Genomic DNA, 144,179 nt, shown 5'->3' with positions numbered 1-144,179 from the left:
TAGTGCGTGTTTGATTTGTGGAAAAAAAACATTTTGGCTGAAAATCAGCCATTTTTGGCTTGGCCGGGTATTAGATTTTTTGACGTTTTCAAGTTTTGCGAAAAATCACTTAATTCTCCTACTTCTACATTTAGAGGGTTAAAACTATGTTGGAAAGCATTTCAAAAGAGTTCCCAAAGAGGGGGTATAGTGCACGTTTGATTTGTGGAAAAAAAATTTTTGTCTGAAAAGCAGCCATTTTTGGCTTGGCCGGGTATTAGATTTTTTCACGTTTTCAGGTTTTGCAAAAAAATCACTTAATTCTCCTACTTCTACATCTAGAGGGTTAAAACTATGTTGGAAAGCATCCCAAAAGATTTCCTAAAGAGGGGGTATAGTGCGTGTTTGATTTGTGGAAAAAAAAATTTTGGCTGAAAATCAGCCATTTTTGGCTTGGCTGGGTATTAGATTTTTTGACGTTTTCAAGTTTTGCGAAAAATCACTTAATTCTCCTACTTCTACATCTAGAGGGTTAAAACTATGTTGGAAAGCATCCCAAAAGAGTTCCCAAAGAAGGGGTATAGTGCACGTTTGATTTGTGGAAAAAAAAATTTTAGCTGAAAATCAGCCATTTTTGGCTTGGCCGGGTATTAGATTTTTTCACGTTTTCAGGTTTTGCAAAAAATCACTTAATTCTCCTACTTCTACATCTAGAGGGTTAAAACTATGTTGGAAAGCATCCCAAAAGAGTTCCCAAAGAGGGGGTATAGTGCACGTTTGATTTGTGGAAAAAAAAATTTTGGCTGAAAATCAGCCATTTTTGGCTTGGCCGGGTATTAGATTTTTTGACGTTTTCAGGTTTTGCGAAAAATCACTTAATTCTCCTACTTCTACATCTAGAGGGTTAAAACTATGTTGGAAAGCATCCCAAAAGAGTTCCCAAAGAGGGGGTATAGTGCACGTCTGATTTGTGGGAAAAAAAATTTTGGCTGAAAATCAGCCATTTTTGGCTTGGCCGGGTATTAGATTTTTTGACGTTTTCAGGTTTTGCGAAAAATCACTTAATTCTCCTACTTCTACATCTAGAGGGTTAAAACTATGTTGGAAAGCATCCCGAAAGAGTTCCCAAAGAGGGGGTATAGTGCACGTTTGATTTGTGGAAAAAAAAATTTTGGCTGAAAATCAGCCATTTTTGGCTTGGCCGGGTATTAGATTTTTTCACGTTTTCAGGTTTTGCAAAAAATCACTTAATTCTCCTACTTCTACATCTAGAGGGTTAAAACTATGTTGGAAAGCATCCCAAAAGAGTTCCCAAAGAGGGGGTATAGTGCACGTTTGATTTGTGGAAAAAAAAATTTGGGCTGAAAATCAGCCATTTTTGGCTTGGCCGGGTATTAGATTTTTTCACGTTTTCAGGTTTTGTAAAAAATCACTTAATTCTCCTACTTCTACATCTAGAGGGTTAAAACTATGTTGGAAAGCATCCCAAAAGAGTTCCCAAAGAGGGGGTATAGTGCACGTTTGATTTGTGGAAAAAAAAATTTTGGCTGAAAATCAGCCATTTTTGGCTTGGCCGGGTATTAGATTTTTTGACGTTTTCAGGTTTTGCGAAAAATCACTTAATTCTCCTACTTCTACATCTAGAGGGTTAAAACTATGTTGGAAAGCATCCCAAAAGAGTTCCCAAAGAGGGGGTATAGTGCACGTTTGATTTGTGGGAAAAAAAATTTTGGCTGAAAATCAGCCATTTTTGGCTTGGCCGGGTATTAGATTTTTTCACGTTTTCAGGTTTTGCGAAAAATCACTTAATTCTCCTACTTCTACATCTAGAGGGTTATAACTATGTTGGAAAGCATCCCAAAAGAGTTCCCAAAGAGGGGGTATAGTGCGTGTTTGATTTGTGGAAAAAAAAATTTTGGCTGAAAATCAGCCATTTTTGGCTTGGCCGGGTATCAGATTTTTTGACGTTTTCAGGTTTTGCGAAAAATCACTTAATTCTCCTACTTCTACATCTAGAGGGTTAAAACTATGTTGGAAAGCATCCCAAAAGAGTTCCCAAAGAGGGGGTATAGTGCACGTTTGATTTGTGGAAAAAAATTTTTGGCTGAAAATCAGCCATTTTTGGCTTGGCCGGGTATTAGATTTTTTGACGTTTTCAGGTTTTGCAAAAAATAACTTAATTCTCCTATTTCTACATCTAGAGGGTTAAAACTATGTTGGAAAGCATCCCAAAAGATTTCCTAAAGAGGGGGTATAGTGCGTGTTTGATTTGTGGAAAAAAAATTTTTGGATGAAAATCAGCCATTTTTGGCTTGGCCGGGTATTAGATTTTTTGACGTTTTCAAGTTTTGCGAAAAATCACTTAATTCTCCTACTTCTACATTTAGAGGGTTAAAACTATGTTGGAAAGCATCTCAAAAGAGTTCCCAAAGAGGGGGTATAGTGCACGTTTGATTTGTGGAAAAAAAAATTTTGGCTGAAAATCAGCCATTTTTGGCTTGGCCGGGTATTAGATTTTTTCACGTTTTCAGGTTTTGCAAAAAATCACTTAATTCTCCTACTTCTACATCTAGAGGGTTAAAACTATGTTGGAAAGCATCCCAAAAGATTTCCTAAAGAGGGGGTATAGTGCGTGTTTGATTTGTGGAAAAAAAAAATTTGGCTGAAAATCAGCCATTTTTGGCTTGGCTGGGTATTAGATTTTTTGACGTTTTCAAGTTTTGCGAAAAATCACTTAATTCTCCTACTTCTACATCTAGAGGGTTAAAACTATGTTGGAAAGCATCCCAAAAGAGTTCCCAAAGAGGGGGTATAGTGCACGTTTGATTTGTGGAAAAAAAAATTTTGGCTGAAAATCAGCCATTTTTGGCTTGGCCGGGTATTAGATTTTTTCACGTTTTCAGGTTTTGCAAAAAATCACTTAATTCTCCTACTTCTACATCTAGAGGGTTAAAACTATGTTGGAAAGCATCCCAAAAGAGTTCCCAAAGAGGGGGTATAGTGCACGTTTGATTTGTGGAAAAAAAATTTTGGCTGAAAATCAGCCATTTTTGGCTTGGCCGGGTATTAGATTTTTTCACGTTTTCAGGTTTTGCAAAAAATCACTTAATTCTCCTACTTCTACATCTAGAGGGTTAAAACTATGTTGGAAAGCATCCCAAAAGAGTTCCCAAAGAGGGGGTATAGTGCGTGTTTGATTTGTGGAAAAAAAAACTTTTGGCTGAAAATCAGCCATTTTTGGCTTGGCCGGGTATTAGATTTTTTGACGTTTTCAGGTTTTGCGAAAAATCACTTAATTCTCCTACTTCTACATCTAGAGGGTTAAAACTATGTTGGAAAGCATCCCAAAAGAGTTCCCAAAGAGGGGGTATAGTGCACGTCTGATTTGTGGAAAAAAAAATTTTGGCTGAAAATCAGCCATTTTTGGCTTGGCCGGGTATTAGATTTTTTGACGTTTTCAGGTTTTGCGAAAAATCACTTAATTCTCCTACTTCTACATCTAGAGGGTTAAAACTATGTTGGAAAGCATCCCAAAAGAGTTCCCAAAGAGGGGGTATAGTGCGTGTTTGATTTGTGGAAAAAAAAATTTTGGCTGAAAATCAGCCATTTTTGGCTTGGCCGGGTATTAGATTTTTTCACGTTTTCAGGTTTTGTAAAAAATCACTTAATTCTCCTACTTCTACATCTAGAGGGTTAAAACTATGTTGGAAAGCATCCCAAAAGAGTTCCCAAAGAGGGGGTATAGTGCACGTTTGATTTGTGGAAAAAAAAATTTTGGCTGAAAATCAGCCATTTTTGGCTTGGCCGGGTATTAGATTTTTTGACGTTTTCAGGTTTTGCGAAAAATCACTTAATTCTCCTACTTCTACATCTAGAGGGTTAAAACTATGTTGGAAAGCATCCCAAAAGAGTTCCCAAAGAGGGGGTATAGTGCACGTTTGATTTGTGGGAAAAAAAATTTTGGCTGAAAATCAGCCATTTTTGGCTTGGCCGGGTATTAGATTTTTTCACGTTTTCAGGTTTTGCGAAAAATCACTTAATTCTCCTACTTCTACATCTAGAGGGTTATAACTATGTTGGAAAGCATCCCAAAAGAGTTCCCAAAGAGGGGGTATAGTGCGTGTTTGATTTGTGGAAAAAAAAATTTTGGCTGAAAATCAGCCATTTTTGGCTTGGCCGGGTATCAGATTTTTTGACGTTTTCAGGTTTTGCGAAAAATCACTTAATTCTCCTACTTCTACATCTAGAGGGTTAAAACTATGTTGGAAAGCATCCCAAAAGAGTTCCCAAAGAGGGGGTATAGTGCACGTTTGATTTGTGGAAAAAAAAATTTTGGCTGAAAATCAGCCATTTTTGGCTTGGCCGGGTATTAGATTTTTTGACGTTTTCAGGTTTTGCAAAAAATAACTTAATTCTCCTATTTCTACATCTAGAGGGTTAAAACTATGTTGGAAAGCATCCCAAAAGATTTCCTAAAGAGGGGGTATAGTGCGTGTTTGATTTGTGGAAAAAAAATTTTTGGATGAAAATCAGCCATTTTTGGCTTGGCCGGGTATTAGATTTTTTGACGTTTTCAAATTTTGCGAAAAATCACTTAATTCTCCTACTTCTACATTTAGAGGGTTAAAACTATGTTGGAAAGCATCTCAAAAGAGTTCCCAAAGAGGGGGTATAGTGCACGTTTGATTTGTGGAAAAAAAAATTTTGGCTGAAAATCAGCCATTTTTGGCTTGGCCGGGTATTAGATTTTTTCACGTTTTCAGGTTTTGCAAAAAATCACTTAATTCTCCTACTTCTACATCTAGAGGGTTAAAACTATGTTGGAAAGCATCCCAAAAGATTTCCTAAAGAGGGGGTATAGTGCGTGTTTGATTTGTGGAAAAAAAAAATTTGGCTGAAAATCAGCCATTTTTGGCTTGGCTGGGTATTAGATTTTTTGACGATTTCAAGTTTTGCGAAAAATCACTTAATTCTCCTACTTCTACATCTAGAGGGTTAAAACTATGTTGGAAAGCATCCCAAAAGAGTTCCCAAAGAGGGGGTATAGTGCACGTTTGATTTGTGGAAAAAAAAATTTTGGCTGAAAATCAGCCATTTTTGGCTTGGCCGGGTATTAGATTTTTTCACGTTTTCAGGTTTTGCAAAAAATCACTTAATTCTCCTACTTCTACATCTAGAGGGTTAAAACTATGTTGGAAAGCATCCCAAAAGAGTTCCCAAAGAGGGGGTATAGTGCACGTTTGATTTGTGGAAAAAAAATTTTGGCTGAAAATCAGCCATTTTTGGCTTGGCCGGGTATTAGATTTTTTCACGTTTTCAGGTTTTGCAAAAAATCACTTAATTCTCCTACTTCTACATCTAGAGGGTTAAAACTATGTTGGAAAGCATCCCAAAAGAGTTCCCAAAGAGGGGGTATAGTGCGTGTTTGATTTGTGGAAAAAAAAACTTTTGGCTGAAAATCAGCCATTTTTGGCTTGGCCGGGTATTAGATTTTTTGACGTTTTCAGGTTTTGCGAAAAATCACTTAATTCTCCTACTTCTACATCTAGAGGGTTAAAACTATGTTGGAAAGCATCCCAAAAGAGTTCCCAAAGAGGGGGTATAGTGCACGTCTGATTTGTGGAAAAAAAAATTTTGGCTGAAAATCAGCCATTTTTGGCTTGGCCGGGTATTAGATTTTTTGACGTTTTCAGGTTTTGCGAAAAATCACTTAATTCTCCTACTTCTACATCTAGAGGGTTAAAACTATGTTGGAAAGCATCCCAAAAGAGTTCCCAAAGAGGGGGTATAGTGCGTGTTTGATTTGTGGAAAAAAAAATTTTGGCTGAAAATCAGCCATTTTTGGCTTGGCCGGGTATTAGATTTTTTGACGTTTTCAGGTTTTGCGAAAAATCACTTAATTCTCCTACTTCTACATCTAGAGGGTTAAAACTATGTTGGAAAGCATCCCAAAAGAGTTCCCAAAGAGGGGGTATAGTGCACGTTTGATTTGTGGAAAAAAAATTTTTGGCTGAAAATCAGCCATTTTTGGCTTGGCCGGGTATTAGATTTTTTCACGTTTTCAGGTTTTGCAAAAAATCACTTAATTCTCCTACTTCTACATCTAGAGGGTTAAAACTATGTTGGAAAGCATCCCAAAAGAGTTCCCAAAGAGGGGGTATAGTGCACGTTTGATTTGTGGAAAAAAAATTTTGGCTGAAAATCAGCCATTTTTGGCTTGGCCGGGTATTAGATTTTTTCACGTTTTCAGGTTTTGCAAAAAATCACTTAATTCTCCTACTTCTACATCTAGAGGGTTAAAACTATGTTGGAAAGCATCCCAAAAGAGTTCCCAAAGAGGGGGTATAGTGCGTGTTTGATTTGTGGAAAAAAAAACTTTTGGCTGAAAATCAGCCATTTTTGGCTTGGCCGGGTATTAGATTTTTTGACGTTTTCAGGTTTTGCGAAAAATCACTTAATTCTCCTACTTCTACATCTAGAGGGTTAAAACTATGTTGGAAAGCATCCCAAAAGAGTTCCCAAAGAGGGGGTATAGTGCACGTCTGATTTGTGGAAAAAAAAATTTTGGCTGAAAATCAGCCATTTTTGGCTTGGCCGGGTATTAGATTTTTTGACGTTTTCAGGTTTTGCGAAAAATCACTTAATTCTCCTACTTCTACATCTAGAGGGTTAAAACTATGTTGGAAAGCATCCCAAAAGAGTTCCCAAAGAGGGGGTATAGTGCGTGTTTGATTTGTGGAAAAAAAATTTTGGCTGAAAATCAGCCATTTTTGGCTTGGCCGGGTATTAGATTTTTTGACGTTTTCAGGTTTTGCGAAAAATCACTTAATTCTCCTACTTCTACATCTAGAGGGTTAAAACTATGTTGGAAAGCATCCCAAAAGAGTTCCCAAAGAGGGGGTATAGTGCACGTTTGATTTGTGGAAAAAAAAATTTGGGCTGAAAATCAGCCATTTTTGGCTTGGCCGGGTATTAGATTTTTTGACGTTTTCAAGTTTTGCGAAAAATCACTTAATTCTCCTACTTCTACATCTAGAGGGTTAAAACTATGTTGGAAAGCATCCCAAAAGAGTTCCCAAAGAGGGGGTATAGTGCACGTTTGATTTGTGGAAAAAAAAATTTTGGCTGAAAATCAGCCATTTTTGGCTTGGCCGGGTATTAGATTTTTTGACGTTTTCAGGTTTTGCGAAAAATCACTTAATTCTCCTACTTCTACATCTAGAGGGTTAAAACTATGTTGGAAAGCATCCCAAAAGAGTTCCCAAAGAGGGGGTATAGTGCGTGTTTGATTTGTGTAAAAAAAAAATTTTGGCTGAAAATCAGCCATTTTTGGCTTGGCCGGGTATTAGATTTTTTGACGTTTTCAGGTTTTGCAAAAAATCACTTAATTCTCCTACTTCTACATCTAGAGGGTTAAAACTATGTTGGAAAGCATCCCAAAAGAGTTCCCAAAGAGGGGGTATAGTGCGTGTTTGATTTGTGTAAAAAAAAAATTTTGGCTGAAAATCAGCCATTTTTGGCTTGGCCGGGTATTAGATTTTTTGACGTTTTCAGGTTTTGCGAAAAATCACTTAATTCTCCTACTTCTACATCTAGAGGGTTAAAACTATGTTGGAAAGCATCCCAAAAGAGTTCCCAAAGAGGGGGTATACTGCACGTTTGATTTGTGGAAAAAAAAATTTTGGCTGAAAATCAGCCATTTTTGGCTTGGCCGGGTATTAGATTTTTTGACGTTTTCAGGTTTTGCGAAAAATCACTTAATTCTCCTACTTCTACATCTAGAGGGTTAAAACTATGTTGGAAAGCATCCCAAAAGAGTTCCCAAAGAGGGGGTATAGTGCGTGTTTGATTTGTGGAAAAAATTTTTGCCTGAAAATCAGCCATTTTTGGCTTGGCCGGGTATTAGATTTTTTGACGTTTTCAGGTTTTGCAAAAAATCACTTAATTCTCCTACTTCTACATCTAGAGGGTTAAAACTATGTTGGAAAGCATCCCAAAAGAGTTCCCAAAGAGGGGGTATAGTGCGTGTTTGATTTGTGTAAAAAAAAATTTTAGCTGAAAATCAGCCATTTTTGGCTTGGCCGGGTATTAGATTTTTTGACGTTTTTAGGTTATGCGAGAAATCACTTAATTCTCCTACTTCTACATCTAGAGGGTTAAAACTATGTTGGAAAGCATCCCAAAAGAGTTCCCAAAGAGGGGGTATAGTGCACGTTTGATTTGTGGAAAAAAAAATTTTGGCTGAAAATCAGCCATTTTTGGCTTGGCCGGGTATTAGATTTTTTGACGTTTTCAGGTTTTGCGAAAAATCACTTAATTCTCCTACTTCTACATCTAGAGGGTTAAAACTATGTTGGAAAGCATCCCAAAAGAGTTCCCAAAGAGTGGGTATAGTGCATGTTTGATTTGTGGAAAAAAAAATTTTGGCTGAAAATCAGCCATTTTTGGCTTGGCCGGGTATTAGATTTTTTGACGTTTTCAGGTTTTGCGAAAAATCACTTAATTCTCCTACTTCTACATCTAGAGGGTTAAAACTATGTTGGAAAGCATCCCAAAAGAGTTCCCTAAGAGGGGGTATAGTGCACGTTTGATTTGTGGAAAAAAAAATTTTGGCTGAAAATCAGCCATTTTTGGCTTGGCCGGGTATTAGATTTTTTGACGTTTTCAGGTTTTGCAAAAAATCACTTAATTCTCCTACTTCTACATCTAGAGGGTTAAAACTATGTTGGAAAGCATCCCAAAAGAGTTCCCAAAGAGGGGGTATAGTGCACGTTTGATTTGTGGAAAAAAAATTTTGGCTGAAAATCAGCCATTTTTGGCTTGGCCGGGTATTAGATTTTTTGACGTTTTCAGGTTTTGCAAAAAATCACTTAATTCTCCTACTTCTACATCTAGAGGGTTAAAACTATGTTGGAAAGCATCCCAAGAGAGTTCCCAAAGAGGGGGTTTAGTGCGTGTTTGATTTCTGGAAAAAAAAAATTTGGGCTGAAAATCAGCCATTTTTGGCTTGGCCGGGTATTAGATTTTTTGACGTTTTCAGGTTTTGCAAAAAATCACTTAATTCTCCTACTTCTACATCTAGAGGGTTAAAACTATGTTGGAAAGCATCCCAAAAGAGTTCCCAAAGAGAGGGTATAGTGCGTGTTTGATTTGTGTAAAAAAAAATTTTAGCTGAAAATCAGCCATTTTTGGCTTGGCCGGGTATTAGATTTTTTGACGTTTTTAGGTTATGCGAGAAATCACTTAATTCTCCTACTTCTACATCTAGAGGGTTAAAACTATGTTGGAAAGCATCCCAAAAGAGTTCCCAAAGAGGGGGTATAGTGCACGTTTGATTTGTGGAAAAAAATTTTAGCTGAAAATCAGCCATTTTTGGCTTGGCCGGGTATTAGATTTTTTGACGTTTTCAGGTTTTGCGAAAAATCACTTAATTCTCCTACTTCTACATCTAGAGGGTTAAAACTATGTTGGAAAGCATCCCAAAAGAGTTCCCAAAGAGGGGGTATAGTGCACGTCTGATTTGTGGGAAAAAAAATTTTGGCTGAAAATCAGCCATTTTTGGCTTGGCCGGGTATTAGATTTTTTGACGTTTTCAGGTTTTGCGAAAAATCACTTAATTCTCCTACTTCTACATCTAGAGGGTTAAAACTATGTTGGAAAGCATCCCAAAAGAGTTCCCAAAGAGAGGGTATAGTGCGTGTTTGATTTGTGTAAAAAAAAATTTTAGCTGAAAATCAGCCATTTTTGGCTTGGCCGGGTATTAGATTTTTTGACGTTTTTAGGTTATGCGAGAAATCACTTAATTCTCCTACTTCTACATCTAGAGGGTTAAAACTATGTTGGAAAGCATCCCAAAAGAGTTCCCAAAGAGGGGGTATAGTGCACGTTTGATTTGTGGAAAAAAATTTTAGCTGAAAATCAGCCATTTTTGGCTTGGCCGGGTATTAGATTTTTTGACGTTTTCAGGTTTTGCGAAAAATCACTTAATTCTCCTACTTCTACATCTAGAGGGTTAAAACTATGTTGGAAAGCATCCCAAAAGAGTTCCCAAAGAGGGGGTATAGTGCACGTCTGATTTGTGGGAAAAAAAATTTTGGCTGAAAATCAGCCATTTTTGGCTTGGCCGGGTATTAGATTTTTTGACGTTTTCAGGTTTTGCGAAAAATCACTTAATTCTCCTACTTCTACATCTAGAGGGTTAAAACTATGTTGGAAAGCATCCCGAAAGAGTTCCCAAAGAGGGGGTATAGTGCACGTTTGATTTGTGGAAAAAAAAATTTTGGCTGAAAATCAGCCATTTTTGGCTTGGCCGGGTATTAGATTTTTTCACGTTTTCAGGTTTTGCAAAAAATCACTTAATTCTCCTACTTCTACATCTAGAGGGTTAAAACTATGTTGGAAAGCATCCCAAAAGAGTTCCCAAAGAGGGGGTATAGTGCACGTTTGATTTGTGGAAAAAAAAATTTGGGCTGAAAATCAGCCATTTTTGGCTTGGCCGGGTATTAGATTTTTTCACGTTTTCAGGTTTTGTAAAAAATCACTTAATTCTCCTACTTCTACATCTAGAGGGTTAAAACTATGTTGGAAAGCATCCCAAAAGAGTTCCCAAAGAGGGGGTATAGTGCACGTTTGATTTGTGGAAAAAAAAATTTTGGCTGAAAATCAGCCATTTTTGGCTTGGCCGGGTATTAGATTTTTTGACGTTTTCAGGTTTTGCGAAAAATCACTTAATTCTCCTACTTCTACATCTAGAGGGTTAAAACTATGTTGGAAAGCATCCCAAAAGAGTTCCCAAAGAGGGGGTATAGTGCACGTTTGATTTGTGGGAAAAAAAATTTTGGCTGAAAATCAGCCATTTTTGGCTTGGCCGGGTATTAGATTTTTTCACGTTTTCAGGTTTTGCGAAAAATCACTTAATTCTCCTACTTCTACATCTAGAGGGTTATAACTATGTTGGAAAGCATCCCAAAAGAGTTCCCAAAGAGGGGGTATAGTGCGTGTTTGATTTGTGGAAAAAAAAATTTTGGCTGAAAATCAGCCATTTTTGGCTTGGCCGGGTATCAGATTTTTTGACGTTTTCAGGTTTTGCGAAAAATCACTTAATTCTCCTACTTCTACATCTAGAGGGTTAAAACTATGTTGGAAAGCATCCCAAAAGAGTTCCCAAAGAGGGGGTATAGTGCACGTTTGATTTGTGGAAAAAAAAATTTTGGCTGAAAATCAGCCATTTTTGGCTTGGCCGGGTATTAGATTTTTTGACGTTTTCAGGTTTTGCAAAAAATAACTTAATTCTCCTATTTCTACATCTAGAGGGTTAAAACTATGTTGGAAAGCATCCCAAAAGATTTCCTAAAGAGGGGGTATAGTGCGTGTTTGATTTGTGGAAAAAAAATTTTTGGATGAAAATCAGCCATTTTTGGCTTGGCCGGGTATTAGATTTTTTGACGTTTTCAAGTTTTGCGAAAAATCACTTAATTCTCCTACTTCTACATTTAGAGGGTTAAAACTATGTTGGAAAGCATCTCAAAAGAGTTCCCAAAGAGGGGGTATAGTGCACGTTTGATTTGTGGAAAAAAAAATTTTGGCTGAAAATCAGCCATTTTTGGCTTGGCCGGGTATTAGATTTTTTCACGTTTTCAGGTTTTGCAAAAAATCACTTAATTCTCCTACTTCTACATCTAGAGGGTTAAAACTATGTTGGAAAGCATCCCAAAAGATTTCCTAAAGAGGGGGTATAGTGCGTGTTTGATTTGTGGAAAAAAAAAATTTGGCTGAAAATCAGCCATTTTTGGCTTGGCTGGGTATTAGATTTTTTGACGTTTTCAAGTTTTGCGAAAAATCACTTAATTCTCCTACTTCTACATCTAGAGGGTTAAAACTATGTTGGAAAGCATCCCAAAAGAGTTCCCAAAGAGGGGGTATAGTGCACGTTTGATTTGTGGAAAAAAAAATTTTGGCTGAAAATCAGCCATTTTTGGCTTGGCCGGGTATTAGATTTTTTCACGTTTTCAGGTTTTGCAAAAAATCACTTAATTCTCCTACTTCTACATCTAGAGGGTTAAAACTATGTTGGAAAGCATCCCAAAAGAGTTCCCAAAGAGGGGGTATAGTGCACGTTTGATTTGTGGAAAAAAAATTTTGGCTGAAAATCAGCCATTTTTGGCTTGGCCGGGTATTAGATTTTTTCACGTTTTCAGGTTTTGCAAAAAATCACTTAATTCTCCTACTTCTACATCTAGAGGGTTAAAACTATGTTGGAAAGCATCCCAAAAGAGTTCCCAAAGAGGGGGTATAGTGCGTGTTTGATTTGTGGAAAAAAAAACTTTTGGCTGAAAATCAGCCATTTTTGGCTTGGCCGGGTATTAGATTTTTTGACGTTTTCAGGTTTTGCGAAAAATCACTTAATTCTCCTACTTCTACATCTAGAGGGTTAAAACTATGTTGGAAAGCATCCCAAAAGAGTTCCCAAAGAGGGGGTATAGTGCACGTCTGATTTGTGGAAAAAAAAATTTTGGCTGAAAATCAGCCATTTTTGGCTTGGCCGGGTATTAGATTTTTTGACGTTTTCAGGTTTTGCGAAAAATCACTTAATTCTCCTACTTCTACATCTAGAGGGTTAAAACTATGTTGGAAAGCATCCCAAAAGAGTTCCCAAAGAGGGGGTATAGTGCGTGTTTGATTTGTGGAAAAAAAAATTTTGGCTGAAAATCAGCCATTTTTGGCTTGGCCGGGTATTAGATTTTTTCACGTTTTCAGGTTTTGTAAAAAATCACTTAATTCTCCTACTTCTACATCTAGAGGGTTAAAACTATGTTGGAAAGCATCCCAAAAGAGTTCCCAAAGAGGGGGTATAGTGCACGTTTGATTTGTGGAAAAAAAAATTTTGGCTGAAAATCAGCCATTTTTGGCTTGGCCGGGTATTAGATTTTTTGACGTTTTCAGGTTTTGCGAAAAATCACTTAATTCTCCTACTTCTACATCTAGAGGGTTAAAACTATGTTGGAAAGCATCCCAAAAGAGTTCCCAAAGAGGGGGTATAGTGCACGTTTGATTTGTGGGAAAAAAAATTTTGGCTGAAAATCAGCCATTTTTGGCTTGGCCGGGTATTAGATTTTTTCACGTTTTCAGGTTTTGCGAAAAATCACTTAATTCTCCTACTTCTACATCTAGAGGGTTATAACTATGTTGGAAAGCATCCCAAAAGAGTTCCCAAAGAGGGGGTATAGTGCGTGTTTGATTTGTGGAAAAAAAAATTTTGGCTGAAAATCAGCCATTTTTGGCTTGGCCGGGTATCAGATTTTTTGACGTTTTCAGGTTTTGCGAAAAATCACTTAATTCTCCTACTTCTACATCTAGAGGGTTAAAACTATGTTGGAAAGCATCCCAAAAGAGTTCCCAAAGAGGGGGTATAGTGCACGTTTGATTTGTGGAAAAAAAAATTTTGGCTGAAAATCAGCCATTTTTGGCTTGGCCGGGTATTAGATTTTTTGACGTTTTCAGGTTTTGCAAAAAATAACTTAATTCTCCTATTTCTACATCTAGAGGGTTAAAACTATGTTGGAAAGCATCCCAAAAGATTTCCTAAAGAGGGGGTATAGTGCGTGTTTGATTTGTGGAAAAAAAATTTTTGGATGAAAATCAGCCATTTTTGGCTTGGCCGGGTATTAGATTTTTTGACGTTTTCAAATTTTGCGAAAAATCACTTAATTCTCCTACTTCTACATTTAGAGGGTTAAAACTATGTTGGAAAGCATCTCAAAAGAGTTCCCAAAGAGGGGGTATAGTGCACGTTTGATTTGTGGAAAAAAAAATTTTGGCTGAAAATCAGCCATTTTTGGCTTGGCCGGGTATTAGATTTTTTCACGTTTTCAGGTTTTGCAAAAAATCACTTAATTCTCCTACTTCTACATCTAGAGGGTTAAAACTATGTTGGAAAGCATCCCAAAAGATTTCCTAAAGAGGGGGTATAGTGCGTGTTTGATTTGTGGAAAAAAAAAATTTGGCTGAAAATCAGCCATTTTTGGCTTGGCTGGGTATTAGATTTTTTGACGATTTCAAGTTTTGCGAAAAATCACTTAATTCTCCTACTTCTACATCTAGAGGGTTAAAACTATGTTGGAAAGCATCCCAAAAGAGTTCCCAAAGAGGGGGTATAGTGCACGTTTGATTTGTGGAAAAAAAAATTTTGGCTGAAAATCAGCCATTTTTGGCTTGGCCGGGTATTAGATTTTTTCACGTTTTCAGGTTTTGCAAAAAATCACTTAATTCTCCTACTTCTACATCTAGAGGGTTAAAACTATGTTGGAAAGCATCCCAAAAGAGTTCCCAAAGAGGGGGTATAGTGCACGTTTGATTTGTGGAAAAAAAATTTTGGCTGAAAATCAGCCATTTTTGGCTTGGCCGGGTATTAGATTTTTTCACGTTTTCAGGTTTTGCAAAAAATCACTTAATTCTCCTACTTCTACATCTAGAGGGTTAAAACTATGTTGGAAAGCATCCCAAAAGAGTTCCCAAAGAGGGGGTATAGTGCGTGTTTGATTTGTGGAAAAAAAAACTTTTGGCTGAAAATCAGCCATTTTTGGCCTGGCCGGGTATTAGATTTTTTGACGTTTTCAGGTTTTGCGAAAAATCACTTAATTCTCCTACTTCTACATCTAGAGGGTTAAAACTATGTTGGAAAGCATCCCAAAAGAGTTCCCAAAGAGGGGGTATAGTGCACGTCTGATTTGTGGAAAAAAAAATTTTGGCTGAAAATCAGCCATTTTTGGCTTGGCCGGGTATTAGATTTTTTGACGTTTTCAGGTTTTGCGAAAAATCACTTAATTCTCCTACTTCTACATCTAGAGGGTTAAAACTATGTTGGAAAGCATCCCAAAAAAGTTCCCAAAGAGGGGGTATAGTGCGTGTTTGATTTGTGGAAAAAAAAATTTTGGCTGAAAATCAGCCATTTTTGGCTTGGCCGGGTATTAGATTTTTTGACGTTTTCAGGTTTTGCGAAAAATCACTTAATTCTCCTACTTCTACATCTAGAGGGTTAAAACTATGTTGGAAAGCATCCCAAAAGAGTTCCCAAAGAGGGGGTATAGTGCACGTTTGATTTGTGGAAAAAAAATTTTTGGCTGAAAATCAGCCATTTTTGGCTTGGCCGGGTATTAGATTTTTTCACGTTTTCAGGTTTTGCAAAAAATCACTTAATTCTCCTACTTCTACATCTAGAGGGTTAAAACTATGTTGGAAAGCATCCCAAAAGAGTTCCCAAAGAGGGGGTATAGTGCACGTTTGATTTGTGGAAAAAAAATTTTGGCTGAAAATCAGCCATTTTTGGCTTGGCCGGGTATTAGATTTTTTCACGTTTTCAGGTTTTGCAAAAAATCACTTAATTCTCCTACTTCTACATCTAGAGGGTTAAAACTATGTTGGAAAGCATCCCAAAAGAGTTCCCAAAGAGGGGGTATAGTGCGTGTTTGATTTGTGGAAAAAAAAACTTTTGGCTGAAAATCAGCCATTTTTGGCTTGGCCGGGTATTAGATTTTTTGACGTTTTCAGGTTTTGCGAAAAATCACTTAATTCTCCTACTTCTACATCTAGAGGGTTAAAACTATGTTGGAAAGCATCCCAAAAGAGTTCCCAAAGAGGGGGTATAGTGCACGTCTGATTTGTGGAAAAAAAAATTTTGGCTGAAAATCAGCCATTTTTGGCTTGGCCGGGTATTAGATTTTTTGACGTTTTCAGGTTTTGCGAAAAATCACTTAATTCTCCTACTTCTACATCTAGAGGGTTAAAACTATGTTGGAAAGCATCCCAAAAGAGTTCCCAAAGAGGGGGTATAGTGCGTGTTTGATTTGTGGAAAAAAAATTTTGGCTGAAAATCAGCCATTTTTGGCTTGGCCGGGTATTAGATTTTTTGACGTTTTCAGGTTTTGCGAAAAATCACTTAATTCTCCTACTTCTACATCTAGAGGGTTAAAACTATGTTGGAAAGCATCCCAAAAGAGTTCCCAAAGAGGGGGTATAGTGCACGTTTGATTTGTGGAAAAAAAAATTTGGGCTGAAAATCAGCCATTTTTGGCTTGGCCGGGTATTAGATTTTTTGACGTTTTCAAGTTTTGCGAAAAATCACTTAATTCTCCTACTTCTACATCTAGAGGGTTAAAACTATGTTGGAAAGCATCCCAAAAGAGTTCCCAAAGAGGGGGTATAGTGCACGTTTGATTTGTGGAAAAAAAAATTTTGGCTGAAAATCAGCCATTTTTGGCTTGGCCGGGTATTAGATTTTTTGACGTTTTCAGGTTTTGCGAAAAATCACTTAATTCTCCTACTTCTACATCTAGAGGGTTAAAACTATGTTGGAAAGCATCCCAAAAGAGTTCCCAAAGAGGGGGTATAGTGCGTGTTTGATTTGTGTAAAAAAAAAATTTTGGCTGAAAATCAGCCATTTTTGGCTTGGCCGGGTATTAGATTTTTTGACGTTTTCAGGTTTTGCAAAAAATCACTTAATTCTCCTACTTCTACATCTAGAGGGTTAAAACTATGTTGGAAAGCATCCCAAAAGAGTTCCCAAAGAGGGGGTATAGTGCGTGTTTGATTTGTGTAAAAAAAAAATTTTGGCTGAAAATCAGCCATTTTTGGCTTGGCCGGGTATTAGATTTTTTGACGTTTTCAGGTTTTGCGAAAAATCACTTAATTCTCCTACTTCTACATCTAGAGGGTTAAAACTATGTTGGAAAGCATCCCAAAAGAGTTCCCAAAGAGGGGGTATACTGCACGTTTGATTTGTGGAAAAAAAAATTTTGGCTGAAAATCAGCCATTTTTGGCTTGGCCGGGTATTAGATTTTTTGACGTTTTCAGGTTTTGCGAAAAATCACTTAATTCTCCTACTTCTACATCTAGAGGGTTAAAACTATGTTGGAAAGCATCCCAAAAGAGTTCCCAAAGAGGGGGTATAGTGCGTGTTTGATTTGTGGAAAAAATTTTTGCCTGAAAATCAGCCATTTTTGGCTTGGCCGGGTATTAGATTTTTTGACGTTTTCAGGTTTTGCAAAAAATCACTTAATTCTCCTACTTCTACATCTAGAGGGTTAAAACTATGTTGGAAAGCATCCCAAAAGAGTTCCCAAAGAGGGGGTATAGTGCGTGTTTGATTTGTGTAAAAAAAAATTTTAGCTGAAAATCAGCCATTTTTGGCTTGGCCGGGTATTAGATTTTTTGACGTTTTTAGGTTATGCGAGAAATCACTTAATTCTCCTACTTCTACATCTAGAGGGTTAAAACTATGTTGGAAAGCATCCCAAAAGAGTTCCCAAAGAGGGGGTATAGTGCACGTTTGATTTGTGGAAAAAAAAATTTGGGCTGAAAATCAGCCATTTTTGGCTTGGCCGGGTATCAGATTTTTTGACGTTTTCAGGTTTTGCGAAAAATCACTTAATTCTCCTACTTCTACATCTAGAGGGTTAAAACTATGTTGGAAAGCATCCCAAAAGAGTTCCCAAAGAGAGGGTATAGTGCGTGTTTGATTTGTGTAAAAAAAAATTTTAGCTGAAAATCAGCCATTTTTGGCTTGGCCGGGTATTAGATTTTTTGACGTTTTTAGGTTATGCGAGAAATCACTTAATTCTCCTACTTCTACATCTAGAGGGTTAAAACTATGTTGGAAAGCATCCCAAAAGAGTTCCCAAAGAGGGGGTATAGTGCACGTTTGATTTGTGGAAAAAAATTTTAGCTGAAAATCAGCCATTTTTGGCTTGGCCGGGTATTAGATTTTTTGACGTTTTCAGGTTTTGCGAAAAATCACTTAATTCTCCTACTTCTACATCTAGAGGGTTAAAACTATGTTGGAAAGCATCCCAAAAGAGTTCCCAAAGAGGGGGTATAGTGCACGTCTGATTTGTGGGAAAAAAAATTTTGGCTGAAAATCAGCCATTTTTGGCTTGGCCGGGTATTAGATTTTTTGACGTTTTCAGGTTTTGCGAAAAATCACTTAATTCTCCTACTTCTACATCTAGAGGGTTAAAACTATGTTGGAAAGCATCCCGAAAGAGTTCCCAAAGAGGGGGTATAGTGCACGTTTGATTTGTGGAAAAAAAAATTTTGGCTGAAAATCAGCCATTTTTGGCTTGGCCGGGTATTAGATTTTTTCACGTTTTCAGGTTTTGCAAAAAATCACTTAATTCTCCTACTTCTACATCTAGAGGGTTAAAACTATGTTGGAAAGCATCCCAAAAGAGTTCCCAAAGAGGGGGTATAGTGCACGTTTGATTTGTGGAAAAAAAAATTTGGGCTGAAAATCAGCCATTTTTGGCTTGGCCGGGTATTAGATTTTTTCACGTTTTCAGGTTTTGTAAAAAATCACTTAATTCTCCTACTTCTACATCTAGAGGGTTAAAACTATGTTGGAAAGCATCCCAAAAGAGTTCCCAAAGAGGGGGTATAGTGCACGTTTGATTTGTGGAAAAAAAAATTTTGGCTGAAAATCAGCCATTTTTGGCTTGGCCGGGTATTAGATTTTTTGACGTTTTCAGGTTTTGCGAAAAATCACTTAATTCTCCTACTTCTACATCTAGAGGGTTAAAACTATGTTGGAAAGCATCCCAAAAGAGTTCCCAAAGAGGGGGTATAGTGCACGTTTGATTTGTGGGAAAAAAAATTTTGGCTGAAAATCAGCCATTTTTGGCTTGGCCGGGTATCAGATTTTTTGACGTTTTCAGGTTTTGCGAAAAATCACTTAATTCTCCTACTTCTACATCTAGAGGGTTAAAACTATGTTGGAAAGCATCCCAAAAGAGTTCCCAAAGAGGGGGTATAGTGCACGTTTGATTTGTGGAAAAAAAAATTTTGGCTGAAAATCAGCCATTTTTGGCTTGGCCGGGTATTAGATTTTTTGACGTTTTCAGGTTTTGCAAAAAATAACTTAATTCTCCTATTTCTACATCTAGAGGGTTAAAACTATGTTGGAAAGCATCCCAAAAGATTTCCTAAAGAGGGGGTATAGTGCGTGTTTGATTTGTGGAAAAAAAATTTTTGGATGAAAATCAGCCATTTTTGGCTTGGCCGGGTATTAGATTTTTTGACGTTTTCAAGTTTTGCGAAAAATCACTTAATTCTCCTACTTCTACATTTAGAGGGTTAAAACTATGTTGGAAAGCATCTCAAAAGAGTTCCCAAAGAGGGGGTATAGTGCACGTTTGATTTGTGGAAAAAAAAATTTTGGCTGAAAATCAGCCATTTTTGGCTTGGCCGGGTATTAGATTTTTTCACGTTTTCAGGTTTTGCAAAAAATCACTTAATTCTCCTACTTCTACATCTAGAGGGTTAAAACTATGTTGGAAAGCATCCCAAAAGATTTCCTAAAGAGGGGGTATAGTGCGTGTTTGATTTGTGGAAAAAAAAAATTTGGCTGAAAATCAGCCATTTTTGGCTTGGCTGGGTATTAGATTTTTTGACGTTTTCAAGTTTTGCGAAAAATCACTTAATTCTCCTACTTCTACATCTAGAGGGTTAAAACTATGTTGGAAAGCATCCCAAAAGAGTTCCCAAAGAGGGGGTATAGTGCACGTTTGATTTGTGGAAAAAAAAATTTTGGCTGAAAATCAGCCATTTTTGGCTTGGCCGGGTATTAGATTTTTTCACGTTTTCAGGTTTTGCAAAAAATCACTTAATTCTCCTACTTCTACATCTAGAGGGTTAAAACTATGTTGGAAAGCATCCCAAAAGAGTTCCCAAAGAGGGGGTATAGTGCACGTTTGATTTGTGGAAAAAAAATTTTGGCTGAAAATCAGCCATTTTTGGCTTGGCCGGGTATTAGATTTTTTCACGTTTTCAGGTTTTGCAAAAAATCACTTAATTCTCCTACTTCTACATCTAGAGGGTTAAAACTATGTTGGAAAGCATCCCAAAAGAGTTCCCAAAGAGGGGGTATAGTGCGTGTTTGATTTGTGGAAAAAAAAACTTTTGGCTGAAAATCAGCCATTTTTGGCTTGGCCGGGTATTAGATTTTTTGACGTTTTCAGGTTTTGCGAAAAATCACTTAATTCTCCTACTTCTACATCTAGAGGGTTAAAACTATGTTGGAAAGCATCCCAAAAGAGTTCCCAAAGAGGGGGTATAGTGCACGTCTGATTTGTGGAAAAAAAAATTTTGGCTGAAAATCAGCCATTTTTGGCTTGGCCGGGTATTAGATTTTTTGACGTTTTCAGGTTTTGCGAAAAATCACTTAATTCTCCTACTTCTACATCTAGAGGGTTAAAACTATGTTGGAAAGCATCCCAAAAGAGTTCCCAAAGAGGGGGTATAGTGCGTGTTTGATTTGTGGAAAAAAAAATTTTGGCTGAAAATCAGCCATTTTTGGCTTGGCCGGGTATTAGATTTTTTCACGTTTTCAGGTTTTGTAAAAAATCACTTAATTCTCCTACTTCTACATCTAGAGGGTTAAAACTATGTTGGAAAGCATCCCAAAAGAGTTCCCAAAGAGGGGGTATAGTGCACGTTTGATTTGTGGAAAAAAAAATTTTGGCTGAAAATCAGCCATTTTTGGCTTGGCCGGGTATTAGATTTTTTGACGTTTTCAGGTTTTGCGAAAAATCACTTAATTCTCCTACTTCTACATCTAGAGGGTTAAAACTATGTTGGAAAGCATCCCAAAAGAGTTCCCAAAGAGGGGGTATAGTGCACGTTTGATTTGTGGGAAAAAAAATTTTGGCTGAAAATCAGCCATTTTTGGCTTGGCCGGGTATTAGATTTTTTCACGTTTTCAGGTTTTGCGAAAAATCACTTAATTCTCCTACTTCTACATCTAGAGGGTTATAACTATGTTGGAAAGCATCCCAAAAGAGTTCCCAAAGAGGGGGTATAGTGCGTGTTTGATTTGTGGAAAAAAAAATTTTGGCTGAAAATCAGCCATTTTTGGCTTGGCCGGGTATCAGATTTTTTGACGTTTTCAGGTTTTGCAAAAAATAACTTAATTCTCCTATTTCTACATCTAGAGGGTTAAAACTATGTTGGAAAGCATCCCAAAAGATTTCCTAAAGAGGGGGTATAGTGCGTGTTTGATTTGTGGAAAAAAAATTTTTGGATGAAAATCAGCCATTTTTGGCTTGGCCGGGTATTAGATTTTTTGACGTTTTCAAATTTTGCGAAAAATCACTTAATTCTCCTACTTCTACATTTAGAGGGTTAAAACTATGTTGGAAAGCATCTCAAAAGAGTTCCCAAAGAGGGGGTATAGTGCACGTTTGATTTGTGGAAAAAAAAATTTTGGCTGAAAATCAGCCATTTTTGGCTTGGCCGGGTATTAGATTTTTTCACGTTTTCAGGTTTTGCAAAAAATCACTTAATTCTCCTACTTCTACATCTAGAGGGTTAAAACTATGTTGGAAAGCATCCCAAAAGATTTCCTAAAGAGGGGGTATAGTGCGTGTTTGATTTGTGGAAAAAAAAAATTTGGCTGAAAATCAGCCATTTTTGGCTTGGCTGGGTATTAGATTTTTTGACGATTTCAAGTTTTGCGAAAAATCACTTAATTCTCCTACTTCTACATCTAGAGGGTTAAAACTATGTTGGAAAGCATCCCAAAAGAGTTCCCAAAGAGGGGGTATAGTGCACGTTTGATTTGTGGAAAAAAAAATTTTGGCTGAAAATCAGCCATTTTTGGCTTGGCCGGGTATTAGATTTTTTCACGTTTTCAGGTTTTGCAAAAAATCACTTAATTCTCCTACTTCTACATCTAGAGGGTTAAAACTATGTTGGAAAGCATCCCAAAAGAGTTCCCAAAGAGGGGGTATAGTGCACGTTTGATTTGTGGAAAAAAAATTTTGGCTGAAAATCAGCCATTTTTGGCTTGGCCGGGTATTAGATTTTTTCACGTTTTCAGGTTTTGCAAAAAATCACTTAATTCTCCTACTTCTACATCTAGAGGGTTAAAACTATGTTGGAAAGCATCCCAAAAGAGTTCCCAAAGAGGGGGTATAGTGCGTGTTTGATTTGTGGAAAAAAAAACTTTTGGCTGAAAATCAGCCATTTTTGGCCTGGCCGGGTATTAGATTTTTTGACGTTTTCAGGTTTTGCGAAAAATCACTTAATTCTCCTACTTCTACATCTAGAGGGTTAAAACTATGTTGGAAAGCATCCCAAAAGAGTTCCCAAAGAGGGGGTATAGTGCACGTCTGATTTGTGGAAAAAAAAATTTTGGCTGAAAATCAGCCATTTTTGGCTTGGCCGGGTATTAGATTTTTTGACGTTTTCAGGTTTTGCGAAAAATCACTTAATTCTCCTACTTCTACATCTAGAGGGTTAAAACTATGTTGGAAAGCATCCCAAAAGAGTTCCCAAAGAGGGGGTATAGTGCGTGTTTGATTTGTGGAAAAAAAAATTTTGGCTGAAAATCAGCCATTTTTGGCTTGGCCGGGTATTAGATTTTTTGACGTTTTCAGGTTTTGCGAAAAATCACTTAATTCTCCTACTTCTACATCTAGAGGGTTAAAACTATGTTGGAAAGCATCCCAAAAGAGTTCCCAAAGAGGGGGTATAGTGCACGTTTGATTTGTGGAAAAAAAATTTTTGGCTGAAAATCAGCCATTTTTGGCTTGGCCGGGTATTAGATTTTTTCACGTTTTCAGGTTTTGCAAAAAATCACTTAATTCTCCTACTTCTACATCTAGAGGGTTAAAACTATGTTGGAAAGCATCCCAAAAGAGTTCCCAAAGAGGGGGTATAGTGCACGTTTGATTTGTGGAAAAAAAATTTTGGCTGAAAATCAGCCATTTTTGGCTTGGCCGGGTATTAGATTTTTTCACGTTTTCAGGTTTTGCAAAAAATCACTTAATTCTCCTACTTCTACATCTAGAGGGTTAAAACTATGTTGGAAAGCATCCCAAAAGAGTTCCCAAAGAGGGGGTATAGTGCGTGTTTGATTTGTGGAAAAAAAAACTTTTGGCTGAAAATCAGCCATTTTTGGCTTGGCCGGGTATTAGATTTTTTGACGTTTTCAGGTTTTGCGAAAAATCACTTAATTCTCCTACTTCTACATCTAGAGGGTTAAAACTATGTTGGAAAGCATCCCAAAAGAGTTCCCAAAGAGGGGGTATAGTGCACGTCTGATTTGTGGAAAAAAAAATTTTGGCTGAAAATCAGCCATTTTTGGCTTGGCCGGGTATTAGATTTTTTGACGTTTTCAGGTTTTGCGAAAAATCACTTAATTCTCCTACTTCTACATCTAGAGGGTTAAAACTATGTTGGAAAGCATCCCAAAAGAGTTCCCAAAGAGGGGGTATAGTGCGTGTTTGATTTGTGGAAAAAAAATTTTGGCTGAAAATCAGCCATTTTTGGCTTGGCCGGGTATTAGATTTTTTGACGTTTTCAGGTTTTGCGAAAAATCACTTAATTCTCCTACTTCTACATCTAGAGGGTTAAAACTATGTTGGAAAGCATCCCAAAAGAGTTCCCAAAGAGGGGGTATAGTGCACGTTTGATTTGTGGAAAAAAAAATTTGGGCTGAAAATCAGCCATTTTTGGCTTGGCCGGGTATTAGATTTTTTGACGTTTTCAAGTTTTGCGAAAAATCACTTAATTCTCCTACTTCTACATCTAGAGGGTTAAAACTATGTTGGAAAGCATCCCAAAAGAGTTCCCAAAGAGGGGGTATAGTGCACGTTTGATTTGTGGAAAAAAAAATTTTGGCTGAAAATCAGCCATTTTTGGCTTGGCCGGGTATTAGATTTTTTGACGTTTTCAGGTTTTGCGAAAAATCACTTAATTCTCCTACTTCTACATCTAGAGGGTTAAAACTATGTTGGAAAGCATCCCAAAAGAGTTCCCAAAGAGGGGGTATAGTGCGTGTTTGATTTGTGTAAAAAAAAAATTTTGGCTGAAAATCAGCCATTTTTGGCTTGGCCGGGTATTAGATTTTTTGACGTTTTCAGGTTTTGCAAAAAATCACTTAATTCTCCTACTTCTACATCTAGAGGGTTAAAACTATGTTGGAAAGCATCCCAAAAGAGTTCCCAAAGAGGGGGTATAGTGCGTGTTTGATTTGTGTAAAAAAAAAATTTTGGCTGAAAATCAGCCATTTTTGGCTTGGCCGGGTATTAGATTTTTTGACGTTTTCAGGTTTTGCGAAAAATCACTTAATTCTCCTACTTCTACATCTAGAGGGTTAAAACTATGTTGGAAAGCATCCCAAAAGAGTTCCCAAAGAGGGGGTATACTGCACGTTTGATTTGTGGAAAAAAAAATTTTGGCTGAAAATCAGCCATTTTTGGCTTGGCCGGGTATTAGATTTTTTGACGTTTTCAGGTTTTGCGAAAAATCACTTAATTCTCCTACTTCTACATCTAGAGGGTTAAAACTATGTTGGAAAGCATCCCAAAAGAGTTCCCAAAGAGGGGGTATAGTGCGTGTTTGATTTGTGGAAAAAATTTTTGCCTGAAAATCAGCCATTTTTGGCTTGGCCGGGTATTAGATTTTTTGACGTTTTCAGGTTTTGCAAAAAATCACTTAATTCTCCTACTTCTACATCTAGAGGGTTAAAACTATGTTGGAAAGCATCCCAAAAGAGTTCCCAAAGAGGGGGTATAGTGCGTGTTTGATTTGTGTAAAAAAAAATTTTAGCTGAAAATCAGCCATTTTTGGCTTGGCCGGGTATTAGATTTTTTGACGTTTTTAGGTTATGCGAGAAATCACTTAATTCTCCTACTTCTACATCTAGAGGGTTAAAACTATGTTGGAAAGCATCCCAAAAGAGTTCCCAAAGAGGGGGTATAGTGCACGTTTGATTTGTGGAAAAAAAAATTTTGGCTGAAAATCAGCCATTTTTGGCTTGGCCGGGTATTAGATTTTTTGACGTTTTCAGGTTTTGCGAAAAATCACTTAATTCTCCTACTTCTACATCTAGAGGGTTAAAACTATGTTGGAAAGCATCCCAAAAGAGTTCCCAAAGAGTGGGTATAGTGCATGTTTGATTTGTGGAAAAAAAAATTTTGGCTGAAAATCAGCCATTTTTGGCTTGGCCGGGTATTAGATTTTTTGACGTTTTCAGGTTTTGCGAAAAATCACTTAATTCTCCTACTTCTACATCTAGAGGGTTAAAACTATGTTGGAAAGCATCCCAAAAGAGTTCCCTAAGAGGGGGTATAGTGCACGTTTGATTTGTGGAAAAAAAAATTTTGGCTGAAAATCAGCCATTTTTGGCTTGGCCGGGTATTAGATTTTTTGACGTTTTCAGGTTTTGCAAAAAATCACTTAATTCTCCTACTTCTACATCTAGAGGGTTAAAACTATGTTGGAAAGCATCCCAAAAGAGTTCCCAAAGAGGGGGTATAGTGCACGTTTGATTTGTGGAAAAAAAATTTTGGCTGAAAATCAGCCATTTTTGGCTTGGCCGGGTATTAGATTTTTTGACGTTTTCAGGTTTTGCAAAAAATCACTTAATTCTCCTACTTCTACATCTAGAGGGTTAAAACTATGTTGGAAAGCATCCCAAGAGAGTTCCCAAAGAGGGGGTTTAGTGCGTGTTTGATTTCTGGAAAAAAAAAATTTGGGCTGAAAATCAGCCATTTTTGGCTTGGCCGGGTATTAGATTTTTTGACGTTTTCAGGTTTTGCAAAAAATCACTTAATTCTCCTACTTCTACATCTAGAGGGTTAAAACTATGTTGGAAAGCATCCCAAAAGAGTTCCCAAAGAGAGGGTATAGTGCGTGTTTGATTTGTGTAAAAAAAAATTTTAGCTGAAAATCAGCCATTTTTGGCTTGGCCGGGTATTAGATTTTTTGACGTTTTTAGGTTATGCGAGAAATCACTTAATTCTCCTACTTCTACATCTAGAGGGTTAAAACTATGTTGGAAAGCATCCCAAAAGAGTTCCCAAAGAGGGGGTATAGTGCACGTTTGATTTGTGGAAAAAAATTTTTGGCTGAAAATCAGCCATTTTTGGCTTGGCCGGGTATTAGATTTTTTGACGTTTTCAGGTTTTGCGAAAAATCACTTAATTCTCCTACTTCTACATCTAGAGGGTTAAAACTATGTTGGAAAGCATCCCAAAAGAGTTCCCAAAGAGTGGGTATAGTGCATGTTTGATTTGTGGAAAAAAAAATTTGGGCTGAAAATCAGCCATTTTTGGCTTGGCCGGGTATTAGATTTTTTGACGTTTTCAGGTTTTGCGAAAAATCTCTTAACTCTCCTACTTCTACATCTAGAGGGTTAAAACTATGTTGGAAAGTATCTCAAAAGAGTTCCCAAAGAGGGTGTATAGTGCGTGTTTGATTTGTGGAAAAAAAAATTTTTGGCTGAAAATCAGCCATTTTTGGCTTGGCCGGGTATTAGATTTTTTGACATTTTCAGGTTTTGCGAAAAATCACTTAATTCTCCTACTTCTACATCTAGAGGGTTAAAACTATGTTGGAAAGCATCCCAAAAGAGTTCCCTAAGAGGGGGTATAGTGCACGTTTGATTTGTGGAAAAAAAAATTTTGGCTGAAAATCAGCCATTTTTGGCTTGGCCGGGTATTAGATTTTTTGACGTTTTCAGGTTTTGCAAAAAATCACTTAATTCTCCTACTTCTACATCTAGAGGGTTAAAACTATGTTGGAAAGCATCCCAAGAGAGTTCCCAAAGAGGGGGTTTAGTGCGTGTTTGATTTCTGGAAAAGAAAAATTTGGGCTGAAAATAAGCCATTTTTGGCTTGGCCGGGTATTAGATTTGTTGACGTTTTCAGGTTTTGCGAAAAGTCACTTAATTCTCCTACTTCTACATCTAGAGGGTTAAAACTATGTTGGAAAGCATCCCAAAAGAGTTCACAAAGAGGGGGTATAGTGCACGTTTGATTTGTGGAAAAAAAAATTTTGGCTGAAAATCAGCCATTTTTGGCTTGGCCGGGTATTAGATTTTTTGACGCTTTCAGGTTTTGCGAAAAATCACTTAATTCTCCTACTTCTACATCTAGAGGGTTAAAACTATGTTGGAAAGCATCCCAAAAGAGTTCCCAAAGAGGGGGTACAGTGCACGTTTGATTTGTGGAAAAAAAAATTTTGGCTGAAAATCAGCCATTTTTGGCTTGGCCGGGTATTAGATTTTTTGACGTTTTCAGGTTTTGCGAAAAATCACTTAATTCTCCTACTTCTACATCTAGAGGGTTAAAACTATGTTGGAAAGCATCCCAAAAGAGTTCCCAAAGAGGGGGTATAGTGCGTGTTTGATTTGTGTAAAAAAAATTTTGGCTGAAAATCAGCCATTTTTGGCTTGGCCGGGTATTAGATTTTTTGACGTTTTTAGGTTATGCGAGAAATCACTTAATTCTCCTACTTCTACATCTAGAGGGTTAAAACTATGTTGGAAAGCATCCCAAAAGAGTTCCCAAAGAGGGGGTATAGTGCACGTTTGATTTGTGGAAAAAAAAATTTTGGCTGAAAATCAGCCATTTTTGGCTTGGCCGGGTATTAGATATTTTGACGTTTTCAGGTTTTGCTAAAAATCACTTAATTCTCCTACTTCTACATCTAGAGGGTTAAAATTATGTTGGAAAGCATCCCAAAAGAGTTCCCAAAGAGGGGGTATAGTGCGTGTTTGATTTGTGGAAAAAAAAATTTTGGCTGAAAATCAGCCATTTTTGGCTTGACCGGGTATTAGATTTTTTGACGTTTTCAGGTTTTGCAAAAAATCACTTAATTCTTCTACTTCTACATCTAGAGGGTTAAAACTATGTTGGAAAGCATCCCAAAAGAGTTCCCAAAGAGGGGGTTTAGTGCGTGTTTGATTTCTGGAAAAAAAAATTTTGGCTGAAAATCAGCCATTTTTGGCTTGGCCGGGTATTAGATTTTTTGACGTTTTCAGGTTTTGCAAAAAATCACTTAATTCTCCTACTTCTACATCTAGAGGGTTAAAACTATGTTGGAAAGCATCCCAAGAGAGTTCCCAAAGAGGGGGTTTAGTGCGTGTTTGATTTCTGGAAAAAAAAAATTTGGGCTGAAAATAAGCCATTTTTGGCTTGGCCGGGTATTAGATTTGTTGACGTTTTCAGGTTTTGCGAAAAGTCACTTAATTCTCCTACTTCTACATCTAGAGGGTTAAAACTATGTTGGAAAGCATCCCAAAAGAGTTCACAAAGAGGGGGTATAGTGCACGTTTGATTTGTGGAAAAAAAAATTTTGGCTGAAAATCAGCCATTTTTGGCTTGGCCGGGTATTAGATTTTTTGACGCTTTCAGGTTTTGCGAAAAATCACTTAATTCTCCTACTTCTACATCTAGAGGGTTAAAACTATGTTGGAAAGCATCCCAAAAGAGTTCCCAAAGAGGGGGTACAGTGCACGTTTGATTTTTGGAAAAAAAATTTTTGGCTGAAAATCAGCCATTTTTGGCTTGGCCGGGTATTAGATTTTTTGACGTTTTCAGGTTTTGCGAAAAATCACTTAATTCTCCTACTTCTACATCTAGAGGGTTAAAACTATGTTGGAAAGCATCCCAAAAGAGTTCCCAAAGAGGGGGTATAGTGCGTGCTTGATTTGTGGAAAAAAAATTTTGGCTGAAAATCAGCCATTTTTTGCTTGGCCAGGTATTAGATTTTTTGACGTTTTCAGGTTTTGCAAAAAATCACTTAATTCTCCTACTTCTACATCTAGAGGGTTAAAACTATGTTGGAAAGCATCCCAAAAGAGTTCCCAAAGAGGGGGTATAGTGCGTGTTTGATTTGTGTAAAAAAAATTTTGGCTGAAAATCAGCCATTTTTGGCTTGGCCGGGTATTAGATTTTTTGACGTTTTTAGGTTATGCGAGAAATCACTTAATTCTCCTACTTCTACATCTAGAGGGTTAAAACTATGTTGGAAAGCATCCCAAAAGAGTTCCCAAAGAGGGGGTATAGTGCACGTTTGATTTGTGGAAAAAAAAATTTTGGCTGAAAATCAGCCATTTTTGGCTTGGCCGGGTATTAGATTTTTTGACGTTTTCAGGTTTTGCAAAAAATCACTTAATTCTCCTACTTCTACATCTAGAGGGTTAAAACTATGTTGGAAAGCATCCCAAGAGAGTTCCCAAAGAGGGGGTTTAGTGCGTGTTTGATTTCTGGAAAAAAAAAATTTGGGCTGAAAATAAGCCATTTTTGGCTTGGCCGGGTATTAGATTTGTTGACGTTTTCAGGTTTTGCGAAAAGTCACTTAATTCTCCTACTTCTACATCTAGAGGGTTAAAACTATGTTGGAAAGCATCCCAAAAGAGTTCACAAAGAGGGGGTATAGTGCACGTTTGATTTGTGGAAAAAAAAATTTTGGCTGAAAATCAGCCATTTTTGGCTTGGCCGGGTATTAGATTTTTTGACGCTTTCAGGTTTTGCGAAAAATCACTTAATTCTCCTACTTCTACATCTAGAGGGTTAAAACTATGTTGGAAAGCATCCCAAAAGAGTTCCCAAAGAGGGGGTACAGTGCACGTTTGATTTGTGGAAAAAAAAATTTTGGCTGAAAATCAGCCATTTTTGGCTTGGCCGGGTATTAGATTTTTTGACGTTTTCAGGTTTTGCGAAAAATCACTTAATTCTCCTACTTCTACATCTAGAGGGTTAAAACTATGTTGGAAAGCATCCCAAAAGAGTTCCCAAAGAGGGGGTATAGTGCGTGTTTGATTTGTGTAAAAAAAATTTTGGCTGAAAATCAGCCATTTTTGGCTTGGCCGGGTATTAGATTTTTTGACGTTTTTAGGTTATGCGAGAAATCACTTAATTCTCCTACTTCTACATCTAGAGGGTTAAAACTATGTTGGAAAGCATCCCAAAAGAGTTCCCAAAGAGGGGGTATAGTGCACGTTTGATTTGTGGAAAAAAAAATTTTGGCTGAAAATCAGCCATTTTTGGCTTGGCCGGGTATTAGATTTTTTGACGTTTTCAGGTTTTGCTAAAAATCACTTAATTCTCCTACTTCTACATCTAGAGGGTTAAAATTATGTTGGAAAGCATCCCAAAAGAGTTCCCAAAGAGGGGGTATAGTGCGTGTTTGATTTGTGGAAAAAAAAATTTTGGCTGAAAATCAGCCATTTTTGGCTTGACCGGGTATTAGATTTTTTGACGTTTTCAGGTTTTGCAAAAAATCACTTAATTCTTCTACTTCTACATCTAGAGGGTTAAAACTATGTTGGAAAGCATCCCAAAAGAGTTCCCAAAGAGGGGGTTTAGTGCGTGTTTGATTTCTGGAAAAAAAAATTTTGGCTGAAAATCAGCCATTTTTGGCTTGGCCGGGTATTAGATTTTTTGACGTTTTCAGGTTTTGCAAAAAATCACTTAATTCTCCTACTTCTACATCTAGAGGGTTAAAACTATGTTGGAAAGCATCCCAAGAGAGTTCCCAAAGAGGGGGTTTAGTGCGTGTTTGATTTCTGGAAAAAAAAAATTTGGGCTGAAAATAAGCCATTTTTGGCTTGGCCGGGTATTAGATTTGTTGACGTTTTCAGGTTTTGCGAAAAGTCACTTAATTCTCCTACTTCTACATCTAGAGGGTTAAAACTATGTTGGAAAGCATCCCAAAAGAGTTCACAAAGAGGGGGTATAGTGCACGTTTGATTTGTGGAAAAAAAAATTTTGGCTGAAAATCAGCCATTTTTGGCTTGGCCGGGTATTAGATTTTTTGACGCTTTCAGGTTTTGCGAAAAATCACTTAATTCTCCTACTTCTACATCTAGAGGGTTAAAACTATGTTGGAAAGCATCCCAAAAGAGTTCCCAAAGAGGGGGTACAGTGCACGTTTGATTTGTGGAAAAAAAATTTTTGGCTGAAAATCAGCCATTTTTGGCTTGGCCGGGTATTAGATTTTTTGACGTTTTCAGGTTTTGCGAAAAATCACTTAATTCTCCTACTTCTACATCTAGAGGGTTAAAACTATGTTGGAAAGCATCCCAAAAGAGTTCCCAAAGAGGGGGTATAGTGCGTGCTTGATTTGTGGAAAAAAAATTTTGGCTGAAAATCAGCCATTTTTTGCTTGGCCAGGTATTAGATTTTTTGACGTTTTCAGGTTTTGCAAAAAATCACTTAATTCTCCTACTTCTACATCTAGAGGGTTAAAACTATGTTGGAAAGCATCCCAAAAGAGTTCCCAAAGAGGGGGTATAGTGCGTGTTTGATTTGTGTAAAAAAAATTTTGGCTGAAAATCAGCCATTTTTGGCTTGGCCGGGTATTAGATTTTTTGACGTTTTTAGGTTATGCGAGAAATCACTTAATTCTCCTACTTCTACATCTAGAGGGTTAAAACTATGTTGGAAAGCATCCCAAAAGAGTTCCCAAAGAGGGGGTATAGTGCACGTTTGATTTGTGGAAAAAAAAATTTTGGCTGAAAATCAGCCATTTTTGGCTTGGCCGGGTATTAGATTTTTTGACGTTTTCAGGTTTTGCTAAAAATCACTTAATTCTCCTACTTCTACATCTAGAGGGTTAAAATTATGTTGGAAAGCATCCCAAAAGAGTTCCCAAAGAGGGGGTATAGTGCGTGTTTGATTTGTGGAAAAAAAAATTTTGGCTGAAAATCAGCCATTTTTGGCTTGACCGGGTATTAGATTTTTTGACGTTTTCAGGTTTTGCAAAAAATCACTTAATTCTTCTACTTCTACATCTAGAGGGTTAAAACTATGTTGGAAAGCATCCCAAAAGAGTTCCCAAAGAGGGGGTATAGTGCGTGTTTGATTTGTGTAAAAAAAAATTTTGGCTGAAAATCAGCCATTTTTGGCTTGGCCGGGTATTAGATTTTTTGACGTTTTCAGGTTTTGCAAAAAATCACTTAATTCTCCTACTTCTACATCTAGAGGGTTAAAACTATGTTGGAAAGCATCCCAAGAGAGTTCCCAAAGAGAGGGTTTAGTGCGTGTTTGATTTCTGGAAAAAAAAAATTTGGGCTGAAAATAAACCATTTTTGGCTTGGCTGGGTATTAGATTTGTTGACGTTTTCAGGTTTTGCGAAAAGTCACTTAATTCTCCTACTTCTACATCTAGAGGGTTAAAACTATGTTGGAAAGCATCCCAAAAGAGTTCCCAAAGAGTGGGTATAGTGCATGTTTGATTTGTGGAAAAAAAATTTTTGGCTGAAAATCAGCCATTTTTGGCTTGGCCGGGTATTAGATTTTTTGACGTTTTCAGGTTTTGCAAAAAATCACTTAATTCTTCTACTTCTACATCTAGAGGGTTAAAACTATGTTGGAAAGCATCCCAAAAGAGTTCCCAAAGAGGGGGTATAGTGCACATTTGATTTGTGGAAAAAAAAATTTTGGCTGAAAATCAGCCATTTTTGGCTTGGCCGGGTATTAGATTTTTTGACGTTTTCAGGTTTTGCGAAAAATCACTTAATTCTCCTACTTCTACATCTAGAGGGTTAAAACTATGTTGGAAAGCATCCCAAAAGAGTTCCCAAAGAGGGGGTATAGTGCACGTTTGATTTGTGGAAAAAAAAATTTTGGCTGAAAATCAGCCATTTTTGGCTTGGCCGGGTATTAGATTTTTTGACGTTTTCAGGTTTTGTGAAAAATCACTTAATTCTCCTACTTCTACATCTAGAGGGTTAAAACTATGTTGGAAAGCATCCCAAAAGAGTTCCCAAAGAGGGGGTATAGTGCGTGTTTGATTTGTGGAAAAAAAAATTTTGGCTGAAAATCAGCCATTTTTGGCTTGGCCGGGTATTAGATTTTTTGACGTTTTCAAGTTTTGCGAAAAATCACTTAATTCTCCTACTTCTACATCTAGAGGGTTAAAACTATGTTGGAAAGCATCCCAAAAGAGTTCCCAAAGAGGGGGTATAGTGCACGTTTGATTTGTGGAAAAAAAATTTTGGCTGAAAATCAGCCATTTTTGGCTTGGCCGGGTATTAGATTTTTTGACGCTTTCAGGTTTTGCGAAAAATCACTTAATTCTCCTACTTCTACATCTAGAGGGTTAAAACTATGTTGGAAAGCATCCCAAAAGAGTTCCCAAAGAGGGGGTGTAGTGCACGTTTGATTTGTGGAAAAAAAAATTTTGGCTGAAAATCAGCCATTTTTGGCTTGGCCGGGTATTAGATTTTTTGACGTTTTCAGGTTTTGCGAAAAATCACTTAATTCTCCTACTTCTTTGGCAGAAATGACTGCTTCAATGCGGCGTGGCATGGAGGCAATCAGCCTGTGACACTGCTGAGATGTTATGGAGGCCCAGGATGCTTCAATAGCGGCCTTAAGCTCATCCAGAGTGTTGGGTCTTGCGTCTCTCAACTTTCTCTTCACAATATCCCACAGATTCTCTATGGGGTTCAGGTCAGGAGAGTTGGCAGGCCAATTGAGCACAGTAATACCATGGTCAGTAAACCATTTACCAGTGGTTTTGGCACTGTGAGCAGGTGCCAGGTCGTGCTGAAAAATGAAATCTTCATCTCCATAAAGCATTTCATGCCGATGGAAGCATGAAGTGCTCCAAAATCTCCTGATAGCTAGCTGCATTGACCCTGCCCTTGATGAAACACAGTGGACCAACACCAGCAGCTGACATGGCACCCCACACCATCACTGACTGTGGGTACTTGACACTGGACTTCAGGCATTTTGGCATTTCCTTCTCCCCAGTCTTCCTCCAGACTCTGGCACCTTGATTTCCGAATGACATGCAAAATTTGCTTTCATCAGAAAAAAGTACTTGGGACCACTTAGCAACAGTCCAGTGCTGCTTCTCTGTAGCCCAGGTCAGGCGCTTCTGCCGCTGTTTATGGTTCAAAAGTGGCTTTACCTGGGGAATGCGGCACCTGTAGCCCATTTCCTGCACACGCCTGTGCACGGTGGCTCTGGATGTTTCCACACCAGACTCAGTCCACTGCTTCCTCAGGTTCCCCAAGGTCTGGAATCGGTCCTTCTCCACAATCTTCCTCAGGGTCCGGTCACCTCTTCTCGTTGTACAGCGTTTTCTGCCACATTGTTTCCTTCCAACAGACTTACCATTGAGGTGCCTTGATACAGCACTCTGGGAACAGCCTATTTGTTGAGAAATTTCTTTCTGGGTCTTACCCTCTTGCTTGAGGGTGTCAATGATGGCCTTCTTGACATCTGTCAGGTCGCTAGTCTTACCCATGATGGGGGTTTTGAGTAATGAACCAGGCAGGGAGTTTTTAAAAGCCTCAGGTATCTTTTGCATGTGTTTAGAGTTAATTAGTTGATTCAGAAGATTAGGGTAATAGGTCGTTTAGAGAACCTTTTCTTGATATGCTAATTTATTGAGACAGGTTTTTTGGGTTATCAGGAGTTGTATGCCAAAATCATCAGTATTAAAACAATAAAATACCTGACAAATTTCAGTTGGTGGATAATGAATCTATAATATATGAAAGTCGCTATAGTGCCGTACTTGGACGACCTTCTATTAATTGGTCCTTCCGCCGAAATTCTCAATCAGAGAATTTCCAAAACTCTGAACATTTTACAGGATTTGGGTTGGATACCAAATCTAAAAAAGTCTCAACTGTCACCATCAAAGGTGAGGAAATTCCTCGGGGTCCTCTTGGATTCAGAGAATCAGAAATCTTTCCTACCAGAGGAACACCGAATAAACCTGATTTCCAAAGTCTCAGACTTCAAAAAACAACGTTCTCCGACTCTACGGGCTGCAATGTCTCTCCTGGGGTCAATGACGGCCTGTATACAATCAGTCCAGTGGGCTCAAAGCCACTCAAGAGTACTGCAGGCACACATCTTAGGGAACTGGAACGGAAATCCAAATTCCCTGAACAGAAGAATATACACTCCTGGGAAGGTAAAGGTCTCGTTGACCTGGTGGGCGATCCAATCAAACCTGCTAAAAGGAGTAGACTGGGTACAAGATCCTCTGATCACGGTGACAACGGATGCCAGTCAAAAAGGTTGGGGAGCAGTTGTCTCGCAGATCCCATTCCAGGGTCACTGGAATCAAAGAGAAAGTTCCAGTTCCTCCAACTCCAGAGAATTGATGGCAGTGGAGAGGGCCCTCCTGGCGGCCAGCAGTCTCATTATAGGTCAACATGTCAGAATTTATTCGGACAATATGACGACTGTTGCGCATCTAAAACACCAGGGAAGTCCAAAGTTCAACCAGTTGAGAGCAATATCAAACAGAATATTTTGCTGGGCAGAGAAACATCTCCTCTCACTATCAGCAATACACCTCAGAGGGTCAGTGAACATTCATGCAGATCTCCTAAGTCGTCACGACTTGCATCCGGGAGAATGGAGCCTGAAGGCGGACATTTTCAGAATGTTGACAGACAGATGGGGACTTCCCGATATAGACCTTCTAGCGTCAAGTCAGAATGCACAGGTCGAGAACTACTTCTCCCTGAACCCCAAGGACAGGTCTCAAGGAGTAGACGCCTTCGCTCACGCATGGAGGTTTCATCTAGCGTACACATTCCCTCCAATACCGTTACTGGCGAAGACCCTCCGGAAGATCCGGGATGATCAGGTCCAAACTATCCTAGTAGCGCCGACATGGCCGAAAAGAAGCTGGTACCACCTCATAAAAGAACTGAAGGTGGATGGTCCAGTTTTTCTTCAAGCAGAAGATCTTCTCCGCCAAGGCCCCTTTTATCATCTGGAACCACAAAGGTTCAATCTGGCAGCCTGGCTATTGAAGCCCAGGTACTAAGGGCTAAAGGCCTTTCACAGTCGGTAATCTCTACCCTACAGAAGTCTAGAAAACCTATTACCAACGCCATATATGGAAAAATTTGGAATAGATTCTCCTCGTGGTGTCATCCTCATAATCCTGACCCTTTCCATCCTAATATCTCACAGATATTAGATTTTTTGCAAAAAGGTTTGGAGTTGGGGCTGAAGCCAAGTACCTTGAAAGTTCAAGTATCAGCCTTGAGCTCTGTCTTTGATCAAGACCTTGCAAGTCATCGTTGGATAAAGAGGTTTATGGTCGCAGCATCAAGGCATTGTCCAAGAAAACACATTTTTGTACCATCATGGGACTTAAACATAGTTCTAAAGGGCCTTACGGCTCCTCCATTTGAGCCATTATCATCTTGTTCCTCGCAACTTCTCTCCTGAAAAATGGCCTTCTTGGTTGCAATTTCTACTGCAAGACGAGTGGGAGAAATACAAGCCCTTTCAGTCAGAGAGAGCCTTATCTTACCATAAGAGATGACTCCCATCGTGTTCCGACCTGATCCATGTTTTCTCCCGAAGGTAGTGTCAGAGTTTCATCGATCACAGGATATAGTCCTCCCATCGTTCTGTCACAATCCTTGAAATCCGGAAGAACACAGATTTCATACTTTGGATGTACGACGTATAGTGTTGTACTATTTAGAACATACTAAATCTTTCAGGATTGACAAAAATCTCTTCGTTCATCTTTCTGGCAGAAACAAGGGCAAGAAGGTAGCGAAGAGTACCATCGCCAACTGGATAAAGAAAGCCCTTATTGAAGCATACCTAACCCAGAATATTGCTATTCCTGCGGGCCTAAAAGCTCATTCCACCAGATCTACGTCTGTCTCTTGGGCTGAAAGGGCTGGTGCTTCAACAGAGCAGATTTGCAGGGCAGCAACATGGTCTTCCTTGCACACTTTTACTAAGCATTACAGATTGGACTTCTGGTCCAACCGGGATCTTGCCTTTGGCCGAAAGGTTTTTCAGGCTGTGGTCCCTCCCTAAATACAGAATTGGTTGGCATTCCTTCTGGTGGCTGTCGTGGAAGGCTACTAGAGAAAATAGAATTATTCTTACCATTAATTCGGTTTCTAGGAGCCTTCCACGACAGCATTAATTCCCTCCCGATGTTCTTGGATAATTTTCTGAGAACCTTAAAGGTAACCGGTGCTGTGTGTTCAGTTGTAAGTCACTGGTTAATGGGAGGTGGGAGGGGCATTCAACCTCTCGTGCTTCCTGTCCCCCATTAGGGTATGGAGACAACCTCCTGGTGGCTGTCGTGGAAGGCTCCTAGAAACCGAATTACCGGTAAGAATAATTCTATTTTTGGTTTGTTTTTTTTTTCTCTTTTTCCAGGCTAATGTCCTTGGATTTTCTGCAGCAAAAACACAGCAAATAATGATTGCTGCGTTTTTTTCAACACCCATTCAAGTCAATGGGTGAAAAAACGCTGAAAGAAGTGACATGCTCTATGTCAAAAAAGCGCAGCAAAGCACAAAATACTGATCAAACAAAAAACCAATGTGTGTGCATGAGATTTCTGAAATCTCATAGGCTTTGCTGGTACTGTAAAAAGCAGCTGATAATTAGCATAAAAAACGCAGCAAAAATACGCAGCAAAAAAGTCCTGTGTGAACTTACCCTAAAGCTGCATAAAATACGCACATTTTTAAATATCAATTGCTTTGATGGTTCTGTAAAGTGCAGCATTTTTTTTACCTAAATGTTTTTGCCTATTATAGTTGTGCCAAAATCTCCGTAGTGGGTTACATTGTTGAATACAGTGCCCGGAGATGCCCACTCATCCAAACACTGGGCATTTCTGGTGGTCCTGCATGAGACCATGAAGAACAGACTAGTAGGCACTGGCTAAGCATCAAAATGGAAGCTCCAAGTGATCAATGTGGGCGAGCCCCATTCATTCTTTCATGTACACAGATCAGTCGTCCTGGTCCCTTTGCAGAGAAACAGCCCCAAAGGATGATGTTGCCACCCCCATGCTTCACAGTAGGTATGGTGTTCCTTGAATACAACTCAGCATTCTGTCTCCTCCCAAACACAACGAGTTTTGTTTCTACCTAACCATTCTACTTTGGTTTCATCAGACCACATGACATTCTCCCAATACTCTTCTGGACAATCCAAATGCTCTCTAGCAAACTTCAGATGGGCCCAGACATGTACTGCTTAAGCAGGGGACACATCTGGCACTGCAGGATCTGAGACTCTGGCGGCGTGGTGTGTTACTGATGGTATCATTTGTTACGGTGGTCCCAACATGACCTATGCAGGTCATTCACTAGGTTCCCCCCGTGTGGTTCTGGGAAATTGCTCACCGTTCTTGTGATCATTTTGACCCCACGGGGTGAGATCTTGCGTGGAGCCCCAGATCGAGGGAGATTATCAGTGGTCTTGTATGTCTTCCATTTTCTTATTATTGCTCCCACAGTTGATTTCATCACACCAAGCTGCTTGCCTATTGCAGATTCAGTCTTCCCAGCCTGGTACAGGGCTACAGTTTTGTTTCTGGTGTCCTTCGACATCTTTGTTCTTCACTAGTGATGAGCGAGTATACTCGTTGCTCGCCTCCGAGTATTTGTTAGTGTTTGGAGATTTAGCTTTCATCACCTCAGCTGAATGATTTACAGTTACTAGCCTGCTTGAATACATGTGAGGATTCCCTAGCAACCCGGCATCCCCTACATGTACTTAGGCTGGCTAGTAGCTGTAAATCATTCAGCTGAGGTGATGAAAACTAAATCTCCGAACACTAACAAATACTCAAAGGTCACCTGGGCGTGCTCGGGGAAAACCCGAGCAACGAGTATACTCGCTCATCACTAGTCTTCATCATACTGGAGTTTGGAGTGTGACTGTGGTTGTGGACAGGTGTCTTTTATACTGATAAGTTCAAACAGGTGCCATTACTACAGGTAATGAGTGGAGGACAGAGGAGCCTCTTAAGGAAGACATTACAGGTCTGTGAGAGCAAGAAATCTTGCATGTTTTTAGGTGACCAAATACTTGTTTTCCACCATCATTTGAAAAATAAATCTTACCAAATCAGACAGTGATTTTCTGGATTTGTTTTCTCATTTTGACTCTCATAGTTGTGGTCTACCTACGACGTCAATTACAGGCCTCTCTCATCTTTTTAAGTGGGAGAACTTGCACAATTGGTGGCTGACTAAATACTTTTTTCCCCACTGTAGGTTAATTATGTTAATGCTCCTACATAGGCTGGTGTGTGTGTTTCTTTATTTAATATAAACAAGGGTTTCTGGCTGAAGAGGTTGAAGGAAATTACATCACAATTTTTTATTTTTTAATAATCTTTATTTAGCTCTATGGATTTACAAAAACACAAGAAAATCCGCATTCAAATCTGCATAAACACCGCACAGATCTTCTACTGCGTTTTCTGCCAAGAGAGGCAGAAACTGCGCAGAATTTTACACAAACAAATCCGCAACATGCACACATAGCCTTACAAGCCGTTCTGGGACCGTGTGTCCGAGCAAATGTCTCTGCTCACTGCTCCCCTTGATTGACAGATCTCTATCTGTGGTTGTGTATAGGGAAAAACCTTCCAATCTAGGGTATGAGGAGCAGGAGAAGCCACCAGGGACCTGCCATTAGGATTAGTCATTCGAGACACATGGACCCTGGCAGCTTTAAGGCTACAGTTTTGGCCAAAAGTATAGACACCCCTGTAATTCTGTCAGATAATACTCAGTTTCTTCCTGAAAATGATTGCAAACACAAATTCTTTGATATTATTATCTTCATTTAATTTGTCTTAAATGAAAAAACACAAACAAAAGAATTGTCCTAAAGCCAAATTGGATATAATTCCACACCAAACATAAAAAAGGGGGTGGACAAAAGTATTGGCACTGTTCGAAAAATCATGTGATGCTTCTCTAATTTGTGTAATTAACCCCTTCATGACCCAGCCTATTTTGACCTTAATGACCTGGCCATTTTTTGCAATTCTGACCAGTGTCCCTTTATGAGATAATAACTCAGGAACGCTTCAACGGATCCTAGTGATTCTGAGATTGTTTTTTCGTGACATATTGGGCTTCATTTTAATGGTAAATTTAGGTCGATAATTTCTGCGTTTATTTGTGAAAAAAACGGAAATTAGGCGAAAATTTTGAAAATTTTGCAATTTTCACATTTTGAATTTTTATTCTGTTAAACCAGGGAGTTATGTGACACAAAATAGTTAATAAATAACATTTCCCACATGTCTACTTTACATCAGCACAATTTTGGAAACAAATTTTTTTTTTTTCTAGGAAGTTATAAGGGTTAAAATTTGACCAGTGATTTCTCATTTTTACAACAAAATTTACAAAACCATTTTTTTTTAGGGACCACCTCACATCTGAAGTGAGTTTGAGGGTTCTATATGGCTGAAAATACCCAAAAGTGACACCATTCTAAAAACTGCACCCCTCAAGGTGCTCAAAACCACATTCAAGAAGTTTATTTACCCTTCAGGTGTTTCACAACAGCAGAAGCAACATGGAAGGAAAAAATGAATATTTAACTTTTTAGTCACAAAAATAATCTTTTAGCAACAATTTTTTTATTTTCCCAAGGGTAAAAGGAGAAACTGGACCATGAAAGTTGTTGTCCAATTTGTCCTGAGTACGCTGATATCTCATATGTGGGGGTAAACCACTGTTTGGGCGCACGGCAGGGCTCGGAAGGGAAGGAGCGCCATTTGACTTTTTGAATGAAAAATTGGCTCCAATCTTTAGCGGACACCATGTCGCGTTTGGAGAGCCTAAACATTGGAGCTCCCCCACAAGTGACCCCATTTTGGAAACTAGACCTCCCAAGGAACTTATCTAGATGCATAGTGAGCACTTTAAACCCCCAGGTGCTTCACAAATTGATCCGTAAAAATGAAAAAGTACTTTTTTTTCACAAAAAAATTCTTTTAGCCTCAATTTTTTCATTTTCACATGGGCAACAGGATAAAATGGATCCTAAAATTTGTTGGGCAATTTCTCCTGAGTACACCGATATCTCACATGTGGGGGTAAACCACTGTTTGGGCACATGGTAAGGCTCGGAAGGGAAGGAGCGCTATTTGACTTTGAATGGAAAATTAGCTCCAATCGTTAGCGGACACCATGTCGCGTTTGGAGAGCCCCTGTGTGCCTAAACATTGGAGCTCCCCCACAAGTGACCCCATTTTGGAAACTAGACCTCCCAAGGAACTAATCTAGATGTGTGGTGAGCACTTTGAACCCCCAAGTGCGTCACAAAAGTTTATAACGCAGAGCCGTGAAAATAAAAAATCATTTTTCTTTCCTCAAAAATAATTTTTTAGCCCGCAATTTTTTATTTTCCCAAGGGTTACAGGAGAAATTGGACCCCAAAAGTTGTTGTCCAGTTTCTCCCGAGTACGCTGGTACCTGATATGTGGGGGTAAACCACTGTTTGGGCACACGTCGGGGCTCGGAAGGGAGAGAGCACCATTTGACTTTTTCAACGCAAGATTGGCTGGAATCAATGGTGGCGCCATGTCGCGTTTGGAGACCCCCTGATGTGCCTAAACAGTGGAAACCCCTCAATTCTAACTCCAACCCTAACCCCAACACACCCCTAACCCTAGTCTTAACCCTAATTCCAACCCTAAGGCTATGTGCCCAGGTTGCATATTTGTGTGCGGATTTTTCCGCACCGTTTTTGAAAAATCTGCAGGTAAAATGCACTGCGCTTTACCTGCAGATTTACCGCAGATTTCCAGTGTTTTTTGTGTGGATTTCACCTGCAGATTCCTATTATGGAGCAGGTGTAAAACGTTGCGGAATCCGCACAAAGAATTGACATGCTGCGGAAAATACAACGCAGCGTTTCCGCGCTGTATTTTCCGCACCATGGGCACAGCGGATTTGGTTTTCCATAGGTTTACGTGGCACTGTAAACGTGATGGAAAACTGCTACGAATCCGCAGCGCCCAAACCGCTGCGGATCCGCAGCCAAATCCGCACCGTGTGCACATAGCCTAATTCTAGCCCTAAGTGCAACCCTAGCCCTAAGGCTAGGGTCACATTGCGTTAGGGCAATCCGTTTAGCGCTAAGCGCTAGCGGATTGCGCTAACGCAATGTCTTTTTCGGGGTCGCGTTAAACGTCCCAGCTAGCGCAGATCCCCGATCTGCGAGAGCGGGGAACGGACCTCGGGCGCGCCGCGGACGCTGCAAGCAGCGTCCGAGGCGCGCTACAAAAGACCGGCACATCTCTAGCGTGTGCCGAAAATGACACGCGCTAGCAATGCGCTTTAACATTGCGGGAAATGGGAGCGCTAACGGACGCGTTGCACGGCGTTAATTTCCCCGTGCAATGCTGTCCGTTAGCGCTCAGCCATAAACGCAATGTGACCCTAGCCTAACTGAAAAAAATAAATAAATATATTTTCTGTATTTTATTATTGTCCTTACCTATGGGGGTGATAAAGGGGGGGTTTATTTACTATTTTTTTTATTTTGATCGCTGTGATAGGACCTAAATGTACAGGGAACGAATCTGCCGGCCGGCAGATTGGGCGGGCGCACTGCGCATGCGCCCGCCGTTTTCCAAGATGGCGGCGCCCATGCGAGAAGACCGAAGACACCGGGAGGGACACCGGGACTAGATAAGTATGGGGGGGGCAGAGGGGAGGGCAGGGAAGGCGCTTAGGACAGGACGGAGGGGAACGGAACACTGACGGTGGCTGCAGATCGCCGCCGTCAGTCGGTGGGAGGGCCAGATCGGGGTCTCCAGCCATGGCCGATGCTATTGCAGCATCGGCCATAGCTGGATTGTAATATTTCACCAATTTTCATAGGTGAAATATTACAGATTGCTAGGATTGGCTGTTTCACTTTCAGACAAACAGCTGCAACTTGGAAATACCAAGCTGTTGCACAACTCTTAGGGTAAACAATAAATCTCAGCTAGAAGAGTATAGCTCAATATAGTTAAAACATAACCTTTACTGGTAATATTAAAAATGGACAAACAATACACAACAAAATAAAGTGCTCACGCCGAAAACTGTGCTCAATATAAAAAACTGGTTTTATCTCACCAATTGTGGACAAGGGGTACCCACGTAGATGATAGGGGGTCCCAGGGAGGGTCCAATAGTTGTAGAGCAGTAAGAAGGGGACGGGGACCTTTTTCCTAATCCCCTGTCGTGCCCCAGCAATAACTCCTGTCCTTACAAGGACAGGCCCGAATGAGCCCTACTAAGGACACCCCCCACCATGTATAATGTAGTCAACCCCCCCGTACACGTTTCTTCTCCAGTCACGGAGATTCATCAGGGGAGTTTCCAATGGCCAAGAGGCCTAAACGTAAATTCAAAAGTTCATGAGCAAAGTCCACTCCAATGTCCAAAAATCGAGGGTATAAGCAGTTGCTGTATACCATCCAAAAGATAGATATTCCAATGTGGCAGTCCGCCACAGTGAGTCAACCAGTAATGGCACCCGCTACCTCCTTATAAACATATCAGATAGAACAGGGCAGTTTCTAGCCCAAAAATGACACAGGGCGAGAGTAGGAAATTTCTCCCCCCCCCCCCCCCCCCCCGGCACCGAAAATAATAAACATTATTTTTGTGGGCTTGAGTAATAAATAGAGAGCAGGCTTGTATCTTCCCTTTTTTTAATAAATTATAATTTGCCTTTAACTTATATAGAACTTGGGGAAAAGGGACAAGTATGCTAATTATTAACGGTGAGAACAAAGTTGTAGGTAAATAATATCTATTAATTATTTTGGAAACAGATCCTAAAAATTGTAGGTTGCAGATTTATGAGAAACTGACTCTTCTAGATTTAGCCGCTGCAAAAGCATTAATAGCTTCCGAATAATTCAGCTTTTCTGCCAGTTCATTTTCTATTGATAAAATAGCAAGAGATGATAACCTCTCATCTGTCATTGTGGTACGAAGATATGTTTTTATCAGCTTCAGTTTGCTAAAGCTTCTCTCACTGCTTGCAACTGTAATCGGAATAGTTAGTAATATCCTCATGGCAATCCATATGTTTTTAAACAGGTCATGAGAGTGCGTGTAATTTATGTGCTTCAAAACCTCCAGTGGTGTTATAGAAGAATTTGAAATCATTGGCTGAATATGTTTTAATTCTTCCAGCAATTCATTGCCGTCAATGTCACATTGTAGTTTGTCTACCTCTGCAGTATGGCTTAGCATATTTTCCAACGATTTGCACATATTTTTAAGTTGTTCTTTTTCTGGCAAATCTTTAATGTTGTATAGAAAGCCCCAACATTTATTATGCTCAGACAGTTGTGAGAAACGCCTCTCCAGTGATGCAACCATGTTATCTACAAGAGGGTAGAAAACAGAAATCTTAAAATGTTGCTCTGCATCTGTAATTAACTCATCCTGACTTTCATAGTCAAACAATTTTTTTTTTTTACTGGGCCTTTTATTTATTGTAAATTTAGCTTCGATGCCCAAGTCTGTAGCCATTTCAGTGGCCACGGTCTTTGCAGATTCATAGCCAGAATCACGATATTCTTTTACAAATATGGTACACTTCTTCAACAAATCGTTGCATCGAGTCATCTCCATATTTTTTGACTGCATAGATTTACTTACGATTTGTACCTGAAATAAAAGGTCATACCATACTACCAGTGTGATTAGAAAGGCAAAGTCTTCCAACATCACTGACAGTGACTTTGCTTCAGAAGCAAGAGTGGGATCATCAACCTTTTGCTCCAAATCTAGGAGAGCCTCGTGAATTTCCGGATATTGATAGCGTACTGCCTTTAAGCTTTCAACACGGCATTCCCAACGAGTAGCACATACCTTCTTCAGCGTAAGATGCTTCACATGTTCACTTATTATACACCATCGTTTAGAAGATGATGCAAACAGGTTATAAAGCCTTTGTAACACACCGAACAGATTTACAGATTTTACCGATGATTTGGAAGCGTCACCTATAACCAAGTTTAAACTATGGCATCCACAGGGGTTAAAAAATGCCCGAGGATATTTTTTTAAGATTCTAGCCTGAACTCCTTTTTGCATGCCTATCATGTTGGCACCATTGTCATATCCTTGTCCTCGACAATTGTTCATGTCCAGGTCACATTTACTAATCTCTTCTAAAAGGAGATTGGCGAGACTTTCCCCAGATGTATCAGTAGCAGGACGATAGCCAATAAAATGTTCCTTTATTGCTACGTGATCATCATCTATATCAACAAATCTTAAGGTGTATGACAACTGTTCAGTGTGACCTGCATCTTGTGTGCAGTCCAACATTATTGAAAAATACTTAGATCTTTTGGCTTTTTCTAGAATACATTTCTTCACCTGAGAGGCCATCAAGCAGATAATTTCATTTTGAATTAAATTTCCACAGTAATGTGTATGGATTTCCTGGGAAGTAATTCGTTTTAAATGATCTCTCATTACTGGTTCAAATTTTCCAAGAAGCTCTATAAGCCCAAGGAAATGTCCATTATTTGGTGTAAACAATGTATTTGACGATCCTCGAAAAGCTAAATTATTGGTTGCCAGGTATACAGTTACTGCCATAACTCTTTCCAACACTTCTCGCCAGCGGTTATGTTCCTGTGTAATCTGGGTTTGCAAATCTTTATCAATTCCTGTATTTTTTTTAAGATTATTCTGTGCATCAATCCATGCATGACGTGAATTTACATGTGCAGCAGACAATTCATGTGTAGATAGGTATTCCCCAATATGTGCCCAGTTGCTGATGCCTATAGTCCCAAGCTTGGATTTTGGATTGTGATCAAACAACTTACAGCAGAAGCAGTACACTCTGTCTGCAGAAACAGAATATTGTAGCCATCGTCTGGGTACCTTCTCTCGATTTGGCAGCACAAGGAATCCATAAAATGAGGAAAAATGACGCTTTTCATTGTCCCTGGGGTATATGAAATCAGAGGCAGGCAGAGGTTGTGGTCCTTGGAGGACAATATGGTCTTTTACTTGACCCTTGATTGGTTTTGGCCACAATGCTATATCTTTATAGGTAAAGACATCCTTATTTGAACACTCTGAGTTATCTTCGGAAATGTCTGTAGAAAGAACATCATTTGTACTTCCAGACTCATGCGATGACACAGCTGTAACAGCCTCTGCAGGTTTAGGTGCAGTCTGCTCATTTTCAGATGTATTTATTGAACAAGATGTTTCAGACTCCAGTGTTGAAGACATCATTCTTGATTTGTGATGTTCATCTCCAGATTTGGGATCACGTTCTTCATGTGAAAAGTAGCTCAGACTTTGAGAGCCTGAACCTTGTGGTTCCGTTTCTGAAGAAACATATCCTGGGTGTGGTACTGCACTTTCTGTCTGCAAGTACATTGCCATTAATTTTGCACCTTTTGCATCTTCACTCTTCTTTTTTTGCTTTCTTTTTCGAAATTGTGCTCCTGAAGGCTTAGGAGGTGGCATTATAACTGGTCTTTAAAAAGAAAAGACAAAAATTTGACAGTAAAAGATATCATTTTATGTTATGCAATCATACAAGCAGAATGTTGAAATGTTTGTCTGGTGCAAAGAGTGCGCTGGGTGAGGATGCCACCAGACTGCCAAAGATGAGGTAAGTCAGCTGGGCCCCCTCCCGGGTTTCATGCTGTGGGGCATGCCAAATCAGCATGCCCCAAGGGTGGTTGGGGGGGGGGGCAGGTGTGGGGGTCCCCATCCAAAAAAAAAGGCTAGCCCAACCCATCCCATCCCTCAGACCCCCTCACCTGTTCAGTGTGTCAGTGCCCTCTGCCCTCTGAGTCTGAGCGCGCTCAGACTGCTAAATGGGGCTGCTGGGAAGGGAAGGACTAATCCATAGGCAGGGGGTGGGCATTTTTGCTATACTGCTACCACTGTCAGACTAGACTGCAGCCTGTCCTGTCCAGCATTGAAATTGGCAACAGCCAGGCAGCCTAGTCTGACAGTGATAGTGTGTGTGCTTAGCTCTTTGATCACTGTCTCAGGGAGCGCCCGTGCTCAGCCGAGAGCGCGGCGCCCCTGCTATCAGTGTGGGAGTGGCCGAGCTGCCTCATCCTGGCTGTTCATTCTCGCTGTTCATCCAGCGCGGAGCGGAGGTGAGTGGCGGCGCCGAGGTGGCCGCAACCATTATGTGCGGTGCGGGGGGGGGGGCGCGGCGACGCGAGGCGATGATCTGACCGCTCAGCTGTCAGATTTGCAGCTGAGTTCGGGCAGGGCGCGCCCGCGCTCAGCACTGAGCGCGGCATCCGCGCCCCTGACAGCCCTTAAACAGCAGCAGCAGCGGGCAGGGGACCACCGGGGCCCGAGGCCTCTCCTGCGCCCCCCGGCCCCACGGCGCCCCGTGTGGCCGCCCTGCCCGCCCTGTTGAAGAAACGGCCCTGAGATAGAAGGTCCCTCCCCCCGGGGGGGTCTAAGGTAATTAATAGCCACCCCTATCAGGCTATAGTACCGGAACTTACCGGACCACACTGCCCTCCAACACTGGAACGCACGCCGGCTCCCTCCTGTGTCTCGTGGCTGCCGTCCGCTTCATCGGAGTGTATCGTAAAAACCGGAAGTACCGGCGCCATATTGGATGACTGACTTCCGGTGCGCCGATGTTATTATGCGCTCCAGGAATGGAACGCAAGCGGTTGCCAGCACACGGGCACATGATAATGACGTGGAGCTAAGATAATATGCGCTATATTGCGTACATTTGCCGCTTGATCCCTACTGAATAACACGGGACCACTCCTCCCCAATAGGGCACTAAGCGACGTTATATATATATATATATATATATATATATATATATATATATATGATTAAGCGCACTCCTAATTTGAGGTGCCATTCAGCCTATTCCTCACCACATATATACTGTTCAAAACCCTCATGGTATATGCCAAAAAATTATAAAAGTACTATAAATGTGTGGCTGGAAGTGTTCATGCCAACTAGTGTACTACAAATATATTAAATTGTGTAACAGGAAGTGTCCAGACCCAAAAATAAAAACATCTCCAACGGTACTCATATCACTAGCGTAGAGATGGGGATGGGGGAGGGAAAAAGGATAATAAGGGGCAATAAAAACCCTAGAGGAAGAACTAAATGTATGCGGGAAGTTGCTACCATTAGTACCAGCAATAATGCCACATTTATCTCGGGTTATAAAATTTGTCCAAAATAATGCACGAGTCCCTCATTACTGGAAAATCCTTCGGTGTCACAAATAAACTTCCAACCCACTGATACCAGGCTTAGTATAAAAGAGGGAAACAATGGGGCACAGTAATGACCCTGCACCAGAACATTGCAAATGTTTTGTTTATTATAACTGTTTCTAAGGACAAACAAGTCCAGACACTGATTAACGAACAAAAGTGTGTATATACAGGTCCTTCTCAAAAAATTAGCATATAGTGTTAAATTTCATTATTTACCATAATGTAATGATTACAATTAAACTTTCATATATTATAGATTCATTATCCACCAACTGAAATTTGTCAGGTCTTTTATTGTTTTAATACTGATGATTTTGGCCTACAACTCCTGATAACCCAAAAAACCTGTCTCAATAAATTAGCATATTTCACCCGTCCAATCAAATAAAAGTGTTTTTTAATAACAAACAAAAAAACCATCAAATAATAATGTTCAGTTATGCACTCAATACTTGGTCGGGAATCCTTTGGCAGAAATGACTGCTTCAATGCGGCGTGGCATGGAGGCAATCAGCCTGTGACACTGCTGAGATGTTATGGAGGCCCAGGATGCTTCAATAGCGGCCTTAAGCTCATCCAGAGTGTTGGGTCTTGCGTCTCTCAACTTTCTCTTCACAATATCCCACAGATTCTCTATGGGGTTCAGGTCAGGAGAGTTGGCAGGCCAATTGAGCACAGTAATACCATGGTCAGTAAACCATTTACCAGTGGTTTTGGCACTGTGAGCAGGTGCCAGGTCGTGCTGAAAAATGAAATCTTCATCTCCATAAAGCATTTCAGCCGATGGAAGCATGAAGTGCTCCAAAATCTCCTGATAGCTAGCTGCATTGACCCTGCCCTTGATGAAACACAGTGGACCAACACCAGCAGCTGACATGGCACCCCACACCATCACTGACTGTGGGTACTTGACACTGGACTTCAGGCATTTTGGCATTTCCTTCTCCCCAGTCTTCCTCCAGACTCTGGCACCTTGATTTCCGAATGACATGCAAAATTTGCTTTCATCAGAAAAAAGCCCAGGTCAGGCGCTTCTGCCGCTGTTTATGGTTCAAAAGTGGCTTTACCTGGGGAATGCGGCACCTGTAGCCCATTTCCTGCACACGCCTGTGCACGGTGGCTCTGGATGTTTCCACACCAGACTCAGTCCACTGCTTCCTCAGGTTCCCCAAGGTCTGGAATCGGTCCTTCTCCACAATCTTCCTCAGGGTCCGGTCACCTCTTCTCGTTGTACAGCGTTTTCTGCCACATTGTTTCCTTCCAACAGACTTACCATTGAGGTGCCTTGGTACAGCACTCTGGGAACAGCCTATTTGTTGAGAAATTTCTTTCTGGGTCTTACCCTCTTGCTTGAGGGTGTCAATGATGGCCTTCTTGACATCTGTCAGGTCGCTAGTCTTACCCATGATGGGGGTTTTGAGTAATGAACCAGGCAGGGAGTTTTTAAAAGCCTCAGGTATCTTTTGCATGTGTTTAGTTAATTAGTTGATTCAGAAGATTAGGGTAATAGGTCATTTAGAGAACCTTTTCTTGATATGCTAATTTATTGAGACAGGTTTTTTGGGTTATCAGGAGTTGTATGCCAAAATCATCAGTATTAAAACAATAAAAGACCTGACAAATTTCAGTTGGTGGATAATGAATCTATAATATATGAAAGTTTAATTGTAATCATTACATTATGGTAAATAATGAAATTTAACACTATATGCTAATTTTTTGAGAAGGACCTGTACACGGTACCAAAACCGTAGAGTGAGATATGGGGAGGAAAGGAAGAAGGGAAAGGCAGGGAAATAAGGGAGGAGAGATCGAGAGAGCCACATAGCCATAGGGGAGGAGACCAGATGGAGCACTAGAGAGAATGTGTGTATGGTGCCCAAATGGGCCTAAAGAAAGCGGCTAAAATTAAGTTGCTCATTGAGTCCATGGGGGTGACAGGTGTCCAGCAAAAAGATCCACCTTGTTTCTCTTTGCAACAAGATTTTATCAAAATCACCTCCTCTAGATGGTGGGACAACCTTGTCAATCCCCATGAAACTCATGACCCTAACATCTCCACCATGACTTGCGTTCACATGTCTTGCAATAGGGGTGTCTCTCCGATTGCGAATATCCCCCAAATGCTCTCCTACCCGTCTTCTGAGCTCTCTGGTAGTTTTACCAATATAGGAAACGCCACAGGTGCAGACGGCTCGATACACAACTCCTTTCTGCACCGGAAGTTAGTCATCCAATACGGCGCCGGTACTTCTGGTTTTTAGGATACGCTCCGATGAAGCGGATGGCAGCCACGAGACACAGGAGGGAGCCGGCGTGCGTTCCAGTGTTGGAGCGCAGTGTGGTCCGGTAAGTTCCGGTACTATAGCCTGATAGGGGTGGCTATTAATTACCTTAGACCCCCCCGGGGGGAGGGACCTTCTATCTGATATGTTTATAAGGAGGTAGCGGGTGCCATTACTGGTTGACTCACTTACTGTGGCGGACTGCCACATTGGAATATCTATCTTTTGGATGGTATACAGCCACTGCTTATACCCTCGATTTTTGGACATTTGAGTGGACTTTGCTCATGAACTTTTGAATTTACGTTTAGGCCTCTTGGCCATTGGAAACTCCCCTGATGAATCTCCGTGACTGGTGAAGAAACGTGTACGGGGGGGTTGACTACATTATACATGGTGGGGGGTGTCCTTAGTAGGGCTCATTCGGGCCTGTCCTTGTAAGGACAGGAGTTATTGCTGGGGCACGACAGGGGATTAGGAAAAAGGTCCCCGTCCCCTTCTTACTGCTCTACAACTATTGGACCCTCCCTGGGACCCCCTATCATCTACGTGGGTACCCCTTGTCCACAATTGGTGAGATAAAACCAGTTCTTTATATTGAGCACAGTTTTCGGCGTGAGCACTTTATTTTGTTGTGTATTGTTTGTCCATTTTTAATATTACCAGTAAAGGTTCTGTTTCACTTTCAACAGCCAATCAGAGCGATCGTAGCCACAGGGGGGGGGCAAGCCACCCCCCCTGGGCTGTAGTACCACTCCCCCTGTTCCTGCATGTCAGGTGAAATTGGAGTTAACCCTTTCACCCGGCCTGCCGGGACGCGATCCGACCATGACGCATATGCTGCGTCACAGGTCAGATTGGCACAGGTTTTCATGACGCATACGCTGCATCAAAGGTCGGGAAGGGGTTAACAGCACCTGTAACTTACCTGTGGCACCTAACAGGTGTTGGCAATAACAATCACACTTGCAGCCAGTTGACATGGATTAAAGTTGACTCAACCTCTGTCCTTTGTCCTTGTGTGTACCACATTGAGCATGGAGAAAAGAAAGAAGACCAAAGAACTGTCTGAGGACTTGAGAAATCAAATTGTGGGGAAGCATGAGCAATCTCAAGGCTACAAGTCCATCTCCAAAGACCTGAATGTACCTGTGTCTACCGTGCGCAGTGTCATCAAGAAGTTTAAAACCCATGGCACTGTGGCTAACCTCCCTAGATGTGGACGGAAAAGAAAAATTGACAAGAGATTTCAACGCAAGATTGTGCGGATGTTGGATAAAGAACCTCGACTAACATCCCAACAAGTTCAAGCTGCCCTGAAGTCCGAGGGTACAACAGTGTCAACCCTTACTATCCGTCACCGTCTGAATGAAAGGGGACTGTATGGTAGGAGTCCCAGGAAGACCCCACTTCTTACCCCGAGACATAAAAAAGCCAGGCTGTAGATTGCCAAAACTTACCTGAAAAAGCCTAAAACGTTTTGGAAGAATGTTCTCTGGTCAGATGAGACAAAAGTAGAGCTTTTTGGGCAAAGACATCAACATAGAGTTTACAGGAGAAAAAAAAAAGGCATTAAAAGAAAAGAACACGGTCCCTACAGTCAAACATGGCGGAGGTTCCCTGATGTTTGGGGTTGCTTTGCTGCCTCTGGCACTGGACTGCTTGACCGTGTGCATGGCATTATGAAGTCTGAAGACTACCAACAAATTTTGCAGCATAATGTAGGGCCCAGTGTGAGAAAGCTGGGTCTCCCTCAGAGGTCATGGGTCTTCCAGCAGGACAATGACCCAAAACACACTTGTATTGTCTGAAACACCACAGCATTTTTAGCGTCTATACGCAGGCCTAAGCCACAGACAGCATGAGTCAATGTACTGCCAGCTCACACTTTCATTAAAAGTCCAGGAAGGGAATGGCTGTAGGAATACGGACCTTGAGCTAAAAGTATCTTTATGGTTCCAAAATATGCCGACATGTACCATAATGTATTGTAGACGTGGTCAGCGTTAATATGCTAAAATGTTGCGTTTAATCTTTTTTATTTAATTATTTTTTTTCCTACAAGTTCTCCAACATGGTAAGAGATCGCCCACTGTGCACCTCCTGGGAGGTGAAGATGAAACAAAGACAGGAGAAAAAGTTACTCAAAAGTTTAGCCTAACAACTGAAGGATGAAAAACAGCAAGAGAAATAGGTGAGACCATCTCTCTATTGCGGGACTAGATGAGTAGCAGGAGCCATGACTCATTGTGTCCTTTACTGACATATTGAAGGCATCAGGAGAAAACTGAGATGTGCGTAGATGCTTGACCATCACAATTGTCTGAGAAATGGTCTAGCTCAAAGCCTGAAAAGCCGCCTCACACCATTGTCACTTCTTCTCCACCAAATTTTATATTAGGCAGTAAGATTTGGTCTGGAAGCGTTTTTGCCCATGTTTCCCCCAAACAGTTTTGTCCATCAGACCGCCGAAAAATAACGTTATTCATCACTCCAGAGAACGCTTTCCCACCGATAACCAAAGGGATATGAAAGCAGATCAGAAATTTCACAGTCTAGCTAGTGGAAAAAGTGGTATTGTATGACAATAATTAGTCAGTCAGCTCTTCAGTATGACGCTTGCCACCATTAATCTTTGTCTATGGGCTCACATCTGAGACTTCAGAAAGGCGTTAGAAGCTCATCATTTTATGATGAATAGCTGAGGGTTTACCATGTGGTTTTTGTGTGAAGCGTGTCACATAAACTTGTGTTTGAGTGAAAATCATATCAGGAAACAAAATTGTCTTATGCAGTTTTTACGCAGCGGTTTCCCATGCGTTTACTGTACAATGTAAACCTATGGGAAACGCAAACCGCAGTGCACATGCTGCAGAAAAAACTGCGCGGAAACGCAGCGGTTTACGTTCCGCAGCATGTCAATTCTTTGTGCTGATTCCGCAGCGGTTTTACACCTGTTCCATAATAGAAAACCGCACGTGTAAAACCGCTGTGGAATACGCACAAAAAACGCGGTAAATCCGCAGGAAAAAGCAGTGCTTTTGCCTTGCGGATTTATCAAATCCGCTGTGGAAAAATCCGCAGTGGACAATTCTACGTGTGCACATACCCATAGGCTTCGAAAGCGTGTTCTGCTTCAAAATCTATATGGGCATACAAGGGCATACCCTAATATCCTATAGTGCATTGATCGAGCTTGTCAAGATGGTGGAGAGAAAATTTTCATGTATTACATTTTTTTTGTTTTTCTTTACAGGCGAAAAGGAGACGTCGAGAAGAAAACCTGAGACGTAGGTTGGAAAATGAGAGGAAAACTGAGGTGGTACAAGTGGTAAGTGGTCTCTGCTGTCCATGATTTTAAATGTTAAGAAAGAAAAGGGACTGGTTTTGTCTAGTTGTCAGCCCTGGTTTCACAATAGTTGTATACTGTTAATGCCGGCTACATTACATAAGCTTATCTGTAAAAATGTACATTTAGAATAAATATGCTATGTTAATCCTTCCTACAAAAGAAGTTAGGAAACATCCTTTTTTTCATTAATTAAAAAATGTGTTTGGCTATAAAAAAAAAAATTCAATTTAAGGCTTTAAAGAAGTTGTCCACTACTATAACTTTTTTTTTTTTTTTATAAATCTTGCTATTATGTGCCACTGAAAACATCCACTGTGTTTATTTTAGCAAGATTACCTTTTATCATGCTGTAGCAGCACATCTTTAGTGCTGGATTCACCTCTCATGGGGTTAATCGACAACTTCCTTTCTCCTGACTTACTGTGCTCTAATACTACAAGTTCCATGATGCATTGCACTCGCCTGTAACTCTGCACCTGGCACACCCACTCCAAAACACACCCCAACCCCTCCCTCCTCTCCCCCCTCTATCTTCAAAAAGAGTTGTGATGTCATTTCTGTCCAACCTCCTCTTTTACATTTGTACAACCCACACTCCATTACACACGGATAGATAGATAGATAGATAGATAGATAACAAATAGATAGATGAATACATACAGATATATCTATGTCTATTTCCATAGATATGTCCATATCCATGTTTCTAAACCCCTTCACCCCTGGAGCTTTTTTGTTTTCGTTTATCGCTCCCCTTCTATCCAGAGCCATAATTTTTCTGTCAATGCGGCCATGTGAGGGCTTATTTTTTGCGGGACAAGTTCTACTTTTGAATGACACCATTGGTTTTAGCATGTCGTGTAACAGAAAATGTGCAAAAAAAGTCAAAGTGTAATGAAATTGCAAAAAAAGTGCAAATCCCACACTTGCTTTTTGCTTGGCTTTTTTGCTAGGTTCACTAAATGCTAAGGCTGTGTGCACACATTGCGGATCTGATTGCAGATCCGCAGCGTTTTTTGCCGCACAGAATTGCATCAAATCCGCAGTGTAGTGCACAACCAATGTAAGTCTATGGGAGCCGCAGACTTGTTGTGCACATGCTGCGGAAAAAGCCGCACCGAAACGCAGCTTTTTTTTCTCGCAGCATGTCACTTCTTTTGTGCGGAACTGCAGCGTTTCTGCACCTTTAGACTTTCATTGAGTCGGGCACATCCGCAGCAAAACCGCAGATGTAAAAAAGATTTGCAGTTTAAATGCGGATGTGGGTCCAAGAAACGCTGCAGTTCGGGAGGAGGGAAGTGTGTTGGGCGGAATGTGGGCGGTGACTGTGTGCGTGTATGTGTGTGCGGGGTCTGCGGGCTGTTCGGATTTGTGTGGGACTGTTCAGATGTGTGCAGCCCTGTGCGGGACTGTTCGGGTGTGTGCGGCGCTGTGCGGGACTGTTCAGGTGTGTGCGGGGCTGTGCAGGGGGTCTTTTGGGGTGTGTGTGCAGGCATCATCCGATGGGACTACAAGTACGCAGCATCCAATCTGCAGCTCATTCGGATGTAATCCGGACAGTGGACACACACCCTACGCTATCCATACATCTATCAATAGATATATCTATCCAGATATATCTATAGATAGCAGGGCCGGACTGGGACTAAAATTCAGCCTTGGCATTTGAAGTTACACAGGCTCACTTGTCACATGGTGACTTTATAATATCTTTGTACACTTGTAGGCAGGGCCGGTTTTAGGCAAAGTGGGGCCCTACGCTTAGGCAAAGTTTAAAATGGGGCCCAAAATGCTAACATATTGCACATCACACAAAAGCATTTCGGTTGTATTTACAAGCGCTGAGTTCAGGCCGCTAAATGAGTTTGATTGACAATACTGAAGTTGTTCAACACTTGTTTCCTGGCCTCTTTCCACCGTCTGAGAAAGAATGATGGGACAGAACGATCACTAACAGATCACTAACCGATCCCCATACAGTATCATATTATCAGCAGCACATCTGCAGTTTACAGCGGCGATGTGCTGCTGAGAACAATGATTTTTGTTCCGGCAAAAACAATCTGAATATGCAGCATTTTACTTGTTTAGTAAAATACACCCCATAGTCCTCCATATATTATAATGTGCTCCACAGTCCTCCATATAGTCCTCCATATATTAAAATACACTGCTCAGTCCTCCACATAGTATAGTGCTCCATATAGTATAATGCACCGCCATACTCATCCATGTAGTACAATTCACTTCCCATAGTATAATGCACCCCATAGTCCTTCATATAGTATAACGTATTCCCCATAGTCCTCGATACAGTATAATGCAGCCCACATATAGTATAATGTAGCCACCACCCTACAGAATATAATGCGGCCACCCCACAGTATAATGCAGCCACCCCACAGAGTATAATGCAGCCACCCCACAGAGTACAATGTAACCCCATAGAATATAATACAGCCCACCTCCCCATAATAATGTAGCCCCCCATAGAATATAATGCAGCCCCCCATAGTATATAACACAACCTCCCCCATAGTATATAACCCAACCTCCCCCATAGAATATAATATACCCCCACAATAGTATATACCACAGCCACATAGTACATAACATGGCCTCCCCATAGAAGATAATATACTCCGCATAGTATATAGCACAGCCCGCATAGTAGATAACGCAGCCCGCACAGTAGTATATACAGCACAGCCCGCACAGTGGTATATACAGCACAGCCCGCACAGTGGTATATACAGCACAGCCCGCACAGTGGCATATACAGCACAGCCCGCACAGTGGCATATCCAGCACAGCCCGCACAGTGGCATATCCAGCACAGCCCACACAGTGGCATATCCAGCACAGCCCGCACAGTGGCATATCCAGCACAGCCCGCACAGTGGCATATCCAGCACAGCCCGCACAGTGGCATATCCAGCACAGCCCGCACAGTGGCATATCCAGCACAGCCCGCACAGTGGCATATCCAGCACAGCCCGCATCTCTCCTCCTCCTCCTCCCCCCGAGAATGATACAACAGTCCAGTAAAAAAAAACAAAAAACACTCTCCTCACCTTTCCTCTTGCCCGCGTTGCTTCCTGCTCCTGTCTCAGCGGCTGCAGTCTGCACGGGACACAGCAGGTGCGCGATTATATGACGTCATCGCGCACCCGCCGTGTCAGAGGCAGAGCGGGGAATGATGGGAGAGGGAGCGTCTGTAGATGCTCTCTCCTCCATCATTGCATTCAACTGTAACGGCGTCATAGACGGATCCGGCAAAAAACAGATGAAACATGTGGCCATCAGGCGCAATCCGGCTGAGAAAAATCTAAGACAAAAAAATGGATCCGTTTTTTTCAAAACTCGCCGGATTGTGCCTCACGGCAAAAACCTGATGTGAAAGCAGCCAAATATATGGATAGAAACATCTATGTATCTATAGATATATCTATCTATCTATCTATCTATAAATATATCTATAGATAGATATATCCATAGATATATAATAGAAAGGCCGATGTTTCTAAGGCTACTTTCACACTAGCGCCGTGCACTGCACATCGCAATGCGTCGTTGAGAAAAAACGCATCCTGCAAAGTTGCCCGCAGGTTGCGCCGTGTTTTTTGGCGCACCACCGGCACAAAAAAGTTACATGTAACTTTTTTTGTGCGTCTAGTCCGCCATTTTCTACCGCGCATGCGCTGGCGAAACGCAGCCCCCTCCTCCCCGGACCTTGCAATGGGGCAGCGGAAGCGTCTTAAGACTGGACCAGTATGCGTCGGTACGTCGGGCCGACGCAGCGCGACGGCCCCTTACCAACGCTAGTGTGAAAGCAGCCTAAGGCTACTTCACACTTGCGTTTTTAGCAATCCGTCTTTTTGGGAAAAAAACGGATCCTGCAAATGTGCTCGCAGGATGCGTTTTTTACCCATGGACTTGTATTAGTGACGGATCGCGACGGATGGCCACACGTCGCGTCCGTCGTGCAACGGATGCGTCGTGTTTTGGCGGACTGTCGGGACGAAAAAACGTTCAAGGGAAAGTTTTTTTTGTCTGTCGCGTTCGCCATTTTCTACCGCGCATGCGCGGCCAAAACTACTCCCCCTCCTCCCTGGACTTCAGAATTGGCAGCGGATGCGTTGAAAAACTGCATCCACTGCCCACGACGTGCACAAATTTCACAACGTGCGTCAGTACGTAGGCCCGACGCATAGCGATGGACCCGTACTGACGCAAGGGTGAAATAGGCCTTTATGAGCGTTTAATTTAATAAAAAAACGGCATGGGCTCCCGCGCAATTTTCTGCGCCAGAGGGGGAAAGCCGACGGCCAGGGGCCAATATTTGTAGCCTGCTATGAATATCAGCCCACAGCTGTCTGCGTAGCCATTACTGGCTATTAAAATAGGGGGACCCCCCCAAAAAAAAATGACGTGGGGTCCCCCTATATTTTATAGTCAGAAAGGCTACGCAGACAGCTGCGGGCTGATATTCATAGCCTAGAGAGGGGCCATGGATATTGGTCCCCCCCCGGCTACAAATACCAGTCCGCAGCCGCCCCGGAAATGGCGCATCTGTAAGATGCGCCAATTCCGGCACTTAGCCCCTCTCTTCCCACTCCCGTGTAGCGGTGGGATATGGGGTAATAAGGGGTTAATGTCACCTTGCTATTGTAAGGTGACATTATGCCGGGTTAATAACGGAGAGGCGTCAATAAGACGCCTATCCGTTATTAATCCAATAGTAAGAAAGGATTAATAAAACACGGACACATTAGGAAAAAGTATTTTAATATTCTTCATTTCACCATACTTACCATACTTCAGCGCCTGCAAAAAACGGAAAATAATAAACCGTATACTACCTGTCCGCCGTAGTCCAATTAATAATGAGTGTCCCACGACGATCTCCCCTATAGAACAGTGACATCGGGAGATGTCACTGCTCTATCGGACCCTCAGTGACACACTGACAGGAGACAATGTCTCCTGCAGTGCATCACTGAGGTTACTATAGTTCAAAGTCTCACTTTATGGCAAAAAGCTGCCTGGGAAAATTTCTCATACAGCAATGGCATAAAGTGAGACTAGGGACTATTTTCTCACAGGGGCGTAGGAATACATTGTGGGGAACACATTGTGGAAGGATACCTTCCTCCCCTCATTGTGTTCCTGGAGCCCCTAGAGAGCAGTCGCAGCAGCAGATGCTCCTGCTCTCCACGGGAGATCGTCGTGGGACACTCGTTTTAATTGGATTTCTGCGGATCAGGGAAGTATATTGGTTGTTTATTATTTTAATATTTTTTACAGATGACAATGGCTGGTGAGTATGTACTCTGTTACATGTACTGTATGTATGTACGTATGTTGTATGTATGTACTGTATGTGGCATGTTGCATGTCACATGTTGCATGATGCTGCATGTCATCGCATGGTGCATGTCGCAATGCGTCACATGGTGCATGTCGTCTCATTGTGCATGTCATATGTTGCATGTTGCATGTCGTCTCATTGTGCATGTCATATGTTGCATGTTGCATGTCGTCGCATGGTGCATGTCGTCGCATGGTGCATGTTGTCGCATGTCGTTGCATGTTGTCGCATGGTGCATGTCGCATGTTGTTGCATGGTGCATGTCGCATGTCGTCGCATGGTGCATGTCGCATGTCGTCGCATGTTGCATGTCGTCGCATGGTTCATGTCGCATGTCATCGCATGGTGCATGTCGTCGCATGGTGCATGTCGACGCATGGTGCATGTCGACGCATGGTGCATGTCGACGCATGGTGCATGTCGGCGCATGGTGCATGTCGACGCATGGTGCATGTTGACGCATGGTGCATGTCGACGCATGGTGCATGTCGACGCATGGTGCATGTCGTCGCATGGTGCATGTCGTCGCATGGTGCATGTCGCATGTTGTCTCATGGTGCATGTCGTCGGTCGTCACATGGTGCATGTTGCATGTCGTATGTTGCATGTTGTCGCATGCTGCATGTCATTGCATGTCGTATGTTGCATGTTGTCACATGTCGCATGTTGTTACATGTCACATGGTGTGTGTTGTATGTATGTACTGTATATGTTTATTTTTATTTATTTTTTTTACATTCAACACATTAGCCGGATGATGGGACTACTACTGTCCCATCATTGGCTAATGTGTCACTCACTGTCACTGTAGCAGGCAGAGCCCGATGGGACTTGTAGTCCCATCGGACAATGCCTGCACACAGAGAGACACACACACACACACACACACACACACGCAGCAGACCCAGCACATACCGGCACCGGCAGCAGAGCCCCGGCGCCGGCCCCCACCCCCACATACCAGCGCAGAGCCCCGGCACACAGAGCCCTGGCGGCGGCACGCACATACCAGCGCCGGCCCCCACATACCGGCACATAGAGCCCCGGTGCCGGCCCCCACATGCCGGCACGCAGAGCACCGGCGCCGGCACGCACATACAGACCCCAGCGCCCGCACAATCAGATTCCCTGCCTAGCCCCGCCCGCCCCCAGCACAGCCCCGCAGGCAGCCACCAGCCCCGCCCACAGCCCAGTCACTCTTGATGAGTGACTGCTGACTGTGCGGCTGGCTCACGCCTGCTGCTGACGTCACGTCAATTTCCAGAGTCTGGAAATTGACGTGACGTCGGCGGAAATAAGCGGCGGCTGCAGCCTGGGGGTCACGTGACCCGGACTCAGCTGCCGGAATAGCGCCGCTCACAGGCGAAAACGGCAACGGAAGGTATTTGAACAATTCATCAGGGGCCCCGGGGGGATACATTGGGGGGTTAATTGAAAGTAGTGGACAACCCCTTTAATTTTTGAGGGGTTCTTCTTTGTTGCAGTTTATGTGAACCGTTTGTATATTTTCTGCATATATTGTTCCTTTAAGGTGAATGTTGACACTAAATGGGTGAAAATCGATGATTCTAATCTGCCACATATAGAATATTCATTGCAGTCTCCACTTTTTTATGTAAATGTCTCTCAGATTCTGTACTTTATTGCTAACCAAATGTATGTTCTCTTCTATTAGATCTGAAATCCAGCTAAATTGAAACAGGCCCGCAAGAAGCAATTGCGCAGCATAGAGAACAGAGTACCCTGATGATGTCAAAAGCTGGGAAGAAGCTGTCTCAGAAGAAAAGTGCATCTTCAAAATGGACAGAAAAAAAGGAGGCTATTTCTAGACGAAGAAAATGCATTCTGCCATCGGAGTTGGACAGAAACGCCACCCGGAGCGTACACCCCGGCAGTGTGCGGATCAGCCATTGCGTTTTTGTAACGAGGGGAGCACATATGGTATTGAGAAGTAATGTGTCACTGTGCTGAGATCTACTCATATAAAAGAGACTTTTGGGTCTATGTAGACTGAGGCCTTACTAGTACTTGAACCTTCTTTCTCGACTAGTTGTTCTAACGGTATGTGTGCACACTTTTTAAACTCTTTTAAGCAAGTCTGCAGTTTTGATAGAATCCTTGTTCATTCTGCTGTAGATGTAGCATTGGTCAGCATGTTGAGCTGTGTACAACCCCTGGCAAAAATTATGGAATCACCGGCCTTGGAGGATGTTCATTCAGTTGTTTAATTTTGTAGAAAAAAGGCAGATCACAGACATGGCACAAATCTAAAGTCATTTCAAATGGCAACTTTCTGGCTTTAAGAAACACTAAAAGAAATCAAGAACAAAAAGTGTGGTAGTAATGGTTCCTTTTTTAACCAAACATAGGGAAAAAATTATGGAATCACTCAATTCTGAGGAAAAAATTATGAAATCATGAAAAACAAATAAACAAAAAAACACTCCAAAATATCACTAGTATTTTGTTGCACCACCTCTGGCTTTTATAACAGCTTGCAGTCTCTGAGGCATGGACTTAAAGGGGTTGTCCACTACTTTAAATTAAGCACCCAATGTATTCCCCCGGGGCCCCTAATGAATTTTGTAAATACTTTCTGTTGCTATTTTCGCCTGTGAGCGGCGCTATGCCAGCGGCTGAGTCCGGGTCACGTGACCCCCAGACTGCAGCCATCGCTAATTTCCGCCGACGTCACGTCAATTTCCATACTCTGGAAAATGACGTGATGTCAGAAGCAGGCGTGACCCAGCCTCCACAGACAGCGGTCACTCATCAAGAGTGACTGGGCTGCAGGGCTGTGCTGGGGGCGGGCGGTGCTGCAGGGCTGTGCTTGGGGTGGGCGGGGCTAGGCAGGGATGTGCACGCTGTGCTGGGGGGGGTCTGCGTGGCTGCGCCGGGATGTGCGGGCGGTGCGGCTGCGCCGGGATGTGCGGTGCCGGGCGGTGTGGCTGCGCCGGATGTGCGGGCGCCGAGATGAGTGGGCGGTTGCTGGGGTGTGCGTGGTGGGTCCACTGGCCATGCTGGGGTCTGCTTCTTGCGGGGGGGGTGGTCATTGGTGTGTGTGTCTCTGTGTACAGGCATCGTCCGATGGGACTACAAGTCCCATCGGGCTATGCCTGCTACAGTGACGGTGAGTGACACATTAGCCAAATGATGGGACAGTAGTAGTCCCATCATCCGGCTAATGTGTTGAATGTAAAAAAAACAACATACAGTACATACAACATACATACAGACATACACCATGCAACATGCCACATACAGTACAGACATACAGTTGTGGCCAAAAGTATAGACACCCCTGCAATTCTGTCAGATAATACTCAGTTTCTTCCTGAAAATGATTGCAAACACAAATTCTTTGGTATTATTATCTTCATTTAATTTGTCCTAAATGAAAAAACACAAAAGAGAAGGAAGCAAAACATTGATCATTTCACACAAAACTCCAAAAATGGGCCAGACAAAAGTATTAGCACCCTCAGCCTAATACTTGGTTGCACAACCTTTAGCCAAAATAACTGCGACCAACCGCTTCCGGTAACCATCAATCAGTTTCTTACAATGCTCTGCTGGAATTTTAGACCATTCTTCTTTGGCAAACTGCTCCAGGTCCCTGATATTTGAAGGGTGCCTTCTCCAAACTGCCATTTTTAGATCTCTCCACAGGTGTTCTATGGGATTCAGGTCTGGACTCATTGCTGGCCACCTTAGAAGTCTCCAGTGCTTTCTCTCAAACCATTTTCTAGTGCTTTTTGAAGTGTGTTTTGGGTCATTGTCCTGCTGGAAGACCCATGACCTCTTAGGGAGACCCAGCTTTCTCACACTGGGCCCTACATTATGCTGCAAAATTTGTTGGTAGTCTTCAGACTTCATAAGCCATGCACACGGTCAAGCAGTCCAGAGGCAGCAAAGCAACCCCAAAACATCAGGGAACCTCCGCCATGTTTGACTGTAGGGACCGTGTTCTTTTCTTTGAATGCTTTTTTTTTTTTTTCTCCCATAAACTCTATGTTGATGCCTTTGCCTCAAAAGCTCTACTTTTGTCTCATCTGACCAGGAACATTCTTCCAAAACGTTTTAGGCTTTTTCAGGTAAGTTTTGGCAAACTCCAGCCTGGCTTTTTTATGTCTCGGGGTAAGAAGTGGGGTCTTCCTGGGTCTCCTACCATACAGTCCCTTTTCATTCAGACGCCGATGGATAGTACGGGTTGACACTATTGTACCCTCGGACTGCAGGGCAGCTTGAACTTGTTTGGATGTTAGTCGAGGTTCTTTATCCAACATCAGCACAATCTTGCGTTGAAATCTCTTGTCAATTTTTCTTTTCCGTCCACATCTAGGGAGGTTAGCAACAGTGCCATGGGCTTTAAACTTCTTGATGACACTGCACACGGTAGACACAGGAACATTCAGGTCTTTGGAGATGGACTTGTAGCCTTGAGATTGCTCATGCTTCCTCACAATTTGGTTTTTCAAGTCCTCAGGCAGTTCTTTGGTCTTCTTTCTTTTCTCCATGCTCAATGTGGTACACACAAGGACAAAGGACAGAGGTTCAGTCAACTTTAATCCATGTCAACTGGCTGCAAGTGTGATTGTTATTGCCAACACCTGTTAGGTGCCACAGGTAAGTTACAGGTGCTGTTATTTACACAAATTAGAGAAGCATCACATGATTTTTCGAACAGTGCCAATACTTTTGTTCACCCCCTTCTTTATGTTTGGTGTGGAATTATATCCAATTTGGTTTTAGGACAATTCTTTTTGTGTTTTTTCATTTAAGACAAATTAAATGAAGATAATACCAAAGAATTTGTGTTTGCAATAATTTTCAGGAAGAAACTGAGTATTATCTGACAGAATTGCAGGGGTGTCAATACTTTTGGCCACAACTGTACAGTACATATAACAGAGTACATACTCACCATCACTTGTCACTTTGATCCCCGAAGCCAGTATCACCTGTAAAAAATATTAAAATAACAAACAAACACTATACTCCCTGATCCGCTGTTATCTAATTAAAACGAGTGTCCCACGACGATCTCCCGTGGAGAGCAGCAGCATCAGCTGATGCGACCGCTCTCCAGGGGCTCCATGAATACAATGATGGTAGGTATCCTTCCACAATGTGTTGCCCCTGTGAGAAAATAGTCCCTAGTCTCACTTCGGGCACTGCTGTGTGAGAAAGTTCCCACGCACCAATGGCATAAAGTGAGACCAGTGAACTAAGGTAACCTCTCAGTGATGCACTGCAGGAGCCATTGTCTCCTGTCAGTGTGTCACTGGAGGGTCACTGGAGGGTCCATAGAGCAGTGACATCACCCGATGTCACTGTTTTATAAGGGAGATCATCGTGGGACACTCGTTATTAATTGGACTACGGCTGAAAGTGAGTATACTGTTTATTATTTTTAATTTTTTGCAGGCGATCGAATATGGTAAGGTTAAATTAAGAATATTAAAATACTTTTTTTCTGGCTGTCTTTTTTTTACCCTTTCACTACTCTTGGATTAATAAAGGATAGGCATCTTATTGACGCCTCTCCATTATTAACCGGGCTTAATGTCACCTTACATAGCAAGGTGACATTAACCCCTTATTACCCCATATCCACCGCTACTCGGGAGTGGGAAGGGAGGGGCTAAGTGACGGAATTGGCGCATCGTACAGATGCGCCATTTCTGCAGCGGATGTGGGCTGGTATTTGAAGCCAAGGGGGGGGGGAATATCCATGGCCCCTCTCTAGGCTATGAATATCAGCCCGCTGTCTACGTAGCCTTTCTGGCTATAAAATATAGGGGGACCCCACGTCATTTTTGGGGAGAGTCCCCCTAGTTTACTAGCCTGTAAAGGCTACGCAGACAGCTGCGGGCTGATATTCATAGCCTAGAGAGGGGCCATGGGTATTAACCCCTTGCCAGGCTACAAATATTGGCCCCGGCCATCGGCTTTGCCCCTCTGGTGCAGAAAATTGCGCGGGAGCCCACGCTTTTTTTTTTTTAACTGAAACATTGTTCATTAACCCTTTTTTGCCAGCTGACGGATTAGTACGTTAGCTGGCAGTATCCCCCGCTTTGAGGTGGGCTCCGGCGGTGAGCCTACTTCAAAGCTGCAACATGGCTGTTTTCAATAAAAAAAAAAAAAAAAAAAAAAAGGATTAACCTGATCGCTAAACAGCGTAGCGAGAAAAAAAATCAAAAGCAAAAATAGTTTTTTGTCACCGCGACATTGCATTAAAATGCAATAACGGGCGATCAAAAAAACACATCTGCACAAAAGTGGTATCATTAAAAAAGTCAGCTCGGCGTGCAAAAAATTATCCCTCACCCAACCCGATATCTCAGAAAATATAGATGCTACGGGTATCAGAAAATGGCGCAATTATTTTATTTTTTAGCAAAGTTTGGAATTTTTTTCACCACTTAGATAAAAAATAACCCAGACATGTTTGGTGTCTATGAACTCTTAATCACCTGGAGAATCATAATGGCAGGTCAGTTTTAGGCCTGTTTCACACGTCAGTGGCTCCGGTACGTGTGGTGACAGTTTTCTCACGTACCGGAGACACTGACTCACGTAGACACATTAAAATAAATGTGTCTCTGCACATGTCAGCGTGTTTTCACGGACCGTGTGTCCGTTTAAAAAACACGGAGACATGTCAGTGTTCGTGGGAGCGCACGGATCACACGGACCCATTAAAGTCAACGGGTGCGTGTCAACACGTACCGCACACGGATGCTGTCAGTGTGCCGACTGAGGACCACACGGACCGTGCAGGAGACAGCGCTAGAGTTAAGCGCTGTCCCCCCTGCGTGTGGTGCTGAAGCTGGTAATCATCCCTTCTCCCCAGCAGCGTTTGCTGGAGAGAAGGAATGAAAATCATATTTTTTTTGTTTTTAAAATAAAGTTCCCTGTCACCGCCCGCCTCCCACCCTCTGTGCGCCCGCCCGCTTGCATTAAAATACTCACCCAGCTCCCGCGATGCTTCCTCTCAGCGCCGCAGCTTGTCCTGTTTGAGCGGTCACGTGGTACCGCTCATTACAGTGATGAATATGCGGCTCCACCTCACACAGTGGAAATCTGTGCTGTGGTCTGATGAGTCCAAATTTGAGATCTTTGGTTCCAACCGCCATGTCTTTGTGCGACGCAGAAAAGGTGAACGGATGGACTCTACATGCCTGGTTCCCACTGTGAAGCATGGAGGAGGAGGTGTGATGGTGCTTTACTGGTGACACTGTTGGGGATTTATTCAAAATTGAAGGCATACTGAACCAGCATGGCTACTACAGCATCTTGAAGCGGCATGCTATTCCATCCGGTTTGCGTTTAGTTGGACCATCATTTATTTTTCAACAGGACAATGACCCCAAACACACCTCCAGGCTGTGTAAGGGCTATTTGACCAAGAAGGAGAGTGATGGGGTGCTACGCCAGGTGACCTGGCCTCCACAGTCACCAGACCTGAACCCAATCAAGATGATTTGGGGTGAGCTGGACCGCATAGTGAAGTCAAAAGGGCCAACAAGTGCTAAGCATCTCTGGGAACGCCTTCAAGATTGTTGAAAGACCATTCCCGGTGACTACCTCTTGAAGCTCATTAAGAGAATGCCAAGAGTATGCAAAGCGGTCATCAAAGCAAAAGGTAGCTACTTTGAAGAACCTAGAATATAAGACATAATTTCAGTTGTTTCATACTTTTTTGTTAAGTATATAATTCCACGTGTCAATTCATAGTTTTGATACCTTCAGTGTGAATGTACAATTTTCATAGTAATGAAAATACAGGAAAAATCTTTAAATGAGAAGGTGTGTCCAAACACTTTTGGTCTGTACTGTGTGCGTGTGTGTGTGTGTGTGTGTGTGTGTGTGTGTGTGTATATATATATATATATATATATATATATATATATATATATATATATATACACACACTAGATGGTGGCCCGATTCTAACGCATTGAGTATTCTAGAATATGTAGTTTATTTATGAAGTTTTCAGAATAATGCAATTTAAGCACTGGATTCGGCCGGCTGGGCTCGACTAATTAGCGAAGCGTGGTTCAAATTCCACGCCAATTCGCGGCCGGACTGCGCCTGTCTCTGATTGGTCACGCCCGGCCGGCAGCGAACAATCAGTGAAGCCAGGGCCAGCTCAAGGTTTATGAGGGCCCTGGGCGAAAGAGCCTTAGTGGGCCCCCCTCTTTAACACATACCACGATTCATGATGCACAGATACAGCAGAGAAATATACCACAGCCCAAGTAGCATATAGCACAGCCCACGTAGTATATAACAGCCCACGTAGCATATAGCACAGCCACATAGCATATAGCACAGCCACGTAGTATATAGCACAGCGATGTAGTATATAGCACAGCCCACGTAGTATATAGCACAGAGACGTAGTATATAACACAGCCCACGCAGTATATAGCAATGTGGGCACTATATCCCTGTTAAAAAAGAAAAGAAAAAATAGTTATATACTCACCTTCCGTCGGCCCCCGGATCTAGGCGAGGCGTTTAGCGATGCTCCTCGCAACTCTCCGGTCCCAAGAATGCATTGCGGTCTCGCGAGTTGATGACGTAGCGGTCTCGCGAGACCGCTACGTCATCATCTCGCGAGACCGCAATGCATGGCCCGGAGCATCGCGAGGAGCGGGAAAGGCTCCGGAAGGTGAGTGTATATAATGGTTTTTTATTTTTTTTTATTATTTTTAACATTAGATCTTTTTACTATTGATGCTGCATAGGCAGCATCAATAGTAAAAAGTTGGTCACAGGGTTAATAGCAGATTTAACAGACTGCATTACACTGCAGCATAACGCGGTGTAATGCAGCCATTAACCCTGTGTGAGCGCTGACTGGAGGGGGCACTGACAGAGAGTAGGAAGGGGCGAATTCACGGCCGGACTGTGCCCATTGCTGATTGGTCGCGGCTGGTAGCGACGCGGGATTTCCGTGACAGACAAACAGACAGACAGAAAGACAGACAGACGGAAGTGCCCCTTAGACGATTATATATATAGATGTGTGTGTGTCACTGACATCTATATATCTATGTATTCGATGTGTATCTACTGTATCTATTGTATCTATTCTATTCTAACCTGTCAGTGTGATTTTACTGTAGCGGCAAATGAATTTCAAAGGATCTAGAGGTATGGTTCTACAGGAAGTATGGTAGATTTTTTTTCTCTGGGGGCACTCAACTGTATTAGCATGCACAGAGACACAAGTTAGCCCCAAAAACGCATGAAAAAAACGCCCGAAAACCACTACAAAAATGCACCAAAAAATGCACCAAAACATGCATTTTTGCCGCAGCTTCATTCTTGACAATAAATCAGGTTTTGCTGCAGAAAAAAAAAGCAGCAAAAACGCCCAGTGTGAACTTACCCTAACAGGGGACCATGGAGAGCCTTTTGCCTAAGGCCCATGAAAACCTGAAGCCGGCCCTGGTAGTATATAAGATAGGAATAAGTGTTTACATAGAATATAGACGATAGGGCAAGCTAGCCCTGCAGCATACTGTACCTAGTAAAAAGTTACAGTTCGGGACTGTTCCACATATGGGAGGAGGCCAGTGTTGATAAAAGGGGGAGCACTTCTTGGTTATAGATAGTAGATGTCAAGTTAAGCAAGTTCATTACCGTGGGCTGCAAGGGCCAATATGTGCCCATCAGTCGGGGCAGTGGATTGGCATATCACCATTCCGTGCAGATCTGTTTGTCGAGCCGGAGACCTAGAGACAGGTGTCAGGACCATAGGGCACATCATACCCGTAGGATTGCAGGGAAAGATGGGCATGGACTCCCTAAGGCGGAAGATAATGTTATCCAGGTGCACTGCCATCGGTGGAGAGGAATCCCTTGTGTTAGTGGAGTCAGCAGGAAAAGGGATGCTCCATCCAAAATGAGTGCTAGGCTGAAGTTATGTCCAGCACCTCAGGGAAAGACTATAACCTGTTGTGTCCTGTCCCACATGCTCCACTGGAATGACCACGAACTGTTCAGCAAATCTTTGACTGTTGTAAAACACTTGGTGTCCCCTGGATTGTGTGTGACGGTTCCTGAAGATGGAAGCCTAGAGTCAGTGGAGGCCTATGGCCCACAAGTGGGTGTGATGCACCCCAGACCTAACAGCACACTGGGATTGGGACACAATTTTCGTGTAGGGTGCCTGAGCGTGCAGGAGCCTACTACTTGCCCACGACTACCCCGCTCAGGTACCTTAAATTTGGCGGCAGGATCGATCCATGCATCAAGAAAACTTGAAACATGCGGGGACATATCCAACTAAAACAAAGATGGCGAAGAACACTGACGACAAGATGGTGGCGAGTGGCTTGAAATGGCTAGATGGACCCCCGTTGTGGGCATATCTGAAGGAAAATGGCGTGAAATTCCATACAGCCAAGGGAGAGGCTTTTCCAGAGAAGTGACTGAAGCTGTACAAGCTGCACCTCTATGACCGAAAGTCCAAAACTGCTGGTAGGTGTAAAGTAAATTTCCTCCAGGTAGCCGGCCTTTCAGTGCAGTGACCACACAGCTTTGGACCACTATTAGGCCATGTGCACACGTTGCGGATTTTCAGACGGATCCGCAGCGTTTTTGACACTGATCTGCAGCAGTTTTCCATGCGTTTAACAGTAGCATGTTAACCTATGGAAACCCAAATCCGCTGTGTACATGCTGCGAAAAAAAAGCGCGGGAATGCAGTGTCATTTTTTCTGCAGTATGTCAATTCTTTGTGCGGATCTGCAGCGTTTCAGCACCCATACACTTGCATTGAGTTGGGCACATCTGCAGCAAAACCGCAGATGGAAAAAAGATCTGCGGTTCAGCTACGGGGGAAACACTTCAGATCGGGAGGAGGGAGTGTGTGGGCGGTGACTGTGTGCGTGCGGGTGGGGTCTGTGTGTATGGGTGTGTGGGGTCAGCGGGGCTTTCTGGCTGTCGGGGGTCTGGGGGGCTGGCAGGTCTGTGCGGGGCTGTCGGGGGTCTGCAGGGCTGCCGGGTCTGTGCTAGGCTGTCAGGGGTCTGCCGGGGCTGTCGGGGGTCTGGCAGGTCTGTGCGGGGCAGTCCGGGAGTCTGCGGGGCTGTCGGGGATCTGCCAGGTCTCTGCGGGGCTGTCCGGGGGTTTCTGCGGGGCTGTGAGGCCCTGTCCGGGTGTGTGTGTGTGGGGGGGGGGGGGCTGTAGGGGGTCTGCCGAGTCTGTGGGGCTGTCGGGAGTCTGTGCGGGGCTGTCCTGGGGTCTGCGGGGCTGTCCTGGGGTCTGTGGGGCTGTCCTGGGGTCTGTGGGGCTGTCCTGGGGTCTGCGGGGCTGTCCGGGGGTCTGTGCGGGGCTGTCGGGGGGTCTGCCGGTTCTGTGCGGGGCTGCCCAGGGGTCTCTGCAGGACTGTGCGGCGCTGTCCGGGTGTGTGTGTGTATATGTGTGGGTGGGCATCGTCCTATGGGACTACAAGTCCCATCGGGCTATTCCTGCTACAGTGACAGTGAGTGACACATTAGCCAATGATGGGACGGTAGTAGTCCCATCATCCGGCTAATGTGTTGAATGTAAAAAAAAAACCACAGTACATAAAACGTATGAGAAGTACATACAACATATAACGTACAGTACATACAACAGTACATACAACATATGACATACTACATACAACAGTACATACTTCCAAATACAGTACATACTGTACATACAACAGAACATATGACATACAGTACATACAACATATAACATACAGTACATACAACATAGTACATACAACATACAGTACATACAACACATACATATAGACATACAGTACATACAACATAGAGTGCATACTCACCATCACCTTGATGCCCGAAGCCATTGCTCACCTGTAAAAAATATTAAAATAAAAAACAAACAATATACTCCCTGTGTCCGCAGATATCCAATTAATATGTGTCCCACGACAATCTCCCGTGGAGAGCTGCCACATCAGCTGATACGACCCTCTCCAGGGGCTCCGGAATACAATGACGGAAGGTATCCTTCGGCACGGTATACCTCCGCCTCAGTGAGAAATAATTCCTACTCTCACTTGTGGCACTGCTGTGTGGGAAAATTCCCACGCAGCTTTGCCATAAAGTGAGACCAATGAACTCAGTTAACCTGCTATAGGGGAGATCGTCCTGGGACACTCGTTATTAATTGGACTACGGCGGAAAGTGAGTATACGGTTTGTTTATTATTTTTAATTTTTTGCAGGCGATCGAGTATGGTAAGTATGGTGAAATTAAGAATATTAAGATACATTTTTCTGGCTGTCTTATTTTTTTTAACTCTTTCACTACTATAGGATTAGTAATGGAAAGGCGTCTTATTGACATCTCTCCATTATTAACCGGGCTTAATGTCACCTTACATGACGAAGCTGGTTGACAGCGATACGCGTGGGGCTCTCCCACACCCCAGTGTTATCACATCTTTCTCTTGCCCTTTACCTCCCTCCCCCTCTTGAGCTGACGGCTTTGCTCTTCACTGTCGGGTATTTGCCCCCTTATACTTTTGACAGACTGATTACAGCAGCCTGCTATCGTCTAATTTTCTTCGAGGTCTTTTGGGGTGATTGCACATGTACGGGAGGTGGGCTTATTGTCCTTGTGTAGTGTTTGGATCTATGGCTATGATATTGTAGGCTTGTGGGGGACGCCCACTTTACCCTCATTTATGTAATTTATTTATATCATGTCTTTCTGCCATAATAATGCATTAGAGTATGCCATTTTTGCATTCTATGTTTTATTGACTCTGGCTCTTTTTTGCACTCAGTTGCATGTATACGGATCCATTTTGGATTCTATGATTTTGTACCATTTATCATACCCACATGGACACTAATTGCAATAGGGAGTGTTGTGATTTTTTGGTTTCAATTGCTTTTATCTTGTTTATCAAATATCCATGGCCCCTCTCTAGGCTATGAATATCAGCCCGCCGCTGTCTGCATAGCCTTTCTATTTTAATAGCCAGTAAAGGCTACGCAGATGTGATAGAAATATATATATCATATAGATCTCACTGGCATGTATACTCCTTTAAATCATATATACTTACATAAAGACAAATATATATACACTCACCGGCCACTTTATTAGGTACACCATGCTAGTAACGGGTTGGACCAACTTTTGCCTTCAGAACTGCCTCAATTCTTCGTGGCATAGATTCAACAAGGTGCTGGAAGCATTCCTCAGAGATTTTGGTCCATATTGACATGATGGCATCACACAGTTGCCGCAGATTTGTCGGCTGCACATCCCAAAGATGCTCCATACAAGGCAGGATGGATCCATGCTTTCATGTTGTTTACGCCAAATTCTGACCCTACCATCCGAATGTCGCAGCAGAAATCGAGACTCATCAGACCAAGCAACGTTTTTCCAATCTTCTACTGTCCAATTTCGATGAGCTTGTACAAATTGTAGCCTCAGTTTCCTGTTCTTAGCTGAAAGGAGTGGTACCCGGTGTGGTCTTCTGCTGCTGTAGCCCATCTGCCTCAAAGTTCGACGCACTGTGCGTTCAGAGATGCTCTTAGGCCTACCTTGGTTGTAACGGGTGGCGATTTGAGTCACTGTTGCCTTTCTATCAGCTCGAACCAGTCTGCCCATTCTCCTCTGACCTCTGGCATCAACAAGGCATTTCCGCCCACAGAACTGCCGCTCACTGGATTTTTTTTCTTTTTCGGACCATTCTCTGTAAACCCTAGAGATGGTTGTGCGTGAAAATCCCAGTAGATCAGCAGTTTCTGAAATACTCAGACCAGCCCTTCTGGCACCAACAACCATGCCACGTTCAAAGGCACTCAAATCACCTTTCTTCCCCATACTGATGCTCGGTTTGAACTGCAGGAGATTGTCTTGACCATGTCTACATGCCTAAATGCACTGAGTTGCCGCCATGTGATTGGCTGATTAGAAATTAAGTGTTAACAAGAAGTTGGACAGGTGTACCTAATAAAGTGGCCAGTGAGTGTACAGTGGGGCAAAAAAGTATTTAGTCAGTCAGCAATAGCGCAAGTTCCACCACTTAAAAAGATGAGAGGCGTCTGTAATTTACATCATAGGTAGACCTCAACTATGGGAGACAAACTGAGACAAAAAAATCCAGAAAATCACATTGTCTGTTTTTTTATCATTTTATTTGCATATTATGGTGGAAAATAAGTATTTGGTCAGAAACAAAATTTCATCTCAATACTTTGTAATATATCCTTTGTTGGCAATGACAGAGGTCAAACGTTTTCTGTAAGTCTTCACAAGGTTGCCACACACTGTTGTTGGTATGTTGGCCCATTCCTCCATGCAGATCTCCTCTAGAGCAGTGATGTTTTTGGCTTTTCGCTTGGCAACACGGACTTTCAACTCCCTCCAAAGGTTTTCTATAGGGTTGAGATCTGGAGACTGGCTAGGCCACTCCAGGACCTTGAAATGCTTCTTCTGCCACTCCTTCGTTGCCCTGGCGGTGTGCTTTGGATCATTGTCATGTTGAAAGACCCAGCCACGTTTCATCTTCAATGCCCTTGCTGATGGAAGGAGGTTTGCACTCAAAATCTCACGATACATGGCCCCATTCATTCTTTCATGTACCCGGATCAGTTGTCCTGGCCCCTTTGCAGAGAAACAGCCCCAAAGCATGATGTTTCCACCACCATGCTTTACAGTAGGTATGGTGTTTGATGGATGCAACTCAGTATTCTTTTTCCTCCAAACACGACAAGTTGTGTTTCTACCAAACAGTTCCAGTTTGGTTTCATCAGACCATAGGACATTCTCCCAAAACTCCTCTGGATCATCCAAATGCTCTCTAGCAAACTTCAGACGGGCCCGGACATGTACTGGCTTAAGCAGTGGGACACGTCTGGCACTGCAGGATCTGAGTCCATGGTGGCGTAGTGTGTTACTTATGGTAGGCCTTGTTACATTGGTCCCAGCTCTCTGCAGTTCATTCACTAGGTCCCCCCGCGTGGTTCTGGGATTTTTGCTCACCGTTCTTGTGATCATTCTGACCCCACGGGGTGGGATTTTGCGTGGAGCCCCAGATCGAGGGAGATTATCAGTGGTCTTGAATGTCTTCAATTTTCTAATTATTGCTCCCACTGTTGATTTCTTCACTCCAAGCTGGTTGGCTATTGCAGATTCAGTCTTCCCAGCCTGGTGCAGGGCTACAATTTTGTTTCTGGTGTCCTTTGACAGCTCTTTGGTCTTCACCATAGTGGAGTTTGGAGTCAGACTGTTTGAGGGTGTGCACAGGTGTCTTTTTATACTGATAACAAGTTTAAACAGGTGCCATTACTACAGGTAATGAGTGGAGGAAAGAGGAGACTCTTAAAGAAGTTACAGGTCTGTGAGAGCCAGAAATCTTGATTGTTTGTTTCTGACCAAATACTTATTTTCCACCATAATATGCAAATAAAATGATAAAAAAACAGACAATGTGATTTTCTGGATTTTTTTTCTCAGTTTGTCTCCCATAGTTGAGGGCTACCTATGATGTAAATTACAGACGCCTCTCATCTTTTTAAGTGGTGGAACTTGCACTATTGCTGACTGACTAAGTACTTTTTTGCCCCACTGTATCTATATACTCCATGGACCATGAATGGAAATAGAAGCAGGTGATGCACTCTGGCCAATCATGAAGGAACAATTCAAACTTCCAGCAGAATTAGATGTACACGCTTGGGAGTCCGGGCCACAGCTAATTGAACAGCTCAGAGAGTGGGCCAAAGGCAGATTGGCAGGACAAGCCCTCAGCTTACATGACATGAGCCAAGACAAGACAGTCTGTAAAGAAGTTTCATGGCAGAGTAATGCAAGTATTCCAAGACTTGGGCTTCACCATTCATGACCAGATACACAGGCAAATGTTGGCACAGGCCTTTGTGCATGGACTGAGACAGCCAATCAGGAAACCACTTAGTGGCTAGGCCCGAGAACAGGTCAATGGCAGTGGACTGACCCAGAAAAATGGTTTATATGCGCCTAGGATACTGTTTATTGCCAATTGTTGCCAAAACTGACGCCATTATAGTGCCACAAAGAGCGCGAAGAAGGAAATGGGTGCCGTGCTGCTGAGAACGCCAGAGGTGAAGACGCTGCAAAGTGCTGAGCGACACACCGGAAGAACCGCTGCAGACTCCGGAGAGGAGACACCGACCTCAATAAGGTTAGCAAAGGGGAGAAGCTATGTCAGAACAGGGGGAAGAAGTGATGGCAGATGCAGCCGCGGCCCCTGTAATGCCCCAAGACCTTGGGTTGGGTGCAGCCGCCGGTCTCATGGCACCACCGGGCCTCGCCACTGATGCACCTGCAGGCCCCATCTTACTACCGCAGCTTCAATCAGGCCGGACCCCGCTGCCGCTACAGTGTCCATCATGCCATTGTCCACAGTAGCCAAAGGGACCGAGTCCCAACCAGGAGTGCATAGGACGGCCCCTCTCATGGTGACCACTAACCTGGAAGCGCAACCACCCTACGAAGACAGAAGAAGTGTCAAGTGTTACATCTGTGGCAAGTTTGGCCATTTCCAGAACCAGTGCAAAGCACCCACACCCCCGAAGAGACTGGACCCATGCAACCCAAGAGTTGGTCCAGAGAAACAGGTCAAGGAAGAAGTGCAGAAAGCAGTGAAGTACCCTGTCCAAAGGACAGGGGCAAGCAAGCCAGGTCCGCAAGACACTACGCTCCTGACATGTAAAACTTCATCTGCAAGACCAATACCTCAAATTACCCTTAAAGTGGATGGCGTTGTCAGATCTTTTCTTCTGCACACTGGTGCAGCCAGAAGTGTGATGAGACCTATGGAACTCACTGATCCCACCTGCCTATCAGAATCCTCTGTGTCTCGCATGGGCATTGATGGTCAAGTCAGACATTCTCAGCTTACAAAGCCTCTGAGCGTGTGCACTCAGCCAGGACACTCTATCCTGTCCCAGTTTGTGGTGTCAAGGACCTTCCACTCAACCTGCTGGGAGCGAACCTACTGCAGAAGCTGATGGCAACCACATTGTTCCAGGAAGATGGGACCGTGACAATTTCTTCATCCCTGACCCAAGAAGAATCATGCTGGCGGCCTTACAAGAACCTTAAACAGCCGATGAGGCCTACCCAAGGAGGTACTGGACGTAGCACCAGAAAGTCTATGGTCTAAGGGACCCCAGGACGTGGGAAAACCTCAAGTTGCCCCAGTACGGGTGTCACTCAAGCCAGGTACCCTGTACCCTCGTAAGGTCTAGAGTCAAGCTGCCTCTGACCAACTGAAGGTCTACCTGGAAATAGGAATCATTGTTCCTTGCACATCGCCTTGCAATACCCCGCTTTTCCCGGTCAAGAAAAAGACTGTAAATGACCTGAGAGCTGTGAATGACGCCACGGTGTTTGAAACTGCAATTATGCCGAATCCGCCCACTCTGCTCGAATGTGCCTGCCACAGCAAAAGTGTTCACAGTGACCGACCTGGCTAATGCTTTCTCCAGTGTTCCCCTTCATCCGAAAGACCAGTTCCTGTTTGCCTTAATGCACCGGGGGGACACCACACATGGACAGTGATGCCACAGTGGGCCCAGAACAGCCCTTCACAGTTCACCAAAGCAATGTCCACAGTCCTCACCAACTGGGTCACAGAACATGCAGAAGTAACCCTGCTACAATACGTGGACGATCTACTCCTTTGTGCCATTGGCTTTGGCCCATTTCTCGTATCTCCTACTCTACCTGGCGGAGCAGCATTGCAAAGTCTCAAAGAACAAAGTCCAGTGGTGTCTGAAGCAAGTTACGTTCCAGAGACACTGTATTGCTCACGCCTGACAGATAACCGGAAGACCACAGTGGAGAAGATGGTTCCTCCAACAACTCCAAAGTTGCTACAGGCCTTCCTTGGTCTAGTTTCGTATTGCAGAGCCTGGATCCCTGATGCTTCAGTCCTAATGCAGCCTCTGTGTGAATACGTCAGCGTGACCCCGTTCCTCCTGACAGATGCAGCCTTCTGCTCGTTCAAGAAGTTAAAAGGCTCTGTAGTCTCAGCGCCAGCACTAGGCCTACCTGACTATGAGAAGCCATTCCGTCTCTCCTTGATGAGAAAAGAAGGCCTTGCTACTGACGCAGCTTCAGGGGGGAAAGCAGAGACTTTTGGACTACTTTTCAGCTCGCCTGGATCCAGTTGCAAGGGGAGCCTCTTCCCGCATGAGAGCAGCAGTTGCAGCACACGCCCTCCTGGACAGGACTGCTGACATCATTGGAAAAACCATTGGAAATCCTGGCTCCGCATAACATCTCAGCAATCCTCAACCAAACCCAGCCAAAACATCTCTCCACCGCCAGGCATCTTCGCCTTCAATGCTCTCTACTCCTGCCCGACAATGTCACCATCTCCAGATGCACAGTCCTCAACCCGTCCACTCTACTCCCACTCCCAAGGGGGGATACAGATATGGACCCTCAGATAAAAATTCTGATCAAAATCAGCATGATACCTTCTGCAGGGATCTGGATTTGCTCCTGACGGACGACCATGATTGCTTCAGCATCATGCAACAGGAAACAGCAGGACTACCAAAGGTGGCAGAAGAGCCACTGACCAAACCAGAGTTGATCCTCCACGTGTATGGCTCCGGATTTGCAGATGACGAAGGAAGATTCCACACAGGATGTGCAGTGACCAGCAATCAAGAGATCCTGTGGTCCAGAAGTCTGCTGCCTAGTCTGTCAGCCCAGGAACCAGAACTGATACCGCTGACGAAGGCCTACCAGATGGCAGAAGACAAGACTGCGAAAATGTATACCGATTCGAGGTGCTCGCATTGGCATAGCACATGACTTTGGGTCCATCTGAAACTTCATCACAGCAAGAGGAACAACCGTGAAGCATCATGGAGCCATTAAGGACCTGCTGAACGCACTTCAACTTCCAAAAGTGGTGGCAGTACAAAAAGTCAAAGCGCATGGAAAACTAAACATAGTAGAGGCACGGGGTAATAACATGGCGGATATGGCAGCCAAAGAAGCAGTCAAAGGAAGACAATATGGAAAAGTGGGAGAGGTCGTAGAGCCGGACGGCTACTACATGACGACTGAAGACAAAAAACCTGACCAGATGACGTCCTGGGATCTGCTCAAAAGCTGCAAAGAGCAAGCCCCAAAGGACAAGAAGGAATGCTGGATGCGGAAGGGAGCAACACATGAAGTGGGAAGGGTATACTCAATGGACGACAAACCCTGTTTACCCCGAAGCATGTACCCTATGGTGGTCCAGTGGGCACATGGGCCCACACACAGATTAAAGACACAGATGAATGATCTGATTGGTGCTTACTGGTTCGCTCCAGGGATCTCCACCCTAACAGCCAAGTTCACTAGCACCTGTCTGACCTGCGGCAAATGCAACCCTGGAAGAATGGAGAAAGTTCCCACACATCGTCTTGCCAGACCACTGTACCCCTTCCAGAGGGTCCAGATAGACCACATCCAAATGCCACCAAGTGGAGGATTCGAATATGCCCTTGTGGTCCTGGACGTGTTCTCAGGATGGCCAGAAGTTTTCCCAGTGAGGAACCAGTCAGTAAAGACTACTGCAAAGAAGCTACTCTCAGAGACGAGATGTGCAGCTATGGGGTCCCAGAAGTGATAGAGAGTGACCAGGGACCCGCATTCACAGCAAATCTCACACGAGAGATCTGGTTAGCAGTAGGGTCAGACTTAGGCCTACACACTCTCAATCACACTGCTCAGTGTTAGGCACACTCCCAGAGGCCCAGAAAAGCTGTCACCATATGAAATTTTGTTTGGGTCTAGTCCCAGGTTAGGGGTATCCTTTCCCTCAGCTGCTGATTATGCAATATGATACTTTGTCTGCTTATGTAATTGAACTCACCAAGAAACTTGCTAATATCCATTCTCGAGTTTTTTTCTTCATTGCCAGATCCAGATTCAGTGTCCGGTATGCACTCCTAGAAGCCAGGAGACTGGGAGTTGGTGAAAAAAGTTTGTAAGGAGAACACCACTCGATCCCAGATTTGATGGTCCTGTTCAAGTGCTGCTGATGACACCAACCTCTGTGAAACTGGAGAAAAAACCCACTTGGATCCACTCATCGCATTGCAAGAAAGCTCCCCTACCAGAAGATGACACTCAAGCCAGAATGATGTTGTGGATGCCCTGCCTGACCGAATAGATGACCTACCTGATAAAGACTACACATCGCTCACTACACATGCTGTTGACTAAGAGACTGATTGCAACGAACCCCCGTTAGGGACAGATCTCCTGACCGCCCATTTGCGAAAAGTCTGTACGGAGTGGGGCGCAGGCGTTAGGCTTGCGTCAGTTCACCGGCAGCACAAAAGAGTTGCAGCACAAAAGAGTTGCAGCACTTTGGGACAGGAGGCTAGGATTAGGGCAAGTGATATCTAAGGGGGGCTTGTGATAGAAATATATATATCATATAGATCTCACTTGCATGTATACTCCTTTAAATCATATATACTTACATAAAGACAAATATATATATCTATATACTCAGCTAGTTTATAATCAATTGCTCAATTTAACCACATGAGCTAAGCCAGACAGATTGTATGGGGTTTTCCAGGCAAAAACAGGAACTTAGGCCAGATGTCGTGAAGTAATGTCTAGAATATCGCTAAGTCTTGCTGAAATAGCAGGATAAGGGTGACCGCTACGTCCAAGAGTGCTAAATCAGCTTGTTGCCAGGTAGACTTCAGTCCGAATATGTCATGTACTCAGTTAAATACATTATGTACTCAGTCAGCCAATGAAATAATAGCTAGACAATATGGTAATTAACTAACAACCCCTAACCACTCCTTTCTATATGCAATTATAAAACTATGTATGTACAATAAAGTATCAGGATTGATGGAATGTTTTTCTGTCACAATGGTGTACAGTCCATTCTTGATGAGCGCTCAAAATACTCAGTCTTATTGGGAACGGCCGCAGCACACACAGGGATAAATTTATCCAAACTAAATTTCCATATCACAGACAGCTGTGGGCTGATATTCATGGCCTGGGAAGGGGCCATGGGTATTACCCCCTTCCCAGGCTACTAATATTGGCCCCCAGCTTTCCCCCTCTGGCGCAAAAAATTGCGCGGGAGCCCACGCCATTTTTTTTAAATTAAACGTTCATTAATCAACATTGGCCTTGCTATTATATATATATATGGATATATCTATATATCCAGTGGCGTAACTACCACGGTCGCAGCTGCGACCGGGTCCGGCGGGTCAGGGGCCCAGCAGGTCAGAGGCACCCAACACCATGTTGCAGTGCAGGAGTTTCCTCCCGCACGGCAACAGTCCGAGACGTATCTAGGGGGAGGGGGCAGACAGGGCATGTGAGAGATAGGAAGCAGCACCAGTCATCACGGTGAGACAGCTTCTCCTGCTCTGCAGCCCCGAGACAGAAGGCGAGAATGGGGGAGGTGCGGGACAGAGCTGCTGTAAGCAGGAGAAGCTGAGGAGCTGCGCCACGGTTATATCAGCCTCCCCTGTACCAGAGAGGAGAGTGTGAGATGTGTATATGAGCTGGTATCTGGTGTGTGTGATATCTGTAGTATGTGTGTGTGATATCTGTGTTGTGTGTGTGATATCTGTAGTATGTGTGTATGTCATATCTGTAGTGTGTGATATCTATAGTATGTGTGATATCTGTAGTTTGTGTGTGATATCTGTAGTATGTGTGTGTGTGATATCTGTAGTGTGTGTGTGTGTGATATCTGTAGTGTGTGTGATATCTGTAGTATGTGTGTATGTGTGATATCTGTAGTGTGTGTGAGGCAGGGGCGTAACTACCACGGTCGCAGCGGTCGCCGCTGCTACAGGCTCTGGCAGGTCAGGGGCCCGACAGGCCAGAGGCACACAACTCCCCCCGTCACAGCCGCTGCAGTGAACTATACCGGCATCTATGATGACGGTACAGATCAAAGCAATGATGGAGGAGAGAGCATCAGCTGATGCTCCCTCTCCCATCATTCCCCTCTGCCTCGGACACAGCAGGTGTGTGATGACATCACTTCATCGTGCACCCGCTGTGTGAGGGGCCCAGGCAGTGCAGCATCTGCACAGGTGATGGTGGCCGCCATATTGGCAAAGCCTGTGGCGGCTGCTAGGACCGGGAACAGGCAGCTCCGGAGCTGGTGGGGGGCACGTGGACCGAGCCGCCCAGGAGGGGGATTCTGCAGTGGCTCAGCCATGTGGAGGATCCGGGGATGAATATGGAGGTGTACGAGACCGGCGGAAGTAGGTGTGTCTGCTGCCCGTGTGTCGGCGTCCTTGGCCCCCAGCGTCCCCGGCCCCCTGTGACACCAGCCCCGTTTCCTCCCTGCTCTCCCGTGCCCCATGTCCTAGTAGGTCCCCAGGTTCAGGTCATTGTGTTCCTCCGGGCCCCCCGTACACGCCTTGTTCCTCCTCCCCTGGTCCCCCAATGCTCCCCATCTCCCATGCCCTGAGTCCTCCTGCACCCCCATGCATTCCCTGCCCCTTGTCCCCGTGTGACTCGTCTGCCCTGCTCTCAAGTCTCCCCTGTCCCCTTTCTCACCGTGTGTTCCCCATCTACCCTGTCCTCGTAATCCCTGTGCCCCCTTCTTCCCTCCTCCCAAGTCTCCCCCCCAGTCTTCCCCTGTCCCCTTGCAGCCCTGTCTCCCCGTGCATTCCTATCTACTCTGCCCTCGGAGTCCCCTTGTGTCCTCTTGTGCCCTTCTCCCCTTCCTCCTAGTCCCCATGAGCCCCCTTGTGCTTGTGTCCCTTGATCTGTGTGTAGCCTTGTCTCAGTCTCCCTGGCCCACTAGTTCCCTGTGTTCCCTTGTCAGTCTGGCCAACTAGTCCCCGTGTGTCCCCTTGTGTCAGTCTCCCTTGTCCCCTTGTGTCAGTCTCCCTTGCCCACTAGTCCCCTTGTAACATTCTCCCCTGCCTCCTAGCCCCCATGTGTCCCCTTGTGCCTGTCTTCCTTGCTCCCTAGCCCCCTTATGTTACCCTTGTGCCTGTCTCCCCTGCCCCCTCGTCACCATTTGCTCGTGTCTTTCTCACTGCCCCTGTATGGAGGGGCTGCATTATACTATGAGGGGGGCTGCATTATATTCTATGGGGGTTACATTGAATTGTATGGCAGGGCTGCAGTATACTCTGTGGGGTGGCTGCATTATACTCTGTGGGGTGGCTGCATTATACTCTGTGGGGTGGCTGCATTAAACTGGGGTGGCTGCATTATACTGAATTGAGGACTATGGGGAATATATTATACTATATGAAGAACTATGGGGTGCATTATACTGTGGGAAGTGAATTGTGCGACATGGATGACGATGGCGGTGCATTATACTATATGGAGCACTATGAGGAGTGTATTATACTATATGGAGGACTGAGCAGTGTATTTTAATATATGGACGACTATGTGGAGTGTATAATACTAAATGGAGGACTGAGGAGTGTATTATACTATATGGAGGACTATTAGGGGTGCATTATACTATATGGAGCACTATGAGCAGTGTATTATACTATATGGTGGACTGAGGAGTGTATTTACTATATGGAGGACTGAGCAGTGTATTATACTATATGGAGGACTGAGCAGTGAATTATACTATATGGAGCACTATGAGGAGTGTATTATGCTATATGGAGCACTATGAGGAGTGTATTTTAATATATGCAGGACTATGAGGAGTGTATCTACTATATAATTGTCTAAGGGTCACTTCCGTCTGTCTGTCCTTCTGTCTTTCTGTCACGGATATTCATTGGTCGCGGCCTCTGTCTGTCATGGAATCCAAGTCGCTGATTGGTCTCGGCAGCTGCCTGTCATGGCTGCCGCGACCAATCAGCGATGGCCACAGTCCGATTAGTCCCTCCCTACTCCCCTGCAGTCAGTGCCAGCTCCATACTCCCCGCAGTCACCGCTCACACAGGGTTAATGCCGGCGGTAACGGACCACGTTATGCCGCGGGTAACTCACTCCGTTACCGCCGCTATTAACCCTGTGTGACCAAGTTTTTATTGATGCTGCCTATGAAGCGTCAATTGTAAAAACATCTAATGGTGTAAAAATAATAATAAAAAAAAAAAAAATCATTATATACTCACCTTTCCCGCTCCTCGCGACGCTCCAGGCAGGTTCCGGTGGAAGGACGGTCTGCGAAAAGGACCTGCCATGACGTCACGGTCATGTGACCGCGACGTCATCACAGGTCTTGCGCACCTGCGTGAGAAGGACCTGCCTTGACGTCATGGTCATGTGACCGCGATGTCATCACAGGTCCTGCGCGAGAAGGACCTGCTGTGACGTCACGGTCATGTGACCGCGACGTCATCACAGGTCCTGAACGCGGAAACAACAGAACTACAAGGGTACCCTCGGAAGGTGAGTATATGTTTATTTTAAATTTTTTAACCTGTCACATACGTGGCTGGGCAATATACTACGTAGCTGGGCAATATATTACGTGACTCAAAAACGCGCAAAAAGCACACCTGCGTTTTCTGCCAAGAGATGCAGAATCAGTGCAGAAAAATCCACAGGCAAATCTGCAACATGTGCACATACCCTTAGGCATACCTCCCAACTTTTGAAGATGGGAAAGAGGGACAAAGTTGGCGGCGTGCAATGCGCGCCGCGTCAAATTTTAGGCCACGCCTCTGACCACACCCATTCATAATTAGTCACACCCATATCCACGTCCCAACCACACCCATTTAGCACTGCTGATCACACTGTTTCATATACAATAATTATAAACAAAAAAATATGGCCACACAGTGCTCCATACTGTATAATGGCCACACATGATGCTCCATACTGTATGATGACCACACATGATGCTCCATACTGTATAATGGCCACACATGATGCTCCATACTGTATAATGACCGCACATGATGCTCCATACTGTATAATGACCACACATGATGCTCCATACTGTATAATGACCGCACATGATGCTCCATACTGTATAATGACTGCACATGATGCTCCATACTGTATAATGGCCCCACATGATGCTCCATACTGTATAATGACCCCACATGATGCTCCATACTGTATAATGGCTGCACATGATGCTCCATACTGTATAATGACCCCACATGATGCTCAATACTGTATAATGACCGCACATGATGCTCCATACTGTATAATGGCCCCACATGATGCTCCATTCTGTATAATGACCACATATGATGCTCCATACTGTATAATGACCGCACATGATGCTCCATACTGTATATTGGCCGCACATACTTCGCACCATATAATGGCCACACATAGCTACTCCTACACACGCGGCTGCGCTCCGTACACGTTGCACACACGGCTCCGCTCCATACACCTCGTACACACGCGGCTCCGCTCCGTACACCTCGTACACATTTAGCTCCGCTCCGTACACCTCATACACACACAGCTCCGCTCAATACACCTCATACACACACGGCTCTGCTCCATACACCTCGTACACATTTAGCTCTGCTCCATACACCTCATACACACACGGCTCCGCTCCGTACACCTCATACACACATGGCTCCGCTCCATACACACACGGCACTGCTCCATACACCTCGTACACATTTAGCTCTGCTCCATACACCTCATACACACGGCTCCGCTCCATACACCTCATACACACAGCTCTGCTCCGTACACCTCATACACACACGGCTCCGCTCCATACACCTCATACACACACGGCTCCGCTCCATACACCTCGCACACACACTGCTCCGCTCCATACACCTTGCGCACACACACGGCTCCGCTTCATACACCTCGCACACACACGGCTCTGCTACATCCACACTGTAACCTCCTGACCCCACACAAGGCATTACTTACCTCATCCTGCAGCACCATGTGGCAAGTTGGCAACCAGCACAGCCGAGTCATGCAATCCACGGAGGTCCCGATCATGTGACCTCTGACTCCTCCCCTCCTGTGTGCGCAGAAAGCAGGCAGCCATACGGAAGGGTAAGGGCTCGGGGCATGGCTTAACACAAGGGGGCATGTCGGCAGCTTCTGCTGTCTGCGGGAAGCAGAGCGTCCCATGCTGGACAGCGGGGCAATGGCTCAAAACCGGGACAGTCCCGCACAATGAGGGACGGTTGGGAGCTATGCCTTAGGGTATGTGTCCATGTTCAGGAATACATTGAATGCTGCGTACAGCCGCAGCGTCCAGATGTACAGCATAGTGGAGGGGATTTTATGAAATCCCGTCTCCACTATGCGTGCGAACACGCATCTGGCGGCCCTGCGTTTACAGGCATGCGGCTCGTCTTTTTAGAATGCAGCATGTCTGTTTAGCTTGCGGCGACGCTCCGTCGCCACAAGGTAAATCACAGGGCCCTATGTATGGGGTGCAGAGATTCTGGATGTGGGCAATGAACACATCCGGAATCACTGCGCGTACAAAAAGGGGCAGGGTTTCTGCTCCGTCCAAAGCGCAGTCATTACGGAACATGGACACGCACCCTAAACCTGCATATTAACCCCATATCTGCTGGTTATTACTTTTTGACATGTCAGGTTCCCTTTAAAAAATGCTGCAGAAAGATAGACAAATAATGGCTGCACTATGTAATTGGGTGCTCAAGTAGTTTCCACTCCATTCAGTAGGCAGAACTCCTCACTAGCTCAGAGATCCCAGTCCTTCTCTACTTATGCAGAAAGATGTTATTTTAATGTTTATAACCAACTATGACTGAGTCTATATACACGGGGCTTTATTATAGCGCCATTTTGTGATGCATCTTTGTGGTCTCTTATTAAATGCAGCACGGTGTCTCTAGTCATAGAATTATCTATAGGCAACAAAGTCAGCAGGAAAAAATAATGCATGTTTGCAAACTAGAAAAACATCATTAATAACATAGGAACAGTTTATTTTTCTCGGTGACGAGAATGCTTTCCTCCTCCAGGAATCACTGCGGCCTCTTACCTCACAGAGGAGGAGTGGTGAGACATTACAGGCAGCAGCAGTTCCTCTTCCTGGTTCTGACGTGCCTACATAGACTGCAGGGCTGTACAGATAGACCAGGCCGGGAGAGTAATAACTGAGGTAAGAGCATGGGCTGTGGGGGCGGCGGTGTCTCCTGTAGTTATGGAGTAATATGCCTGTCAGCAGCATAGCCTTGGGGTCCAGCTAGCAATAGTGAGGAGTGCAAGGCCCAGAAATATGGATGGGAACATGGAATCCCTGACATATGGGATTTAGAAGGTTAAAGAGGAAAGGGCTGACAGAACTCGGTGTAATGTGCAGGGTCAAATTACAGGAGTAACACCAGTAATAAAAGTGATCTGTAAGCTGGAGGACTTTTATCCTAAGTTCACACTAGGCGTTTTTGCATGATACTGGTAAATTTAGGATGAAATTGTTTGCATTTATTTCAGAAAATTTTGGCAAAGTTTTGCAATTTTCAAACTTTACATTTTTATGCCTTTAAAGATAGATATATCACAGGAAATAGATAATGAATACCGTTTCCCACATGTCTGCTTTGTATCTGCAGTTAGTGTATTGTGGATAGGGTGGAATCCGCACTATATCACTGCACACTATATGGTATATATACCGCTCTATGTATTATGGAGCTATGTATACGTCTCCTGTCCTGTATATAGGGTGTAAATCTCAGTATCTGCTCCAATTTATGTGATTTTAAAAATATATATGCAGTACTCTGACTAAGGGCTTGTTTCCACTTGCGAGAATCACGTCCGTATCTCGCATGTGGAAACCAAGCTGTGGCGCCGGCAGTCCAGAGCGGAGCGTGTGGCCGCATAGGAACACATGGAGCTGCACGCTCTGCTCTGGAGTGCCGGTACCAGAGCTTGGTTTCCACATGCGAGACACGGACGTGATTCTCGCAAGTCGAAACAAGCCCTAATTGTGAAAAAGTGAAGGACTCTTTATTAGCCCATGTGGCAACGTTTCAGATCCAAAACAGAACATTGCTACCGTGCTCAATGGATAGCGCTGAAGTCCTGGGTTCAAATCCCACCAAGGACAACATCTGCAAGGAGTTGGTACGTTCTCCCCATGTTTGCGCGGGTTTCCTCTGGGTTTAGATTGTGAGCCCCATCGAGGACAGTGATGATAATGTGTGCAAAACTGTAAAGCTCTGCGGAATATGTTAGCGCTATATAAAAATAAAGATTATTATTATTATTTCTATGATATGGAACCGAAATGTTGCCACATGGGCTAATAAAGAGTCCTCCACTTTTCTCTTATTTAATCAGTGTGCTGCTTTTTTCTTTTTTTTTATTTTTTTTTAATTATAAATCCCTTTGATTTAAAGGGAACCTGTCACCCCCAAAATCGAAGGTGAGCTAAGCCCACCAGCATTAGGGGCTTATCTACAGCATTCTGGAATGCTGTAGATAAGTCCCCGATGTATCCTGAAAAATGAGAAAAAGAGGTTAGATTATACTCACCCAGGGGCGGTCCCGCTGCGGTCCGTTCCGATAGGCGTCACGGTAGGGTCCAGGGCCTCCCATCTTCTTACGATGACATCCTCTTCTTGTATTCACGCAGCAGCTCCGGCGCAGGCGTACTTTGTCTGCCAGAGCAAAGTACTGCAGTGCGCAGGCGCCGGGAAAGGTCGGAGACGCCCAGCACCTGCGTACTGCAGTACTTTGCTCTGCCCTCAACAGGGCAGACAAAGTACGCCTGTGCCGGAGCCGCAGCGTGAATACAAGAAGAGGACGTCATCGTAAGAAGATGGGAGGCCCTGGACCGGACCGCGACGGCCATCTTACCGGGACCACCCCTGGGTGAATATAATATAACCTCTTCTCATCTTTCAGGATACATCGGGGGCTTATCTACAGCATTCCAGAATGCTGTAGATAAGCCCCTGATGCTGGTGGGCTTAGCTGACCTTCGATTTTGGGGGTGACAGGTTCCCTTTAAGGGTATGTATCCTAAAAACATTTCACTCACTGCTTAATATTTGGTGGTGCTCAGTTATGACACATATATCATGGCCGACGTCGCCACCCAGCACACCTGGGCAAGGAAGGGGTCCACTAGCCGACAGGGAGATGGCACACCATGTGGCTCTTGAGTCGTGGGGGCCCAGCGCCAGCACAGCCCACCCGCATCATATTTTCAACTGTCTCTGCAGTCACAGTAAATCCACTGTAATCGACAGTAAGAATATACTGTAGTAATCAGCCTACACAACGGTATCTTTCACTAAAATATAATCGGAATTGGCCTCAGATAGTAAAATGTAAAAAGTACAAAAATATCATCAAAATGAGTCAGATAGTTGCCGGTGCTCAGTAGTGATGAGTGAATATACTCGTTACTCGAGATTTCCCGAGCACCCTCGGGGGTCCTCCGAGTATTTTTTAGTGCTCGGAGATTTTGTTTTCATCGCCGCAGCTGAATGATTTACATCTGTTAGCCAGCATAAGTACATGGGGGTTGCCTGGTTGCTAGGGAATCCCCACATGTAATCAAGCTGACTAGTAGCTGTAAATCATTCAGCTGCTGCAATGAAAACTAAATCTCCGAGCAGTCATAAATACTCGTAGACCACCTGAGCGTGCTCGGGAAAACTCGAGTAACGAGTATATTCGCTCATCACTAGTGCTCAGTAATTATTTTTTCATTGACGTCCGTCTAGTAATAGTAATTCCAGAATTTTAGTAGAAAATTATTGTATTTTTACTACAGTTGTTTTTTTTTCTTCTTCATAGAATTATGATAAGCGGAATTTAGTTGCGGGCGCTCCTTAATTGTTTTTCTGTTGTCCATTTAGTACATTTTTTTTTTTTTTGCCAAATATTTATATACTCCTTTTTTATATATGCTTTATCTTTTAATTTCTAGATTTTCTTCTATTCTTGGTATGCTTTTTTTTTCCCCTTTCTTCTATTCTAAATGTAAGGCTATGTGCACACTTTGCTGCGTGCTCTGCGGGTTCTCCCGCAGCGGAATTGATAAATCTGCAGGGCAAAACTGCTGCGGTTATCCCTGCAGATTTATCGCGGTTTGTTTTGCGGTTTCCGCTGCGGGTTTACTCCTATACTATTGATGCTGCATAGGCAGCAATATGCAGCATCAATAGTAATGTTAAAAATAATAAAAATGGTTTATACTCACCCTCTGATGTCCGGATCTCCTCGGCGCTGCACGCGGCGGTCCGGTTCCAAAGATGCTGTGCCGAGAAGGACCTTCGTGACGTCACGGTCATGTGACCGCGACGTCATCTCAGGCCCTGCTCGCACAGCAACTGAGACCGGACGGCCGCGTGCAGCGCTGAGAGGTGAGTATAGCATCATTTTTTATTTTAATTCTTTTATTTTACACTTTTTATGGTTCCCAGGGCCTGGAGGAGAGTCTCCTCTCCTCCATCCTGGGTAGCAACCGCACATTATCCGCTTACTTCCCGCATTGTGGGCACAGCCCCATGCGGGAAGTAAGCGGATCAATGCATTTCTATGGGTGCAGAATCGCTGCGATTCTGCACAAAGAAGTGACATGCTGCGGGTTGTAAACCGCTGCGTTTCTGCGCGGTTTTCCCGCAGCATGTGCACAGCGGTTTGTGGTTTCCATAGGGTTTACATGTAAATGTAAACGCTATGGAAACTGCTGCGGACCCGTAGCATCAAAATCGCCGCGGATCCGCGGTAAAACCCGCAAAGTGTGAACATGGCCTAACAAATTAAAGTAACCAGTCAGCAGGATTGTGCACAGTAACCTACAGACAGTGTCAGGTCGGCACCGTTACACTGATTACAATGTTACCTGGGCTGATGAAATCCATCTTGTGGTTGTTGTATAATCTTTATTTTCAGGTTTGAGTTAAAGGGAACCTGTCACCCCCAAAATCGAAGGTGAGCTAAGCCCACCAGCATCAGGGGCTTATCTACAGCATTCTGGAATCCTGTAGATAAGCCCCCGATGTATCTTAAAAGATGAGAAAGAGGTTAGATTATACTCACCTGGGTGGGCGGTCCGATCCGATGGCGTCGCGGTCCGGGTCGAGGCCTCCCATATTCGTACGATGACGTCCTCTTCTTGTCTTCATGCTGCGGGAAGGTCAGAGAGGCCCGGGCCTGCGCACTGCAGTACTTTGCTCTGCCCTCAACAGGGCAGATAAAGTACGCCTGTGCAGCAGCCGCGGCAGAAAGAAAAGAAGAGACAGTCATCGCATGAAGATGGGAGGCGCTGGACCCGGACAGCGACACCCATCGGACCCAAACCGAACCGGGACCACCCTGGGTGAGTATAATCTAACTCGTTTTTCTTATCTTTCAGGATACTTCTGGGGCTCATCTACAGCATTACAGAATGTTGTAGATAAGCCCCTGATGCCGGTGGCCGCAGCTCATTCTCGAATTTTGGGGTGACAGACTCCCCTTAACAGCTATTGTATTTTTTTTCTCTACTACCTGTGTGATGATGATTCGTTTGAGTATGCTTATCCTGGGATACTCAAACAAAGTGTCATCAGAGCAGGGGGCAGAGGCTGCGGTTGCTATCAAATCCCCTGCTCCCTCCCTGAAGGTGAAGCGTCATCAGAGCAAGGGCAGAGGCTGTGGTCACTGTTACAGCCTCTGCCCATTTCCATGAAACAAAGCTGATCAGTGACACTCGTTTCAGGGCATTGCTGACCCTATTGTATTCCTCGTGCTCTGTCTCACCTGTGCGATGTGCACTCGGTTGTCAGCTTAGCATGGAACAGAGCAGTGTCACTACTCGCCTATGCAGTAGACTGCCACTGCCCCAAAACTAACATCACTCAACTCTGCCAGGTATAGTGACACCACTCTGTTCCCGTCTTATTACACTGTGTTCCAAATTATAATGCACAAAGAGTTTAGGAGTGATAAGGTTAGAATTTTTTTGTTTGTCATTTAAACTCATTGATGGTGATGTGTGTCAGGGCTCTTTATATCACTGAAAGCAATTGCAGATACCTGTGCAAATTAGTTTGGCAGGTGTGTCCAAATAAAGGCCAGACTACTTAAAGGGAACCTGTCACCTGAATTTGGCGGGACCTGTTTTGGGTCATATGGGCGGGGTTTTCGGGTGTTTGATTCACCCTTTCCTTACCCGCTGGCTGCATGCTGGCCGCAATATTGGATTGAAGTTCATTCTCTGTCCTCCGGAGTACACGCCAGCGCAAGGTAATATTGCCTTGCGCTGTCGTGTACTCCGGAGGACAGAGAATGAACTTCAATCCAATATTGCAGCCAGCATGCAGCCAGCGGGTAAGGAAAGGGTGAATCAAACACCCGAAAACCCCCGCCCATATGACCCAAAACTGGTCCCGCCAAATTCAGGTGACAGGTTCCCTTTAAGAAGGCTGTTCCACATTATTAAGCAGCCTACATTTTTTGCCAAAATGGGAAAGAAAAAGGATGTGTCGGCTGCTGAGAAGCAACAAATTGTGGAGTATTTAGGTCAAGGCATGACTACAATCAACATTGCCAAGACACTTCATCGTGATCATCGCACAATCAAGAAGTATGTAGCTGATTCCCAGCACACACGTTTGCGTGCTGATAAGGAAAAATTGAGGACTCTTTCCAACAGGCAATTGCGTAAAAGAGCAGCTGCAAAAATGCCTTGTCATAGCAGCAGACAAGTTTTTGAAGCTGCTGGTGCCTCCAACGTCCCCAGAACAACAAGATGCAGGGTCCTTCAGAGGTTTGTAGCTGTGCGTAAGCCATCCTGTCGACCACCTCTATCCACTGCACACAAGCAGAAACGGCTCCAGTGGGCCAAACGATACATGAAGACTGAGTTCCAAACTGTTTTGTTCACCGATGAGTGCCGTGCAACGCTCGATGGTCCAGATGGATGGAGTGGAGGATGGTTGGTTGATGGACACCCCATGAAAACACGGCTAAGGCGCCAACAAGGAGGAGGTGGAGTAATGTTTTGGGCTGGAATCATGGGGAGAGACATTGTCGGCCCCTTTATGATCCCTGAAGGGGTAAAGATGAACTCCATAATCTATGTGGAGTTTCTAAAACAACACTTCCTGCCATGGTTCAAGAGGAAGAACTGTGCTTTCCACAGCAAGATCATTTTCATGCATAATAATGCACCGTCTCATGCTGCAAAAAACACATCTGCATCTCTGGCTGCTATGGGCATAAAAGAGGACAAACTTATGGTGTGGCCACCATCTTCCCCTGGCCTCAACCCCATTGAGAACCTCTGGAGCATCATCAAAAGGAGTGTCTATGATGGCGGGAGGCAGTTCACATCTAAGCAACAGCTCTGGGAGGGTATTCTGTCCACATGCAAAACAATTGAAGCAGAAACCGTCCAAAAACTGACAAAGTCAATGGACGAGAGAGTTCAGAAGCTTCTTTCGAACAAGGGGTCCTATGTGCAAATGTAACATCACCTAGAATAAAGTTTTCACTTGAAAACTGTTTGATTTCATTTTGTAATAAGCTGCTGATAATGCTTATAACTTCACAACTGACCATTTTTTTGTTCAAAATAAAACAAAAAAGGTTGAAAACTCTGCTGTGCATAATAATTTGGAACATGTATTTTGAGTGTTTATTTTTTCTTTTAAAGATACTGTTTTCATAGGCAGTTTGTTCCAAAACATTGCAATTATACTAGAATAGTAGATGACTGGAAAATAACAATGACTGCAATTCAGATAGGTAATTTAGAGAAAATAAGAGGAAATATTATTTGCATAATAATTTGGAACACAGTGTACTATTCATTTAAGCAGACAACAGAGCTGACATAGGGAAGATCGCACAGGGGAGACAGCGCATGGGGGACACAGCAGGGACAACACCACCCCTGAAACAAGCGTCACTGATGACTAGTGTTGAGCGATACCGTCCGATACTTGAAAGTATCGGTATCGGAAAGTATCGGCCGATACCGGCAAAGTATCGGATCCAATCCGATACCGATACCCGATACCAATACAAGTCAATGGGACTCAGGTATCGGACGGTATTCCTGATGGTTCCCAGGGTCTGAAGGAGAGGAAACTCTCCTTCAGGCCCTGGGAACCATATTAATGTGTAAAAGAAAGAATTAAAATAAAAAATATCGCTATACTCACCTGTCCGACGCAGCCGGGACCTCAGCGAGGGAACCGGCAGCGTTGTTTGTTTAAAATTCGCGCTTTTACTTGGTTACGTGAGGTCCCGGCTTGTGATTGGTCCGCGTCCCGGCAACATGGCCGCCCTGACCAATCACAAGCCGGGACGAAATTACGTCACGGCTTGCTGTGATTGGTCCGAGTCCCGGCAACATGGCCGCCATTAACCAATCACAAGCCGTGACGTCACGGGAGGCTGGACATGCGCGTATTTTGAAAAGCGCGCGTGTCCAGCCTCCAGTGACGTCCCGGCTTATGATTGGTCCGCGTCCCGGCAACATGGCGCCGTGACCAATCACAGCAAGCCGTGACGAAATTACGTCACGGCTTGCTGTGATTGGTCCGCGTCCCGGCAACATGGCCGCCATTAACCAATCACAAGCCGTGACGTCACGGGAGGCTGGACACGCGCGCTTTTCAAAATACGCGCATGTCCAGCCTCCCGTGACGTCCCGGCTTGTGATTGGTTAATGGCGGCCATGTTGCCGGGACGTCACTGGAGGCTGGACACGCGCGCTTTTCAAAATACGCGCATGTCCAGCCTCCCGTGACGTCCCGGCTTGTGATTGGTTAATGGCGGCCATGTTGCCGGGACGTCACTGGAGGCTGGACACGCGCGCTTTTCAAAATACGCGCATGTCCAGCCTCCCGTGACGTCACGGCTTGTGATTGGTTAATGGCGGCCATGTTGCCGGGACGCGGACCAATCACAGCAAGCCGTGACGTAATTTCGTCACGGCTTGCTGTGATTGGTCCGCGTCCCGGCAACATGGCCGCCCTGACCAATCACAAGCCGGGACTTCACGTAACCAAGTAAAAGCGCGAAATTTAAACAAACAACGCTGCCGGTTCCCTCGCTGAGGTCCCGGCTGCGTCGGACAGGTGAGTATAGCGATATTTTTTATTTTAATTCTCTTTTTTACACATTATTACATTAATGTTGTTGCGATACCCGATACCCGATATCACAAAAATATCGGATCTCGGTATCGGAAATTCCGATACAGCAAGTATCGGCCGATACCCGATACTTGCAGTATCGGAATGCTCAACACTACTGATGACCCTTTGTTTCAGGGAGAGGCTGTGACAGTGACCGCAGCGTCTGCCCCCTGCTCTGATTGATGAAGCTTCGTTTGAGTAGCCCAGCATGCGCTACGATACTCAAAGCGTCATCACACAGGAAGCAGAGAGAAAAAAATACAATAGCTGTCAGATGGTGTAGTTAGGGAACGATAAGGAATTTTTAGAGCAAGTATTTTAGAAAATAGCTAAGATTATAGTATGAAATAGGAAGTTAGGATCAAAATGACTTTACCTTTGGACCACTCCTTTTAAATTCCTGTAACTCGTGCCCAGTAACAGAGCCAGGTATAGAATTAAAATTTACAAATTGTGTGAGTGTACAAACAGTAGTTTTCCACCACATATGAGGTTGTTGTACTCAGTAGAAAGTGCACAACAAATTTTGGGGTCCATTTTCTGCTGCTACCCTTGTGAAAATGAGAAAAATGTGGGGCTAAAACAACATTTGTGAGGTACAATCAAATTATTTCATTTTCACAATTCAACGTTGTAAAATTTTGTGAAACACTTGAGGGTTCAAAGTGCTCACCTCAAGTCTATATAAATTCCTTGAGGGGTGTAGTTTCCAAAATGGGGTCACTTGTGCGGGCTTCCTCTGTTTAGCCACATCAGGGGCTCCCCAAACACAACATGATACCAGCAGACCATTCCATCAAAGTCTGCACTCCAAAACGGCACTTTATCCTATTGGAGCTCAGCAGTGTGTCCAACCAATAGTTTCCCACCACATTCGGGGTAACATAGAACTCAATCATTGCACAACAGATTTGGAGGCCCATTTTCTCGTGTTACCTTTGTGAAAATAAAAAAATTGGGGCTAAAAGAACATTCTGTGGGAATTTTTTTTTTTTTCTCCCCATTTTCACGGCTCAACCTTATAAAATTATTTGATGCGCCTGGGGGTTCAAAGGTGCTCACCATACATCCAGATAAATTCATTGAGTGGTCTAATTTAAAAAATGGTGTCACTTGTGGAGGGATTCCCACTCTAGGTACATCAGGGTCTCTGCAAACACGACATGGCATCCACTATCGATTTCAGCCTATTTTGCGTTCCAATAGTTAAATGACGTTTCGTCCCTTCTGAGCCCTGCTGTGTGCTCACACAGTAGCTTTCTACCACTTATGGGCTATCTGCATACTTTCAACAAATTGCATGATCCATTTTCTCTTGTTACCCTTGTGAAGATGCAAAATTTGGTGCTAAAGTAACATTATTGTGGGAAAAAGTAAAATGTTCATTTTTTCTTTCACATTCCTTTAATTCCCATGAAGCACATAAAGGGTTAATAAACTTCTTGAATGTGGTTTTAAGGGGTGCAATTATTAGAATGGTGTCACTTTTTGATATTTTCTGTTATATAAGCCCTAAAAAAAGTTCCTAAAAAATAAAAAAATTGGTTTTGTAAATTTTGTTGGAAAAATTAGAAATTTCTGATAATTTTTTAAACCTTTTAACTTCCTAACAAAGTTAAAAAAATATTTTTCAATAATGATATTGATGTAAAGTAGACATGTGGGAAATGTTATTTATTAACCCCTTTCCGACATAAGGCATATAATGACGCTGATCTCGGATACCCTCCCTTTGATGTGGGCTCTGGCGGTGAGCACACATCTTTCCTGGGACATGTCAGCTGTAAAAAGAATGTTTTTAAAAATATATAAAAAATAAAAAATAAAAAGTTCAAATCACCCCCTTTGGCCGCATTAAAAAAAAAATAAAAAAATCATACACATATTTGGTATCGCCGCGTTCAGAATCGCCTGATCTTATCAATGAAAAAAGATTAACCTGATCACTAAATGGTGTAGTGAGAAAGTCAAAAAGCCAGAATTACTTTTTTTTTTTTGTCGCCGCGACGTTGCATTAAAATGCAGTAACGGGCGATCAAAAGATTGTATCTGTACCAAAATGGTATCATTAAAAATGTCAGCGCTCAAAAAATAAGCCAACACCCAACCCAAGATCACAAAAAGTGGAGACGCTATGGGTATCAGAAAATTGATCAATTTTATTATTTTTTTTTAACAAAGTTTGGAATTTTTTTTCACCACTTAGATAAAAAATAACCTAGACATGTTTGGTGTCTATGAACTTGTAATGACCTGCAGAATCATAATGGCAGGTCAGTTTTAGCATTTAGTGAACATGGTAAAAAGCCAATCAAAAAACAAGTGTGGGATTGCACTTTTTTTGCTATTTCACCGCACATAGAATTTTTTTCCCGTTTTCTGTTACACAACATGGTAAAACCAATGGTGTTGTTCAAAAGTACAACTCGTCCCGCAAAACATAAGCCCTCACATGGCCATATTGACGGAAAAATAAAGTTATGGCTCTGAGAAGGGGAGCAAAAAACGAAAATGCAAAACCGAAAAAGCTCCGGGCGTTAAGGGGTTAACTATTTTGTGTGACATAACTCCCCAGTTTAAGGGCATAAAAATGTAAAGTTTAAAAATTGTTAAATTTCTGCCAAAAGTCTGATATTTTTACAAATAATTGTCGAAATTTTTTATGTTTTTGGCACTAGTCAGAATTGTAAAATTTGGCCTGATCAAGAAGGTGAAAACAGGCTTGGGGTGTAGGGGTTAAAGTCAATGGCCTCATCGGCATCCTGCGTTTCAGGGTTTCAAAGAATAACCCTGATAGAGCCACTGAAGTGTGGCAAAAGCATGCTGTGAAACCAGTCTTGGAGTGCAATAAGACCACATATTATTAGTAATCAATGCACAAACATTCCCTATAGTTTTTTATGGTACTTTTCCTTGCTACTCTATGGCATATAGCAACCACAAAATATTGTAGACGTTGTGCTTACTTCCATCGCACCACTGGACTAGTTAGGACCACTCCAATAGCATATGAACATGAGTAAGGTTTTGTAGCTATGAGGTCTTGATAGCTGGTGTAAAGTGGGGTAGGAAGAGGTAACAGTCGTAAAAAATAGTGCGGTGATGCATAAAAACTGTTCTGTGTAAAAGAAGTTGCTTTCATAGGAATATTTAAAAATGTCTGTGAAATAAACCACCTTATTTTATTTGGATTCTAGGGTTAAGATGAACAGAAGTTTACCAGAAGAGGATGACGAATCTTTGTATACACCCGCGCTCAATCGAATAGCTTGTGGAGCAGTTTTAATGACCGACTCGGGAGTTATGCCCAATGGACCAAGTCAATATCATAGACATTTAAGTATTGAAAGTGACACCAACATATCAGGATTACTGGGGACAGAAAATCTGGAAAGACCTAATACACTGATGCCATCATATAGCAATCCAGGAGATCACCGGCATCCAATGTTCAGAGAAATGAATCAAGGTAGGTACAAGTATCACTTTAAGTACATCAACAATTTTATGTATGGTCCAGTGAATAATATTCAGTCACTGGTCTGTTAAACTATTTAACTTTCATCATGAATTGCTCAAAGGATGTGATTTCCCTCCCCTCAAAAACAAATGTAATTATGGATACCAAGTGCTCTATGAATGTATGCACACTTGGATTCTCTCAAACTGCTCAATAAAACTGGAAAAATTTTTTCAAGATGTTCCGTTTCATATTATCAAGACAATTAACCCCTTAACGACTAGGGGTATTTCAGTTTTTGAATTTCCGTTTTTGCTCCCCCTCTTCCCAGAGCCATAATTTTTTTATTTTTCATGCAATATGGCCGTTTGAGAGCTTTTTTTGTTTTGTTAAGGCATGTGAGGAGGTGAACACACATCTTTGCTGACAGATGATGACTGTTATTCAGCCATCATTTGCCCTCTAACAGCTGCGAGTACAGCAGAGCTCCCCACCTAAGGTTGTTAACACATCCTGGGGGGCGCACTGATCTAACTGTCCATTGACACTAACGGAACCAGATGGCTTGTACTGATCACCAGACCCCAGGCTAAGTCCCCTGTGCCTCTCATAATGGTGCTCCTGTGAAAGCAAGCCTGTGACTGACATTCATAGGAGAATGTAATTTTTGCTGTATACATCAATGCTATGGTTCTGCTGATTACAGTAAAAGCAACCAGACGGAAAAAAAAGTTTAAAGAAAAGTATGACAAATAAAAAAAATACAAACGTTTGCATCACCCTCCCTTTCCACCTCATTAAAATTAAGAAAAAAAATGCACATATGTGGTATCTCCACCTACGTAAACGTCCCATCTATCAAAATATAAAATTAATTAACCCGTCGTAATGAGAAAAAAAATCAAAACTCCAGAATTGTGTTTTTTCAGCCGCTGAAAGATCGCAAAAAATTGCAATAATGCATGCATATTCCAGTTCATCTCATTACATTTTTTTGCACCCTGTTCACCCTATATTATTTTCATGCACTATTGCTGTTTATTTACCGCAGGGTATTTGCTTATGTTTTTATCTTGGATTTTCCCTTAAACGACAATGTTGATGGAAAAATAAAAAGTTATGTCTCTTGGAAAAAGGGGAGGAAAGCGCAATCCGGAAAATTGCCTAGTTTGGAAAGGTTAAAAAGGTTGTGTTTACAATTCCTCAGAATATACACATATTTTCTGGGCATTTAGAGGCTTTGCAGTATTGTGAATTACAACAAATTAATTTGCCACAAATCTAATTTTAGGAGGAAGTTTGGTGAGTAATTTGTATTTGAAACAATCCACTAGTTTTCAGTTTTCATAGATTTGTAAACCCAGTTAATCCAGATTATCAGGTGCTACATACTGAGGTTTCTCAATGTTAGAGCTTGTGCAAGACGACCATAGATTATCTCATCTGAGAGAATTGGGTGATTATACAAATGACACTCTCATCATGCATTGATCAGAGTTTGATAAGTGTCAGTATCGGAGAGAGAATCGGACCTTATTGTCAAAAGGAAAAAGAATCGGACATATAGATGGCCCCATAGACAGGCATAGGTCCGGGTGTGATCTGATGTTTAGTTGGATCGCACTCAGACCAATAATACGTCCGTTTGCACCTGCCCTTAGCAGTAAAATCAATACAAAGTAGAATTTCTGTTCCAGAAGTTCAAGATGCAAGCAATTTGAGTTTCCAGGAAGATTAAGATGCTAAAAAAGAACCTTCTTTTCATTAGCTATACCGTATGAGGCAGCAGTGATTCTGTACACATAAACACGTGATGCATTTCTCTTTTTCTATTTTATCCATAACAATATATTTGAAATGTTATAGCTTTCATTTTATACCATGTAGGGTTTCTACTCAATGAGGTAGACACGAGAAGCAGTTTCATTAAAACTTCCAGGCTAGTTTATTCAAACTCAATAAACAAAAACAGACTTTTCCTGCACAAAGTGAAAACATATAGTAAATAGTCCAAACAGTAGTGTGGGTTCAACCGGTCGGGTCAGTGTCCAGCTCTTTAGTCCTTAGCAAAAGCAAACAATAGTGGAGGTCTGCACACCTCCACAGACACTGAATGAGATATCTGCCTTTCCATGCCCGGGGTAGGGATATGTGAGCAGCCAGTCTCGCCCATCTAGCTGCTGCTGTGAACCCGGCCCTGACACACCCTATTAACCCCTTTCTGCCATTGGACGTACTATCCCGTCCATATGACCTGGGACTTAATTCCCAAGGATGGGATAGTACGTCATACGCGATCAGCCGTTCTCACGGGGGGAGCGTGGCCGGGTGACACCGAGGGTCTCCTCCCTGCAGGCCCCAGGATCCAAGATGGCCGAGGGGTCCTTCCGGGTCCTGCAGGGAGGTGGCTTGTCAGTGCCTGCTGAGAGCAGGCGCCGGCAAGCCTCCTTCACTGCCTGTCAGTTAGCTGATCTGACACAGTGCTCTGCAAAGTGTCAGATCAGCAATCTGACTTTATACAGTGATGTCACACCCTGGGACAATGTAAAAAAAAAGTACAAAAAAAAATAAGCATGTGTAAAAATATATTTTTTTTTAATTCCTAAATAAAGAAAAAATATATATAAATATTTTTCCCCCAAAAAAACATTTCTTTATGTAAATAAAAAAAACAATAAAAGTACACATTTAGTATCGCCACGTCCGTAACAACTCGACCTATGAAACTGTCCCACTAGTTAACCCCTTCAGTGAACACCGTAAAAAAATTAAATAAAAAACTAGGCAAAAAACAATGCTTTATCATCATATCGCCGAACAAAAAGTGGAATAACACGTGATCAAAAAGACTGATATAAATCAACATGGTACCGCTGAAAACATCATGGTACCGCCATACAGCGTCATCAGCAAAAAAAATAAAAAAGTTATAGCTCTCAGAATAAAGCGATGCAAAAATAATAATTTTTTATAGAAGTTTTTATTGTATAAAAGAGCCAAAACATAAAAAAATCTAAATGAGCGTCTTTTAGTGTGTGACAGCTGCCAAACAAAAACCTGCTATAAAAACCCGCTATAAAAAGTAAATTTACCCCCCCCCCCCATCACCCCCTTAGTTAGGGGAAAAATAATAAAATTAAAAAAGTTTATTTCTATTTTCCCATAAGGGTTAGGGCTAAAGTTAGGGTTGGGGCTAAAGTTAGGGTTAGGGTATGGATTAGGGTTAGGGGCGTGTTTGGGTTAGGGGTGTGGTTATGGTTAGGTTTGGAATTAGTGTTAGGGGTGTGTTCGGGTTGGAGTTAAAATTGGGGAGTTTCCACTGTTTAGGCACATCAGGGGCTCTCCAAACGCGACATGGCATCCGATCTCAATTCCAGCCAATTCTGCGTTGAAAAAGTAAAACAGTGCCCCTTCCCTTCCGAGCTCGGCCGTGCGCCCAAACAGTGGTTTACCCCCACATATGGGGTATCAGCGTACTCGGGACAAATTGGACAACAACTTTTGGGGTCCAATTTCTCCTGTTACCCTTGGGAAAATAAAAATTTGGGGGCTAAAAAATCATTTGCGAAAAAAAAATGATTTTTTATTTTCACAGCTCTGCGTTATAAATTTTAGTAAAACACTTGGGGGTTCAAAGTTCTCACAACACATCTAGATAAGTTCATTGGGGGTCTAGTTTCCAAAATGGTGTCACTTGTGGGGGATTTCCACTGTTTAGGCACATCAGGGGTTCTCCAAATGCGACATGACGCCCTATCTCAATTCCAGCCAATTTTGCTTTGAAAAGTCAAACGGCGCTCCTTCCCTTTCGAGCTCTGCCATGCGCCCAAACAGTGGTTTACCCCCACATATGGGGTATCGGCGTACTCAGGACAAATTGTACAACAACTTTTGGGGTCCAATTTCTCCTAAAACCCTTGGTAAAATAAAACAAATTGGAACTGAAGTAAACATTCCAAAAATTCATGTGAAGTACCTGAAGGGTTAATAAACTTCTTGAATGTGGTTTTGAGCGCCTTGAGGGGTGCAGTTTTTAGAATGGTGTCACACTTGGGTATTTTCTATCATCTAGACCCCTCAAAGTGACTTCAAATGTGATGTGGTCCCTAAAAAAAAATGGTGTTGTAAAAATGAGAAATTGCTGGTCAACTTTTAACCCTTATAACTCCCTAACAAAAAAAAATGTGGGTTCCAAAATTGTGCTGATGTAAAGTAGACATATGGAAATGTTACTTATTAAGTATTTTGTGTGACTGATCTCTGTGATTTAACCCCTTTTACCCCCAAGGGTAGTTTGCACGTTAATGACCGGGCCAATTTTTACAATTCTGACCACTGTCCCTTTATGAGGTTATAACTCTGGAACGCTTCAACGGATCCCGGTGATTCTGATATTGTTTTCTCGTGATATATTGTACTTCATGATAGTGATAACATTTCTTTATTACCTGCGTTTATTTGTGAAAAAAACGGAAATTTAGCGAAAATTTTGAAATTTTCGCAATTTTCCAACTTTGAATATTTATGCAATAAAATCACAGAGATATGTCACACAAAATACTTAATAAGTAACATTTCCCATTTCTACTTTACATCAGCACAATTTTGGAACAAACATATTTTTTTTGTTAGGGAGTTATAAGGGTTAAAAGTTGACCAGCAATTTCTCATTTTTACAACACCATTTTTTTTTTTTTTTTAGGGACCACATCTCATTTGAAGTCATTTTGAGGGGTCTATATGATAGAAAATAACCAAGTGTGACACCATTCTAAAAACTGCACCCCTCAAGGTGCTCAAAACCACATTCAAGAAGTTTATTAACCCTTCAGGTGTTTCACAGGAATTTTTGGAATGTTTAAATAAAAATGAACATTTAACTTATTTCAAAAAAAATTTACTTCAGCTCCAATTTGTTTTATTTTACCAAGGGTAACAGGAGAAAATGGTCCTGAGTACGCTGATACCCCATATGTGGAGGTAAACCACTGTTTGGGCGCATGGGAGAGCTCGGAAGGGAAGGAGCGCCGTTTGACGTTTCAATGCAAAATTGACTGGAATTGAGATGGGACGCCATGTTGCGTTTGGAGAGCCACTGATGTGCCTAAACATTGAAACCCCCCACAAGTGACACCATTTTGGAAAGTAGACCCCCTAAGGAACTCATCTAGATGTGTTGTGAGAGCTTTGAACCCCCAAGTGTTTCACTGCAGTTCATAACTCAGAGCCGTGAAAATAAAAATTATTTTTTTTTCCACAAAAATTATTTTTTAGCCCCCAGTTTTGTATTTTTCCAAGGGTAACAGTTGAAATTAGACCCCAAAAGTTGTTGTCCAATGTGTCCTGAGTATGCTGATACCCCATATGTTGGGGTAAACCCCTGTTTGGGCACACGGGAGAGCTCGGAAGGGAAGGAGCACTGTTTTACTTTTTCAACGCAGAATTGGCTGGAATTGAGATCGGACGCCATGTCGCGTTTGGAGAGCCCCTGATGTGCCTAAACAGTGAAACCCCCCCCAATAATAACTGAAACCCTAATCCAAACACATCCCTAATCCCAAAGGTAACCCTAACCACACCCCTAACCCTGACACACCCCTAACTCTAATCCCAACTGTAAATGTAATCAAAACCCTAACTTTAGCCCCATCCCTAACTGTAGCCTTAACCCTAGCCCTAACCCTAGCCCTAACCGTAATGGGAAAATGGAAATAAATACATTTTTCTCGGTCCCCCATGACAGCACTACGGAGAGAGGGGATCCGCCCTTCAGGGACAGGAATCCTACAGATAAAAGGGCGGTACCTCTCCCTCGCATCAGTTGGTTTCCTGTCCCTGACGGGGAACCTCTTCGGTGGCGCAGGACCGGAAGTGCGGGTAGAACGCCGGAGGTGGCGCCGGATTCAAATAGGGAGATGGTGCACACAGTGCGACAACTATCTCCCTGTAACCATGGAGGACAGCGATCCACAGCAGCTGCAGCCCAGGCAGCAGCACCATAAGAAGGTGGACCCCAATAGCTCCAGAAGAAGTGGGTCTAGCAGTCGGTCCACGCAGCGCAGCAGATCTGCTGCAAGGACTAACTCCCCTCCTCAAGAGACTGCTCTACCAGACCCGGGCCCTCCTCCAGAACCGGTACCTGCCTCCACATCCGAATGGTGAGTGATCTCCGTGAAAGTACATATTTTATAATGGGGTTCCCTCTTCTCCCTTACTAGGGTAAGAAGAGCCTGGAGAAAAAGAAAAATAGGGCCTGCCCCACCTGTAACAAAGCTTTGCCGGTAACCTGGAGCAAAAAGCTTTGTAAATCTTGCATTCAGCGTTTATTGTGTGAAGAAACCCCTGATTTCGCATCTGAACTTAAAACTATAATTAGATCTGAGGTTCAGAATGCCCTGTTATCTTCCAAAAAAGGGAAGGATAAGGTGAAGGAGACAGTATATTCCCACTCTGTCCGATCCTCATCTGAGGACGTGGATTCTGACGATTCTAAATCCTCCCTATCTTCCTCCGATGAAGATTCGGGCCGTCATTGCTTCCCACTAGAGGAAGTGGACGCTCTAGTAAAAGCCGTCAGAGCCACTATGGGGGTTGAGGATCCCAGACCCGATAAAACGGCTCAAGATATAATGTTCGGAGGTCTGGGACAAAAAAAGAGGAGAACTTTTCCATTAAATTCCAATGTCCAGACACTGATCAAAAAAGAATGGGAGAAACCGGACAGGAGAGATTCTTCAGTGCCCTCGCTTAAAAGAAAGTATCCCTTTGAGGACGAGGCATCCACTTCTTGGGACAAGGCACCAAAATTGGACGTAGCAGTGGCCAAAGCCTCGAAAAAATTTGCGCTCCCGTTTGAGGATATGGGTACCCTCAAAGACCCTTTAGATAAGAAAGCGGATACCTTTCTTAAAGGGGCATGGGAATTGGCTGGAGGTAGCTTGAGACCTGCAGTTGCAGCGACCTGCACCTCCAGGTCTTTGATGGTGTGGGTTGACCAGCTGGAAAGCCAGATTAAGGATGGGTCACCCAGGAGTAAATTGCTAGACTCAATCCCTGCAATTAGGGCAGCAGCAGCGTTCCTAGCGGACTCAGTACGTTTAACATCCAAGGCCGCTGCCTGTTGTGAATTCCGTTCTCGGGCTCCCTCCTGTGGTCATGAGTGGTACTGTGTGAGTTTGGTCTTGGGCTCCCTCTGGTGGCCTTTAGCGATATGGCTGGTCTTGGCTGGGCTCAGCTGTTTCATCTCCTGCTAGGCTGGGCCTATTTAACTCACCTGGACCTTTAGATGTCGCCTGCTGTCGGTGTATTCAGTCCTGATCCTGTGTCCTCCTGAATATTCCTTGTGACCAGTCTCCTGCTATGAGAAGCTAAGTTTGCTTGTTCAGTTTCTCATTATATTATGAGTTCAGCCCAGCTTGCTTTTATGTGATTTTTTTGCTTGCTGTTTAGTTCTGGGGTGCAGAGTGCGCCCCTCACATCGTGAGTCGGTGTGGGGGTTCTTGTATTCTCTGCGTGGTTTACTTTTGATAGTTTTTGTACTGACCGCACAGACACCTATCTATTTTCTGCCTATCTAGTATTAGCGGGCCTCATTTGCTAAATCTGTTTCATCTCTACGTTTGTGTTTTACCCTTGACTCACCGTTATTATTTGTGGGGGGCTATCTAAAACTTTGGGGTACATTTCTCTGAGGCAAGTGAGGTCTTTGCTTTCTTTCTAGGGGTAGTCAGTTTCTCAGGCTGTGACGAGACGTCTAGGTTTTCAGGTAACGTTCCACAGCTGTTTTAGTGTGCTTGGATAGGATCAGGATTGCGGTCAGTATAGTTTCCACATCCCCAGAACTTGTCCTATATACTCAGGGTATATTTGTCAGGTCAGTTTGAGATCCTACCACCAGGATCATAACAGCTGCCCTCTCCAACGCAGCTAGAACAACCCTATGGCTTAAGAGCTGGCCAGGGGACCTCCAAACAAAGCTGAAATTGTGTTCTATCCCATGTGAGGGGGATTTCTTATTTGGGGAAACCCTGGATGACATCCTCCAGAAAGCTGGAGACAAAAAGAAGGGGTTTCCAAATCTGGGACCAGCCCCATTTAAACAGCCCTTTCGGAACCGAAAATTTTTTCGTCGGAGACCTCCCAGAGAACAGAATAAATGGGAAGAGAGAAGACAAGATAGAGGTTACCTTTTTGGCAACACCTCCCGTGACAAAAAGCCCTCCAAATGACATTTTCCCTACGGTGGGGGGAAGGCTCACCTCATTTCTTCCTGCCTGGAAGAAAATATCCAACAACACCTGGATTTTAAAACTCATACAATCCGGTCTAAAAATAGACTTTCTTTCTCCCCCTCCCCGAAATTACATAGTGACAAAAACAAGGTCTTCGGCAGCAGAACAAGCAGCATTAGAGAGAGAAATTATTTCCCTACTGCAGAAATCCGTAATTCAGGAAATCTCCCCTCAAGAAATGGAGGAAGGGTTTTTCCCCCCTCTGTTTCTAGTACCGAAACCCGACGGGTTAAGAAACTTAAACAATTATGTAAGAAATCACAAGTTCAAAATGGAAACAATAAAGTCTACAATAAAAATTATTTTCCCAAATTGCTACATGGTCGTGATAGACCTAACCGACGCATACTACCATGTGCCCATCCACGAACAATCTCAAAAATTTCTCAGGATGGCGGTCTCCATAGAGGGAAAAATAAGAAACTTCCAGTACAGGGCCCTCCTGTTCTGGATCTCAATTGCTCCGCGAATATTCACAAAAATAGTAGCGGAAATGATGGCCCACATAAGGGAACAAAACATTATCATAGTCCCTTAATTGGACGATTTTCTTATTGCAAGCGACTCGGCTCAAAGTTGCAGACAACAAAGAGACCGAGTAATGTCTATTCTAACGGACTTGGGTTGGCTCATAAATATAAAAAAATCAAAGTTGGAACCCTGTCAAGTACAGGAGTTCCTAGGGCTAACGTTAGACTCCCAGGTTCAAGAATGCCGACTCCCGGGCCCCAAAAAAGACAAAATATTAACCATGATAGCACAGACCCTACAAAACCCCTCCATGACTCTAAGGAGGGCAATGTCACTGCTGGGCTCTCTATCCTCATGCCTGCCGGCGATACCGTTCGCACAATTCCACACAAGGGAGCTTCAGTGGCACATACTAGAATGGCAGTTAATACTAAAAAAACAATTTGGAAAGCAGGGTCATTCTAAATTCCTCTGTTATTCATTCCCTTCTCTGGTGGGGAAAGAACCAGAATATTTCAAAAGGAATTCCTTGGGTACCAAAAATATCTCGGGTAATAACAACCGATGCGAGTCCCAGGGGGTGGGGGGCCCACATGGAAGACCGAGTGGCTCAGGGCAACTGGTCAATTCAGGAACTGTCAGCATCCTCAAACCAAAAAGAACTTTGGGCGGTGCATCGTGCTCTTCTATCTTTCCTAACCTACATTCGGGGACATCATGTCCGAATTTTCTCGGACAACATAGTGACAGTAGCATATATAAATCACCAGGGAGGAACAAGGTCTCAGTCACTGATGAGTTCCTCCGCCAAAATTATCAGCCTTGCGGAAAAAAATCTACTATCCCTTTCTGCGCTACATATTCAGGGTTCAAAAAACAAGAAAGCAGATTACTTGAATCGAACCCAGTTGAAACAAGGCGAGTGGTCCCTGAATCAGTCTGTCTACAACCAGATCACGGGAATGTGGGAAACCCCAACAATAGACTTGTTCGCCAATTGCAAAAACAAAAAAGTAAGCAAATTTTGCTCACTAAGCCCGGAAGAGAATCCCCAGGCTCTGGATGCCTTTCTGATCCCATGGACACACAAACTGACATACGCTTTTCCGCCATTCATTCTGATTCCGGCAGTCATTCGGAAAGTCAGAGAGGACAAAACAAAAATGATCCTCATTGCCCCGTTCTGGCCAAAGAGGACATGGTTTTCCTGGCTAAGGATGCTATCGGTCTCAGACCCATGGGTTCTACCGAATTTGCCAGACCTACTACAGCAAGGACCGATCTTCCACCCACAGGAGACGAACTTGCATTTGACAGCCTGGCTTTTGAACGGGGACTATTAAAAGAAAGGGGCTTCTCAGACAACTTAGTTGCAACATTGTTAAAATGTAGAAAACCTGTTACTACTAAAATATATGGGAAAACATGGAAAAAATTCTTGTCTGTCTCCAAAGTAAAAATCCAGGAGGGACCCTCAATTAATAAAATACTTGAGTTCCTACAAAAAGGTCTGGAACAGGGGTTAGCGGTTAGTACTCTTAAGGTACAGATAGCAGCCCTGGGAGCACTCTATAACCAGAATATTGCAGCTAACCCATGGATAATAAGATTTATTAAAGCAGTAACAAGAGCAAAACCTGTAATTACCCAAAAGATGCGCCCATGGGACTTAAATTTAGTTCTCTCGGCGTTATCTAGTCCTCCATTTGAACCCATAGACATGATTCCCATTAAAACACTATCACTTAAGACCATTCTTCTGGTAGCCTTAACATCTGCGCGCAGAATAAGCGATATTCAAGCCTTATCCTCTAACCCACCCTTTACGAAAATAATGGATGATAGTCACTCTTAGACCTGACCCGGCCTATTTGCCAAAAGTGGCGTCAAAATTCCATAGGTCACAAGAAATATCCCTGCCGTCCTTCTGCCCGAACCCCAGAAATGAGAGAGAGCAGAACTTCCATAATCTAGATGTCAGAAGATGCCTAGTCCAATACCTAGATTCCATCAGGGAGTATAAGAAGGAAGGCTCTTTGTTTGTCTGTTTTCAGGGTCCTAGAAAAGGATTCCGGGCATCTAAAGGTACCTTGGCAAGGTGGATAAAAGAGGCAATAGCGTTGGCATATTCATCCACGGGGAATGCGATCCCGGACGGTATAAGAGCGCATTCCACAAGAGCAGTAGCTACCTCATGGGCTGAGAGGTCAGAGGTATCAATAGAACAGATCTGTAAGGTGGCCACCTGGTCATCACCGTCAACCTTTTTTAGACACTATAGATTAAATCTAGCCTCTGTGTCTGACTTGACCTTTGGTTGAAGGGTTCTTGAGGCGGTGGTCCCTCCCTAAGTTTAGTCTCTGCAATTCTCTCCGTAGTGCTGTCATGGGGGACCGAGAAAGTCAGTTACTCACCGATAACGGTGTTTCTCGGAGCCCATGACAGGACTCGCTTATTCCCTCCCATCACGAGTGCGGTGAGCACCTTTAATTACATATGATTTATATAGTTTATATAATATAGTCTAGGCACGGGGTTCCTTTTTTAAGAAATGTTATAATATGGTTTTTTCTCTGTTGTAACTAACCTGGAGGTCCTCCGATGCTCTGTAAACCAACTGATGCGAGGGAGAGGTACCGCCCTTTTATCTGTAGGTTTCCTGTCCCTGAAGGGCGGATCCCCTCTCTCCGTAGTGCTGTCATGGGCTCCGAGAAACACCGTTATCGGTGAGTAACTATGACTTTTTAATTTTTCGCTAAGGGGTGATGAAGGGGGGGTTTGATTTACTTTTATAGCGGGTTTTTTAGCGGATTTTTATGATTGGCAGCCGTCACACACTGAAAGACGCTTTTTATTGCAAAAAATATTTTTTGCGTTACCACATTTTGAGACCTATAATTTTTCCATATTTTGGTCCACAGAGTCATGTGAGGTCTTGTTTTTTGCGGGACGAGTTGACGTTTTTATTTGTAACATTTTCGGGCACGTGACATTTTTTGATCGCTTTTTATTCCGATTTTTGTGAGGCAGAATGACCAAAAACCAGCTATTCATGAATTTCTTTTGGGGGAGGCGTTTATACCATTCCGCGTTTGGTAAAATGGATAAAGCAGTTTTATTCTTCGGGTCAGTACGATTACAGCGATACCTCCTTTATATCATTTTTTTATGTTTTGGCGCTTTTATACGATAAAAACTATTTTATAGAAAAAATTATTTTTGCATCGCTTTATTCTGAGGACTATAACTTTTTTATTTTTTCTTTGACGCTGTATGGCGGCTCGTTTTTTTGCGGGACAAGATGACGTTTTCAGCGGTACCATGGTTATTTATATCCGTCTTTTTGATCGCATGTTATTCCACTTTTTATTTGGCAGTATGATAATAAAGCGTTTTTTGCCTCGGGTTTTTTTTTTTTTCTTTTTTTACGGTGTTCACTGAAGGGGTTAACCACTGGGACAGTTTTATAGGTCGGGTCGCTACAGACGCGGCAATACTAAATATGTGTACTTTTATTTTATTTTTTTATTTAGATAATGAAATGTATTTATAGGAACAATATTTTTTTTTTTTTTTTTTTGCGGGATTTTTTTTTTTTTTTTAACACAATGTGAATTTTTTTTTTTTTTTTTTTTACACTATTAGGCTACGTTCACATTTGCGGTCAGCGCCGCAGCGTCGGGCGCCGCAGCGGCGCCGCATGCGTCATGCGCCCCTATACTTAACATGGGGGCGCATGGACATGCGTTGTGCTGCGTTTTGCGCCGCATGGCCGCAAGCGTTGGACGCAAGAAACGCTTCAAGTTGCATTTTTTTTGCGTCCAACTTGCGGGCAAAAACGACGCATGCGGCGCAAAACGCAGCGTTTTAGCGTGCGTTTTGCCGCGTTTTTGTTTGCGTTGTGCGCTGCGGCGCCGACGCTGCGGCGCACAACGCAAATGTGAACGTAGCCTAACATTGCCCCGGGGGGGGGGGGGGGGCATGATGTTATAGTGTAAGATCGCCTTTGCTGTGCACTGTGTCAGATCGGCGATCTGAGGTGCACAGATTCAGGCTTCCCGGCGCCTTCTCTGAGCAGGCGCAGTGAAGCCACCTCCCTGCAGGACCCGGATGCCGCGGCCATCTTGGATCCGGGCCTGCTGCAGGGAGGAGGAGGTAAGAGACCCTCGGAGCAACGCGATTACATCGCGTTGCTCCGGGGGTCTCAGGGAAGCCCGCAGGGAGCCCCCTCCCTGCGCGATGCTTCCCTATACCGCCGGAACACTGCGATCATGTTTGATCGCAGTGTGCCAGGGGTTAATGTGCCGGGGACGGTCCGTGACCGCTCCTGGCACATAGTGCCGGATGTCAGCTGCGATTGTCAGCTGACACCCGGCTGCAATCGGCCGCGCTCTCCCCGTGAACGAGGCCGATCGCGCTGGACGTACTATCCCGTCGGTGGTCATACGGGCCCACCCCACCTCGACGGGATAGTACGTCCGATGTCAGAAAGGGGTTAAGGGCATGAAAATTCAAAGTTGGAAAATTGCAAAATTTTCAAAATTTTTGCCAAATTTCAGTTTTTTTACACAAATAAACACAAGTAATATCGAGGAAATTTTACCACTAACATGAAGTACAATATGTTACGAGAAAGCAGTGTCAAAATCACCGGGGATTCATGCAAGCGTTCCAGAGTTAGAACCTCATGAAGGGACAATGGTCAGAATTGTAAAAATTGGCCCGGTCATTAACATGCAAACCACCCTTGGGGGTTAAGAGGTTAATACTCTAAGCACTTTACATGCTGGAACCTACTTTTCTGGGCTTACATCACCGGGGCTACCAACCTCGACTATACATATCTCCCCTTTTACAACCCCTATATTTATGCATCTTTGTATCAGAAAGTTTGTGTGTTGTATGCTCCTATGGTTAGTGCCTTCTCCATGTTGTATAATGTTAATGCATTGCTGTAGTGGATACATGATTATATAAACGTAATTGGAACTAACTATGGCCATAGTAGCATGCATATGTCTACAATTGTATATAACTGACACATATCGCGGTGTGATTGAGATACAGTAATGGAATGGCTGTGACACATTTTCAGACTGGGAGGCCAAGGGCCCACAATTAACATTGACTCTGGGGTATTGCTATTCAACTACATATGGATATTACCTGATCATCATTCACAGACGTACGTATTTTTCTATAGAATAATAAACTGAGTTTGTTAATTGAATGATGGGCTGCTTTCTGTGTCTACACATAGCAAATCAAGTGTATTGTGAAAACTATGGCTCATATAGGGGTGTAGGTGACCCACTCCTGCACAGCGGCCCACAGGGGGATTCACCACTTCCCCTGTGGGCCAGTACCGAGCATCTGGTGTGCAATACAACTGCAATAATACAAGTAGTACTGCTGAAAGCAACACATGATTGTACCACTTCAACGGCTTTATCATTGCACATGCCTTATTTCGTGCCAGAATAGCAATATCATTCTAGGCTAGAATGCTAGTATAAGTTAATAAGGTAGGTTTAAACACATATGTTAACATTCATATATGGTATGTATAAAGTTAATGCCAATGAATTTAATGTCAATTACTATTATTCTAGAGCCTAGATCTCCATTTGGCTATCAAGGTATGCAACCTATGCTGCAGCATCCTCGGCTGTACCAACCACACATGCAACCAAATTACTGGTATGTAAAATAATGATTGTTCTAACCACAACACATATGGTGTGGTTTTGTGGCATACTTGCAAAATCACAGCATTTTTTTTTACTTTAGTTTTACCTTTATTTTATGCTTCTTTCCTATTGACTTAAGCCATTTTTACATCAGGCACATATCTTTACATATCCAATTTTCGACTGCAGTGGTAGAGTTGTGGTCCACTTTATTGGCACCCTTGATTGTCTATTATATAAAAAAAAGCCAAGTTCTTTAGAAATAAGTGGGTATGTATTAGGGTATCAGACAAATCAGACCTTTCAAGACCTGGAGTGGAGGTAAGTGAGCAGCTGATCCAACCCAGCTCTTTCAGCTGCTTGTGAAACCCAGACCCTTAATCCGGGCTCATTAAACACCTCTGAGCACTACTTGTGCTGGAGCCTGCTTCTCCGTGTCGTTCATCACCGAGGCTTGGCACCTCAGTGACACATTTCTCCCATCCACAATCTGTCCAGCTGCCACCTTACATACCCCTCTCCCTGTCGGGAGGCTTGGCACCTTCCGCCATTAGACAGTGGACCTTCGACAGATTGTCACCATTGCCAAACAGTTACCTGGGCCTATGCTCTACATGGAAGCAAAAATCCTGAAGTGCTCTGAACCACCTGGTCACTCGGACATTGTTCCCCTTCTCCCTCAACCACCTCAGCTGGTCATGGTCTGACACTAGCCTGAATTTCCTGTCTAAGGTAGTACCTTAGAGTGTCCAATGCCCACTTGATGGCCAAACATTCCTTCAACACTATGGAGTAATTTTTCTCACAGGATGACAGCTTCCGACTTAGATACATTACGGGGTGCTATTCCCTGTTCACCTCTTGTGATAAAACAGTGCCCAACCTGACATGTGACGCATCCGTCTGGACCACAAACTCCTTAGAGAAATCTGGTGCCACCAGCACTGGCTGTTTACACAGAGCTAGCTTCAGTTCCTGGAAGGCCATCTCTGCTTCTGGAGACCACTTAGCCATAACTGACTTTGTCCCTTTTAGGAGGTCTGTCAAAGGGACAGCTATCTGTTGTGAATTCTGCTTTTGGGCTCCCTCCGGTGGTTGTAGGTGGTAATGCACTTGCCCCTGAGTTGCAGTCCTGGTCAGGTGTATCTGCTGATTGCAGTTCTGACTGGGGTATTTAGGCATGCAGGATTCATTAGTCCTTGCCAGTTGTCAATTGTTGTTGGGAGGTGTTGGACCTCTGCTTGGTTCCTCCTGCCTTTCTGCCAAATCAGCAAAGATAAGTGTCTGGGTTTTTTTTTCCTGTGGCACACATGCTATGTGCTTCACAATTCAGTGCTATTCTTTGTGTTTTCTTGTCCAGCTTAGATTGTGTCAGTATTTTCTCAGTCTTGTTGGATTCTCTGGAGTGGTAGATATACATTCCATGTCTTTAGTTAGATTGTGGAACTTTTTGTATTATCTGCTGTGGATATTTTTGGAAGGGTTTTAATACTGACCGCCTAGTAATCTGTCCTATCCTTTCCTATTTAGCTAGAGTGGCCTCTTTTGCTAAATCCTGTTTTCTACCTGCGTGTGTCTATTCTTCTCCTACTCACAGTCATTATTCATGGGGGGCTGCCTATCCTTTGGGGGTCTGCTCTGAGGCAAGGTAGCATTCCTATTTCCATCTATACGGGTATTTAGTCCTCCGGCTGTGTCGAGGTGTCTAGGGTATGTTAGGCACACCCCACGGCTACTTCTAGTTGCGGTGTTAGTTCAGGATTTGCGGTCAGTACAGGTTCCACCGACTCCAGAGAAAGTTTCATGCGGCTCCAAGGTCACCAGATCATAACAGCTATCGTGGCAAAGTTAGGAATGAACTGGCGGTAGTAGCCCATGATGCCTAGAAACGCCCTGACCTGCTTCTTTGAATGAGGTTGTGGCCAACTCTGGATTGCTTCAACTTTATTTAGGGATTTATTTCGCCACTGCCTACGACTTAGCCCCAGTATTTAGCTTCCTCCATGCCCAATGCACATTTCTTTGGGTTTATGGAAAAAACCCACCTTCTGTAGAACATCAATTATCGCCTGCTTTGCTCAGATGGCTCCCCCAATCCTGGCTGTAGATCATGTCTTTGAAGATCACTTTTCTGCGGGCCTCTGGATTCCGATACGGTTTCAGGTTGACGTGAACATGAGGCTCTGTGAGTACCTCATGCTCTATGACCTGAGTGAGATCTGACAACTCAAAACACAGACTTCAACAGGAGTCCTCACTAAATCTATTGCTATGCATTCAAATGGAACCTCGATGATGATTAACGGTACTAGGGGACTGCGGAAGTGGGCCACCGAGGAGGTTAGCTGGCAGGTGGAGCAGGAACTACAATAGCTCATAATTTAAATGTAGCACCCAGGCCAGTATAATTTCGTGAGGATCCGTTCCTGGATCTTATCTGCCCCCAGGTGACCACCAAACACGGGAATGAGCTATGTCTAACACCCCACGTCTATAGGGCCCTGGCACCAGTAACTGCTCTATCACCTCACCCCTTGGCTTGGTTACTCTTTAAATCAGATCCCCATTCATAGCAATAAGCTAGAACAGACTGTCTGCCCCATGCTCCTGAGGCCGTGACATTTCCAGCATATAATGTCATCAGCAGGGACCATCTGGGCAGGGGTAGACTCTGGCTGCAACCACTTTGGAACAGGTGCAGTAGGTCAAACATTTGGGAGCGAGGGGGTTTGTCCCTGTGATACGCCCAGCTGTGGGCTCGCTGATTTCTTATAGTAATTGTCACCCCCAAGCGTACCAAAATTTCAGATTTTAGCTTGCCATATTCCTTGGCGTCTTGCAATGCCAAGTCATAGTAGGCTTAGGCTCCCCTGTCAAGTATGGCAACAGGACCTCTGCCCATTGATTTGGCGGAAGTTTCATCCTCTCGGCGACCCTTTCAAAGACAGTCAAAAAGGCCTTAATGTTATCACCCCAGCAGGGCTGTCCTTATCGTCTACTGACCTTGGAGTCGAAGCTTTCACCGTACCACAAACTGCCTTTGTGAACAAATCAATCTGCTGCTGATGTTGTCAATGCTGGTCCTATTGCTGCTGCTGCTGCTGCTGCTGCTGCTGGATCTGAATCTGCTGCATAAGTAGCTTAATTGTCTCCTGTTACCCCAGCTGTTGCTGGGCTTGCACCAGGTGTTTCAGCAGGTCCTCCATGCTGCCTGATTTCATTTGCTGGCTTATAGCTGCCTTTACCCAGGACATGCCGTGCCTCTGTAGCAGTCATGCGTATTTGCTGAGAACGCTGCCCGCACTTCTTACTCCAGTTATCAGGGAGCGGCTCCATGGTAAACCGTAGTTCACTCATAGGATTCAGTTTGTTAATTCAAAACAAACAGGTGGTTTATTAAAGGCTGAAACCGTCTGGATTAACAAAATAAAATAGCCTCTTCCAGGTACAAAAAGGTATAACAGAACAAAAAAATGGAAAATAACCAGTTCATATAACGCACGGGCTCAGATGTTTAAATGTCCGTCCTTTTCCTCTCAGATTCCAGTAAGGTCTGAGGAGCAAATGCAAGTCCTCCTCACTAGTGATGAGCCAGTATACTCGTTGCTCAGGTTTTCCCGACCACACTCTGATGGTCTCTGAGTATTTGTAAGTGCTCAGAGATATAGTTTTTGTTGACGCAGCTGCATGATTTACGGCGGCTAGCCAGCCTGAGTACGTGGGGGTTGCCTGGTTGCTAGGGAATCCCCACATGCATTCAAGCTGTCTAGCTGCTGTAAATCATGCAGCTGTGGCTACGAAAACTAAATCTCCGAGCATTCACAAATACTCGGAGACCACCTGAGCATGCTCGGGAAAACCCGAGAAACGAGTATACTCGCTCATCACCTTAAATCAGATATTCCAAGACCTGGACTGGAGAAAAGTGAGAATACGATCCCACCTAGCTCTTTCAGCTGCTCTTAAAACCTGGACCCATTATCTGGGCTCTTAAACACAAGGCTTGGCACCTCGGGGACACATACCTCCCATCCATGATATGTCCAGATACCACCTTACAGAGTGTGGAGGGATATGCACTATGGGGAAATCATACTGTGAATTGGAATGTTTTTGGGGGGCATTATGCTGTTTGGCAGGCCATGAAAGGGATACAATACTGTGTAACAATGTGGAACGGGGTGGTAGTCGTGGGTGAGTTCACTAAGCAACAGTCAGTGAGCACCCTGGCACCTTGTACATGAAAAGATAAAGTACCTTGTGCAGCATGCACCACAGCACACTCACAGGCTCTGTCCAATTCCCCTCAGCTGCTGCCATGTCGGCTCCGCATTCATGAGCTCTGCAAATCACTTAAGAGATGAGGTCTTTTTCCAACAGCTTAACTTTACTAGACAGCATAATCATCTCACAGACAGCACAGTTCAAACACAGAGACTATCTTTTTATCTGCATTCTTCACATCAGCAGCACAGTTTACACAGGGCAACGTTTCCTGTACTTTCCCTTCCTCTGCCATACCGGCAGACTCTAATATCTGTCATTTCTCTCTCTTTATTCTCTGTGTTCACGATAGTACCTCTAGCCAGACTCTGTTCTGTCTGCTCTTTTCTTTCCTCTACCATCTGGGCAGCATCTTTGGACAGTTCGTGTCCCATCTGTACCTTCAGCGTCACCAGCTCCCTGTCAGACCCTTGTCCGGTTCCAATAGGGAAAGGCGCCGGGAACACCATCTCAGCTGCTCCTGCCTCGGTCTTCGACCCTGGATCCTTCTTGGGCATGGTCCTGTTGAGCTGATGCACGACTGCACTATTCTTCAGCCGGGGGTCCCCTTACTGCCATCTGCAGACTTATCCCTCACAGCCTGTAACTGTCTTACTGTATGAGTTCTGCCCCTTGGGCAGACTGCCCGGGTGTCAGACAGAACCAGGAAATGTCTGTCCTATATCTCCCTGCTCTGTGCTGCTCTTCGCCCTTACCATCTACTTACCTCCTTGCTGCCTGTGCCTAAACTAATACTCTTATCTATTCTATTCTCTATCTCTAATGTGCCCCCTCTATTCTAATCCCCCTATGGTCCTATACTGTCCCTAAGCTTACACGCAGTATATAACAAGTGCATCACATTACAATACATGACACACATTAATGAACATTAGGGAACCACGCATTACATTAGCATTAGTGAACATGAATAACTGTCAGGGTGCTGCACGTGACACATGATGGTCCTTGCCACCTCCTTACATCTGTGTGAAAAGGGAAGTGTATTAGCATAAAATAAAAACTGCCACTGTGCGCTATACACACTATAGTATGTGCACCTCTTTTCAAAGTTAGGTGGTATGCTGCATCACATCGGAAATTTAAAAATCAGTAAAATATTTTTAATCAAGACTTTTTGCAGAGTTGCTTCACTGGTTTTTTTTTTATGTATTGCAGTGTAATGCAATGTATTGCAAAATTTTATTTACGGTATCTCTTAAAGGGGTTTTGCCAGCTGTGAAAGAAAAAGTGGGTTGAAGGCGATAAAATTTAATAAAGTAATAAATGAAACATTACTTGCCTGTTGAATCCATGTTGTTCCAGTGCTGCAGCTTCAGCACTCACTGCCAGCTTTTGTGTGCTTGTCTGCAATGACCATGTGCATTGTTGTGGCCAGTGATTGTCTGCAGCTGTCATTTGTAGTATGCAGGACATCATCCCTGCAGCCAGGTGCACATAAACATGATGTCATGTTGAGAAATAGAGTGGGGAGAAGACATCTATTGGCTCTGATGTACATTCTGAGTTCGTTTTATGCTGCTTTGCGTCTTCACTCTCGTCTAACTCTGAAGTTGTCATAACATTTTTTTACCTTTTAGTGGTCCACAGAATAATTTTGCTGTGCCTCTCATTGCATCACCATACAATATGCCTAGGCTTGATGTGTACACATGTGGTCAGCAGCCTCAGTTTAGGCATACCCATCCCCGTTTTCCTCTTCAAGAAGAGCCCGGTACAGGACTAAAGATGAGTAACTTGCCATCGGAGCAAAGTAAGTGTATTCTACCTATTCAGCAGGTCAATCGAGTTTTCTCTTCACTTAACCTTACACATTTAATATACATAGGATACATTAAAAATTCAGCAATCTTGCCAAATAGAAAGAATTCTCTATTTACTAATCTGTCAATGCTTAGGTTAGCTAGGAGCAATATACATAATGCAGGGCATTTGTGCACAAATCTTTGATTAGTCACAGATAACACACATGAAAGCAGCACTAAAATGGCATCCTTCATCTATTGGTATTACCTGCGACTATTTGCAGATTGGAATCAACCTTGAGGGAAGCTTTGCAGCCGTCCATGAAGGATTGTCTACAGTCCAGCTTCCCTCTCTTTCTCCTTGTATTGCCCTAGATTTTAATATCTCATCTATATTTTTTTTTATTAAGTGTGTGTACAAGTAATGTAGTGTGAGTGTATTAATATACTCCCCCTACTGCTGCTCTCTCTGGTGTCCAGCGCTGTTCTGCTTCGCTTCTGAGTGACGTTACCGCAAGTGTGACTATCCAGGTCACTCTATGCATGAGCCGGAAATTTCTTTTACAATGTAGGCCTATGTAGCCTTTTCTGATGCCCCTTAGACTTGCATTTTATAAAAGCCATTCTTGGGTCACGTGTGACCTGCAGAGCGGTGACATCACTGAGCAGAGGGGTAGGGGAGTATATTAATACACTCACACTACATTACATACACATATACACACCTTTAATAAAAAATATATAGAGATGGGAGTGCTTCTTTAAATGTGTGGAGCCCCCTTCTGCTGAGATAAAATAATAACACTGATATACATTGATTCCAGTTTATCTAGAGGACCACCACACACATTAGATGGCTTTTGGCCAAATAATGTTTTTTTTCTACTATTTCACCCTACTTTTTTCTTCTTGCCTTTTAGTACATTATATGGTAAAATAAATGGTGTAATTCACTAACTAAAACACTTCCAGCAAAAAACTAGCCCTTTATACAGCTATGTTGAGGGAAAAAATTAAAAAGCTCCTGGAACAAGGGGAGGAAAAACAGAAAGTGCAAAAAGGGAAAATGGCTGTATCTTTAAAGGGAATCTGTAACCAGGTTTTTGACAGTTAATCTGAGAGCAGAATAATGTAGAGACAGATACCCTGATTCCAGCAATGTGCATTGCTTGCTTCAGGTTTGAAAAAAATAAATAAAAAAGAATCACTTTTATCAGCAGGAGATTATCATTAGAAGGCTAGTAAACCTCTTGCCAGGTACTACTCCATATTCATGAGCTCGGTATAATATGAAAATAAAATACAATAGGGTAATAGTAGAAATTGTAATACAGTAATTGTAATATCTTCTAATGCAGACTTCTCCTGTACAATTAATAATTTAAAGCGAATTGTTGGAGTCTAGACCAATGTAATCCTGACATGTAGTGAATTCAATAATTGTATATTCATTGCTGTGTCTTGCAGGAAGAGTCTTCATAACCTACTCCCTAGATACTGCAAACCCAGTTATAAAACTTGCAAATCTTTTGTGCTCCAATGGATTCAAGACAACAGTGAGTTATCATTAACAGAGAATTTTCAGGCTTAAATCCTCATAAGTGTGTTGTTCCCATCAAGTACTACTATGCTTGGTCTCTTTATTGTTAATAGCGATAGATAAAAAGGAGGAAAAATGATAGACACTTTTCTTACCTTGGTAAGCTCATATGGAAATATCCATCTTCTTTAACATACAGTAGATATACTCCTTTAAGAATATAGATGTGTATATTATGCAATGAAGCAGAGCTTCTCAAACTTTGATGTTGGCCTTACCTGGACCCACCAGCTAGTTGTTGGTGAGGCTCAGCTGGGGAGGCAGTTTTTATAGACCTGATGATAGGCAGCTAAGTCCTTCCTATGGTTAAAGCAAAACTTAATTTAACAGCAGAAATTAGTCATTTTGTACTTATTGTCATGTTATATTTTTGTTTATATGTTTTGGAGACCAAAACGGAAAATTTCAATTTCCGCATAGTTTACCACTACAGATGGTAAGACCTAGACAATCCTCTTGGTCTCTCTGATGATGCCACTAGAAACGTTTTGACAATCCCAGAAATAAGAGTCATACCTCAACTTATCCTTCTCCACTCCTTATTACCTATGTAACTTACTGTATCCCTTAAGGCCCCCAAACACATTAGATGGCTGTCGAACCAACCCTGTTTTGGCTGAACGTTCGGCCTACAGCCATCTCAGCTTACTCACCCATATACAGGAGATCTTGTTTAGCCTAGCATTCCCACTTTCTAGCCACCGGCTAACATGTCAGTTGGCGGCTTAGCTCTAAAAGAGCAACACAATCGATCCAAAATCGGAAATGGTTGACATCCCCTGACCGGCGCTCCATACACAAAACTGGCAAATTAAGCCAATAATCAGTCTGTGTATGGGGATCTTTAGTCCGTCCAGATGACCAGGCTTTATTTCCAATGACACAGGGTAAAGTTTCACTTACCTAGCACTGATTACCTGTCTCCTCCCAGAGTAGTAACAGGTCATCATCTCATTGACCGACAACCTACTGTATCATGTATTCATTGGTTAATTGCTTTGAGAATACTTGACAACTTCAACTTTTTAAGGCTACTTTCACACTAGCGTTTTTGGCTGTACGTCGCAATGCGTCGTTTAGGAGAAAAACGCATCCTGCAAAGTTGATTGCAGGATGCGTTTTTTCCCCATAGATTCACATTAGCGACGCATTGCGACGTATGGCCACACGTCGCAACCGTCGTGCGACGGTTGCGTGGTGTTTTGGCGGACCGTCAGCACAAAAAAAGTTACATGTAACTTTTTTTGCGTGTCGTGTCCGCCATTTTCAACCGTGCATGCGCGGCCGAAACTCCGCCCCCTCCTCCCCGGACCTTACAATGGGGCAGCGGAAGCGTCGTAAGACTGCTTCCGCTGCCCACGTCGGGCATCACTTTCACAACGCGCGTCGGGCCGATGCTAGTGTGAAAGCAGCCTAAGACTTGTGTAAACATTTCATGACTGAGCAGATATGCAAGATATAAAGGATATATTGGACAATGCTTTACAAACAGTGGATAAAAATTAATATTTATTAGGAGATCAGAAAGTTTTCCTCTGTGTTCTCCTGCAAAGGTCCTGGCATTACATATAATGTGGGCTAAGGCTAAAACCTCCAATCTGAGAACATATGTACAAGAGTCAGGGAGTTTTGGTCAACCATATGGTATGGCTACATGGTAGAGAATCCCAAGTCACCCTGTATCCGGACTGATAAGTTCCACATCTGGCTTGACATACATAAGTTGGGTCTTTGGCCTCTTCTTTATTCTTCTGGAATAACCTGAGAGACCACTGCAGCACATCAAAGCACCAGTTTAAATTCCTCGTCCATATTCTCCCTGCAAAACAAATGGGTCTCATAGCAAGAAGTAAAAATACTTATTATTGAGTAGTTTACAAGCAAACTGCTAAAATAAAAAATATTAATCCAACTGATCTGCTACGCTAACCCTTATTTATATACTATACTTCCCTCAGAACCAGCCTTTAGTCATACAGTGATACTCTAGTACCAACAAAATAAATTAGCCAGTTGTCACCCTGTAGACCAATTTTTGTTCACGGTTTATATTTTTATATTGCAGTATTATAATAGAAGACCTATGAAGCTAAAAATAAAAAATAAGTTACTTAAGCAATTTACTAAGCTATTTACAAGTCAAGGCACACATAAGACCTCATTGAGATGTCTGTGAATTACCTTTCTGTTCTATTGGTGTTTTTCAGGTATAGAAGACATACCCAATATATATATGTGTGTGTGTGTGTGTGTGTGTGTGTGTGTGTGTGTGTGTGTGTGTGTGTGTGTGTGTGTGTGTGTGTCAAAAGTTTGGACACCCCACACACCTTCTCATTTAAAGATTTTTCTGTATTTTCATGCCTATGAAAATTGTACATTCACACTGAAGGCATCAAAACTATGAATTAACACATGTGGAATTATATACTTAACAAAAAAGTGAGAAACAACTGAAATTATGTCTTATATTCTAGGTTCTTCAAAGTAGCCACCTTTTGCTTTGATGACTGCTTTGCACACTGTTGGCCTTCTCTTGATGAGCTTCAAGAGGTAGTCACCGGAAATGGTCTTCCAACAATCTTGAAGGAGTTCCCAGAGATGCTTAGCACTTCTTGGCCCTTTTGCCTTCACTCTGTGGTCCAGCTCACACCAAACCATCTCGATTGGGTTCAGGTCTGGTGACTGTGGAGGCCAGGTCATCTGGCGTAGCACCCCATCACTCTCCTCCTTGGTCAAATAGCCCTTACACAGCCTGAAGTTGTGTTTGGGGTCATTGTCCTATTGAAAAATAAATGATGGTGCAAGTAAACGCAAACCAGATGGAATAGCATGCTGCTGCAAGATGCTGTGTTAGCCATGCTGGTTCAGTATGCCTTCAATTTTGAATAAATGCCCAACAGTGTCACCAGCAAAGCACCCCCACACCATCACACCTCCTCCTCCATGCTTCACGGTGGGAACCAGGCATGTAGAGTCCATCCGTTCACCTTTTCTGCGTCGCACAAAGACACGGTGGTTGGAACCAAAGATCTCAAATTTGGACTCATCAGACCAAAGCACAGATTTCCACTGGTCTAATGTCCATTCCTTGTGTTCTTTAGCCCAAACAAGTCTCTTCTGCTTGTTGCCTGTCCTTAGCAGTGGTTTCCTAGCAGCTATTTTACCATGAAGGCCTGCTGCACAAAGTCTCCTCTAACAGTTGTTGTAGACATGTGTCTGCTGCTAGAACTCGTGTGTGGCATTGACCTGGTCTCTAATCTGAGCTGCTGTTAACCTGCAATTTCTGAGGCTGGTGACTCGGATAAACTTATCCTCAGAAGCAGAGGTGACTCTTGATCTTCCTTTCCTGGGGCGGTCCTCATGTGAGCCAGTTTCTTGGTAGCGCTTGATGGTTTTTGCCATTGCACTTGGGGACACTTTCAAAGTTCTCCCAATTTTTCGGACTGACTGACCTTCATTTCTTAAAGTAAAGATGGGCACTCGTTTTTCTTTACTTAACTGCTTTGTTCTTGCCATAATACAAATTCTAACAGTCTATTCAGTAGGACTATCAGCTGTGTATCCACCAGACTTCTGCACAACACAACTGATGGTCCCAACACCATTTATAAGGCAAGAAATTCCTCTTATTAAACCTGACAGGGCACACCTGTGAAGTGAAAACCATTTCCGGTGACTACCTCTTGAAGCTCATCAAGAGAATGCCAAGAGTGTGCAAAGCAGTCATCAAAGCAAAAGGTGGCTACTTTGAAGAACCTAGAATATAAGACATAATTTCAGTTGTTTCACACTATTTTGTTAAGTTTATAATTCCACATGTGTTAATTCATAGTTTTGATGCCTTCAGTGTGAATGTACAAAATATATATATTTGTCAAAGGGGTACTTCCGTCTGTTTGTCTGTAACGGAAATCCCGCGTCGCTGATTGGTCTACTCCTTTCCAGTCAGTGCCCCCTCCCTACTCCCCAGTCAGTGCCCCCATAGCGGTTTAGCAGTCCGTTAAACGGACTGCGTTACACCACGGCATAACACGGTGTAACGCAGTCTAACACTGCTTTTAACCCTGTGTGACCAACTTTTTACTATTGATGCTGCCTATGCAGAATCAATAGTAAAAATATCTAATGTTAAAAATAATAAAAAAAAAAATAAAAATCATTACATTCTCACCTTCCGGCGCCTTTCCTGCTCCTCGCGACGCTGCGGTCCCAAGAATGCATTGCGGCAATGACCGGACATGACGTAGCGGTCTTGCGAGATGATGACGTAGCGGTCTCGCGAGACCACTACATCATCACGTGTTATTGCCGCAATGCATTCTTGGGACCGGAGCATCGCGAGGAGCATCGCTAAACACCTGGGCTGGATCCGGGGGCCGCCGGAAGGTGAGTATATAACTATTTTTTATTTTAATTCTTTTTTTAGCAGAGATATGGTGCCCACATTCCTATATACTACGTGGGCTGTGTTATATACTACGTGGGCTGTGCAATATACTGCATGGCCTGTGTTATATACTGCGTGGCCTGTGTTATATACTACGTCTCTGTGCTATATACTATGTGGGCTGTGCAATATACTACGTGGCTGTGTTATATACTGCACGAGCTGTGTTATATACTGCGTGGCCTGTGTTATATACTACGTCACTGTGCTATATACTACGTGGCTGGGCAATATACTACGTGGCTGTGCTATATACTACGTGGCTGGGCAATATACTACGAGGCCTGTGTTATATACTACGTGGCCTGTGTTATATACTACGTGGCCTGTGTTATATACTACTATACATATTCCAGAATACCTAATGCGTTAGAATCGGGCCACCATCTAGTGTGTGTGTATATATATATATATATATATATAGATAGATAGATAGATAGATAGATAGAGAGCTGTTCGCATGTCCATTTTTTTTTGCAGACCATGTGACAAGTCTGTTTTTAATCTAAATCATGAATCAAAATTGCCCATACAAGTCTGTAAATATATCCAGTCTGTGCATTGTCCATTTTTAACATTGCAATGGGTAGGAGAAGATTTGTCATTTCTTTTTCTTTTTTTTTTTTATTCGAAAACGTCTGATGAAACATCAATAGTACAATATTTTTTTTTTTTTTGCATACCAAGCAAATCACTAACTTCTGAATGAGGCCCAATGTAATTTGTAGAGCTATACGGCACTCCTCGGAGATGAGGTGCTCAAGTAGGGTTCCAACACATAGATAAGTAAGGGACTTGACACTCAAAATACAGTTGAAGGAAATACATGGCGCCATTCCTCAGCGACACAGGTCACAATTAACACCGTGCTGCAACCTGACAAAAAATAAGAAAAAATCCAACAAGGCAATGAGTTCTGATGAAGGTGGATGATGCTGTAGCCATTTCCTTTTTTTACCTTTTATTTCCTAGGACATTTGTCTCTTGGCAAATTAGTCATTTTTTATTTTCTTTATCTTAGATCGACATTTTTGAAGGATCAATTCGGGGAATGGACATCATCAGGTGGATGGAGAGATATCTCAGTGATGTAAGTATGTCCCTATTAACAATGGTGCAAATTGAAGTTTGTAGGCCCCAAAACAAAATGTCCAACAGTGTCCCAACTATTGTGGTTCTTTAATAGTATTAGTCCTTTCATATGGGCTGATTGGACCTTTTGGGCCACCCTAAGCTCCAGGGGCTAGGTGCGACTGCTACCCCTACACTGACTATAATTACACCCCTGCCTCTTAATTAATGGAGCAGCAGCCAGTGCTGGAATACCTCTATTAGCGTATGTAAGCATATAGCCAGCCCATCATCCAGCTACAGAGGAAATTATTAATATTTCTCACTAATTGAATGCTACACAACAGTTCAAAATATCTGTTCTTAAAGGGAGTGTTTTCCCTTTGTACAGCCAAATAGTTCATTGCGCCATTCCACCTACTGCTTTCCGTTTACATCTATTTCCATGAAGGGAATGGTTACTGAATGACTCTTGTATGACATCTGAATGCGACTAGGCATGAATTTAATTGTTTTGTGTTTTATATTAATAATTTATTGTATCTAGTTTTTGTTTCTAATTTAGCATTAAAGATCTATTCCCATCTCCAAGATCCTATCCTAATATGTAGTATGTATAATAATATTAGCAAGCACCTCCAATTAAAAATGTAGTGTAATTCTTCTGATTAGCTATGTCGCTTATCACCATGTGCAGGGCATTGCAGTAGCTTAGGTATCCGTGGTTATGACCACTATGAGCTAAATAACTAACTGTCACTATATAAGTGATCATAGCAATGGATACCTAAGCTACTGCAATTCCCTACATGATGTCAGCGACATAGCAACTTAGAGGTACTATAAATTTCTAATTGGAGGAATTTGATAATATTAATATTACACCTACTACATTTTGGGATAGGATCTTGGAGATGGGAATACCCCTTTTAAATATTTTCTGATGATGCATTTTAAGAAAAGACTGATTCAAATTGCTGTAATTTTATATTATCATATAATTATAATAATAGTAATAAAACTCAATATTGAAATGTTTAGTACTTGGGCAAGGACAGAACACATTTGTTGTACTTTATCCAGAAGAAACATCATCCCTGTGTGCGCATGTTAGTGGAGCCCATCTTACATATATTTTGTCAAATCTTTGTAATTCAATAGACAAATGTGATCATCATCATAGCAATCAGCCCACAGTACAAAAAGGACGTTGAAATGGACTTGATTCACGTTAGTGATGATCATGGCTTACACACGCGATACATCCACAGACTGGTGAGTTACAGACAATAGCCTTCATATGTTCACAAACAAGTTTAACATTTTTTAATCCGTTAATGTCATGCAGTTTTTTCCCCTGCATTGTTTTTGCAGATGCTAGCAGCTGTATTCAAAATATAGCGGCATGTAAAGGTTTGGGTACCCTAGGTCAAAATTACTGTTCCTGTGAACATTTTAAGTAACTTGAAGATTAAATGATCTTTAAAAGGCCTAAAGTTAAAGATGACACATTTCCTTCGTTTTGTTGGGGCATTTTAAAAATTACAAAAGGGAAAATGGGACAGTGCAAAAGATTGGTCATCCTTGGAGATTTGTGTGCTCAGATAACTTTGACCAATGTTTCATACATTAATTAGCCTGTCAGGATTATGGCTTGTACACTGTGATCATTAGGAAAGGCTAGGTGTGCAAATTTTCCAGCTTTATAAAACCCTAGCCTCATCTAACCTTGTGCCAAAAAATAGCAGCCATGAGTTCTTCTAAGCAGTTGCCTAGCACTCTGTAAATGAAAATTGTGAAGGCCCACAAAGCAGGAGAAGGCTATAAGAAGATAGCAAAGCTGTTTTAAGTTTCTTCAGTTCGAAATGTAATTATGAAATGGCAGTTAACAGGAACAGTGGAGGTCAAGATAAAGTCTGGAAGACCAAGCAAAATTTCAGTGTGAACGGCTCGTAGCATTGCTATAGAGGCAAACCAGAAACCCCGCTTGCCTGCAAAAGACTTAGCAGACTAGAGTTGTGGTACATTGTTCTACTGTTCAGAGACACATGCACAAATATGGCATTCATGGAAGAGTCCTCAGAAGAAAACCTTTCCTACGTCCTCAGGATAAAATTCAGCGTCAAAAGAATGAAAAAGAACATCTAAACATGCCTGACACATTTTGGATGCATTTTGAAAACAAGTCCTGTTGACCGATGAGGTTGAAATATAACTCTGGCCACAATGATCAAAGGTATATGTGGAGAAAAAAGGGCACAGAAATGCAGGAAAAGAACATCTACCCAATCATTAAGCATGAGGGTGGATCTATAATGCTTTGGGGTTGTGTTACAGCCAATGGCACAAAGAACTTTTCACGGGTAAAGGTACGAATGGATTCAATTAAATTAAAACAAATTCTTGACATAACACCATCTGTAAAAAAAAAAAAAAAAAAAAAAAAAAAGCTGAAAATAGGATGCCTTCTACAAATGGATAATGATCCTAAACACACATCAAAATCCAAATTGGACTACCTCAAAAGGCGCAAGCAAAAGGTTTTACAATGGCCCACACAGTCCATTGATGTGAACATCATTGAAAATCTGTGGCTAGACCTCAAAATGGTAGTTAATGCAAGAATACCTAGGAATGTCACAGAACTGGAAGAATAGATGAAAATCCCTCAAACAAGAATTGAGACTCTTGGCTGGCTATAAAAAGCATTTACAAGCTGTGATACTTTCAAAAGGAGGTGCTAGTAGGTTCCTACAAGTGCTTATCACAAAATTAGAATATCAAAAAGTTAATTTATTTTATTCAATGCTAAAAGTGAATCTCACATTTTATAAAGTCATTACAAACAGAGTGATGTATTTCAAGTGTTTATTTGTTAATGTTGATGATTATGACTTACAGGCAATGAAAACCCAAAAGTCATTATCTCAGTAAATTAGAATAATTAACAAAAAACACCTGCAAAGGCTTCCTAAGCATTTTAAAAGGTCCCTTACTCTGTTTCAGTAGGCTCCACAATCGTGGGGAAGACTGCTGACTTGGCACCTGTCCCCACTGCCAAAATTACCAATACCTGGTTTCAAAACAACAGTATCACTGTGCTTGATTGGCCAGCAAACTCCCCTGACCTTAACCTCATAAAGAGGTCAAGAGGAAGAGACACCAGACCCAACAATGCAGACAAGCTGAAGGCTGCTATCAAAGCAATCTGGGCTTCCATAACACCTCAGCAGTGCCACAAGCTGATCGCCTCCATACCACATTGATGCAGTAATTGATGCAAAAGGAGCCCCGACCAAGTATTGAGTGCATTTACTGAACATACATTTCAGTAGGCCAACATTTCAGATTTTAAAATAATTTTTCTGGTGGTATAAAGTATTCTAATTTACTGAGATAATGACTTTTGTGTTTTCATTGGCTGTAAGCCATAATCATCAACATATAGAGAAATTAACACTTTAAATAGATCACTCTGTTTGTAATGACGCTATATAATGAGTTTCACTTTTGTATTGAAGAACTGAAATAAATTAACTTTTTGATGATATTCTAGTTTTGTGAGAAGCACTTGTAGGAACCTACTAGCACCTCTTTTTGAAAGTATCGCAGCTTGTAAATGGTTTTTATAACCAGCCAAGATTCGGCCCATTTCCCTTTTTGCAATTTTTAGAATGTGAAAAATGAAGGACTTTTTTTTTTTTTTTTTGCCTAAAATAAAAAGGAAATCTTTAACTTAAGGCCTTTTTAGAGATCATTTCATCTTCAACTAGCTTAACTATTGACAATAACAGTAATATTGACTAGGGGTGTGCAAACTTTTACATGCCACTGTACGTATCTGCTCTCACTGTTTCATTTTTTTAATTTTTTTTGCGTATGTTTTTCACTTTTTTTTTATGCGTCTTGGTGGAAATAGGTGGTTTTTAAGGAGAAGAAAATGTCCAGCTTCACCAAATCCATGAAAAAAGTTTTCTTTATTCACAAACTTAAATATGGAGGATACAAACTTCAGCACAAACCATATGGGTAAGAATCTCAACGCGTTTCTGGAGACTAAGCTCCCTTAAACATGGAGGATACAAACTTGAGCACAAATGTCATAATTAAGTTTGTGAATAAAGAAAACTTTTTTTCACGGATTCGGTGAAGCTGGACATTTTCTTCTCTTGGATTCTACACGCCTGGACACAGCGGGTCCGTGCTCCCGAAACTCAGCTTATGCATCATGGGTGAGCTGGTTTATATTACTTCTCTTCAAGGTTTTTAAGGAGACAGAGTAAAAGTGTACTGTTCAAGGTGTCTTTAACCCGGACAATCTTTCATAACTTTTTAATTTATCTGTCGATATAGTCGTATGAGGGCTTGTTTTAAGCAGGATGAGTTGCAGTTTTGAATAATTTTTCCAATATACTTTTATTTCCTGCGCTGCTTTTATGAACGCCTATCTGTGTGGGTCACATAACCACTTGTTGTCATTCAGCCTCTGTTTCTTGTTTTGTTATTTCTAATCTGGGCATTGGAACCAGACGAAGGGAGAAGAGTAGTCACTGTTGCAAGCTACCTTTCAATGATTTACAGAGTATCCAAGCTGTGATATGCTTTCTAATGATAAGCAGCATATCCCAGTGCTTGTAAGCTAAAGAGCTGTCCCGCCAAAGCATTGTCAGGATCCATGTAGAGGACACTGAAGTTTGGGATCTGAGCATGCATGCTCAGACTCCTGTTACTCGTTTAACCCCTTAACGACCGCCTATACGACTTTTAACTGCAGCAGTTAATGGTACTTATTTCTCAGCGCCACTTTTTAATGTGAAATAAGGTTATAGCACCCCCCAGCGTCGGAAATTCTTCGGGGTCTTGGCTACCGGGGGTAACTGAGACCCCAGAAAACATGATTCGGGTCATTTTTTTCTGTTGCGATCACCGTTATTCACAGAATAACGGCGACCGCAAAAAAAAGTCCGATTTGCCATTTAAATTCTCTCTCCTCTGATATGAGGAGAGAGAAACTGGGTCCTCCGAGCCCCCCTTCTTCCTCCGGTGTCCCTGTACCCTCCTGCATCCCCCTGTCCCCCGGCGTCGTCTTCCGGGAAGAAAATGGCGGGCGCTTGTGCAGTACGACCGTTGAGATCTGCCAGCTGGCACCCGGCAACAATAGGACATTTTTACTATTGGTTCATTTTGATTACTGTGATAGGGTCTATCACAGTGATCAAAATAAAAAAAAAATAGTAAATCGAACCCCCATTTATCACCCCCTTAGTTAGGTAAAAATAATAAAATAAAAAGTATTTCCATTTTTCCATTAGGGTTGGGGTTAGGGGTGTGTTGGGGTTAGGATTAGAGTTAAAATTGGAGGGGTTCCAATGTTTAGGTACATCAGGGGGTCTACAAACATGACCTGGCACCCACCAATGATTCCAGCCACTTTTGTGTTCGAAAAGTCAAACAGTGCTCCCTCCCTTCTGAGCCCTGCCAGTGGATTTCCCCCACATACGGGGTATCGACATTGCACAACAAATTTTGTGGTCCATTTTTTCCTGATACCCTTGTGAAAATAAAAAAATTGGTTCCAAAATATTTTGTGAAAAAAGTAGAATGTTAATTTTTTCCTTCCATATTGCTTTAGTTCTCGTGAAGCACCTGAAGGGTTAATAAACTTCTTGAATTTGGTTTTGCGTACCTTGAGGGGTGCAGTTTTTAGAATGGTGTCACTTTTTGGTATGTGTTATATTGACACCCTAAAGTCACTTCAAATGTGAGGTGGTCCCGAAAAAAAAGTTGTGTAAGTTTTTTGTTGGAAAACATGAGAAATCGCTGGTCAACTTTTATCCCTTATAACATCCTAACAAGAAAAAATTGTGTTTCCAAAATTGTGCTGATGTAAAGTAGACATGTGGGAAATGTTATTTATTAACCCCTTAAGCCCCGAGGGTGATTTGCACGTTAATGACCGGGCCGATTTTTACAATTCTGACCACTGTCCCTTTGAGGTTATAACTCTGGAACGCTTTAACGGATCTTGGCGATTCTGCCATTTTCTCGTGACATATTGTACTTCATGATAGTGGTAAAATTTCTTCGATATAACTTGCGTATGAACTTTGAATTTTTATGCCCTTTAATCACAGACATATGTCACGCAAAATACTTAATAAGTAACATTTCCCACATGTCTACTTTACATCAGCACAATTTTGGAACCAAAATTTTTTTTTGTTAGGGAGTTATAAGGGTTAAAAGTTGACCAGCAATTTCTCATTTTTACAACACCATTTTTTTTTAGGGACCACATCTCATTTGAAGTCATTTTGAGGGGTCTATATGACAGAAAATACCCCAGTGGGACACCAGTCTAAAAACTGCACCCCTCAAGGTGCTCAAAACCACATTCAAGAAGTTCATTAACCCTTCAGGTGTTTAACAGGAATTTTTGGAATATTTAAATAAAAATGAACATTTAACTTTTTTTCACACAATTTATTTCAGCTCCAATTTGTTTTATTTTACCAAGGGTAACAGGAGAAAATGGACCCCAAACGTTGTTGTGCAATTTGTCCTGAGTACGCTGATACCCCATATGTGGGTGTAAAACACTGTTTGGGCGCATGGCAGAGCTCGTAAGGGAAGCAGCGCCATTTCACTTTCAATGCAAAATTGACTGGAATTGAGATGGGACGCCATGTTGCGTTTGGAGAGCCCCTGATGTGCCTAAACATTGAAATCCCCCAGAAGTGACACCATTTTGGAAAGTAGACCCCTTAAGGAACTTGTCTAGATGTGTGGTGAGCACTTTGACCCAACAAGTGCTTCACAGAAGTTTATAATGCAGAGCCGTAAAAATAAAAAATCATATTTTTTCACAAAAATGATCTTTTCGCCCCCAATTTTTTATTTTCCCAAGGGTAAGAGAAGAAATTGGACCCCAAAAGTTGTTGTGCAATTTGTCCTGAGTACGCTGATACCTGATATGTGGGGGTAAACGACTGTTTGGGCGCATGGCAGAGCTCGGAAGGGAAGGAGCGCCGTTTGACTTTTCAATGCAAAATTGACTGGAATTGAGATGGGACACCATGTCGCGTTTGCAGAGCCCCTGATGTGCCTAAACATTAAAACCCCCCCACAAGTGACACCATTTTGGAAAGTAGACCCCCTAAGGAACTTATCTAGATGTGTTTTGAGAGCTTTGAACCCCCAAGTGTTTCACTACAGTTTATAACGCAGAGCCATGAAAATAAAAAAATGTTATTTTCTTCACAAAATAGATTTTTTTAGCCCCCAGTTTTGTATTTTCACAAGGGTAACAGGATAAATTGGACCCCAAACGTTGTTGTCCAATTTGTCCTGAGTACGCTGATACCCCATATGTGGGGGGGAACCACCGTTTGGGCGCATGGTAGAGCTTGGAAGGGAAGGAGCGCCATTTGGAATGCAGACTTGAATGGATTGGTCTGCAGGTGTCACGTTGCATTTGCAGAGCCCCTGATGTACCCAAACAGTAGAAACCCCCATAAGTGGCCCCATATTGGAAACTAGACCTCCAAAGGAACTTATCTAGATGTGTTTTGAGAACTTTGAACCCCCAAGTGTTTCACTACAGTTTATAATGCAGAGCCGTGAAAGAAAAAAAAAAAAAATTCCACAAAAAATTATTTTTTAGCCCCCAGTTTTGTATTTTCCCAAGGGTAACAGGAGAAATTGGACCTCAAAAGTTGTTGTCCAATTTGTCTTGAGTACGCTGATACCCCATATGTGGGGGGGGGAACCACTGTTTGGGCGCATGGCAGAGCTCGGAAGGGAAGGAGCACTGTTTTACTTTTTCAACGCAGAATTGGCTGGAATTGAGATCGGACGCCATGTCGCGTTTGGAGAGCCCCTGATGTGCCTAAACAGTGGAAACTCCCCAATTCTAACTGAAACCCTAATCCAAACACACTCCTAACCCTAATCCCAACGGTAACCCTAACGACACCCCTAACCCTGACATACCCCTAACTCTAATCCTTACCCTAATCCCAACCGTAAATGTAATCCAAACCCTAAAGGTACCATCACACTAAACGACGCTGCAGCGATACAGACAACGATCCCGATCGCTGCAGCGTCGCTGTTTGGTCGCTGGAGAGCTGTCACACAGACCGCTCTCCAGCGACCAACGATGCCGAAGTCCCCGGGTAACCAGGGTAAACATTGGGTTGCTAAGCGCAGGGCCGCGCTTAGTAACCCGATGTTTACCCTGGTTACCAGTGTAAAATGTAAAAAAACAAACCGTACATACTCACCTTCGCGTCCCCCGGCGTCCACTTCCCTGCACAGACTGGGCGCCGGCCCTAACAGCAGAGTGGTGACGTCACCGCTGTGCTGTGCTTTCACTTTACGGCCGGCGCTCAGTCAGTGCAGGAAGCGGACGGCGAGGGACGTGACGGACATCAGAGGGTGAGTATGTACTGTTTGTTTTTTTTACTTTTACGATGGTAACCAGGGTAAGCATCGGGTTACTAAGCGCGGCCCTGCGCTTAGTAACCCGATATTTACCCTGGTTACCATTGTAAAACATCGCTGGCATCATTGCTTTTGCTGTCAAACACAACGATACACGGCGATCTGACGACCAAATAAAGTTCTGAACTTTCCTAAACGACCAGCGATATCACAGCAGGATCCTGATCGCTGCTGCCTGTCAAACTCAACGATATCGCTAGCCAGGACGCTGCAACGTCACGGATCGCTAGCGATATCGTTTAGTGTGAAGGTACCTTAACCCTAACTTTAGCCCCAACCCTAACTTTAGCCCCAACCCTAACCCTAACTTTAGCTCCAACCCTAGCCCCAACCCTAACCCTAGCCATAACCCTAATGAGAAAATGGAAATAAATACATTTTTTAAATGTTATTATTTTTCCATAACTAAGGGGGTGATGAAGGGGGGTTTGATTTACTTTTATAGCGGATTTTTATGATTGGCAGCTGTCGCACACTAAAAGACGCTTTTTATTTGCGTCTCCACATTTTAAGACCTATAATTTTTCCATATTTTGGTCCACAGAGTCATGTGAGGTCTTGTTTTTTGCGGGACGAGTTGACGTTTTTATTGGTAACATTTTCGGGCACGTGACATTTTTTGATCGCTTTTTATTCCGATTTTTGTGAGGCAGAATGACCAAAAACCAGCTATTCATGAATTTCTTTTGGGGGAGGCGTTTATACCGTTCCACGTTTGGTAAAATTGATAAAGCAGTTTTATTCTTCGGGTCAGTACGATTACAGCAATACCTCATTTATATCATTTTTTTTATGTTTTGGTGCTTTTATACGATAAAAACTATTTTTTTACAGAAAAAATTATTATTGCATCGCTTTATTCTGAAAACTAACTTTTTTATTTTTTTGCTGATGATGCTGTATGGCAGCTCGTTTTTTGCGGGTCAAGATGACGTTTTCAGCGGTACCATGGTTATTTATATCCGTCTTTTTGATCGCGTGTTATTACACTTTTTGTTCGGCGGTATGATAATAAAGCGTTGTTTTCTGCCTTGTGTTTTTTTTGTTTTGTTTTTTTTACGGTGTTCACTGAAGGGGTTAACTAGTGGGACCGTTTTATAGGTTGGGTCGTTACGGACGCGGCAATACTAAATATGTGTACTTTTATTGTTTGTATTTTTTTTTATTTAGATAAAGAAATGTATTTATGGGAATCTAATATATAAAGCTGAATGTGTGTGTGTGTGTATGTATGTATGTATGTATGTATGTCCGGGATTGGCATCTGAACCGTAGCAGCTACAGCCACAAAATTTTGCACAGTCACACGTCTGGACCCCGAGAGCGTCATAGGCTATGTTGTGAGGTGAAATTTTAACCCCGCGCTTTCCAATTCACCAAACAATTTTGCCCCTATCTACATAATGGGGAAAAAGTGAAAGGAAAAGTGTTGGAGGCGTCGCAGCTACAGGCACAAAATTTTGCACAGTCACACGTCTGGACCCTGAGAGCGTCAAAGCTATATTGTGAGGTGAAATTTTAACCCCGCGCTTTCCAAGTCACCAAACAATTTTGCCCCTATCTACATAATGGGGAAAAAATGAAAGGAAAAGTGTTGGAGGCAAATTAACAGCTGCCAGATGTGAACAAGGGGGACTTAAAGAATGACAGCGATGGCACCAAAGAGTATATACTGTACAGTTGCTAAGGTGGGGCCCCAACATGGGATAATCACACCACCACGGGGATATGAACACACACACAAAATGCGCCACACACTACCACGTGCTCGAACACATATACCACCCTCAGTGCACATTTCACCACACATACACCAACCTCGCCACATAAAAGTAGAAACACAAAAGTCGCCGCTCAAAACTCGCCACGCGCAAAACTCTCCACATGCAAAACTCGCCACACGTGCAAAACTCGCCACACGCAAAACTTGCACACGCAGAAAAATTGCCACACGCAGAAAAATTGCCACATGCACAAAAGTTGCAACACATGCAAAAGTTGCCTCACACAAAACTTGCACATACTCAAAAGGCACCACACATAAAACTCGCCACGCGCAAAACTCGCCATGCGCAAAACTTGCTGCACACAACTTGCTACACTAACCTGTCACATGCAACTCGACACACAAAAAGTTGCTACACGCATGTCGCCACACAAAACTCATCTCACAAAAGTCCCTACATGCATGTCGCCACACGCAACTCAACACACACAACTTGACACACGAAACTCGCCCTAAAACACACACAAGTCTGGTATCCTTCAAAAATAAAAATCTGATTAATAAGCAGACAAACTACAAGAGCAACAAATGTACCATATAGGAATCCGGCAGCTGTCAGTCACATGACCAGTCTATTATGTGTATGTGTGAGCTAATATATACTGCCAGGGGGTGGGCTTACTGTTGGCTGGGGATTTATCAGGCTGCCATTTTAGCTTACAAATACTGAGGTAAAAATACTGACCAAATAACGTGTGAACGAGGGCTAATACAGGAGGAGATGGCATACAGCTATATACTATATACAGGAGATGACACACAGGTATATACTATTTACAGGGGAGATGACACACAGGTATATACTATATACAGGAGGAGATGACACACAGATATATACTATATACAGGAGAGATGACACACAGGTATATACTATATAGAGGAGGAGATGACATACAGGTACATACTACATACAGGAGGAGATGACATACAGGTATATACTATATACAGGAGGAGATGACACACAGGTATATACTATATACTATATACAGGAGCAGATTACCTACAGGTATATAGTATATACAGGAGGAGATGACACAGGTATATGCTATGTATAGGAGGAGATGACATACAGGTATATACTATATACAGGAGATGACACACAGATATATACTATATATAGGTGAGATGACACACAGGTATATACTATATACAGGAGATTACATACAGGTATATCTAATATATAAAGCTGAATGTGTGTATGTATGTATGTGTGTATGTCCGGGATTGGCATCTGTACCGTCGCAGCTACAGCCACAAAATTTTGCACAGTCACACGTCTGGACCCCGAGAGCGTCATAGGCTATGTTGTGAGGTGAAATTTTAACCCCGCGCGTTCCAATTCACCAAACAATTTTGCTCCTATCTACATAATGGGGAAAAAGTGAAGGGAAAAGTGTTGGAGGAAAATTGACAGCTGCCAGATGTGAACAATGAGGACTTAAAGAATGAGAGCGATGGCGACAAAGAGTATATACCGTACAGTTGCTAAGGTGGGGCCCCGACATGGGATACTCACCACACACGGGGATATGAACACAAACACAAAATGCGCCACACACTACCACGTGCTTGAACACATATACCACCCTCAGCACACATTTCACCACACACACACACCAACCTCGCCACATAAAAGTCGAAACACAAAAGTCACCACTCAAAACTCGCTACATGCAAAACTCGCCATATGCAAAACTAGGCTCACGCAAAACTCGCCACACGTGCAAAACTCACCTCATGGAAAACTCACCTCATGCAAAACTTGCACACACAGAAAAATTGCCACATGTACAAAAGTTGCACCACATGCAAAAGTTGCCTCACACAAAACTTGCACATACTCAAAATGCACCACACATAAAACTCGCCACGCGCAAAACTCGCCATGCACAAATCTTGCTGCACACAACTTGCTACACTAACCTGTCACATGCAACTCAACACACAAAATGTTGCTACACGCATGTCGCCACACAAAACTCATCTCACAAAAGTCGCTACATGCATGTCGCCACACGCAACTCAACACACACAACTTGACACATAAAACTCGCCCTAAAACACACACAAGTCTGGTATTGTCCTTCAAAAATAAAAATCTGATTAATAAGCAAACTACAAGAGCAACAAATGTACCATATAGGAAATACGGCAGCTGTCAGTCACATGACCTGTCTATTATGTGTATGTGTGAGCTAATATATACTGCCAGGGGGGAGGGCTTCCTGTTGGCTGGGGATTTATCAGGCTGCCAATAGCAACCAATCACAGCTCAGCTTCTATTTTGCTACAGTTAATTAACCTGAGCTCTGATTGGTTAATATAGGCAACAAAGACATTCTCAGTATAACAAAGCTAATATATGTTGTGAAATGCTTCTATTTGCTTAGTTTTTGCCTTTTAATAATTACATTTCTATCTATTTGTTTTGTGGTTTTTGTGTGCAGAATAAATTTTTGTTAACACATTCTATTTTGCTAACAGCAGTCATTAACCCGGGCGAAGCCGGGTAGTACAGCTAGTAATATATATATTTTCTTTATTTTTTTTTTACATGTGGAAATTTTTTTTTTTACTTTGTCCCAGGGGGGGACATCACAGATCGCTGATCTGATAGTTTGCACAGCACTCTGTCAGATCAGCGATCTGACTTCCAGCGCTGCAGCCTTACCAGCGCCTGCACTGAGCAGGCGCTTGGTAAGCCACCTCCCTGCAGGACCCGGATGCAGCCCCACGGCCATTTTGGATCCGGGGACTGCAGGGAGAGGAGGTAAGACGCTTGGAGCAACGCGATCACATTGTGTTGCTCCGAGGGTCTCAGGGAAGCCCGCAGGGAGCCCCCTCCCTGCGCGATGCTTCCCTATACCACTGGAACACTGCGATCATGTTTGATCGCAGTGTGCCGGGGGTTAATGTGCCGGGAGCAGTCCTTGACCGCTCCTGGCACATAGTGCCGGATGTCAGCTGCGATAGTCAGCTGACCCCCGTCCGCGATCGGCCGCGCTTCCCCCGTGAGCGCGGCCGATCGCATATGACGTACTATCCCGTCGGTGGGAATTAAGGCCCACCCCACCTCGACGGGATAGTATGTCATATGGGATTAAGGGGTTAACTATTTTGTGTGACACCACTCTCTGGTTTAAGGGTACAAAAATTAAAAGTTTGAAAATTGCAAAATTTTCCACATTTTTGCCAAATTTCCATTTTTTTCATAAATAAACGCAAGTCATATTGAATAAATTTTACCACTAACATAAAGTACAATATTAGTATAAAGTAAATGCACACTGGCGCTACACTAAACAATAATCAGTTTGGTTTGGAATTCACACCCACTATCAGCAATGTGTCGGTCAATTTTTTAGATTTGACAATTTATGTGGAGAACAACTTACTTAAAACCAAATGTTACCACAAAGACGTGGATTCTAACAGTTTTATACAATCCTAAAAAGACGGACACCGCCGGATCACAGGTCCTATGGCGTCCACAGTACCTCCATCTGCCTCATTATAGTTAATCTTCCACCAGAGGTTCTGTCTGAATCACATATTTACATGGAAACCCCTGTGCTAGCGCTCAGCGCAGAGCGCAGGATAAGTGTGAGCCGAGCCTTACTGTGATCTTTGGGAGTCAAAATGAAAAAAAAATCAATAATATGTGAAGAATTGGTTTTATTTAGTTTTTTTTACGTCGTTCCTCGTGCGCTATAAGTCATATGGTGACTTTATTCTTCGGGTCGGTGTGATTACAGCGATACCAGATTTATATTGGGTTTTTATGTTTGTCTGCTGTCACACACTAATAGACGCTTTTTATTGCGAAAACTAGTTTTTGCATCACCACATTTTGAAAGCTATAATTTTTCCATATTTCAACTGACAGTCATGCGAGGGCTTGTTTTTTGCGGGACGAGCTGACATTTTTATTGGTACCATTTTTGGGAACATGACATAGTTTTAGCGATGTCTTTTCTGATTTTTGGGAGACAGAATGAACAAAAACTATCAATTCAGAAATTGCTTTTTGTTTGTCTTTTTTTTTATACCGTTCCGTGTGTGGTTTATCCTTTGGATCAGTACGATAACAGCGATACCAAATTTATATCTTTTTTTATGTTTTGGCGCTTTTACATAATACAATTTTTTATAGAAAAAAAATTTTTTTATATCGCTTTATTCTGAGAACTATAAATTTTATTTTTCCTCTGATGGAGCTGTATGATGGCTTGTTTTTTGCAGGACAAGATAACGTTTTCAGCGGTACCATTTTTATTTACATTCATCTTTTCGATCGCGTTTTATTGCACTTTTTGTTAGGCGGTATGATGATAAAGCATTGTTTTTTGCTCTTTTTTTTTTACGGTGTTAACTGAAGGGGTTAACTAGTGGGACAGTTTTATAGAGCGGGTCTTTATGGACGCGGCAATACCAAATGTGCACTTTTTTTTTACTTTTTTTAATTTTTATTTTTACATTGTCCTGTCCTGGGACATTTGTTATGGTGTCAGATCGCCTGTCATCAGCATCTGACAGGCAGGGAAGGAGGCATGTCAGCGTCTGCTTTCAGCAGGCGCTCACAAGCCACCTTCCCTGCAGGACCCTGCGGCGGATCGCATTGCGTTGTCCTGATGGAAGCGCGCAGGGATGCTCCTCTATGCCGCTGTCACAACTGATGCCGCTGTCAGATGAGTTAAATGCCACTTTCGGTTTTAGCACCGATTGGGGGCGTTGCTGTAGGGTGTCAGAGCTGACACATGCACCCGATCCCTGCGGCGCTCAGCGTGAGGCCACGCGATTGGTGCGCCCTAACTGTACTGCGGTTTGTGGGAACGCAGTTCACACAGATCAGTACTAGTACGGCACATTTTGGGAAGGGGTTAGGGGTTATCAGTATAACGGTGCAGACCTGACACTGTGTAGGTTACTGTGCACAATCCTGTTGGTGCAGGTTCCCGTTAATAGCCCCCTCTGACTGTACTGTACACATACTGGCTGGCGACTGGTTTGTGCAGCGTGATGTGGAGACCCTATTTAGTATATTGTGACTGTATTGTAGAATATAAGCACATTTTATATTTCATGTCTCCCCCTAGTTCCTCATAGATTGTAAGCTTGAAAGCAGGACCCTCACTCCTTTTAGTATCGGAGTTATGCTTATTCTGTAACGTCTTTATTGTTTGTAAAAGTCCCCTCTAAAATGAAAAGTGCTGCGGCATATGTTGGCTATAAAAATAAAATGTATTATTATTATCTTATTAAGCTGTTAAAAAAACACCTTTTTATCCAAAATTTCTCTTTCTGAAAAAGCTTTGTGCAAAAAATTACGAGTTATTATCCCATATTCTGCTGTATAACAAGACAGTTGAGAATTTTAGGAATGGGGTTACCTCAAAAATAGCGAAAGAAAATAAAAATATATTTTTTTACATTATTGCTTCTTCTCATGAATATCTCTTCTAAATAACCAGATAGATTGTACTGTTCGCTTTTCTCTATGCTTTTCCCAAATCTTCATATCTTTGAAGCAATGGTTCAATAGCTACTGTTTATTCTAAGCAAGAGGTCTATCATTATGACTGAAATCTGTACATTTCGGCTACTTTCACATGATGAGTTTTTAGGCGGCGTATTTTGAAAAAATGCAAGTAATCTATTTTACTTAATGGGTGCAGGAAATCTGCAACATCAAAAACTCACCGAAAGCTCATTGTGGGAACATAGCCTTAGTAAACACTGCATTTGTACTCCAAGCTTTATGTGATTTTTATGTGTTATTGTAGATGCAGACGGAGTTCATAAACCAAGGAAGCATGAACTTCAGATTCATTCCTGTACTTTTTCCAAATGCAACAGAGGTCAGTTCACAATTAAGAGCAACAAAACAGCATTTGTTTTTACGGTATGTCGCACGGGGCAGATACGCTATAAATGTTCCACCTGGATTTGCAGGCAGAAAGCCACAACGTAGCAGTACATCCACAGTAAAGTGGATGAGTTTATACCCAATTTTATACTCTCAATGTCAAAAAATTGGTGAGAGAATTGACTTAGGGTGCAGATTAGTGATGAGCGAATGTTCTTGGATAAGGTGTTATTGGAGCATGCTCGTGTGCCAACAGTGTTCCAGTCCCCGCAGTTGCATGTCTCGCGGCTGTTCAACAGCCTGAACACACGCAGCGGTGGCCTGTTTGGTAGGCAATCCCTGCATATGTCTAACAGCTACGAAACATGCAGCTGCGGGGACTGGAACATATTACTCAAGCACACTGAAATCCCTCAGCACATGAACATGCCAAGATGACGCCTTATCCAAGCACGTTCGCTCATCACTAATGCAGATGTTAAATGCAGGGCATGACAATTTATGATGCAGATTTTCACAGCGGGTTCCCTATTTTTGGTAGTGTGAAATCCACAACAAATCAGCATAAAAGGGTGCCTTTAGATGACTTTTTTTTTTTCTTGCCTTCATAAAATGGACAAATCTTCATTGGGGTGCTGCATACGATTTTCATCTGTTTACTATTTCACCATCTGTGTGTCATGAATTTTTGCAATATCCTCCCCCCAAAAATATCATAGAGGTTTCCAACCCGAGCAACCAGTCAGTGAAAAACAGATATCACATGTGCAAATATACAACTTTTTCTTTTTAAGGTAGGGGATTTTTTTATGCAGTCATTAAAAAAAAAAAAAATATGACTGTGTAGCCTTGTAAAATATACTTTGTCAGTAAAAAAAAAAAAAACACTGACAAGGCATATATGACAAAAATGGATGTTTGAATGAGGCCTAATGCATGACATTGTCAATACCTTTACGTTTGGTTTTTCAGGAACATGTGCCCAACTGGCTGAAAAACACACACATTTATCGATGGCCATGTGATACGGAGAGATTATTCCTGCGTCTGCTACGAGAGGAGGAATATATCATTCCCCCAGTTGGTCAACTACCAATCCTGGAAATTAGAAATATAAATGAACAACATCGCTCTTACTATTAGTCAAGTAAAAGCACATCATGTTTTGGAGAGTCCTGGCAAGGGTCATCATTTTAAAAAATCGGAGATCATTGGCATTCCAGAAAAGTCTTGAGATTTAAATTTTATTGCACTATCAGATAAATTTCGGTCTGCAGCCCAGAAGCATATTGCACATCGTTTTCTGGTAAGAAAACGGGTGCGAGAATACATCAAGAAAGTCAGAGATGTGAATATCTCCGAAGAATAACATTGACTCTATATTTGGCCTCACTCCGAATATCCAGAATACAAGGTCACTAAAGCACAAGTATGAATTTTGGTTAAGCTGAACATTTATATTTTCTTTACTTTAGTATTGCTTCAATCGAGATAATTGGGTTAACTTGTCCAGAGAATCATTTTTAATGTCAATTTACTATGTTTTTTAATCTGTTATGCAAGAAAAATTCCAATTTTTATGTACATAGTATAAGTTACAATAGAGAATTGAGAAAAGTGAAGACATTGGGGCAGATTTACTATTAAAATGATGATCGCCACATTTTGTGCCTCACCAAACAGGACGTGGCTTACTGGCCTAATTTATCAGCATGAGCCACTGGAATAAATTTGGGAGATCCAGTCTAATTCTAAGTTGTCTCCTATTAAAGACAGTTTTAGCAAATCCATCCCCATTGTTTTACTCATTACTGCACCTGGTCATTGTTCACCAAAGCCTTACGCTATATTGTATCATAACTGACAAGTGAACATCAAAAGAAGGAGCTTGGCTTATTTTAGAACTAAACTATATAATTATATTCACCTGCATTGCGCTGTGATTGGGCAGCAGCACCAGGCGATATTTGACCATACGAACCCTAACGTGTACAACTTATGTCCCTAAACTATAAATCTGTAAACAGACTAGTGATAGTGAAAATCATTGGCTGCTCAGATAATGAGGGATGAAAAAACTGGCATTAAAGTCCAAAAATGCACAAGTTCTTATGGAGTTAGATGATGCTTAATGCCCCATTCTGGTAATTTTTTAATTTTTTCAGTTTTTAGGGATTATATGTAATGATGGTAGTATCGTACTCAGCAGGCACAGCCTTCTCCTGGTTTCAGCGGTGCTTCGGTGCACTCCTGCATCATGTGACCACATTTGTGACCGGTCAGATCAGTGTTTTTTTGTTTTTTTTGTGGAGCAGAGGTCACTTCTTGAATTTTCTCAATGCAAGTCTATGAGACCCAGAACAAGGCTAGAGGGCCTCTTTTTGACTGTCATAGACTTACATTGAGAAAGTAACCGCTGCTCCACACAGCAAGCTGGCAGGTTATCGATGTGTTGTCTTGACCTGTTGGAAATAGCGACCCTACAAGTCACAATCAACCCTTTAACAAGTCTTGCTATATGTCTTAGGATATAAACCAAATCAGAATCTCAATTTGCAGAGACGGTGTTTCAGGCTATTGGCCCTAAGTGGGGTTGTAAGCAATCAGAATGTACTTCTGCACTTTCCAAAATATTCTTTTTTGCACACAGTAGAGGGCGCTGCCTCCTAATGTTTTTGTGGAGACATTTTCTATGAATATTTCCATGGTGATTTTCATTGTGCCTGTAAATATCATCTTGTGTGGTATGCACAAGATCCAACAATTGCTGTATGCTTGGCTCCTTGTGCGATCCTTACTAACATGTTATAATCATTCTTACCAGTATCTATCAATATTGCAGTAAATACACATATGTAATAAATATTCCAGAAAAAAAATCAGTTTGGCGAGATAATTACAGAGTGGAGGAGCAGTAATCTACTATGTCCTTATTTCCATTGTTTGTGTCTTACATCCTTCCTTACAAGGATCTTCCCCGTTGTACCCCAGCAGCCTGCACACAGCACCACATTTGGTGCTCTCGATCCTACTAGCCCCAC

The 144,179-nt window shown here is 42.7% G+C and overlaps 1 protein-coding gene across 1 annotated transcript; it reads left to right on the top strand.

The window, feature by feature from the left end:
- Window positions 1-85,765: 85,765 nt before the first annotated feature.
- On the top strand, window positions 85,766-142,928 carry TRAF3IP2 (TRAF3 interacting protein 2). Its single transcript, XM_077289476.1, has 9 exons — window positions 85,766-85,932; window positions 97,120-97,391; window positions 111,757-111,844; window positions 117,699-117,871; window positions 119,331-119,419; window positions 124,932-125,000; window positions 126,143-126,256; window positions 141,056-141,130; window positions 142,111-142,928. The coding sequence occupies exons 2-9, from the start codon at window positions 97,127-97,129 to the stop codon at window positions 142,279-142,281; spliced, it is 1,044 nt and encodes a 347-aa protein (XP_077145591.1). The 5' UTR covers window positions 85,766-85,932; window positions 97,120-97,126; the 3' UTR covers window positions 142,282-142,928.
- Window positions 142,929-144,179: the final 1,251 nt, after the last annotated feature.

The sequence above is a fragment of the Ranitomeya variabilis genome, chromosome 2, assembly GCF_051348905.1.
Source record: "Ranitomeya variabilis isolate aRanVar5 chromosome 2, aRanVar5.hap1, whole genome shotgun sequence".
In the NCBI taxonomy this organism is placed as follows: domain Eukaryota; kingdom Metazoa; phylum Chordata; class Amphibia; order Anura; family Dendrobatidae; genus Ranitomeya; species Ranitomeya variabilis.
This window is presented reverse-complemented; position numbering and strand designations above follow the sequence as displayed.

Bases quoted from the DNA above. Each gene is read 5' to 3' on its own strand.
- TRAF3IP2 (XM_077289476.1), top strand. From the start codon at position 97,127: ATGAACAGAAGTTTACCAGAAGAGGATGACGAATCTTTGTATACACCC. The intron at 111,845-117,698 runs GTATGTAAAATA...TTTACCTTTTAG, and splicing joins CACATGCAACCAAATTACTG to TGGTCCACAGAATAATTTTG. The intron at 125,001-126,142 runs GTAAGTATGTCC...GTAATTCAATAG, and splicing joins TGGAGAGATATCTCAGTGAT to ACAAATGTGATCATCATCAT.